Source organism: Salmo salar, chromosome ssa04, assembly GCF_905237065.1.
Source record: "Salmo salar chromosome ssa04, Ssal_v3.1, whole genome shotgun sequence".
Taxonomy (NCBI): domain Eukaryota; kingdom Metazoa; phylum Chordata; class Actinopteri; order Salmoniformes; family Salmonidae; genus Salmo; species Salmo salar.
In genome coordinates, this window is record NC_059445.1 from 20,162,377 (window position 1) to 20,293,875 (window position 131,499).

Below are 131,499 nucleotides of genomic sequence, written 5' to 3' on the forward strand. Positions count from 1 at the left end.
GTGTGTGTGTGTGTGTGTGTGTGTGTGTGTGTGTGTGTGTGTGTGTGTGTGTGTGAGAGAGAGAGAGAGAGAGAGAGAGAGAGAGAAAGAGCTTGTGTGTGTGTATTTTGTGGGATTATGTGTGCACAAAAAAGTTTCTTAGGTGCAGGACAGAGTACTGGACAGGCAGACAGCTAGTGACGGCTGTTCAACAGTTTGGTGTTAGAAGCCATCACGGAGCCTGTTGGCTCTGATGCCCCTGTACCGTCTGCCAGACGGTAGTAAAGTGAACAGTCCGTGGCTCGGTTGGCTGAGGTCCCTAATGATCTTCTTGGCCTTCCATCGACACAAAGTTGTATAAATGACCTGGAGGGCCGGAAGCATGCGTTGGGCTGACCACACCACTCTCTGAAGAGCCATGCGGTTGAGGATGGTGCAGTTACTGTACCAGGCGGTCCTCACCAACTGGGGTCAGCCTGTCAGGAAGTCCAGGACCCAGTTACACAGGGATAAGTTCAAGGTGACGAGCTTTGAGGGCACTATGGTGTTGAAAGCTGAGCTGTAGTCAGTATTCCTCTTGTTCAGGTGGGATAGGGCAGTTTTTCTAGTGCGATGGCGATCGCGTCGTCCATGGTTCTGTTGGGGCGGTAAGGTGGTGGTGATATGGCCCTTGACTAGACTCTCTAAGCACTTCATGGTGACAGAAGTGAATGCTATGGGGCGATAGTCATTTAGTTGTTACCTTAGCTTGCTTGGGTACAGGAACAATGGTGGAAAAATTGAAGCATGTGGGGACGGCAGACAAAGATAGAGACAGATTGAATATGTCCGTAAAAACTCCAGCCAGCTGGTTTGCGCATGCTCTGAGGACGTGGCTTGGGATGCCGTCCGGCTGTCAGCCATCTAAGAGTTAACAGTCCCTGCCACGTGGGTCTTGTGTCTGAGCCGTTGAATTGCAACTACACTTTGTCCCTGTACTTACTTTTTGCTTCTTTGATTGCCTTACGGAGTTTGTAGCTGGTCTGTTTGCAGTCATCCATGTTCCCGGTCACTTTACCGTGGTTGAATGCGGTGGTTCGCGGTTTCAGTTTTGCGCAAATACTGCCATCTATCCCTGGTTTTTGGTATGTTAGAAACTCTATGCTGTACACACAGAAACATGACATGATATAAAAAAATGTTTTAACAACGGTCAAGCCCATCTCTAACACTGATTCAAGTACCTAACATTATAGCGCAATTGGAGTTTATTATTGAAAAAAAAAAGCCATATTGTGTTGATTCAATAATTACGTATTACGTTTTTTGTTCGACTGAGACAAGGGAAACTCAGTCCCTGCAATGATACAAAAATAACTATGTCAGTCAGCACAGAGTCAATTTTGTATTTAATGTCAACAAGATGGTCATACACTCACATAACGTGACGTTCAGTACTTTTATTGCACAAAACGATACATGGTACTTTTCACTAACACTTTACCTTAATGTAAATCTGGTACCCTCACTTTAATAAAATACATGTTTGAATACTTTGGAAAAGGTTCAACATTACACACATCTTCACTACTTTATGTCAAGTAAATGTGAATTAAGGCACTCATTATCTCACTATAAAACACCAGTATCAACATAATGGGACATGCAGTCAGGGTTGGACCCATCAATTAAGCATTTTTACAGACACCATCACACCAACCATCACCATATCATCTACTCTGCCTCATCACAATCATTCTTTCCTCAGTTCACCTCATCCAGTCCCCTACTACATCCAAAACCAACAGAATTAACTACAAACTAACTAGTACTACATTACATGTCACTATACTCTATACATGGGCCGTGTGCATTTCCTGTTGGTGTATCCTGAGGTAGCTTCTCTCTGAGAACCTCTTCCCACAGTGCGTACCGGCAAACGGCCTCTCTCCCTTGTGGACCTTCAGGTACATCTTCAGCTGGTGCTGGTGGGAGAACCTCTTCTCACACCGGGGAAGCTGAAGGATTTCTCCCCTGTATGGACCCTCTGGTGCCTTTTCAGGTTGAACGAGTGGGAGAAACTGGCCTGGCACAGGTGGCAGCTGAACGGTTTCTCCCCTGTGTGCATCCTCTGGTGCCTCTTCAGGTTGGAAGAGTCGGAGAAACTGGCTTGGCACAGGTGGCAGCTGAATGGTTTCTCCCCCGTGTGCATCCTCTGGTGGATCTCCACCTGTTTGGGGAAACTGAAGGCTTTCCCACAGAATGAACACGGGAAGCGCTTCTCTTTTCCACCGGATCTACTGATAGAGTTACTACTACTGTCATTTGTCAATGGGCTTGTGTATCCATTTAGTGTTGAGGCACTGGCATTGTCTGAGGTCTGGTTTAACATTAGGAGAGTGTGAGGAGGATGAAGGCCAGGAAGTGTCTCTGTTGTCGGAGGGTCCATGTTCCAGTTGATAGATCCTATAGAAGGCAGGCTGAAGGCAGCACCTGGCGCCATCAGTCTCTCTGAATCACAACTGTAGGAGCAGGACGGAGCATCGCTAGCCGAGTCTGTGTCTGTTCTCTCCCGCCGCATATTGACACCTCCCCGTCCCCGCGGACCAAATCTACGCCTCGCCCTGGTCTCAGCCAGTCTGTTGTCATGGAGACTAAGTTTGTTTGTTGTTTTGTGTTCAACTGTCTGTTTCTGGTTGTGGTTAACATTGTTGTTCCCCAGCCCAGAGTTGAGGACGCTGTCCCATCCACTGACCACTATGTCGCCTCTGGTCCTGGCCTGCTCAGTGATGTTGTCCCCTGGGCCCTTGGCTGCACCGGTCTGGGTCTGGAAATCTAAGATGGTTGCCCAGTCTCCTCTGTTAGCCTCCAGCCAACCACCTGCAGCAAGAGGTTACAAAATAGACTTCACAAACATGGCAGAGAATTCTATCATTCTCCATATCTAGAGTTTTGAGTCAATTACCTGGTGAAGTTCATACATTATAATGTGTGTGTTTTGGTAACTAAACATAAGTTGTATTGATTTCATTTTATGAATGAAGAAAATTAAGAAAGAATAGTAACCAGGTGCATCACTATTCACATTGAAGATCTATTGCTGTATGTAGGCTATATGTATTTCTCCCTTACCTTGCTCCCCCATCTTTAGTCCACTCAGCAGATCAATGCTCTCTGGTCCATCTTCTATCGTCTCCTCTTTGACTAGCAGCAGATCAGGCTTCCCATCCTCCATGTCTACTGACTGTAAGAGATACAGAGTGAGAGGATGTTGGATCAAGAAATCTGATATGAGCACCCTGCTATGGAGCATCTTCTGATTGGGCAATGATGGATTGCTATGAGTACTATGCAAACATGTTAGTTGATTTTATTACTTGACACTCTAATGATTTGATCATTCAAAAGGCATGGTCCCGCACTTAAGACAACGAATCAAGACCTGGGCCAAAGAGTCTCAGAGTAGGAGTGCTGATCTAGGATCAGTTTAGCCTTTTAGATCATAATGAATAAAATTATATCTTAGATCAGCACTCCTCCTCTGAGACACTTTGTGGATACAGACCCTGACCTAATACCATTCAGACAGTAGTTCAGTGGGCTCACCTCAGTGAGACTGTGTGTGGTGCTGTGGTGCTCAGCTGGTTCCTCTGTGGGTTCAGGAGGAGGTGTAGTCTGGTTGTCCTCCATGACCATGTTCCCCTCAGGGTTCCCCAGACCCTCCTCACAACCCTCCCCCTTCACCAGAAGCACCTCCTGACCCTCCTCCTCCTGGAAGAGGCAGGTGATACAGATTACACAGACACACTCCCTCAAGTACGTACACACAGATAATAAACACACTTTCAACATGGAGTGTTTACCCATCCCCACTACGTTTGAGTCCTATACGATTTCACAGAGTCAAATTCCTGTATATGCAAATGTAACTGCAAAATTATTGGCACCCTTGATAAAGATCAGGGAAAATACTATACTTTATCAAGAGTGTCCATAATTTAGGACCCCATTCTGTATGCCTTATATACAGTATATATAATGAAGTAGTTGAATGGAAGTAATGAAACACATCATACACATCACACAATGACTGCATGCAATATTCTACCCAGGAATATTCAACACTGATTCTGTTACTGTCATTATTCCAAATGTATCAGTCAATTTTTTCTGCTGACAACAATGAAAATTAATCTTTGTCTTTAATGCAGGGTTTGATCTAAACGTCAGAAGCTATCGAGTGGAATGGTTACTTTCTATAGCTAGGTATCCATTCAATTGACGACAGATTTTCAAGAAAATATGCGGAGTGGTTTGTTTCCACCAAACGGACTTGTTGCGGATAAAATTCAGTGCTTGATGACGTAGTGCACACAAAATGTACTTTTTTCGCTTAAGTTTTCATGTACAGAATAAACATCAAAAGTTCAATGTTTCCATCACATTTTCAACTCTACCGTTTTGTCACAAACTATTGCGTTAAATAGCAAATGTACCTACTCTGGTCTTGGTACCTGCGCTCTAGCCAACAGCTCACAGATACAGTGGAGGTAGGCTATCCGCATTATGAGATTATTATGGCAAAGAACAAGAATATTTGTATTTGTCAAACGAAAGTCAAGCATCGATCATCATGTCACCAGAATCAAGACCCTCGATATTTCTTTGAAAATGAGCATCAAGATCACTGTGCACTTTCACCACCATGTGAAGTTCTTAAGTTATTTCATCTGTAGCCTAATAAACCACATGGTTTCCCTGAGTCGTAGTGGGAGGACCACACACCATATCATCGCGTGACTCCAAGTTTACTTCGATATGATGGTTTTTATATCACCATTTGCACATATAGGCGTTTCCACCGCCCTTGCTCGCAAAATTTATTTTACAGACGCAAAAAGATCCCACCGTGTCGAACAAACAAATTATAAAATTGTACCGAATCTTCCTGTTTCCATCACAGCTGCCATGATTTTCATCTGTGGATGGAAACGTGGTTTATGTTATAGAGTGGAATGGTTTTTCTGCTGGTGTATCCTGAGGTAGCACCTCTCTGAGAACCTCTAGCCACAGTGCGTACAGGCGAATGGCCTCTCTCCCGTGTGGACCTAGAGATACATTTTCAGATGGTGCTGGTGGGAGAACCTCTTCTCACACTGGGGGCGGCTGTAGGATTTCTCCTGTGTGAACCATCTGGTGCCTCTTCAGATGGCCAGTTTGGTAAAGCGCATATGACAATGGGTACAGATGAAGGATTTCACCACTGTTTGGATCCTATACATTACTATTGTACTGGTTCCAGTCCTCTCTCGACAGAGTCTGTGTCTCTAAACCCAAGGGCATGTTGTCAGGGTCCCAATGGGATTGAATCGTCCTCATGCTCGGGTTACCGTAAAGTAAATACTCTGAGCTGGGAGCAGGAGGACTGCCCAGTCTCTCAGGGTCTGATCTGTGGTCAGATCCTGTGTGCAAGAGCCTTTTTGTTTAAAGTCTCTGTGTCTGTCTCTGACTTGAAGACGGTGTTCTGCGTTCTACTGACCTCCGTGATGCTGCGGCAGGGCCTGGGTTGGGGTGTGGCGGTGCGGTTCTCCGTGGCTACAGGGAGCGCTCCAATCTCGATGTCTCTTCTGTGTTGTGGGACCTCTCCTTCAGACCTCTCCTGCTTGACCCCAGGACCTCTAGCTTCTGCATCTGCAGACTGACACAAGAGAGGAGGTTATTATCGGTACATGAGTTGAATTGGATAACAATGTCATAGGGAAGTCTCACAAACTCCCCTATGGCAGATAAATGAGGATGTACATGACTGAATAGCTGAGGGGAGCCTTTCTGAAATTAATTAATGGGCCACATTTGATGTACTGTAATTTTTCATGTTACACTATGACACTAACCTCTATCATGATAACATGCTGGGTTGAGGTTCCACTCCCCTCATCAACAGTGATTGGTTGGTCATCTCTCCATGTATTGTGTCCCGCGGCCTTCACAAAGCTCCTGTGGCCTCTAGTGAGATGTCCTTCACCTGAGAGAGTGATTGGAGGAAAAGAGGTGGTTAGGTACTGTCAATGCTCAACGCTATATTGTACACTACTCACACTGTCTACAACTGTGTAAAGTTAATGATGCCGTTGACCTTAAAGGGCCCAGGGACCAAAGATCCACCACCATATGTTACAGTAGGGTATGGGGTTATTTTCTGCTAATGCATTCTTATTTCAACGACAAACCCACCACATTCTCATTTCGACAAACAAACCCACCACTGGTGTGTGTGGCCATAGAACTCTATTTCATGTTATTCAATAAATGATTCTCATTAATAAGCCTGTAATACACAATTAATTGGTATTTACAGCCTGAAACTAATGCTTGCAAAATTGTGAAAATTGTGAAAAAGTGCCGCTGTGACAACAATTTTGGACCCCCCTGTGGCCACCCTAAATGTGGAGTATGAAATAATTTTTACATAACACATTTTTGCTAGCATTCTTTTTTTACATTCGTTATTAGACAGTGGCAACGATGATGATTATGAACATGGTCTTTTGCCTGCTAATGCCAGCAATGCAGTGAAGAAAACGATATGACAACAATAACGTCTAATGTACCTGGCCCCTCTAACAGCACAACTGGCCCCAGCTTGGCCTCCTCCAGTTGAAATGGTCTAGAACCGCCACTGACTGGAAGTAAGGTAACACTTATCATATCTTGTTGATTCACTATTTATTGATTGATTATGTTCAATGCATCACTTTTTTAAAACTGAGTATGACAATAGGAAATTCGGTAAAGAATCTTTGTCCAAGAAGAATTTGTTCTTAATTGACCTGGCTGGTTAAATAAAAAAATATGTCCAAGATAGCCTAGTAATCAGGGAAAGTATGGTATACTATCCAAAAACTGACAAAGACCCAATTCTGTAACACATCTGAACACATGCGCAGAGGGGAATGGGGCGACAGGGCCCGCAGCCTTCTTCAGATTGTACCTCTTGTCATTCCTCTGTATCGGTCCAGGATGGTGACACTACAAGAACGACTGGCGAGAACGCGCTCTCTCGTTGTCATCTCTTCCCGCTCCTTCAGATCCAGTAGCTGTAGTTTCCTCCTCAATGCCCTGTTTTCTTTCTGGCTTTGAGTTATTTCCAAACGAAACACTGCATAGTCGTCGTCTACGAGTTTACAGATATCTGCCACGGCTGCATTCGCTAGCTCCTCCATGATGGAGGCTATTTGAGTGTGAAAAACCATATAGTTAGCCATTGTTAGCAGCTAGCTAGCGTTACTTAGATAACATATATCAACTAATTCCTGTCTCCAGCGCGAATTAAAGACTACCTGGGGTAAGTGTGTGATGCTGTGCAGTTAAATTAATCATATTTTGAGTTCCAGGGTGTTAATAAACGTCTAGATAACAATAAACACGATAACATCGAAATCGTTCTAGGTCCTTGTTCCCTTCCGTTTACTTAAGAGAAAGGATCTTATTGGTTGGCGTCATAGCTGGAAGGGTGTAGTTAAATGAAAAAGGAGTGCGTGCTGTTCTTTGAAATACGGTACTGCTAATTACCTTACATCAAATCTCCTATGATCAGTATTTTTTTTAAGCTGTGAGCAGACGTGTTTATAAAGAACAGTGTGTTAGCAAGAATAGAGTAGAAAATAATATTTACCTTACTGAGGTAAAGTCATGTTAAACTGTCCTTGTTATAGTCTGATCAACTCAGTGTCAGTGTCTGCCCTGAGTGTCTGCCCTGAGATTGGAAGGTTGTGAGTTCAATCCCTGGCCGAGTCATACCAAAGACTATAAAAATGGGCCCTGATGCGTCTCCGCTTGGCACTCAGCATTAAGGAGCTAGATTCGGGCTAAGGCCCTGCAATAGACTAGCGTCTTGTCCAGGGGGTGCACTTGTACACAGGAGATGAGCTAAACAGGTAGATGAGCTAAGGTTCGTGAAAGGCTACTTACTTGTTGTAGCCTATGTTTACTGTCTCTCTAAAAACAGTTATTTACAAATGACAAGATAACAAAGGGTTACCCCAAAACACTTCACATGATAACTATAAAATACAGCTAAAGAATGGTTCCCAGATATCTCCTGTGTACATCTCAAGCCACACTGCTACGATTTGTCCCCGTTGTGGACACCCCTATGTCTGATAATGTTGCTCAGGAAGGAAAAGCTCTTGTAACATAGTTTGCACTTGAAGGGACTCTCCTTGAGGCAGCTGAGGAAGGTTAGACCCAGGTCCAGGCCCTTTTATGAACCCTTTCAGTAGGCATTAAATGGGACCCTGAAGGAGAAGAAAGACTACCACCAGAGGGGTCTCCCACCACGCTCTGTGAAGGCTGAAGCCCAGGGTGACCTGCTCTGTTCATCATGGATACTGTGGTGTTTGTATCATAGGAACAGGAGGGTCTATCTCTACCAGGCCCTGCTTCATCCCTGCACTGAGACTGTGAAGAGAAGGGTCTGGGCTGCAGACTGGATCCCTGACTGGAGCCTCTGTCTCTCTGATGACCACCAGGTCTGAGGTTGTTCAGTGAGTCGCTGTCCCTCACGGTTGGGTCTTGGTTCCGACTCGGGAAGGAAGAGCAACAGCTCCAGATCCATGGTCCTGATCCGGGGCCAGGCTTTGTGACCAGCCACCTCAGAGTTCTGGTCTATCCCACCAGCAACACCAGACATCAGAAGGTCTTGATTGACTGCAGACTGCAAACAAAGACTGTACAGAAAAGCATAAAGGTTTATATAAGAAACTCTTTGCTGTGTACACACAGAAACATGACATGATATTATAAAATGTTAACCACAGTCAAGCTTCTAACACTGTGATTCAAGTACCTAACAATATGGAGCCAGTGGATTGATTCTTTTCAAACGCTGTCCCTGCAATGATACAAAAATAACAAAGTCAGTCAGCACAGAGTCAGTTTCGTATTTAATTAAAACAAATCACATTTATTGCACAAAATGATATGTGACAAGTAAAATAAGTTCTCACAATGGTAACCTTTTCTGTAAATCTAGTACCCTCGCTTAGATAAAATGAATGTTAAAGTACTTTGGAAAAGGTTCAACATTATATTACACACAGATTCACTACTTCATGTCAAGTATACATGAATTAAGGCACTATCATTATTTCACTATAAAACACCAGTATCAAACAGGACAAAAGTTGTCGCTTTTAATCAGTGAAGCATTTTTACAGACACCATCACACCAACCATCACCATATCATCTACTCTGTCTCATCATATTCATTCTTTCTTCAGTTCACCTCATCCAGTTCCCTACTGCATCCAAAACCAACAGAATTAACTACAAACTAACTGGTACTACATTACATGTCACTTTATACTAAACTAGCTAATACTACATATCACTATAATCTATACATGGGCTGTGTGCATTTTCTGCTGGTGTATCCTGAGGAAGCTCCTCTCTGAGAACGCCTGTACGCACTGCGGGAAGACGAACGGCCTCTCTCCCATGTGGACCTTCAGGTGCATCTTCAGCTGGTGCTGCTGGGAGAACCTCTTTGTGGACCCTGTGGTGCCTCTTCAGGTGTCCTGACTGGGCAAAGTGCATGTGATCCAGGGTACAGCTTTAGGGTTTTACCCTCTGGTGGGTCTCCATCTTTTTGGGGGTGAAACTGAAGGCTTTCCCACAGAACAAACACTGCCACTGATTCCGTCTCTACTTCTCTCATTTGTCAATGGTCTTGTGTAGCCATTTAGTGTTGTCACTGGCATTGTCTGAGGTCTGGTTTAACATAAAGAGAAAGTGAGGAGGACGAAGGCCAGGGAGTGTCTGTTGGCATATAGTGTGTTGACGAAGACCAGGGAGTGTCTGTGTTGTCGCAGGGTCCATGTTCCAGTTGATAGATCCTATAGAAGGCAGGCTGAAGGCAGCACCTGTTAGGGGGTTAACCTGAGGCACCATCAGTCTCTCTGAATCACAACTATAGGAGCAGGACGGAGCATCGCTAGCCGAGTCTGTGTCTGTTCTCTCCTGCTGCATACTGACACCTCCCCGTCCCCGCAGACCAAATCTACACCTCGCCCTCGTCTCAGCCAGTCTGTTGTCATGGAGACTAAGTTTTGGATGTTTTTGTGTTCCACTGTCTGTTTCTGGTGCTGGTCCTGGCCTGCTCAGTGAAGTTGTCCCCTCCTCCGTTAGCCTCCAGCCAACCACTTGCAGGAAGAGGATACAAAATAGACTTTACAAACATAACAGAGAATTCTACATGGAGTTTTGTTAGTCAATTACCTGGTCAAGTTCATACATTATGTGTGTTTTTGTATTTAAACATAAGTTGTATTGATTTAATTTTATGAATTAAGAAAATATAAATAAATAATAATAGCCATGTGCATCACTATTCCCATTTGAAGATCTATTACTGTATGTAGGCTATATGTATGTATCCCTTACCTTGCTCCCCCATCTTTAGTCCACTCAGCAGATCAATACTCTCTGGTCCATCTTCTATTGTCTCCTCTTTGACCAGCAGCAGATCAGGCTTCCCATCCTCCATGTCTACTGACTGTAAGAGATACAGAGTGAGAGGATGTTGGATCAAGAAATATGATATGAGCACCCTGCTATGGAGCATCTTCTGATTGGACAATGAGGGATTGCTATGAGTACTATGCAAACATGTTAGTTGATGTAATACTATGTAAATGTATATTTCTGTCAAAATTTGCAAAAGACAGCCCACTATCCATCATTTTGAGCATGTTCAATGCTCCCTGAATGTCTAGCTTTAATTTCAGTGAAGAAACTAAAAAGTGTTCAGACCCCTTGACTTTTTCCACATTTTGTTACGTTAGTCTTATTCTAAAATGGATTTAATAAAAAAAAAATACTCATCAATCTACACACAATACCCCATAAAAAGATACCATATTTACATAAGTATTCAGACCCTTAGCTCAGGTACATCCTGTTTCCATTTGTATTTATTATGGATCCCAATTAGTTCCTGCCAAGGCAGCAGCTAATCTTCCTGGGATCCGGCAAAATTAAGGCGGTTATATAATTTTACATTACAATACATTCATTACATTTACATTTTAGTCATTTAGCAGACGCTCTTATCCAGAGCGACTTACAGTAGTGAATGCATACATTTCATACAATTTCATACATTTTTTTTTTTTTCTGTGCTGGCCCCCCGTGGGAAACGAACCCACAACCCTGGTGTTGCAAACACCATGCTCTACCAACTGAGCTACAGGGAAGGCTTACAGAATTCACAACACACTAAGTGTGTGTCCTCAGGCCCGTGTAGCAATTACTCTATGTAGTACTGTGCGCCTCCCATAGTCTGTTCTGGACTTGGGGACTGTGAAGAGACCTCTGGTGGCATGTCTTGTGGGGTATGCATGGGTGTCCGAGCTGTGTGCTTGTACTTTAAACAGACAGCTCGGTACCTAATGAGGAAGTCAATCTCTCTTTCACTTTGAGCCATGAGAGACTGACATGCATGTCATTAATGTTAGCGCTCTGTGTACTTTTAAGGGCCAGCCGTGCTGCCCTGTTCTGAGCCAACTGCAATTTTCCCCAAGTCCTTCTGTGGCCCCTGATTGGCTATTTTTTTGGAGTCTTTTAATGCTAAAATCAGTTCTTTAAAATCAATTTTCAGATGTTCCGAGCTAGCCCTCCTGATGTCGTTTGACCCCACATGGACTACGACAGTGTCAGCTCCCTGCATCTGTCGTAGTACAGTCGAAAGCAGCCTTGTTATGTTCTGTACTCGTGCTCCTGGGTAGCTCAGGGTTTTTGCCTTGGGATCCGAAATGTTTCACACCATAGAGCTGCCTATCATGACAGCTGGCAATGTCAAATGGGCCGGTCTCTCAGGCAGCCTCACGGTCTGATGAGGGTGGGAGCTCTGAGGATCTGAACCTGAGGTAGAAGCCACCGGAGAGGGAGACAGAACAGAGGACAAAGACGGAGGTACCTCCGGATCCGATCTTGAATGGCAAGACCCCAAAGAAAGCGGCGCTGGAACCTCTGGATCCAGGGCGGCAAAGCTGTTTCTGGTCTGTGTCCAGTCAGGGATCAACATCTCCAAGGAGACCCCCGTTTCCAGAGGATGCTGTCTTTGACTTCCACGGCGAGTAACTTATCTCCATGGCTGGTTGGTTGGGTCGAGAACAGCTCCGTTCTCCAGGGAAAGGGGAGACCCCTTCGGGATGGAACCCTGCTGAGCACCGGCCAGTTGGCTGTGGAGAGCCAACAGGAATTGTCTGTAGTGCGCCGAGACAGGATTGTGTCGAGGCACAGATCTGGGAAGGGTAACAAAAAATGTTTGCAGCATTGAAGGTCCCCAAGAACAGTGGCCTCCATCATTCTTAAATGGGAGAAGTTTGGAATCACCAAGACTCTTCCAAGAGATGGCCGCCTGGCCAAACCGAGCAATCGGTGGAGAACCTGAGGTGAACAAGAACCCGATGGTCATAATGACAGAGCTCCAGTGTTCCTCTGTGGAGATGGGAGAATCTTCCAGAAGGACAACCTTCTCTGCAGCACTCCACCAATCAGGCCTTTATGGTAGAGTGGTCAGGCGGAAGCCACTCCTCAGTAAAAGGGACATGGCAGCCCGCTTGGAGTTTGCCAAAAGGCACCTAAGACCATGAGAAACAAGATTCTCTGGTCAGATGAAACCAAGATTGAACTCCTTTGACCTGAATGCCAAGCGTCACGTCTGGGGGAAACCTGGCACCATCCCCACTGTGGAGCATGGTGGCGGCAGCATCATGCTGTGGGGATGTTTTTCAGGGACTGGGAGACTGGTCAGGAGAGGGAAAGCTGAACGGAGCAAAGTACAGAGATCCTTGATGAAAACCTGCTCCAGAGCTCTCAGGACCTCCGACTGGGGCGAAGGTTCACCTTCCAACAGGACAACGACCCTAAGCACACAGCCAAGACAACGCAGGAGTGGCTTCGGGACAAGTCTCTGAATGTCCTTGTGGCCCAGCCAGAGCCCGGACTTGAACCCGATCGAACATCTCTGGTGAGACCTGAAAATAGCTGTGCAGCGATGCTCCCCATCCAACCTGGCAGAGCTTGAAAGGATCTGCAGTGAAGAATGGGAAAAACTCCCCAAATACAGATGTGCCAAGCTTGTAGTGTCATACCCAAGTAGACTCGTGGCTGTAATCGCTGTCAAAGGTGCTTCAACAAAGTACTGAGTAAAGGGTCTGAATACTCATCACATTTATAAATTTCTGTTTTTTATTCTTAATAAATGTGCAAAAATGTCTAAACCTGTTTTTGCTTTGTCATTATGGGGTATTGTGTGTAGATTGAGAGGGGAAAAAACGATTTACTACATTTTAGAATAAAGCTGTAACTTAACAAAATGTGTAAAGTCAAGGGGTCTGAATACTTTCTGAATGCACTGTAAATGTAAGTCAATTATAATTTCAACAGTTTAATGTATAATGAATTTGTTTCCCCTCCACCCCCAATAAAATATATAGAAGAAAGTTATATAACAAATGTATAGCTGCGTGCCATATGTTTGACAGCTCTGCCCTCCTGATCTTTTCTCGCTTACGGGGCAGGTCCCAGCTGGTGAGGGTGGTCACTACCTGACCAATGGTTGACTGTGTGTTGAGGGGTGTGTGTAAGGCCTCGCAGCTCATTTTCTGGGACTCGACGGCTTCGTACGTGTGTTGTGGGTGGTGACAACAGCCTCATATGGCTTAGGAGGGCAGGGTAACTCATCTGCCTCCTGGGAGCAACATTTAAGCCTCTTTTGGGTAATGGAACATCTTAAATGTAACAGTGTCAGAATCCGGTGATATGAAGGACCATGTAAAAATGGCTATTCAAAAACGCGTCCATTCAAGCATGCCGAATGGCTTTTTTGTTTTTTACATGTATATTGGTTATAAAGCGCTGCCTGGTGTTTTAAGAATAAGGTGAGATCAGATGTGATCTATACCAAAGAGAGTCTCAATGAATAAAGTCCCATTTTGTGTTTATTAAACATACACATTTTAAATACACCATATAAAAACCACACGTCTCAACTAAAAATCTGAATGAACTTGATAAACTGCATTCATTTTCTCATTAAAAGTGTCTTGAGAAAAACATTAAGTAGTTAGTTGAACATCATATCCTACACAGTACAAACACCATGAAACTGACTTTTTAGGCTTATATCACGTCTGGATGCAATGTTCTACCCAGGAATATTCAACACTGAAATATGTTATTCCAAATGCATATGTGGATCTTTTCTGCTGACACCAATTAACATTTATCTTTGTCTTTAATGCAGGGTTTGATCTAAACGTCAGAAGCTATCGAGTGGAATGGTTCATTTCTAGGTCAATCCGTGGAATGTTTTTTCTGCTGGTGTACCCTCAGAGAACCTCTTCCCGTAGTGCGTACAGGCGAATGGCCTTTCTCCCGTGTGCATGTTCAGTTGGTGCTGGTGGGAGAACCTCTTCTCACACTAGAGGTTTGCTGTAGGGTTTCTCCCCTGTGTGGACCCTCTGGTGCCTCTTCAGGTTGCCAGCCTGGGCGAAGCTCATGTGACACTGGGTACATCTAAAGGGTTTCACCCCTGTGTGGACCCTCTGGTGCCTCTTCAGGTCACCAGCCTGGGTGAAGCGCATATGACACTGGGTACAGCTGTATGGTTTCTCTCCTGTGTGGACCCTCTGGTGGATCTCCACTTTCTGGGAGCAGCTGAAGCCTTTGTTACAGAACATGCAGAGGAACCGTTTCTCTTTACTATTGCCTGATGTGGCTCCCCTTCCCCATGCCTTGGCCCTTTGATCCTTTGAGTTCAATACATGATCGAAAAGGTATTGCGAATCGGAAGGTGCCGTGGACAGTGGGTCGTGATCCCTGAGCCTGTGTAAAGGGGAGTGGGTTGCGACAGTTAGATTGGTCTCTAAGCTTTCCCTGTAGTCTAAGTCACTGGTGTTGCCCTGTGAGTGTCCTTCTCCTAAGTGAGTCTCGTCTGCATTCCATGTCAGAGGAGCGTCACCCTCCACTTTCACAGTCACCTCATCTATCACTATAACCTCCCCTTTCTTATTTAGGCACCCTTCAGAGTATACATTACTACTGTACTGGTTCCAGTCCCCTCTCATTGAATTAGTCTGTGTAGCTAAGCCCACAGGCACGTCACCAGGTATCATCTCTGCAGCGTATGAACAGGACGGATCATTGCCAGTCTGTAACGTGTCTTCTAAGTCCTGATGGGACAGATCCATCCTCGGGCTTGGGTTACCATCAAGTAAATATTCTAAGCGGAGAGCAGGAGAACAGCCCAATCGCCCCAGACCCGTTAAATTCTTGGTGTCTGTCTCTGACTTGAGGACGGCATTCAGTGTTCCACCGACCACCGTGATGCTGCGTTGGGTCCTGGGCGCCGCTGGGGCAGTGGTGGTGTCCTCCATGGCTACAGGAGGCTGTCCAGTTTGGATGTACCGTGGGTCATCCTCTCCTTCAGAACTCTCCTGCGTGACCCCAGGACCTGCAGCCTGACACAAGAAGAGGGAGGTTATTGACGGTATTGAGTAGAATTGGGTGACAATGCCGTAGAGAAGTCACAAGCTCCGCTATGGCAGATAAATGATGTACATGTAAGCAAGTGAATAGCTGAGTGGAGCCTTTCTGAAATGTACTGTAATTCTGACTATTACACTAACCTCTATCACAATAACATGCTGGGTTGAGGTTCCACTCCCCTCATCAACAGTGATTGGTTGGTCATCTCTCCATGTATTGTGTCCTCCTGGCTTCACAAAGCTCACGTGGCCTCCAGTGAGATGTCCTTCACCAGAGAGAGTTATTGGGGGAAAAGAAGTGGTTAGGTTAGCTACTGTCAATGCTCAACGCTATATTGCAAGACAGATAAGTAATCAGGTGAATTAAGCTATCCAAAAACTAACACAAAGGCACATGTGCAGAGGGTAATGGGGCAACAGGCCACGCAGCCTCATGCAAAATGTACCTCTTGTCATTCCTCTGTATCGGTCGAGGATCTTGACACTACTGAGACGACTGGCGAGGACGCGCTCTCGCGCCACTTTCTTCAGATCCAGTAGCTGTAGTTTCCTCCGCAATGCCCTGTTTTCTTTCTGGCTTTGAGTTATTTCCAAACGAAATACTGCATAGTCGTCGTCTACGAGTTTACAGATCTCTGCCACGGCTGCATTCGCTAGCACCTCCATAATGGAGGCTATTTGAGTGTGAAAAACCATATAGTTAACCATTGTTAGGTAACTTTCGCAACTAGCTAGCTAGCGTTACCTAGATAACATCTATCAACCAAGTCCTGTCTCCAATGCGAATTAAATAATACCCGGGGGTAAGTGTGCGATGCTGTGCAGATAAATTAATAATATTTTGAGTTCCAGGGTGTTAATTAACGTCTAAATGACAACAACATCGCAAAGGTGGAAATAGTTTTTGGTCACAGCTCACTTCTGTTTACGTCTTCTTCTTTGAGGTTTTGTCGGCGGACTACACCAAAATGGTGTATTACGGCCACCTACTGGGTGGGGTCATAACTGGGAGTATTTAAAGGGATAGTAAATGCAAATTCTATTTGGTTCAAATTACCCTTAGCTACCTTGAGTTGTGTCTTAAGGCTCATGGTGACAGAATCCCCAATAATCACGTTTACATATGGCTAGAGCCTGGAGTTAGCATATTATAGGGTGTCCACCCACTAAACGCTCTGTGGTTTTGAAATTTCACTTCCTCATGTTATAAAATATTTTTTTACCAAGACATATGATTCTTCATTTTCTAACTTGCTCAGTGGGGGGGGCGGGCGGCAGTGCCCCTGTGACAACAATTTTGGCCCCCCTAAATGTGGAGTATGAAATCATTTTTACATAACAAATTTTTGCTATCATTCTTTTTTTACATCCGTTATTAGACAGTGGCAACGGTGATGATTATGAACATGGTCTTTTGCCTGCTAATGCCTGCAATGCAGTGAAGAAAACGATATGACAACAATAACGTCTAATGTAACTGGCCCCTCTAACAGTACAACTGGCCCCAGCTTGGCCCCCCCAGTTGAAATGGTCTAGAACCGCCACTGAACATATCATTAACATTATATCCAAAAAGTCTGATTTCGTAACCTAATACGTCCGATAATAAGCAGCGCGCTCTGTTGATAGAGCAGTGCAGGTTCTTGTAGTGACTTTTCCCACGTGTCGTAAAAATCTAAATTAACATGACACGAGCTGAATTAAATGTAAAAGGCTTTGAAAATAAAATGCTTGCGGTATGCTCAGTGCTCCATTGACATTTCAGAGATACGCTGGTTGTTCTGAGCAATCTTTAAAAATGACAGACGTCACAATATGAAAAGCGTATACTAAAATATGAAAATACTACATGTCATGTCTCAGAAATTGATTTTTATCTTACCTCTAGATTATTTGATGTCCTCCGGATTCGAAAAGAAAGATGAGTTCGACAGGTGAGCCTGTCAGTTTGTCACAATTCTCGCATAGCATCCAGCCTAGCTGGCACAATACTATTTTAAATATCTTTTTAGCACTTTTTTCTCTGGCCTCAAAATTCGGTAGTTGGTGGAGTTAGCGGGGATTTTTTTGTAACGTGCATACTGAAATAATCGCTGGAATTTGGTTACTCAGAACTGGAGCCATTTTCTTATCTAGCCACAGCACAGAGCATCTCGAGCTTCAGTGATGACGTCATCCGCGTTGGGCAGGCACTACGGCGCGGATTACTTTCCAGATGTCACAAAACTGACAGGTAAACGTAGGAAGTATCAGAGCATTCTACAATTAGAATTGCAGAAAAATAACTACCTTAAGGTCTTTTTTTTGGTCCAGCAGATTATTTGGAAACGGTCGTCTTTCTGCTTTGCAATGCGTTAGCCTAGTCCTACCTATTGTATTAAAAGTACATCTTTATCACATTATTCACACTCGGAATTCGCTGCTTGAGGTTCAATAGCCTACCTGTCCTAGTTGGGCGTGCCTCCTATACTGAAAAATAAACGCAACATGTCGGTTTCATGAGCCGAAATAAAATATCCCATACATTTACCGTATGCCAAAATGTTGTGCACAAATTTGTTTACATCCCTATTTGTAAGCATTTCTCCTTCGCCAATATAATCCACGCACTTGACAGTGTGGCATATCAATAAACTGACTAAACAGCGTGATCATTACACAGGTGCAACTCAAGTTTTGAGGGAGTGTGCAATTGACATGCTGACTGCAGGAATGTCCAACAGAGCTGTTGCCAGATAATTTAATGTTAATTTATCGAGCATAAGCCGCCTCCAACATCATTTTAGAGAATTCGGCGGTATGTCCAACCGGCCTCATAACCGCAGACCAATGCCCGCCCATGGCTGCGCCCCAATGTGAAATCCATAGATTAAGGCATAATTAAATTATTTCAATCGACTGATTTCCTTCTATGAACTGTAACTCAGTAAAATCTTTGAAATTGTTGCATGTTGCGTTTATATTTGTGTATGGTCTCATTGACATAGAGTAGGCTGCCTATGCATAGAGGGGGAATCAAGTGGTAGTTATATTTCCAAGGAAATGTACTTAAATATGATTAGACTATAGTTTACTACAGTGTCTGTAAATAAATATTGATAATGGAAAGAAGTGAAGGGCCCTTAACCAACGTGAGTCGAGGTGCAATCTAAAAATGTAATCACAATTGAAAAGGAAAAGACGCGCACAGGCTACCATGGTGAGTGAGCGTTGTACCTTTTAGTTTTCAATAAATATTGATTAGGCTACCCATTTATTTGTCTCTGCCTGCAAATCGTCGTCCTAAAATATAGGCTATATGCAAAACCTAGCTCAAGAGAAAGTGCAAGTGTCCGCTGCCATGATTCTTGCTGCTGCTTCAAGTTCAGTAGCCATACGTGCGAGATCAGGTACGTGTGTAATACAATAGAGTAGGCTATAGGCTATGGGTGGAGCAGCACGGGGCAGTTCTTTACAAGGAAATTTACTTTTTAAATATGATTAAGCTATAGTTTACTACATTGCGTATAATTCAATATTGATTACCCATATGTCTCCGTCTGAAATCCGTCCCACTCCTAAAAGGTATGCTATAAAACGTATCTCAAGAGAAATTGCAAGTCTCTCCAACTCTGTTCTCTTAAAAACTACGTTTGGATGGAAGTTCAACATGTAGCTATAAGTAGGCTAATGTTAACTAGCTGGCCTAGTCCATCGTCTCCCATGAAAAGAAGTTAGGGTAGTTAGCAAGTATTTCAGCCAGGTAGCCTAGGACAACAGAAACGTAAAGTGTTTACTGTATGACAGTCATAGACCGTTTAGGCAACATGAAAGACGATGGCGGCATTGGCGATTCTCTACAGGTAGGGTGAGTCAACGCACGCACGCACCGAAATCAGTACCATGGACAGCCACATCATATTTAGTTTACGTTGATTGGATTAAATTGTTTTTGGTTTGTTAAAGTTGTCTCTTTATTATACTAAGTGTAGCGGGTTTCTTATGCACCACAGGAGAACCAAGAAATGAAGAGCGACACCACGGCTGTCTTTTAGGCTTTTATGTTGATCTGCTGCAATAGTATTATGAAAAGACAGGACAGGAACACATCAGTCTCCAATGCACCACCTGACAAGTTGTTCTTTCTCTCTCAGTGTTTTCTCAGACTCTCACAATCACACTCATACATAAAGCCATAATGTATAGTATAAAATAACCAGTCCTTAATACAAAGAATGTATAATCTTAATTCTTAGACAATAGAACCATACCTGCAATAGTATTATGAAAAGACAGGACAGGAACACATCAGTCTCCAATGCACCACCTGACAAGTTGTTCTACACAGGAGCATGAAGAAAGGTAAAACACATATCCTGTCTCACATCCCCAATACATTGCTAGGTGCTTTCAGTGTTGATAGTAGCAAAATACAACAACTCATGTACAAAACCACTGCAACACAAACAAGTTACAACGTAAAATCGCCTTAGAGGGCAAAAACTACATCCCCCATAATGCAACACCATCACTAGTCGGCAGCTCAGCTAGCCGTCTGCATCACAGAAAGAAAGTCATGCTAGCTAGCAACACTTTTAGCACTCTGTAACTATATTAATAACAACAATAAAACTCTGAAAGTTACGTGTTTCGATAGTCTCACATCCCCTTATAACAATATCTACAGCATTAACCTTGGGACGTTTATTTATTTCACGTTACGGACTTCTACAAAGGAGTAATCTGCAACCCGTACCTTTCTCTCTCAGTGTTTTCTCAGACTGAGGAGAGCGGGATCTATGGGTAGTACCAGGGTGTTAGTAGGTGACGTAAGCACCCAGATAAAATAAAATACATTTAATGAAACAAAACCTGAAGATGTTAACATCATTCAGCTACTGTAGCTGCCTACCTAACATCAACAGGCATCACCAGTAGCGCAACAATTAAAATTAGAAACCAAAAGTAAAGTTCCTGGCGATCTGACTCCCCCTTTCTGTCTGAACTTGGAATATTCCTGTTCGCGGGCTTTTGGCCACTGACCCTCAACCTGATTGTTCTGTTCTGCGTTGTGTTCTATTCTAATAATTTGAAGTTTGCTGGAATAACCATTTTAACTCTACTACATAAGTATAGGTGATTAGATTATGTTGAAGTTTAAATGGTGCTGGAATAGTGGAGGCAGCTCCTGTTTTCTTTGCGATTTGCGGTAACTTTCCGTGATTCTAAATCAATAGTTGTTTAGAAGTCCGACAGTGTCGGAAACATTTACTTGCTTGACCAGCATGGTCATGTGTTTTGTTAACTTCACCGGATAGATGTTACTCTCCAGGTTTGTGATGAAACAAAGGTGTGGTTGAATTTATTATTCTTATTGTCTCGGCCTTATGCCTTGACACCGTGATATATAGGCCTATGAACTAACAGGTTATAGAGCAAACAACGCAATTATTACACAGGTTGAATATGGCTTTTCCCCCCTGGATTGGCTTCCCTGTTGATTTTACCCGTGCACCGCTACTGCAATTCAGGAAGTGATTCGAATTTGGAAAAAACATTTGTTAACCTTTTGACATGCATAACGTATCCATTTGAGTTTATTAAGAAGTATATAAAGGCTCACAGAATAGTATACACATCCCAGCTGCACTCGGGTAGGGAGACACTCCACATAAAAAAACCCAAGAACAGTCAAAATCTTCTCCTTCATGCCATTTACCACACGATTCATTCTTCAATAGAGCAATGTCGACTTCTTCCAAGACTCCATAAATGACTCCTTTGACACGGGCGAAAATCTGATATCAACTTTGGAGGGGACAATTACAAAATTTTCTCGAGCAATTCTTGAGGGGGACACCAAAAGTAGTGCTGTAACACAGCCTACGTTGTAATATGTTCAAATGTATATTGAGGAACCATAATTACCACTACTTGTTAATTGATAGGTAGTTAACTGAAGGGTTGTCCCAACTTGTTCAAGTGTCTAAACAATTATAATACTACTAATAATAGTTATAGCAGTGTACCTTATCAGTCCAGTATGTATGCAGGTATTTGTATTTACAACCAGCAATACCAAGAAAGGCCAGTAGGTAGCAATGGTACTGTACACTGATTGGATTGGGTGCAATTTTCGTAAATACAATGAACATGGTGTGATCTCATCTAAGAGTCTCCATTGAGAACCATCAAAGTCTCCGTATTGAATTGACCTTTTTATTTTACTTTTTCTGATACATTTATATAGTCATTAAATATGTGCCTGAGTCTATTACAATATATTTACAAGAACAAAACACTCAATAAGTACAGTTCTAAAAGCAAAAGAACTACTTCAATGAATAACCCAAACAAATCAACCAAAATATCCTTCAAAAATACTTATTTATTGTTCAGTCAGTGTCTCAACTCTTCAAACAGCAGCTATGGACAACTATGTCACACAAAGTATGCAATTTGAACTAAAATAACATCAAATAAATAATTAGTAAGTGTACTGTCATGTACTAAAAACGGAAAACTACTAAACAAAATAACAAATATCATACTACACACCAGGGGTTCTCAAACAGGGGTCTGTGGTCCCTGGTGTAATTGCAAGGGGTCCGCGTAATAAAAAAGTGGAATGAACATATTCAGCGCAAGGATTCCAGTAACTTTACATATAATATAGAAGGGGTGGAGCTCCCTGAGGACCACTCAAAACCTTGCCCGCCTTGCCTCAAAATATGCAGGGGTTCCAGTACCCCAAAAAGGTTGAGAACCACTGCTATACACACTACTGAACAAAAGATCCGAACATGTTTGTGGGTTTCAATGGATCCAACAAATTGCTGGCAGATATTTTCCCTCGAGACCATCCAGTCTGTCTTTATGTACATTACAGACAACTACGCCGTTCAGTTTCTCTTGGCCCATGCTAGCCCATAGCCAAGTCTTTAACCTGCAGAGTGCACTGAAACTCCTCTCAGCCTCAGATGAAGACACTGGCACTACAAACAAAATTCTGATCAGCACCTCAACTTGGTCAACCAACCCCAGCACCTCCACTGGAAGCCTCCTGAGGACCTCTGCTACCTCTCCACTGCAGCTACAGGGGTATTTGTTGTGAAAGAGAGGCAACTGCAATGAAAGAGAATCTATGTTCAGCTCAGGGTACTGATCTAGAGACTCATCCAACTCCCCCGTGAGAAGAGCTCTTTCCAACTTTTGCAGGACGTTTAGACTGTCCTGGTCAAAACGGTGGCCAACCTGAACCTCCATACCATCCAACACTTAAAATAATTCTGCCCTATAGTGATCCACTGCTTTGCCAGCAAAACATCTTGAGTGTGTCTCAATGGAGTCAATCAATGTTGTTGCATTCTCATACAGTGCTAGGTAGCTTTTGTAATTTCTGCTGTTTACCCCACACGCTGGATAACTGGGCACTGATTGGATTTAGCTGGTGTGCTGTTAGTTACAAAGTGGCGGTGGGTTTGGCAGTTTTGATGTGCGGTGAATTTTTCAATGGCTTTTCTCCAGTTCCTAAATCCTGCACTAATGAAGGCAGCATCCGCTCTTTGGCCAAAAGATGGCTGGCTTGAAAACCCTTGGCTACAGTGAAAACACAACACTCCTTTTATTGATGGATTATAATGTAGCCAGGGGAAATCGCGAAACCATCTCTCTTGAAACGTCAACACTGTTGGCAAGAGTACGCAGTTCTATAAATTGTGGGTGTGGCTGATATGGTTATGTGCCATCACTGAGGTAATTGGACAATGCTGTGCCACTGTCCCCTACACTGGTGCTGCTGGCAACAAGGTTGACACCTGGTCCTGCTGTGGCTGTGACACTGTCCTCTGAGGTCTCTCTCCCTGGCTCTTTCCCTTTCACCACCCTCACTGACTCAGTCTGTCTCCTAGAAAATAAATAAGGTGTTTGCCATACTCCCAACTACCGGTACCCAAAACTACAAAATTAATCACAACAGCAATACCATCGCCTTTTAAACAAATCTTAGTTCAGTCACCAGTTTAAGTTGACTAGTGTAGTGGGGGTATCCATGGCATTTTCCAATTATGTCCCTATTTTACAAGTCTAAAAAAAGAGAACCTTTCATGTTGCCAAACAAAGACTCAACAAACTTACCCGAGACTCCCTGTCCCTGCCCATCTGTCCACAGTTCTGCTGTCTGTGTGCCATCTGTTGCCTGCTCTGCCTGATGACATCATTGTGAAACATTTCCATTTCACTTCTTTCTTATGAACATTTTATCAACTAGTCTTTGAGATATTAGGCTACTAGGGGGTTCTTACTTTGCGTTTTGGTGTACTGAAAAATACTCAGATGTCAGTCTTTTTTCTGCCATTTTTCTACCTGGCTGGCTGGCAACACACACACAGTTTGCAGGTTATTTATTTCTATCATTCTATATGGGTTTCAATCTAAAAAGGTAGCTAGCTAGTCAGCTAGCAAATGTGAAACGGATTGCAGTGACAAGGGTTGGCAGCTGTATGAGTTCACCATTTACACAACGTATGCTGCAACCTTTTGTAATTTTAATATAGTTTGTTTATATTGTCTGGCTTCCAACAATAGCTGAATTTGCAGACGTAGCGAGCACCAATTCCGTTTCTGTGGTGTTTGCTATAATCTTTGCTATCGTCAGTTTACTCCAAGATCGGCACACAGGTGCTTCAAAGTCCCCTACCGACAATTTAGCTTTTGCAACGAGACCATTAAATATATTTAAGACAACGGTAGAATAGAGTGTAGTTCTGTTCAGTTTATCGCTAAACTTATCACAGGGACGTCGAAGCACTACAGCTGCATGCTGACTTTGGAATAAACTGACGATAGCAAAGATTCCATCTTTGACGACGCCACATAAATGGAATAGGTACTAGCTAGCTTGCAAATGTTTGCGCGCTAGCGCTGCAAATACAGCTATTGTGTGGGAACCCTGCCAACATAAAACATCACTATGGTGCGATTGACTGGATTAACCTCACGTTAGTTACGTGCCTTTCAGACGGTAGACACGAACCCTCTGTTACCTTGCCAGCTAAGGTACACTACATTGCTAGCTTCTTTCATTGCAGCTATTTGAATTTGAGTCAAACACTAGTTGATGTTACTGTAGCTAGCTAGCTAGCTAGCTAGGAAGCAAACATCAGCTAACATAGAGAGTGACCTGTAATTTAATGCAGTGAAAATGAAGACTGGTGACGGTCATGTGTTTTCTTGTATTGAGTGGTGGAAGTAAAAAAATGGCTAACATATCCTTTGCTTGAACTACTTACTGGAGGTCAGCCACCAACGACAGACTGTCAGATTCCCACACATGCACAGTACCTGCATCGATCAAACCATTGTGAGAAAAAGGGCGGGGGTCGCAATCTTTTGAAACTTAAAAACGTGCTATTAGGTGTCTATAATCAGCACAAGTGCTTTCATTGCGTCTTATTAATATTGAAATTACAGTTATGTTTACAGTGATATATTGGGGGGGGAAATCATATTTTTTCCCAGGGTGGGGGGTTGTGTCCCCCCCTGGGATTTCCGCCTATGCTTTGACAGGAGGCACATCAATGCAACAGATTATATTCATAAATTCCGGTGAGACACGCCTTTTCTGATCAGCAGAAACACACTAAATGTTAACGGATTCACCAAGTCTGGCATACATTGTTTTTCCAAAAACCGCAGTCCTACCAGATACGATCAGAACTAGACATATTTTCCACAACAGTTTTTCTCCTTATCCCATTCTTTTGGACAAAAGTCCACTCATCCTTTTCTCCACCGCCATTCGATTTCAGTTCCACACCCGCTTCCACCATGTCGCCTAGCCACACCCACTTCCGTTACACTGAAGAGAAAGTATCTTATTGGTTGGCGTCATAGCTCAAAGGGTGTGGTTAAATGAAAAAGTGACGTATGCTGTTCTTTGAAATGCGGTACTGCTTATTACGTTACACATCAAATTTCCTATGATCAGTACCTTTCAAGCAGAGAGCAGACTAGTTTAGAAAGAAGAGTGTGTTAGAATAGAAAATAATATCATCACTTGATTCCATCTACATCACCTCAGTAAGGTAAAAATTAAACTGTCCTTATTCTAACCTAGTCTCTCTCAAAACAGGTACACAAGCCTATTTTAAATGACAAGTTAACGAAGGTTTAATGAATGTTATATGGTTAATTACCGTCTTACCCCAAGACACTTCACATGATGACTATAACAGCTAAAGAATAGTTCCCAGATATCCCTTGTGTATATCTCAAGCCACACTGCTACGATTTCTCCCCATTGTGGACAATCCTATGTCTAATAAGGCTACTGAGGTATGAGAAGCTCTTGTAACACAGCTTGCACTTGAAAGGCCTCCTTAGTGTGAACATTCTGGTGCTGCTTCATATATTTTGTCTTAGCGAAGCGCTTCCCACACCTGAGGCAGGCGTACGGCTTGTCAGCATCCGTCCTCATGCTCAGCCTCCCACGTTGTGACCCAATGACGCCAGAGGAGGTAGAAGCAGGAGCCAGCCTCAGGTGGTTAGTCTTTGAGCTCCCTCCTTGACCTCTAGCCATTGTTTGGGTGTGGTTGGGATTGTGTGCTGTGTTATAGGCTAGGTACCTCTTGTGAACACAAATCCGGACCCTGTCTGTATTTGTGGGGTAACCATGAGGTAGCTGAGGAAGGCTAGACCCAGGTCCAGGCTTTCTATGAACCCAGTCAGCAGGCATTAGACGGGATCCTGAAGGAGAAGACACACTTTATTTGTTTTTGTCTGTATTTTAAAAGTGAGATACTGTATGAAAAGCGCTAAATAAAATAATTATTCCTTAACACTCACTATACATTGTCCGTGTGCATTTTCTGCTGGTGTATCCTGAGAACTCCTCTCCGAGAACACTCTTTCCCCAGTGCGTACAGGCCTTTACCCCATGTGGACCTTCTGGTGTATCTTCAGATGGTGCTGATGGGAGAACCTCTTCTCACACTGGGGGCAGCTGTAAGGCTTCTCTCCTGTGTGGACCCTCTGGTGCCTCTTCAGGTTGGACAACTGGGAGAAACTGGCCCGGCAAAGATGACAGCTGAATGGTTTCTCTCCTGTGTGCATCCTCTGGTGGATCTCCACCTGTTTGGGGAAACTGAAGGCTTTACCACAGAATGAACACGGGAAGCGCTTCTCTTTGCCACCAGATCTGCTGATAGCGTTACTACTACTGTCATTTGTCAATGGGCTGGTGTTGCCATTTAGTGTTGAGGCACTGGCATTGTCTGAGGTCTGGTTTAACATAAGGAGATTGTGAGGAGGACGAAGGCCAGGGAGTGTCTGTGTTGCAGGGTCCATGTTCCAGTTGATAGATCCTACAGAAGGCAGGCTGAAGGCAGCAACTGTTAGGGGGTTAACCTGAGGCACCATCAGTCTCTCTGAATCACAACTATAGGAGCAGGACGGAGCATCGCTAGCAGAGTCTGTGTCTGTTCTCTCCTGCCGCATACGGACACCTCCCCGTCCCTGCAGACCAAATCTACACCTTGCCCTGGTCTCAGCCAGTCTGTTGTCATGGAGACTGAGTTTGGTTGTTTTGTGTTCAACTGTCTGTTTCTGGTTGTGGTTAACAGTGTTGTTCCCCAGCCCAGAGTTGAGGACGCTGTCCCATCCACTGATCTCCACTATGTCGCCTCTAGTCCTGGCCTGCTCAGTGATGTCGTCCCCTGAGCCCTTGGCTGCACCAGTCTGGGAATCCAAGATGGCCGCCCAGTCTTCACTGTTAGCCTCCAGCCAACCACCTACAGGAAGAGGTTACAAAATAGACTTTACAAACATGGCAGAGAAAACTCTACATTTTGTCAATTACCTGGTGAAGTTCATACATTGTGTGTTTTTGTATGTAAACATAAGTTTTATTGATTTCATTTTATGAATGAAGAAAAATATAAAATAATAGCCAGGAGTAGCACTATTCCCATTGAAGATCTATTACTGTATGTAGGCTATATGTATTTCTCCCTTACCTTGCTCCCCCATCTTTAGTTCACTCAGCTGATCAACGCTCTCTGGTCCATCTTCTATTGTCTCCTCTTTGACTATCAGCAGATCAGGCTTCCCATCCTCCATGTCTACTGACTGTAAGAGATACAGAGTGAGAGGATGTTGGATCAATAAATCTGATATGAGCACCCTGCTATGGAGCATCTTCTGATTGAGCAATGAGGGATTGATATGAGTACTATGCAAATGTTAGTTGATGTGATACTATGCAAACGTGTTAGTTGATTTGACTACCTGACACTCTTTAAGGGTTTGATACTTCAAAGGCATGATCCCTCACTTAAGACAAAAGTAATCAAGACCAGGGGCCATATTCACAAAGTCTCAGAGTAAAAAATTGGTCATAAGTGCTGAGAATAGATACATTTTACTCTTATGGGTAAAAAAATAAAAGCTATGCTTGAAGCCTCTTTAGTCATCTAGTTGACAGATATTTAGGAAACCTCTTGAGCTGTCCTAACAGTTAAGAGTTACCAGCAGGTGTCTTGATTATAGAAAAAGGCAGGGAGTCAGTGGTTCTGGTGCCATAGACAGGAAATGGCTTTAGAGTTGTTGAAATAATGTTTTGATATTTCTATATGATCAATCCAGAAATAATCTAGACCTACATGCAACAGTATTTCTTACACTTTTGACAATGATTTCACAAGGTCTAATTCACATATGTCTAAATACTAACAACCACTAGGCTAATAATCATAGTGTACAAAATATTATGAACACTTTCTCTATCCATGACAGACTGACCAAGTGAAAGATATGACCGTTATTGATGTCACTTGTGAAATCCACTTCAATCAGTGTAGATGAAGGTGAGGAGACAGGTTAAAAAATGATTAAGCCTTGAGACATGGATTGTGTATGTGTGGCATTCAGAGGGTGAATGGGCAAGACAAAATATTTGAGTGCCTTTGAAGGGGTATGATTTGATACACACAGTTTCCTGTCTGTATTAAGAATGGTCCACCCCTTAAAGGACATCCAGCCAACTTGACACAACTGAGGGAAGCATTGGAGTCAACATGGGCCAGCATCCCGAGGAAAACTTTTGATACCTTGTAGTCCATGCCCTGACAAATTGAGGCTGTTCTGAAGTCAAAACTCAATATTAGGGAGTTGTTCTTAATGCTTTGCACACTCAGTAAATTTTTACATTCGATTATTTCATGAACCTACTTCATGTTATTTCAAGGGTATAACACATTGTTAAAAAAAATGCCTAAATTGGGCATGCCTATAAATTGAGCAATTGAAAGCATCTAGGGGCTATATTAACTTTTTAATTGTGTAAAGATGAAACCTTTCAACGTTTTATGCAACATCGGCAAGTAACTTGATGCCTACTGTGCCAAAGCGATTCCGAGTTGTTAAACTGGAGTGACGAGTGTGTTGATATAACGGTAATATCAAAATTGTGCTTTTAATAACCATTATACTGCATGATTCAGTCAAATTTGCCTTTCACATTATTCAAAATATCAATTGTTTTTAAAAAGGGTTATGCATGCCAACATATTAGGCGATAATTGAGAGGAGGCAAAGTGATCGTGTCAGGTGAAAATTATATCAAACGTTTTTACCATTGCAACATTTAATGTACAGTCACATTCACCGAAGTTGTCAGAAGCGTGCTATAGAGTTCACAACTGGCGATGCCTCATCACGGTTGATTGTTCTCCATCATTTGTAACATGTCAATGTGCGTCATCAATATCTTTCCTTTGCGGTAACTCAAACTGTCGTGATTACCAGCTGAGAAACTTTTATGAGTTGATTTTACTCCTGGCTCAGAGTTGGTCTGGGCAGTGTCTTAACATCGTCCTAAATCCTACTCTGAGCTGGGTTTTTATTGTCTGAAAACATGTTGACAGAGGAATCCTAAGACCCTTTCTGAGACGCTTTGTGGATACGGGTCCAGAGTCTCAGAGTTGAAGTTCTAATCGATGATCAGCTGCCGTATTTATCAAGCGTCTCAGAATTACTCATAGGAATCGCGCTAAAAGTACGACTGTGACCTAATTTACGCACTGCTCAGAATAGGACCTAAAAAGGGAGTTATTAATAAGCGTTTCTCCCCTACTCTCAGCGATGAGTAGGGGTTCGTTTTATGAGTTGATCTCAGCACGTTTTTACGACATAAGAAGAGCCGTTAAGTGAAAGTGTGATGACGTTTTGTATTTTTGGGGTAGAAAAAGGGCACACTGAGGATATTCCACATTTCCAAAAACAAGGCTGATAAAATTAAGCAACAATATCAAACCAATTGCAGGGCTAGCAACATTGTTTGTTTTGTAGGCTATTAGATAACTTGTTTTTGTTATAGTCAAACGTAATCATCATAAAATATCATCATAATGGTGTCGGCCAATTGTAACATTGGCTATTAGTCCTATGTTGGTTGGAGATTTCCATTTCCCTTCAGAAGTTGGCAAAAACAGGTAGACCTAAATTCAGTTGCTATGTTATGCACACTGTAGACTTTTGTTGTGTAATGGGTATTCTCTGCATTCAGGAGGTGGCCCTCCACGTAAACCCCTCAGTGCCATAGCAGAATGTGTTAACTACCTGCAGGGCTCAAATGTGACCATCTCGGGCATTGGAGATGACCAAGACGCTGCGCTGTTGGGGGTCACCGAGCAGCACAATAGGATTTAAGCCTACTGTTGAATTTCAAAACTTTCTATTCACATTTTAAACAAATTGTTTGCGGAAAAACTTATGACACACACTGTGTTTGATGGATCGCAGGAAAAGAGCAGTGTAACGAATGCGCTGAGAGTCGGGAAGCAAGTTCAGGGAGTGAGTATTTTAATAAATAAAAGAAACAAACAACGCACCGACATGAAAACAGAGTCAATAACACCTGAGGAAAGAACCAAGGGGAGTGACACATATAGGGAAGATAATCAAGGAGGTGATGGAGTCCAGGTGAGTGTCATGAGCCGCTGGTGCGCGAGACGATGGTGACAGGTGTGCGGGATAATCAGCAGCCTGATGACCTAGAGGCCGGAGAGGGAGTATATGTGACAAGCAGGAATAGGCTTTTTGTAGGCTACAGTCCAAGCTATGGCTTCTAATGGTGCGACTGCTGTCGCCACCCAAAGATTATCCAATTTGAATAAACGCTTGCGCATTGATATGAATCTCATTTTGGCTATTTGCGGTTTATGGATTGTGGATTCACAGATCTAAATGTGTATTTGAACCCAATAATGGTTGAATTCAAGACGTTTAAGCTGCCTATCAATCATTGTTTTTGAAACCAGTAGACAGCCAGTGAAAAAATGCACTCTTGCAACAGCTGCATAGTGTGGATCCCAGCCTATGGACTACAATTGGGGCTTATATTGCTCAATCTAATGTATGCTGATAAAATAAATTAATCCATAGGCCTAATGGACATATGCTCAAACTCGCACACTTTTGATAGACTTAAAGGGGCAATCTGTAGTTGCTACATCCATTTTCGGACTTTCAATGGATATATATCCATTGATTCTTGAAGAATATAACTTATAAATGCCTCATGAGCTTAGTTCAACTGTCACACTCCATGAAAACCCCAAATATAAGCTTGTTTTTCTCCAATGTTTGTAAACATTGTAAATGTAAACAAACACTGTATAGCCTCATAACATGGTTAAAACAATTTTGATATCATCGATGGTCAGTCCTTGTATCCATAGCTCTGTCTATTAATCTGACAGTGGTTACATTTCTCCAGGCCCATTGTGGATTTGCCCTTTAAACAGCTGCATATTATCAAGGAATCAAAGTGTCACCAACAAAATTTTTAACAATAGGCCTATAGCAAATGCAGCATAAGGCATTCATTTTTCACGTGTAAATATAACTTTTCAGTAGTGCTCAAAGCATGCCATTCCATGAGCACAGCTTTTAATTTTTCAACTCGAATCAATGAGCCCAATCAGTCCTCCATGACAACACAATCATAAACATAGTAGGGCTGGCTAATAAGTCCTTATTTTTGGGGTTATGCTCAGGTAAAACAATTTGGCTAATCAATACTTCCATATTTCCAAGTCCTATTCTTGAAGATTAAGGGCTATAACATTTATTGGAATGACTGTAATTCTGATAGACTTTGGTTTTTAATGTAAATATATAATTGAATCGTATTATTATATGTAGTAGAAAGAGGTGGGTTAGAAGAAGCCTACATAACCAACCCGTAAAGTAAAATACAACATCAATATATGGCCAGATATATAAACTTTAACATTGATTTATCCTGCAATAGATGTGGTTCAATTGCTAACATACATTGTTGTCTTCTTCTATTAACTCTTAAGGGAAAGTCATCTAAAAGTAACTGTGTGTAATCAGATTACGTTACTGAGTTTGGGTAATCCAAAAATGACGTTACTGATTACGATTTTGGACAGGTAACTAGTAACTGTAACGGATTACATTTAGAAAGTAACCTACCCAACCCTGCATATCTGTATGATGCTCTCCCATTCCAATAGCTTAATGTTCTGTAGCTAGATATTGGGTTCTACGAGACCATTCTCCTGCGCTGACAAAGTGCCAAAACAAAGTGTGGAGATTGTTATGCGAGCCTACCTAAAGTGAAGGTTGGTAAAGTGCTGGCGGAAAAGCATTCCCTGTCCACCTATGGCACTGGGGCTTGCATCATCATCGCCATAGTCACTGTCGTCATCGTCAGTTTCAGATTGTCCATTGTCGGGAGGTAGACGGATGAGCCGTAGTTTGCAGATGTCGTTCAATATTGAAGAAGCCATTATTATGGGCAGACCATCCTTGCTTGGGTTGTGACACACCTCTCCATGGAGAACATGAAATCTCCTCTTCCAATCTCCTCTTCCACATGTCATTTTATATGGATTAATATTTGAATTACGCTGAGATAAAGCCCACTGTATTCTGTAGCCCAGTAAATCAAATTTTTGGCCTATTGCCTCACCTGTTATAATTGAGCTGAGCCCCGAGGAGAGGTCGTAGAAAAGGGGTTTAGCAGCCACCTTATCTGGGGGTACCCCTTGTCACCAAGAAAGTGACATCCAAGGGAACAACATTGCGCTCAAATAGCATGTTGAGGCCACTCTCACTGAGCACTCTGGAGTCGGAGAACCAGGCCAGTTGGCTACAACATCAAGAATCGTATAGTCTGCATTAAAAAAAAAACACTTTGGTGTTAATACTGTGGTACCGCTTTCGATTGATGAATGTGCCCTCATCCATGGAGGGCAATGGTTTTGATGTGGGCACAATCAATGATGCCAACAACTCCCGGAATACCAGCGAATTGGATGAAGGCAGCTTGTTTTTCTTTAATAATCTGGTGTAGAGTGGTGGGAAAATCAATGAACCTTTGATTTGAGGTGCTTTAAGTGCCATCTGGGTTTGACGGTCTGTGATGGACCCAAATCATCACTGTTACCAAGAAGGGTAAAGTGGCAACTTCTGGCAACCCCTAACCGGTTAAGACACCTCTTGAGCTCTCTTAAATACACCCTGAGATATGAGTACTTTTATGTCATAGGAATGTTGATAACATGCTCTTACTCCTATGTGTAAAAGTAGGACCAAATTTGCGTCACTGAGAATTTTCGGGCAGTTAGATAACTACGGGCCCTGGTCCCCACCTGTCTACATAGTGTTATTATGATCTAAAAGGCAAAACTGATCCTAGATCAGCACTCCTACTCTGAGACTCTTTGTGTATACGGGCCCTGACCTAAAACCATTCAGACAGTAGTTTAGTGGGCTCACCTCAGTGAGACTATGTTTGGTCCTGTGCTGCTCAGCTGGTTCCTCTGTGGGTTCAGGAGGAGGTGTAGTCTGGTTGTCCTCCATGACCATGTTCCCCTCAGGGTTCCCCAGACCCTCCTCACACCCCTCCTCCTTCACCAGCAGCACCTCTGGACCCTCCTCCTCCTGGAAGTGACAGGTGATACAGATTACACCGACATACTCTCCCTCAGGTACGTATACACACACAGTCGCACACACGTATAATAAACACACTTTCAACATGTGGAGGCCATACTTACGAACATTAGAAAAGGTTAAGTTTAAACAACAGCCAATTAAAATCGTTGACATAGTGGCACATGAGCAAAAGCTACATGTCAGCTGTTCCCATTACATAAGCTTGCACATTTAGCCCTATGACAACCTACTAACCTCATCAGGTGGTCGCTTAAACTTAACCTTGAACTTTTTCAAATTTTTGCAAGTATGGCCCGGAGAGTTACCCATCCCCACTACGTTTGAGTCCTATACTGTAGTTACAGAATGACTTCATTGTTGTTAAACCCATCATGGTGGACATACATAGGATAATGTGGGTAAAAAAATAAGTCAGCTATGATAAGTTAAATGTCATGATCAGTAGGTGTTTGTTAGTGTTATAGACTACAGGGTGTTTGTTAGTGTAATAGACTACAGGGTGTTTGTTAGTGTAATAGACTACAGGGTGTTTGTTAGTGTAATAGACTACAGGGTGTTTGTTATTGTAATAGACTACAGGGTGTTTTATTGTAATAGACTACAGGGTGTTTTAGTGTAATAGACTACAGAGTGTTTGTTAGTGTAATAGACTACAGGGTGTTTTATTGTAATAGACTACAGGGTGTTTGTTAGTGTAATAGACTACAGGGTGTTTGTTAGTGTAATAGACTACAGGTGTTTGTTAGTGTAATAGGGTGTTTTAGTGTAAAAGACTACAGGGTGTTTTAGTGTAATAGACTACAGGGTGTTTGTTGGTGTAATAGACTAATGGGTGTTTGTTAGTGTGTTGGTAAATTTAGTAAGTGTATATTGGTTATAAGCCGCTGTCAGGTGTATGCAGAATAGGGTGAGATCAGATGTGATGTATACTAAAGAGTCTCAATGAAAGTCTTAGAATGAAAAGTCCCATTTTGTGTTTACTAAATATAAACAAGGTTTAAATACACCATATGAAAACCACACATACACATGTCTCAACAAAAAATCTGCATGAAGTTGATAAACTGCATACATTTTTCTAATTAAAAGCGTTGGGGGAAAAATTAAGTAGTTGAATGGAAGTAATGAAATGGGTATTTGTGAACATCATATAGCCTACACAGTACAAACACAATATGTTACAGACTTTTTAGGCTTATATATATCACAATGTCTGGATGCAATATTCTATTCAAGAATATTCAACACTGAAATCTGTTACTCTCATTCCTTCCAAATACATCAGTGGATATTTTCTGCTGACAACAATGACAATACATATTTGTCTTTAATGCAGGGTTTGATCTAAACTTAAACTATACATTGGAATGTTTTTTATTTTGTGGAATGGTTTTTCTGCTGGTGTATCCTGAGGATGCTCCTCTCTGAGAACCTCTTCCCGCAGTGCGTACAGGCGAACAGCCTTTCTCCTGTGTGGACCTTCAGGTGCCTCTTCAGGCTGCTAGCCTGGGTGAAGCGGATGTGACACTGCGGGCAGCTGTAGGGTTTCTCCCCTGTGTGGACCCTGTGGTGCCTCTTCAGGTCACCAGCCTGCGTGAAGCGCATGGGACACTGGGCACAGCTGTAGGGTTTCTCCCCTGTGTGGACCCTCTGGTGGATCTCCACTGTCTGGAGGCAGCTGAAGCCTTTGTTACAGAACATGCAGAGGAACCGTTTCTCTTTACTATTTCCTGATCTAGCCCTGTCATTTGAGTTCAATACCTGATTGAAAAGGATGCGGCTGTGTGAATCGAAAGGCCCCATCGACATGGACACTGGGTTGTGATCTCTGAGTGTGTGCAAAGGGGAGTGGGTCGTGACATTTGGATTTGTCTCTAAGCTTTCCCTGTAATCTAAGAAACCTCTGCCCTGTGAGTGTCCGTCTCCTAGGTGACTATCTGCATTCCATGTGGGAGGAACATCGCCCTCCACTTTCACAGACACCTCATCTACTACCAGACCCTCCCCTTTCTTATCTAGGCCCCCTTCAGAGTATACACTACTACTGTACTGGTTCCAGTCCCCTCTAGACAGATCAGTGTGTGTCTCTAAACCCAAGAATATGTTGCCAGGGTCCATCTCTGTAATGCAAGAACAAGACGGATCATTACCAGTCTCTAACACGTCACCTGAGTCCGGATGGGAATTAACAGCCCTTATGCTCGGGTTTCCGTAAAGTAAATACTCTGAACCGGGAGCAGGAGGACAGCCCAGTGGCCCCAGTCTCTCTGGGTCTGCTCTGTGGTCAGATCCTGTATGTAAAAGCCTTTGTGTTACAGTTAAAGTCTTGGTGTCTGTCTCTGACTTGAGGACGGCGTTCGGCGTTCCACTGACCTCCGTGATGCTGCATCGGGTCCTGGGCTGGGGCACGGCGGTGGCAAGGTCCTCAGTGGCTACAGGGGTCGTCACTCCAGCCGCTGCTACAGTCTGAATGTCTCTGCTGTGTTGTGGCTCATCCGCTCGTTCAGACCTCTCATGCTTGACCCCAGGACCTGCAGACTGATACAAGATGAGGTTATTATTCATGAGTAGAATCGGTAGGGATGTAACTATTCAACCAAAACACATCGGTCCCAATTAAAATGTTTCAGATACAATTGCATTGGTCGGTCATTGGTCGGTCAACGCGTCGGTCAGAAAGTCCATTCAAACATTACGAATCGCTGATTCACTAACATGTTACTTTCTTTCTTTCTACCTTACCATACCTCATCTTTTGTCACAAGCGATGCGTCCTCTCTTCAGTGTCGAACTAAGAATGTACCCGTGTTGACAGTCATTGGTCTACAAGTCAGCTTGCATGCCGAACAACCCCAGGAAATATCAGTAGTCTAGTTAAGCTGCTGAACGGGGGCTTACAATAGATCTGAGTTTCGATTGTTCAGGTACACCATCAGCAATAGTTTTGCTAGTTTTGCTTCAAACAATTTGATTTAGAATGTCAGAAAAGGGTAGTTTCACTAAAGGTGATAGAGATGGGGTGGGTCAAGTTGAGCAGCTGCAGCAACACCTCGCAAACTTCAAGCCTTCATCAGAACAAACAGAGCAGCAGGAAGAGACCCAGACTGGTGTGGAGTCACGGCTGCCAGCGAATGATGATACAGAAGTTGCTAATGACACATCACAACAACAAGAGCCACGAAAAGGTGAGAGGGTCCGCAGGTTAACTGAAAAGGGCAGAGAACTGCGCGACGAAAGGTGGAGACAGCTCGAACATCGTTTCACAGTCAGCTATGAGAAGTGGAAGGCTCTGGTAAAGGAAGCAAAACTGTCACTGACAGGCTGTTGCTCTGAAGACCTACTAGAAGACCTCTTAAACAAGATCAGCCATACCTCTACAGAGCTAAACCTTGTTTATGTAAATTTGCGTCAAATTGACATTCCCAACAACGATATACGCCGCAGAGTTGATACGTGTGAAGCAGTTACAATGTCTATTATCAAGACTGTAAGGTGTCATCTAAAGGCCAGGGAAGAAGGTCAAAGTAACCAGATAGAGCTGCACTGGAAGGACAGCAATTCCTTGTGCATGTCTGAACTCTCACATAAGTCAAGTCTCAACTATCAGCCATCAAGCATTTCCTCCCAGTCTCAAAGCAACTCAAAGGTCAACTCCAGACACTCAAGCGTGTCATCTGTCAAGAGACAAGAGGCTGCGGCGGAAGTTGCTGCTAACCAAGCAGCTTTAGAAGTAATGGTTGAGCAAGAACGCCAACTAGAAGAGCTTCAGAGACTCGAAGATGAAGATAAGAAGAGGACAGCGGAGCAAGAAGCTGAGGCTGTGAAACGCAGCTTAGAAGAAGCTAGGCTGCGAGTCAAGTTAGAGGTAGAAAATGCTGCCAGACGAAGGACGCTAGAAGACAAGCGTAGAGAGTTAGAGCGCCTAGAAGTGCTCAAGAAACTAAATACTGCCAAGGCGAGGATGCAAGTGTATGAGCAAGAAGAAAACTCAGAGAGTACTTCTCTCTTCTCGTCCTCTAACTGCAAATCTGTGAAAGAAGTCATGCACAGAAGTGGCTCATCTCACAGTCTCTCACCACAACATGTTGTGACAAGCACACAACATGAAGATAGCACCAAGACCATGTTCAGGTTACTAGCGGAATCAATCAGTGAAAGCCGCCTCCCCATACCAGAACCAGTAACATTCAATGGAGAACCACTCTCGTTCACTGACTGGAAGGTCTCTTTTCAGACTCTGATAGACAGGAAGAACATACCAGCAACTGAGAAGATATATTACTTAAGAAAATATGTCGGTGGGCCTGCCAAGAAAGCCATCGAAAGTTACTTTATGTTAGGAACAGAGTCAGCCTACCATGCTGCGTGGACCATTCTTGAAGAAAGGTACGGAAACAAATTCCTCATCGCCAAGTCCTTCAGAGATAAGCTCAATGCATGGCCTAAGATAGGATCCAAGGACAGTCTTGAACTTAGAGACCTTGTAGATTTTCTTCGCAGCTGTAAGGCTGCTATGTCTCAGAATAAGGGCCTGGAGGTGCTTAATGACTGTAATGAAAACCAAAAGATCCTCGCTAAACTTCCAGATTGGCTAACTTCAAGATGGAATAGAAAGGTCATAGACATCTTAGAAGAAACTGAGACCTTTCCCAGCTTCAGTCAGTTTGTGAAGTTTCTCACTAGAGAAGCCAAGATCGCTTGCAATCCTGTAACATCCCTTCACGCTTTGAAACCAAGCGAAGATGGAAAACCTAAGACGCCAAGGATTCAAAGCCCTGGAGCAAGGGTATTAGCAACTAACTCTGATGAGAAAGATACTGTCACTAGTTGTGTCTTCTGTGAGAAGTCAGGTCATAGTCTCCACAAATGCTGGAAGTTTATGGATAAGCCCACCGCAGAGCGACAGAAGTTTGTTCAAGAGAATAAATTGTGCTTCGCCTGTTTAAGGCCTGGGCATCGTTCGAAAGATTGTGATAACAGGAACACCTGTGACACGTGTCAGAGGAGGCATCCATCCTGCCTGCACGAAGATCGTACTAAAGAAAGGTCAAGGGATAGGAAGACAGAGCCCCCACAAGATAAGGGGACAAGTGCGTCAAGTGAGGCCATATCTAACAGAGTCATAAGGGACATTAACACCACTCACACCTCCACAATCATTCCAGTATGGGTGTCAACCACAAGCGAGCCCGATCGTGAAGTTCTCGTGTATGCACTTCTTGACACCCAGAGCGACACCACCTTTATCCTTGAAGAGACAACAAAAGCTCTCAATACAAGGAAGGAGCCAGTACATCTGAAACTCTCTACAATGGCTTCAAGGAATACCATCGTGCCCAGCCAGAAGCTGTCTGGTTTGCAGGTTAGAGGGTTTTACTTGGAGAAGAAAATCCCTCTGCCAACGTCCTACTCGAGAGAGTTTATTCCTGCAAACAGAGATCATATTCCTACTCCAGAGACGGCAAGAGCATGGTCTCATCTTGAACACATTGCAGAGGAGATTGCTCCTCAACAGAGCTGTGATGTCGGACTCTTAATTGGCTACAACTGCTCCCAGGCTCTTCTTCCAAGAGAAATTGTGTCTGGTAAGGGAAATCAGCCTTTTGCTCAGAGAACAGACCTTGGCTGGAGCATAGTCGGCTATGGAAACCCATGTATCGACTATGGCGACGCTATTGGAGTGAGTCATCAGGTGATTGTTAGACAGGTGATGCCAAGTCTTCAATCTTCTTCCAACCTCACAAATCAAGTACATTATGTTTGTAGAACACGCGTAAGAGAGGTAATCACAGCACTGGACGTTATCAAGACGCTTGAATCCGACTTCAATGAGAGAGCTACAGAAGAGGACCTCATATCTCAAGAAGATATCCGGTTCCTGACAAAAATGAAAGCGGGCATCAAACGCAAGGACAATGGACATTACGAGATGCCGCTGCCGTTTAAGGAAGAAAGACCCAACCTGCCGAACAATAAAACATGTGCAGTTCACCGCCTCAAGTGCCTGGAAAGGAGGCTAAGGAGAGACAAGCAGTACTACAAGGACTACACAACATTTATGGAAGAGACCATAGCTTGTGGAGATGCTGAGAAGGTCTCCAAGGAAGAAATTAACAAACATCCAGCATGGTACATCCCACATCATGGGGTTTATCACCCACAAAAGCCTGGGACGATACGAGTCGTCTTTGACTGCTCAGCTAAGTTTCGAGAGACGTCCTTGAATGACCATCTCCTCACCGGTCCAGAGTTGACAAACACATTGCTGGGTGTCCTTTGTCGTTTTCGTAAGGGTCCAGTTGCAATCATGTGTGATGTAGAGCGCATGTTCCACCAGTTTCATGTGAAAGCAGAAGACCAAGATTATCTGCGGTTCCTTTGGTGGGAGAACGGAGATCTAGAGTCTCAACCCTCAGTGTATCGTATGAAGGTCCACTTGTTCGGCGCAGCTTCATCTCCTGGTTGCGCCAACTATGGTCTCAAACATCTCGCTGCCGAAGGACGAGGAAGCTTCAGCGAGAAGTCTATCCAGTTCATAGAAAGGAACTTTTATGTTGATGATGGGTTGACGAGCGTATCGTCTGAAACTGAAGCGGCCCAGCTGGTGAAAGAAGCAAGAGAGCTTTGCAGCATTGCCAAACTTCGGTTGCACAAGTTTATCTCTAACAGCAAGGAAGTTATAGCCACAATTCCCAAGGAAGAATGTGCTGAGGGTGCCAAAGACCTGGATATGTCTCTGGGTGAACCACACATGGAGAGGGCGCTTGGTGTACTGTGGTGTGTCGCATCAGACGAGTTCCAGTTTAGGGTAGTTGTCAAGGAACGCCCACTCACAAGAAGAGGAGTGTTGTCTACAGTAGCCTCTGTATATGATCCGCTTGGGTTTGTGGCACCCTTTGTCCTGGCAGGGAAGCAGATCTTGCAGCAGATGTGTCGTGACAAGATCGACTGGGATGACCCCATTCCAGATGACCTACGTTTCCAGTGGGAATTCTGGCTCCAAGGTGTACAAAACTTGTCGGAAGTAAGGATCCAACGAGGCTACTTGCCATCAAGTTTCAAGGAAGTGCAGAGTTATGAGCTCCATCACTTCTCCGACGCTAGTACCTCAGGTTATGGAGAGTGCTCATATCTCAGAACAATCAGCACAGCAGGAGAAGTTCATTGCTCCCTAGTTATGGGAAAGTCGAGAGTCGCCCCTTCCAAGATTACGACCATACCACGACTGGAACTTTCAGCAGCGGTGGTAGCTGTTCGAACAAGTGACATGCTCAAAAGGAAGCTAGAGATACAAGGTCTACAGGAATACTTCTGGACAGACTCGAAGGTAGTTCTTGGCTACATCAACAATGAAGCCAGAAGATTCCATGTCTTTGTAGCTAACCGTATCCAACGCATTAAGCAAAGCACAGATCCCGAACAATGGAGATATGTGACCTCTGAAGAGAATCCTGCGGATCATGCTTCCAGAGGTATCACATCAGAACAGCTCATGGCTTCCAACTGGTTCACAGGTCCAGACTTTCTTTGGCAAGAAGAACTTCCCAAAGGACAAGTCAAGGGGGGAGATTTCTCAGACACTGACCCAGAGCTGCATAAATCCCTGGTCCATGATACCCAGGCAAAGGAAGAAAGATCGTTACTAGATCACCTTCACAAATTCTCAGACTGGGCAAGAGTGGTAAAAGCTATTGCCAGGCTCAAACGACGTGTCAAGGAAGCCATAGGCTTAAAATTGAGGTCCAGTGAAGCTACAAGCATAGAAGAAAGGAGAGAGGCAGAGCTCACCATTATAAGGATGGTTCAAGAAGCAGCCTTCTCCCATGAGATACACAACCTTAGGCACCAGAAAGACATCAAGACCAAAGATAAAGCAAGCAAGTTGCATAAATTGAGTCCATTCCTGGATGAGAGAGGTAAACGCATCACAAAACCCACCTATCTGGAGAGGCCCATCCATAAGACAGTCACCCTCCTGGAAGCCGATCAAAAAACCCTGCAGACCCCTTTCACAGAAATCACAGGTGATTGGTGGGAGTGTAACTGACAGTTAATCTGTAAGTCTATGTCGTTGTTTTTTGTTTGAATTGTTTACGTGTTCGCTATGCGGAGGAAATGATAAGACAGGTGGAACTACGTGGCTAATAACTGTTGCAACGGGGATCATTATCGTAGCAACACATCTTTGGGGGTGAAGGCTTTCCCGCGCGATGTTAGCTAAGTTTTCATGTTACCGGGTGTAGTTCGTAAAGGTTGATATGTGTATGTTAGGATGAAGCGTGAATTCATGCCAGGAATAATAAGTGTGAAGTTTGATTTCCTCCCTTCTGTAATAAGCAGCCAATGAGGTATTTTTTTCCTTTATTCCTGTGTTCAATCTGATACTGTTATAGCTCCGGCTAAACTGTTTATGTATGTAAGCACTTCAGAGTTATACCAAGCTAATAAGTCACTCATAAGACAAGAAGGTGTAAGAGTGTGCTTAAACTGTATTTTCATTTACTTTATAGTTCTCACGGAAGGTGATAATTCTGACTAAACTACAGAATAAAGCCGCCAGTAAAAATCAAGGAACGGTTGTGCTCGTGGTTACTGGAGGGAGCTACACAGTGTATATGGTCATTTTTAGATATACTGGGTAAAGTTAATCATTTCAGAACGAGGACAGCAATCTGGTGCACTGCATTTGTTTTTGAGATGGGGGTGAAATCAAGGGCGGAAATCCCGGGGGGGACGGGGGGGACACGACCCCCCCATCCTGGGAAAAATATGATTTGTCCCCCCCAATATATCACTGAAACATAACTATGTAATTTAAATAATATTAATAATACGCAATGAAAGCAATTGTGCTGATTATAGACACTTAATAGCGCGTTAAGGTTTCAAAGGATTGCGACCCCCCACCCTTTGCCTCACAATGGTTTGATCCACTGCCAGTTCCTTAGTTGGCAAGGTAACAGAGGGGTCGTATCCACTGTCTGAAAGGCACTCAATGAACGTAACTGACGTGAGGTTAATCCAGTCAATCGCGCACACACACTAGCTGAATATGCAGAGCTAGCGCGCAAATATTAACTATTAAGCTAGCTAGTACCTATTCCATTTATGTGGCCTCGTCAAAGATGGAATCTTTGCTATCATCAATTTATTCCAAGATCAGCATGCAGATGATGTAAGTTAGAGCTTCAAAGTCCCTGTGATAAGGTTAGCGATAAACTGGAGTCCAAACTGAACAGAACTACACTCTCTTCTACCATTGTCTTAGATATATTTAATGGTCTCGTTGCAAAAGCTAAATTGTCGCAAGGGAACTTTTATTTATTTATTTTATTTCACCTTTATTTAACCCGGGTAGCAAAGATTATAGCAAACACCACTGAAACAGAATTGGTGCTCGCTAGCTTTGCAAATTCAGCTATTGTTGGAAGCCAGCCAATATGAAACAAACTATTAAAATTATAAAAGGTTGCAGCATATGTTGTGTAAATGGTGAACTCATACAGCTGTCAACTCTTGTCATTTTAATCCGTTTCACATTTGCTAGCTACCTTTTAGATCGAAGCCCAAATAGAATGATTGAAGATGATAGAAGCCCATCTCCTACTGTAAATAGCCTACCAGCCAGCCAGCCAGCCAGGTAGAAAAATGGCAGAAAAATAAAAGACGGACATCAGAGTATTTTTCAATACACCAAAACGCATAGTAAGAACCCTAGTAGCCTAATATCTCAAAGACTAGTTGATAAAATGTTCATAAGAAAGAAATGAAATTCTAATGGAAATGTTTCACAATGATGTCATTAGGCAGAGCAGGCAACAGATGGCACACAGACAGCAGAGTTGGGGACAGATATGCAGGGACAGACTGGCAGAGACAGGGAGTTTCAGGTAAGTTTGTTGAGTCTTTGTTTGGAAACATTATGAAAGGTTCTCCATTTTTTTGACTTGTAAAATAGGAACATAATTGGAAAATGCCATGGATACCCCCACTCTCAACTTAAACTGGTGACTGAACTAAGATTTGTTAAAGGCAATGGTATTGCTGTTGTGATTAGTTGTGTAGTTTTGGGTACCGGTAGTTAGGAGTACGGCAAACACCTTATTTCTTTGGTTCCTCAATATACATTTACCATATTACAATGTAGGCTATGTGTTACAGCACTACTTTTGGTGTCCCCCTCAGGAATTGCTCTTGAGAAAATGTCATATAATTGTCCCCTCCAAAGTTGATATCAGATTTTCGCCCCTGGGTGAAATCCAAAGTTGTGCTATAAATGAATTGGCTATGTCATAGCTAATTTGTAAACGATCAATATTGATACATTACGAGCTCAAACATCAAAGTGGGGAGACAAAAACATAGGCTACATTGACCCCCCTAATCTGATAGTGGTAAATACCTAGTCTCCCTTATGGCTCAGATCAGGTGCCTAGTACATAGAAAACAGACATACATCCTTAACATACACTAGTGATGCAGGGGTTGGCTCATAACCCGCAGTCCCCACGGGTGTATCCGTGTGGATGAAGGGAGGGTGGGTGGCGGTCGGGTTAAATTAAGAAAAAATACATCATTCTTTTGCAATTTATATCTGTAGGCTACATCAGCCTGGTCTCACAGACTAGACGTAACATAGTAAACGTAAATCCGGGACACTCAAATTAGAATGGTATGTTACATTTGGTATGGTTACATAAGACAGATGGTTACTTAAGGCAAAAATTAAAGTAGGGTAGTTGGTCGAGTGGATCAGTGGCCAAGTCAAAGGTTGCGAGTTCAAATCTTATCACGAACAACTTTGCAACTACATACTACTTTGCAACTACTTAGCATGTTAGCTAAGCCTTCCCCTAACCCTTTCAGCTAACCCTTCCACTAACCCCAACCCTTTAACCTAACTCCTAAACATAACCCTAGCCTAGCTAGAATTCATAACATACACTACATGGTCAAAAGTCGTGGACACCTGCTCGTCGAACATCTCATTCCAGAATCATGGGCATTAATATGGAGTTGGTCTCCCCTTTGCTGCTGTAATAACCTGCACTCTTCTGGGAAGGCTTTCCACTAGATGTCGGAACATTGCTGCGGGGACTTGCTTCCATTCAGCTACAAGAGCATTGAAGTCGGGCACTGATGTTGGACGGTTAGGCCTGGCTCGCAGTTGGTGTTCCAATTCATCCCAAAGGTGTTCGATGGGGTTGCTGCAAGTGTCCACTTCACAATAACAACACTTACAGTTGACCAGGGCAGCTCTAGCAGAACAGAAATGTAACGAACTGACTTGTTGGAAAGGTGGCATTCTATGACGGTGCCACGTTGAAATTTCGCTGAGCTCTTCAGTATGAGCCATTCTACTGTCAGTGTTTGTCTATGGAGATTACATGGCTGTGTGGTCGATTTTATACACCTGTCAGCAACAGGTGTGGCTGAAATAGCTGAATCTACAAATTTGAAGGGGTGTCCACATACTTTTGGCCATGTAGTGTATTATACGTTTCGCAAATTCGTAACATATAATAATACAATAGAATAATACGAAATGCTCTGAAACCAGATTGGCTACAGTGAGATTCTGGACACTGACTGTAGGTCTATAACCTCTCACATAATATTAAGACTAACTCCTGCAGAATTAAGCATTTCTTGCATCAAAATTAGAGAAATATGATTTCTTTCTTTCAGCATCTTGAGAGAATGCAAATGCACAGTTAGGGACCGTCAGTAGAGGTGCCATCTTTATCAGCATCATAAAAGCTGATAGTATTTCAACCACGTAAAATATGCATCCAAGCCAAACTGAAATCTTTTCAGAAACATGTTGGATCGTTTCCACAGCTTTCTATTTCCTTACAAACTGTTATTTGGAAATTTTGTACAAAAAGTCTTTCCTATTTTTTTTATTTTATATATTGCACTTTCTCCCAGGTCCCTATATGTCTTTGCTCAACGAAAGCAGCAGAGATGACAGAAAGCTTTACCACATTCTATTATTTATTGACATTATACTGGTGAGCAAGGGTTTATTCAGTCTTCTAGGGTAGCATACGATGACAGAAGAGAAGCTGCATGTATCTAATTATAGACAGGTTGAAAAACAAAATAGCCTACCAAAATGTCGGAAATTAGAAGCAGAAACATATTTAAATGAGGCAAAAAAGATTCCTGCAGCCCTGTCCAAAAATCTTCCCGCCATCTTTGACTGTAGTGCATTTTCTATATTAGCGGGTTATTGTCGGGTCTCAGATTTGAACTTTATCACATATAGTTGGGCGGCTGCAGATGGGTTATTAGCAATTGCGGGTGGGTGAACAAACAGCTGACCCGCGCACCACTAACACACACACCATAGACATACATAATTTAGACACACACACAGTCAGCTCCAGCTCAGAGAGGCCCAGTTCATGAGCTCCGCCAGCAGCAGATTATAATTTAGAATGGAAAATTCATGTGTTTATGCAACAAATGTTTGTGCATCGAATCGTATGGCATCGAATCGTTCTCTAATCAAACCGATTCGCACCGATTATTTTTAAGCTAAAACTAGGGCCGGGACGATACCAGAATTGCGATACTCGTTAGTATCATGGCAAGGAAACAAAACATGAAGCGGATTTAACTTCTTTAGGAAAACAGACCTCATGTTGGAAACAAACCTCATTATGTTGTTATCCAGAGTCACATGTATTGATTTGCCAAGTTATAGCACATCAAATGTTATATACAGCAGGTTTTTAAAGGACCAAAAAGTTTTGCCTACTTCGTGTTTTCATTTTTGCCATGGAATTTTTTTTGTCCCGGCTCTAACTAAAACACATCGTTCCTGTATCGTATCGGAGCGTGTATCTACAGTGCCTTTGAAAAATTATTTGCCCCTTTCTGATACTCTATTTTTGCATATTTTTGATATTGAATGTTATCAGATCTTCAACCAAAACCTAATATCAGATAAAGGAAACCTGAGTTTATATATATATATATTTTTTTTTTACTTTATTTATTTTAAAAAGTTATGCAACACCCAATTCCCCTATGTGAAACAGTTATGGCCCCCTTACACTCAATAACTTGTTGTGCCACCTTTAGCTGCACTGACTGCAACCAAATGCTTCCTGTAGTTGTTGATCAGTCTCTCACGTTGCTGTGGAGGAATTTTGACCCACTCTCGCATGCTTTAACTCAGCGACATTTGTGGGTTTTCAAGCATGAATTGCTCGTTTCAAGTCCTGCCACCACATCTCAATTGGGATTAGGTCTGGACTTTGACTTGGCCATTCCAAAACTTTAAATGTGTTGCTTTTTAACCATTTTCATGTAGACTTGATTGTGTGTTTTGGATCATTGTCTTGCTGCATGACCCAGCTGCACTTCAGCTTCAGCTCACAGACGGCTGGCCTGACATTCTCCTGTAGAATTCTCTGATACAGAGCAGAATTCATGGTTCCTTCTATTAAGGCAAGTCATCCAGGTCCTGAGGCAGCAAAGCATCCCCACAGCACCTCACAAGGCTTTCGCTCTCTCCAAGTTGAGACCTTGAAACTGAGATACCTCGGTTGTTCCCATATTCTGAGTGTATTGCCAAGTTGAGGAACAGTGATAGTGAGGATTCCTCCATACACGATCAGCCAGTCATCTGCATGAACCTTTCCAATTAGTTATTAGAAAGTAGCCTTGATTCGATACTTTGTAGCATTGATTTGATACATAAACATAACACTTCCCTCACAGTGTAATGACCTGTCCCCAATTTAATATAGTTGGTTCACTTTGATATTTCAAACTGCATGTCCTGATCACGTCTGGTGTGGATGGACAAAATCAACATGCGCGAAGGCGCACACGTGTGGCTGGTGTAGTCAGCATGTAAGAATTGGATAACAATGTCATAGGGAAGTCTCACAAACTCCGCATTGGCAGATAAATAAGGATGTACATGCAAGTGAATAGCTGAGGGGAGCCTTCTGAAATAAACGGGACACATTTGATTTAAAAAGTAATTCATTATTTTTAATGCAACACCATTCCACTAACCTCTATCATGATAACGTGATGGGTTGAGGTTCCACTCCCCTCATCAACAGTGATTGGTTGGTCATCTCTCCATGTATTGTGTCCCGCTGGCTTCACAAAGCTCCTGTGGCCTCCAGTGAGATGTCCTTCACCTGAGAGAGTGATTGTAGGAAAAGAGGTGGTTAGATTAGTGGTATATTGTACACTATTGACGCTGTCAATAATTGGCAAGGATGTAAGGTAACACTTCTTATAACTTCTTGACATACTATTTATTGATTATGTTCCATGCATCACATTGTTTTCAATGAGTATATAACAGGAAATGTAGTAAATTAAGAATCTGGTTAGGATATGATATTGTGTCTTTGCGCAAGATATCTAGTTAAGTAATCTGTGGAATTATTACATACTATCCAACACCCAATTCTGGTTAACCATATACATTTACATTTACATTTAAGTCATTTACATACATATACAGTATGTGGTTAACAAATCTAAAGTCACACATGCGCAGAGCGAAACGGGGCGACAGGCCTCGCATCTTCGGCATTCTGCTAAATGTACCTCTTGCCATTCCTCTGTATCGGTCGAGGATCTTGACACTTCTGGCGAGGATGCGCTCCCGTGCCACCTTCAGTTCCAGTAGCTGTAGTTTCCTCCTCAATGCCCTGTTTTCTTTCTGGCTTTGAGTTATTTCCAAACGAAACACTGCATAGTCGTCGTCTACGACTTTACAGATCTCTGCCACTGCTGCATTCGCTAGCACCTCCATGATGGAGGCTATTTGAGTGTGAAAACCCATACAGTTAGCCATTGTTAGCTAAGCAGCTAGCTAGCGTTACCTAGATAACATATATCAAGCAAGTCCTGTCTCAAACGCGAATTAAACACGGCATGGGGTATGTATATATTGTTATACAGTTAAAGTATTCATATTTTGAGTTCCAGGGTGTTAATAAACGTCTAAAGTAAAACTCTAACGATGAAATTGTTATTGGTAACTGTTTACACCAGCACCTTGTCACAACACAAAAAAAGTACTTCCGGGTCACAGGTTTTCGGAAAATGTTCAAAATAAAAGTTCCCCATGTAATAGTAGAAAAGTATTAATAACCTATATTTATTCATGATATGTGAAACGTAATTGTCTAAACATGAACACTGATTAATATTTGTTCATATTTAAGTGTTTATTTTCATTTATATTGAGGTTTTAAACATGTTCCAAGGTCAAATAAGTCTCCCCAATGCAATACAATATACATTAAATACATATTGGCTTTTAGAGATAACTATTCTAGGTGCTGAAGTAAAAGTGGGGTTGGGATTACTCACCAGGGCCTGTAGAAGCTAAAAGGTGTTATTTCATGGGGGACTGAGGTCTATACTGTATGTCCAGCAACACTTTCTACTCCACCCGCACAATTGGTCCCAATGCAATACACTTTAGGCCTTCAATTACATATAGAGACAGCTTCTAGGTGCCGGAGTAAAAGTGGGGTTGGGATTACTCACTAAAGTCTGTACAATCTATATATGTTGTTATTTCATGGAGGGCTGAGGTCTATATGCTAGCAACACTTTCTACTCCTCCCACTCCATTGGTCCCAATGCAATACACTGCAATTACTGGGTTCAAAACTGCAGTTACGAAACTGCAATGTTTTTTGTAAGGGAATTAATAATTGGGATGAAAATGATGGAAAATGTGCACAATTATAAATATTTTAAACTAGTTATCATACAAAGAATAATTCAAGTATTTCTATGAGATATTATGCAATTAGTTATTTTATTTTTAAGTCTAAATGGTCAACAATGTTTTTGTGTGTGTACTCCTATCATTTATTGCAGAATTTTCTGTACATTGTGTCTCAGTAAAAGGGGGTCCATTCTACTCAGGAGCACTTCTTGTTTCCAAATCCACGGAGTTTACACCCAGAGGAGCGTTTCTGCTCATTTTGCGGCTTTTATAGAGTGGCCAATCAGGTTAAATCCAATCGTTCTTTCATATTGGACATACATATTGCACCAGTTGTGTACGGTTTAATATGTTTGTTCGATACTATTGGATTTAAGCTGATTGGCAACATTGTTTCAAATGACAAGGTAAATGATTAATGAGGGTTTTGTGGTTAATTACTCTCCTAAACAGAAAGGTCGTTCCATTTAATTTTAATCACACGCCTTTTGATTTGAATATAACTTTCCATATACATATTTTACCTTTATTAAAGGTCAGTTAAGAACAAATTCTTATTTTCAATGACAGCCTAGGAACATTGGGTTCACTGCCTTGTTCAGGGGCAGAATGACAGATTTTCACCTTGTCAGCTCAGGGATTCGATCTTGCAACCTTTCGGTTACTAGTCCAATGCTCTAACCACTAGGCTACCTGCCACCCCCATGGTAGAAGTGGTCAGAAAGTGGCTTTTTGGACCTGAATGTCAAAACATTAACGAGATAGAGGTGCCTGATTTTGCATACCCCACTATGCCATGAGACATCCATATCTTCATCACTGGACAAAAATATTGTTGAGTTTGATGTCATTTAAAAGCTTAAAAACAGGGTTGTCAAACTATTTTCTAATTTCTTGAAATGAATGTTTTTTTATAAAAAATATAAGGTACTGTATCTAAAAACGCATAAACTCAGATTTGTTTTATTTATTTTCGCACATGTTGTAGTTTAGACTCTAATTTACATAATGAGGTGTGTGTATGTTTGTGTTGTGCCCACCCTCAGTTGAGACACAGCATACTCTTGAATACAGGGGGGGTGTCATTTCAATCATAGAAATATAATTCATAGAATGGGCCTATCCCTTCAGACCACTGCAATTTAGCTGGTACACCATTGATATTGAAATTTTAACTTCCAATTACTATTTACAAAGAAGGCTGCCGGTCCACCCACCGTTGAATATCAACTTAAATGGGAATGTCTATTCTATTATCTATATTCCTTTGATATCAACAGGTTTCATATGGAAGATTGGCAGTGTAATTTAACTGATATCCCATTCAAGTCAACATTCTCTGATATGTGGACCTCCAACCATCTTTGTGGTACCATTTGAAAGTTGAAATGTCAATGTTTTATGTCAAATATGGTCAAAAGCTGCAACATATGCAAACAAATAAATGTTTTGTTTTAAAATGCTATCAAATTCAACCGTTTATCTTTCCCAGTGATGAAGACATGGATGTATGATGGGGTATGCCAAATGGCTCAACTTTGAGCACCTCCCTCCTGGATTTTTTGGAACATAGGTCCAAAATGTTACTTTCTGACCACTTCTACCTTATGCAAATATGTATGAAGAGTTTTGTTTGAATCAAAAAGGGGTGTGGTCAAAAAGTGATTGAAATCAAATGGAATGACCCAGAAGTAAACAGGTTGTACACTGACCCAGTTTGTAAAGACCAGTCAGTCTGGAATATCAACTACAGGTTAAATTTAGTTCAGGTTTAATATTTCACCTCAGTCATCCACTGAAGGTAACTTATAGGCCATTTACTGCAAACAGCTTGAAGTCAAGGACTGTAAACTAAACACAGTGACGTGGTGACGTACATCAGTATAAATACAGCCAAAGTCAATTATTGAGTGGCAATGTTTGCTACAGCAATGGGAGATTCATAACAATAATACACATAACAGATATGGAAGATGATAGAGGGGAGGATGAAAAATATCTGATGAAGGAGAACCCCCAACTACAGTGCATTCGCAAAGTATTCATACCCCTTGACGTATGCCACATTTTATTGTTACAGACTGAATTCAAATGTATTAAATAATTTTTTCCCTAACCCATCTACACACAATAGCCAATAATGACAAAGGGAAAGCATGTTTTTAGAAGATGTATTGATAATGAAATACAGAGTCAATACATGTTAGAATCACCTTTGGCAGTGATTACAGCCACGTCTTTCTGTTTGTCACAAAGAGCTTTCAACACCTGGATTGTGCAACATTTGCCCATTGTTCATTTCAACATTCTTCAAGCTCTGTAAAATTGGTTGTTGATCATTGCTAGACAGCCATGTTTAATTCTTGCCGCAGATTTAAGTCAAAACTGTAACTCGGCCACTCAGGAACATTCACTGTCTTCTTGGTAAGCAACTCCAGTGTAGATTTGGCCTTGTGTTTTAGGTTATTGTCGCTGCTGAAAGGTGAATTAATCTCCCGGTGTCTGGTGGAAAGCAGACTGAACCAGGTTTTCCTCTAGGATTTTGCCTGTGCTTAGCTTCATTCCGTTTATTTTTTTATCCTGAAAAACTCCCCAGTCCTTAACAATGATAAGCACACATATAACATCACGCAGCCACCACTATGCTTGAAAATATGGAGAGTGGTAGTCATTGATGTGTTGTATTTGCCCCAAACACAACACTTTGTATTCAGGGCAAAAAGTGAATTGCTTTACCACATTTTTCACAGTATTACTCTAGTGCCTTGTTGCAAACAGGATGCATGTTCTGGATTTTTTTAAATTCTGTAACAGGCTTCCTTCTTTTCACTCTGTAAATGAAGTTAGTATTGTGGAGTAACTAAAATGGTGCTGTTGCTGTTCCATCCTCAGATTTCTATCACCGCCATTAACCTCTATAACTGTTTTAAAGTCTCCATCACACCAACCATCACCATATCATTACTCTGCCTCATACTCAATCTTTACTCAGTTCACCTCATCCAGTTCCCTACTACATCCAAAACCAACAGAATGAACTACAAACAAACTAATACTACATTACATGTCACTATACTCTATACATGTGTGCATTTTCTGCTGGTGTGTCCTGAGGTAGCTCCTCTCTGAGAACCTCTTCCCGCAGTGCGTACAGGCAAACCGCCTTTCTCCTGTGTGGATCTTCAGGTGCATCTTTAGCTGGTGCTGGTGGAATAACCTCTTCTCACACTGAGGGCAGCTGTAGGGTTTTCTTCCGTGTGGACCTTCTGGTGGATCTCAGCCTGTTTGGGGAAATCGAAGGATTATCCACAGAACAAACACAGGAAACTTCACTGATTACGTCTCTACTACTGTGATTTGTCAATGGGCTTGTGTAGCAATTTAGTGTTGAGGCACTGGCATTATCTGAGGTCTGGTTTAACATTAGGAGAGTGTGAGGAGGACGAAGGCCAGGGAGTGTCTGTGTTGTCGCAGGGTCCATGTTCCAGTTGATAGATCCTATAGAAGGCAGGCTGAAGGCAGCACCTGTTAGGGGGTTAACCTGAGACACCATCAGTCTCTCTGAATCACAACTATAGGAGCAGGATGGAGCATCGCTAGCCGAGTCTGTTCTCTCCCGCCGCATACCGACACCTCCCCACAGACCAAATCTATTCTTCACCGTGTTGTCATGGAGACTAAGTTTGGTTGTTTTGTGTTTGACTGTGTTTCTAGTTGTGGTTAACAGTTGAGGACGCTGTTCCATCCACTGACCTCCACTATGTCGTCTCTGGTCCTGGCCTGCTCAGTGATGTCGTCACCATGGGCCCAATGGAGTTGGAGTCAACTACCTGTTCAAGTTCATAAATTATAATGTGTGTTTTAGTATGTAAACACAAGTTGTATTGATTTCATTTTATGAAAAAATAAAAGCCCGGTGCATCACTATTCCCATTGAAGATCTATTACTGTATCTAGGCTATATGTATTTCTCCCTTACCTTGCTCCCCCATCTTTAGTCCACTCAGCAGATCAATGCTCTCTGGTCCATCTTCTATTGTCTCCTCTTTGACCAGCAGCAGATCAGGCTTCCCATCCTCCATGTCTACTGACTGTAAGAGATACAGAATCAGAGGATGTTGGATCAAGACATCTGATATGAACATCCTGCTATGGAGCATCTTCTGATTGGGCAATGAGGGATTGCTATGAGTACTATGTAAACATGTTAGTTGATTTGATTAGTTGACACTCTTTAATGGTTTGATAATTGAAAGACATGGTCCCACACAAGACAAAATTCATCAAGACCTGGGCCCGTAGCCACAGAGTCTCAGAGTAGAAGTTCTGATCGAGCATCAAGTCCCCGCATGTCTACATAGTCTAATTCATTATGATCTAAAAGGCAAAACTGATCCTAGATCAGCACTCCTACCCAGACCGAATACCATACAGACAGTAGTTCAGTGGGCTCACCTCAGTGAGGATGTGTGTGGTCCTGTGCAGATTCAGGAGGAGGTGTAGTCTGGTTGTCCTCCATGACCATGGTCCCCTCAGGGTTCCCCAGACCCTCCTCACACCCCTCCTCCTTCACCAGCAGCACCTCTGGACCCTCCTAGAAGAGACAGGTGACACTGATTACACACACTCCCTCAGGTACGTAGACACGTGTACTGAGAACACACTTTCAACATGGCGTCCCGTGTGGCTCAGTTGGTACAGCATGGCGCTTGCAATGCCAGGGTTGTGGGTTTGATTCCCACAGGGGACCAGTACAAAAAAGGTATGAAAATGTATGCACTCTACTGTAAATCGCTCTGGATAAGAGCGTCTGCCAAATGGCTACAAAAAAAAACAGCGTTTACCCATCCCCACCTTGTTTCAAATCAAGTTATTTGATGCTTACTTACAAGCTCTTAACCAACAATAAAGTTAAGAAAAAGATTTTCAAGTAAAAAAGAAAAGAGCCAAAAAAATAACGAGGCTATATACAAGTACAGGTTTGCCGCGGTAATTGAGGTAAATATGTACTTGTTGGTAGGTGTATGTTGACTATGCATAAATAATAACCATCAAGTATCAGCATCGTAAAAAGGGGGGGGGGGCAATGCAAATAGTCCGGGTAGCCATTTGATTAGCTGTTCAGCAGGCTTATGGCTTGGGGGTAGAAGCTGTTAACAAGCCTTTTGGACCAAGACTTGGCACTCCGGTACCACTTGCTATGTGTTAGCAGAGAGAACAGTCTATGACTAGGGTGGCTGGAGTATTTAGCATTTTTTAGGGCCTTCATCTGACACCGCCTGGTATAGAGGTCCTGGCCCCAGTGATGTACTGGGCTGTACGCAATCCCCTCTGTAGAGCCTTGCAGTTGCCATACCAGGCGGTGATGCAACCGGTTAGGATGCTCTCGATGGTGCAGCTGTAGACATTTTTGAGGATCTGAGGACCCATGCCAAATATTTTCAGTCTCCTGAGGGGGAATAGGTTTTGTCGTGCCCTCTTCACAAATGTCTTGGAATGTTTGAACCATGATAGTTTGTTGATGTGGACACCAAGGAACTTGAAGCTCTCTCCACGACAGCCCCGATGAGAATGGGGTCATGCTCGGCCCTCCTTTTCCTGTAGTCCAAGATCATGTCCACAATCACTGCCAGGTCTCTGACCTCCTCCCTTTGAGTCCTATACTGTAGTTACAGAATTACTTAAATTGTTGTTAAACCCATTATGGTGGACAAAAACATTGTTGGTAAAAACATGTCAGCAATGATAAGTCAAAAATCATCTTACAAACCTGACTAAGGTATTTTGATGTGTACAGCAGGTGATTTTTAATGTGTGGGTCTTTAACATTTTTTTAAATGTAACCTTTATTTAACTAGGCTAGTCAGTTATGAACAAATTCTTATTTACAATGACGGCCTACCCCAGTCAAACCCAGACGACGTTGGGCCAATTGTGCGCTGCCCTATGGGACTCCCCATCACAGCCGGATGTGATCCAGCCTGGATTCGAACCAGGTACTGCAGTGACGCCTCTTGCACTAAAGAGAGTCTCAATGAAAGTCTTAGCATGAAAAGTCCCATTTTGTGTTTATTATACAAACAAGTGTTAAATACACCATATGAAAACCACACATACACATGTCTCAACTAAAAAACAGCATGAACTTGATGAACTGAATACATATTTCTTGGGAAAATTTGTGAACACCATATAGCCTACATAGCACAAACAATATGAAACAGACTTTTTAGGCTTATATAAATAAGTAACATCTGGATACAATATTCTATTCAACACTGAAATGTGTTACTCTTATTATCCCAAATTTCTGCTGACAACAATGAAAATGAATCTTTGTCTTTAATGCAGGGTAACTTTCTATTTTATAGAGTGGAATGTTTTTTCTGCTGGTGTATCCTGAGGTAGCTCCTCTCTGAGAACCTCTTCCCACAGTGTGTACAGGCAAACTGCCTTTCTCCCGTGTGGACCTTCAGGTGCATCTTCAGGTGACCAGCCTGGGCGAAGCGCATGTGACACTGGGTACAGCTGAACGGTTTCTCCCCTGTGTGGACCCTCTGGTGCCTTTTCAGGTGGTCCTGGCGGGAGAACCTCTTCTCACACTGGGTACAGCTGAAGGGTTTCTCCCCTGTGTGGACCCTCTGGTGGATCTCCACCTTCTGGAGGCAGCTGAAGCCTTTGTTACAGAACATGCAGAGGAACCGTTTCTCTTTAATATTGCCTGATGTGGCTCCCCCTCCCTGAGTCTGGACTCTAGCGCTGTCGTTTGAGTTCAATACCTGATTGAAAAGGATGCGGCTGTGTGAATCGGAAGGTCCCATCGACGTGGACACTAGGTTGCAATCCCTGAGTGCGTGTAAAGGGGAGTGGGTGGTGACATTTGGATTTATCTCTAAGCTTTCCCTGTAATCTAAGAAATCTCTGCCCTGTGAGTGTCCGTCTCCAAGGTGACTATCTGCATTCCATGTGGGTGGAACATCCCCCTCCACTTTCACAGTCACCTCATCTACGACCAGACCCTCTCCTTTCTTATCTAGGCACCCTTCAGAGCATGCACTACTACTGTACTGGTTCCAGTCCCATTTCGACTGATCAGTCTGTCTCTTTAAACCCAAGGGCATGTTGCCAGGGTCCATCTCTGTAGTGTAAGAACAAGAGGGATCATCAACTTCAGTGTCTAACGTGTCACCATCTCCACGGGAATTAACCATCTTCTGAATTTGGTGAAATACCGGTAAATACTCTAAGCCGGGAGCAGGAGGACAGCCCAGTCTCCTCAGCCCCAGTGTCTCTGGGTCTGACCTGTGGTCAGATCCTGTGTGTAGAGTTAAAGTCTTGGTGTCTGTCTCTGACTTGAGGACGGCGTTCGGCGTTCCACTGACCTCCGTGATGCTGCGTTGGGTTCTGGGCTGGGCAGCAGTGGTAGTGGGGTCCTCTGTGGCTACAGGGGGCACTCCAGCTGCTCCAGTCTGGATGTCTCTGCTGTGCCGTGGGTTCTCCTCTCCTTCAGACCTCTCCTGCTTGACCCCAGGACCTGCAGTCTCTGCATCTGCAGACTGATAAGAAGCGAGGAGTTTATTACCAGTACATGAGTAGAATTTGATAAATATGTTGTAAGGAAGTCTCACAAGCTCCCCTATGGCAGATAAATGAGGATGTAAGCAAGTGAATAGCTGAGGGGAGCCTTTCTGAAATAAATGGACATATTTCATCTACAAAGTAACACATTTTCATGCAACACTATTCCACTAACCTCTATCACAATAACTTGCTGGGTTGAGGTTCCACTCCCCTCATCAATAGTGATTGGTTGGTCATCTCTCCATGTATTGTGTCCCGCTGGCTTCACAAAGCTCCTGTGGCCTGCAGTGAGATGTCCTTCACCTGAGAGAGTGATTGAGGGGCGCTTAGGTTAGCTCTGGGTTTCCCAAACTCAGTCCTCAAGACCCAAAGGGGTGCACGTTTTGGGTTTTGCCCTAACACTACACAGCTGATTCAAATAATCAACTAATCATCAAGCTTTGATCATTTGAATCAGCTGTGTAGTATTAGGACAAAACCCAAAACGTGCACCCCTTGAGGACTGAGTTTGGGAAACCCTGGGTTAGCTACTGTTAATGCGCAATGGTATATTATACACCATTGACAGTCTACAATTGGTAAGGATGTAAGGTAACACTTCTTGATATACTATTTATTGATCAATGTATTATGTTCCATGCATCAATGTTTTCATTGACTAAATAATAGGCAATGCAGTAAGTCAATAACTGTTAGAATATGATAGTGTATTTGCACAAGATGGTTAAGTAATCAGAGGAATTATTGCATCCAATCCAAAAACTGACCAAGGCCCAATTCTGGGTAAGACATCTGAATACATTTGCATAGGGCAACGGGGCTGCTCAGCCTTCTGCTAAATGTACCTCTTGCCATTCCTCTGTATCGGTCGAGGATCTTGACACTACTGGCGAGGACGCGCTCTCGTGCTGTCCTCTCTGCGCGCTCCCGTGCCACCTTCAGTTCCAGTAGTTTCTTCCGCAATGACCTGTTTTCTTTCTGGCTTTGAGTTATTTCCAAACGAAACACTGCATAGTCATCGTCTACGAGTTTACAGATCTCTGCCACGGCTGCATTCGCTAGCACCTCCATGATGGAGGCTATTTGAGTGTGAAAAACCATACCGTTAGAGTTAGCCATTGTTAGCAGCTAGCTAGCGTTACCTAGATAACATCTATCAACCAAGTCCGGTCTCCAACGCGAATTGAAAACTACATGGGTTAAGTATGTGATGCTGTGCAGTTAAGTCATATTTTGAGTTCCATGGTGGTAATACACATCTAAATATTAACAATAAAAACGCTAACGCGGAAATTGTTCTTAGTCACTGTTCACTTCCGTTCGTCTTAGTCTTCTATGATATCATGGCGGTCCGCAAACAAACGTTTAAGGTGCATGCCGCCACCTACTGTGCTGGAGCGTGCGATCAATCATGGTCTGCCTAATTCTGCACTACAAAGAAAAAAATAACTGGGGGGGGGGGTGGATACCTTTTTTTCCACTATTAAAATGTCCGTTGACAGAGCACATTCATGAGGGCAAGATTTCTGAACAGGTCTCGAAAACATGCCAGGACCAGCAGAAACACCAGCCCCGACATAAAGTCCACTTACTGTGGTACAGGATCCGCGTTGGAAGCTCCATCATTCCGCACTGAAGTCCCACCAATCTGTTTTACATCCTCTGCATACGAAACATCATGACTGATTCCGAGCCTCTCTAGCCTCTCGCTGCATCTGGCATCCACCAAATGGGAGGGAGGGGGCGACATCATACAAAAAGATAAATAAATCAAAAACTCCTTCAATCCTAGTCCAAATCACATCCCTACACAGGCTCGGGGGCTTGTGAGAGCGGAACATTCATCGACAGGATTACTTGTAATGTCTCTGCTGTAAAATACCGGAGTCCCAAAAAACGTAAGCCGCACTCAATGATGCCTATTTTCTCAGGTTTTCTTTGTTTTCGCCGTTCAGTTTATAACCATAGCAAGTCACCGTTTTTAACATGCAACATGTAATGATCTCTCTGTTGGCGAGGAACATTCACTTGTGTCTCTGACCGAACTACCATTATTTCTTCAACGTTACTACCTTATCTTTGCCACCTGTCTCCTTCACCTCAACAGGGCAATTCAGGAATTCGGGCGCATGTTCGCCACCACTATTGCAGCATTTAACATCATTCATGCCAACTTTTTTTATTTTGTATTTCACCTTTATTCATATGATACTCATCCCGTCTACATACACTACCGGTCAAACGTTTTAGAACACCTACTCCTTCAAGGGTTTTTATTTTTACTTTATTGTGAAATAATAGTGAAGACAAACTATGAAACACATATGGAATCATATAGTTACCAAAAATGTTAAACAAATCAAAATATGAGATTCTTCAACTAGTCACCTTTTTGCCTTTGACAGCTTTGCACACTCTTGGCATTCTCTCAATAAGCTTCATGGGGTAGTCACCTGGAATGCATTTCAGTTAACAGGTTTGCCTTCTTAAAAGTGCATTTTTGGAAGTTCTTTTCTTTTTAATGCATTTGAGCCAATCAGTTGTGTTGTGACAAGGTAGGGGTGATATACAGAAGATAACACTATTTGGTAAAATACCAAGTCCATATTATGGCAAGAACAGCTCAAATAAGCAAAGAGAAACAACAGTCCATCATTACTCTAAGGTCAGTCAATACAGATAATGTAAGAACTTCGAAAGTTTCAAGTGCAGTCGAAAAAAAACAAGCACTAAGATGAAACTGGCTCTCATGAGGACCGCCACAGGAAAAGACCCAGAATTACCTCTGCTGCAGAGGATAAGTTCATTAGTTACCAGCCTCAGAAATTGTAGCCCAAATAAATGCTTCAGAGTTCAAGTAACAGACCCATCAACATTAACTGTTCAGAGGAGACTGTGAATCAGGCCTTCATGGTCAAATTGATGCAAAGAAACCACTACAAAAGGACACCAATAAGAAGAAGAGACTTGCTTGGGCCAAGAAACACAAGCAATGGACATTAGACCAGTGGAAATTTGTCCTTTGGTCTGGAGTCCAAATTTGCGATTTTTGGTCCCAACCGCCATGTCTTTGTGAGAAGCGGTGTGGGTGAACGGGTGATCTCCACATGTGTATTTCCCACCGTAAAGCATGGAGGAGGAGGTGTAATGGCATGGGGGTGCTTTGCTGGTGACACTGTCAGTGATTTTATTTAGAATTCAAGGCACACTTAACCAGCATGGCTACTACAGCATTCTGCTACGATACGCCATCCCATCTGGTTTGCGCTTAGTGGGACTATCATTTGTTTTTCAACAGGCCAATGACCCAAACCTTACCTCCAGGCTGTGTAAGGGGTATTTGACCAAGAAGGAGAGTGATGGAGTGCTGCATCAGATGACCTGGCCTCCACAATCATCTGACCTCAACCCAATTGAGATGGTTTGGACCGCAGAGTGAAGGAGAAGCAGCCAACAAGTGCTCAGCATATGTGGGAACTCCTTCCAGACTGTTGGAAAAGCATTCCAGATGAAGCTGGATGAGAGAATGCCAAGAGTGTGCAAAGCTGTCAAGGCAAAAGATGGTTACTTTGAAGAATCTAAAATATATTTTCATGCGTTTAACTTTTTTTAGTTACTACATGATTCCATAGGTGTTATTTTGATGTCTTCACTATTATTCTGCAATGTAGAAAATAGTAAAACAAGAAAAACCCATGAATGAGTAGGTGTGTCCAAACTTTTGACTGGTAGTGTACTTCAGTTTCTACCCCACACTTCCCATCTGGGTGTTTCCTCACTAACAATAACCCATTTCCCAATCCACATTGACCCAACCTCAGCCTTGTCAACAGCACCCCATCCCTCATTTCACTCCCCAGATACCCACTGACCTTCCTCACAGAATTCTAGATGAATGGTATCACCATATCTACCTCCTCAGAGCTGCTTTCGCTACCTTATCCGCTGCCTCATTTCTCCCCACTCCAACATGAGCTGGGACCCACAGAAAACCAACCTTACTCCCTTTCTGCCCCACCCTATAAAGTGGCAACAGCTCTATTATCAGGTCTGGGCGTGCCTTTGACTTCCCTTCTTTCAGCGCGACCAGGCTAGTATCAGAGTCTGAACACACATTTACTCGCTTAGACCCCACTTCTTCCTCCCATCCCAATACCACACATCAAACCTATTCATGATCAGTATCTTTCAAGCGGTCGTCACTAGTTTCCAGTCATAATTATGGCTAAACCCCTATTTCTACAATTTCTTTACCCCAATGCTAACTTTCTGCCTAACCCTAAACTTTAAATTAGAAAATACATTTGTTTTCAGGAATTTTTACAATACAGCACATCCTTTTTACTTTAACTGTGGAACCTAGTGAAAACCCTTTAAAGCTCCGTACTTGCCCTATGGGTTCGTAGGAAGCCAACAAAACTAAGGTCATGTTTCATTCTTAATGATAAGTTGACATTTTATTTGCTTGTTTAGCAAAACGACAACATGATTTCTCATTTATTAAGACTTGATCACCTATTTTTGTACATAAATGAACAGATCCCACCTGACTATGCCAAATAATGTGTTTAAATGGGTTATAAAAACTATTGTTACGAATAGAACATTGGCAAAACCAAGTTCAGAGGTGAAATAGTGATACACTTCAATGTCAGTGTTTTGGCTAGCACACCAAAACAACAAGTCTGTATCATGTGAGCGTACCCAGATGCTCAACTAAGGGACCTAGTAATCCCCCCAAAATTTTTTACCCCAGTACACTTCACATGATAAATCAAATATTTCAGCTAAAGAATAGCTACAATTTCTCCCCTTTGTGAGCACAGGTATGTCTGATGAGGTAACTCGGGAAGGAGAAGCTCTTGTAACATACTTTGCACTTGAAAGGCCTCTCCTTGGTGTGAATGTTCTTGTGCTGTTTCATATAGTTAGGCTTAGCAAAGCGCTTCCCACACGTGGGGCAGGCGTATGGCTTGTCGGCATCCGTCCTAATGCCCGGCCTTCCACATTGTGACTCAATGACAGAGGAGGTAGAAGCAGGAGCCAGCCTCAGGTGGTTAGTCTTTGAGCTCCCTCCTTGACCTCTAGTCATTGTTTGGGTGTTGTTGGGATTGTGTGCTGTGTTATAAGCTAGGTGCTTCTTGTGGTGAACGTCCATCCTGACCCTGTCTGTATTTGTGGGGTAACTATGAGGTAGCTGAGGAAGGCTAGACCCAGGTCCAGGCTTTCTATGAACCCAGTCACCAGACATTGAAGGAGAAGACAGATTTGCTGATAGACTAACACCAAGGGGGTCTCCCACCATTCTCTGTGAAGGCTGAAGCCCAGGAAGACCTGCACTGTTCATCATGGATACTGTGGTGTTTATCATAGAGACAGACCCTCCTGTTCCTATCAGCCCCAGGCCCTGCTTCATCCCTGCACTGATACTGTGAAGAGAAGGGTCTGGGCTGCAGACTGGATCCCTGACTGGACCCTCTGTCTCTCTGATGACCACCAGGACTGGGGTTGTTCAGTCCACCTGTCCACTGGTTGTGTTCTGTGTGGTGGTGGAGTCTCCGTCTCTTGCAGTTGGGTCCTGGTTCCGATTCAGGAAGCAACAGTGACGGGTCCTGATCCGGGGCCAGGGTTTGTGACCAGCCGCTTCAGAGGTCCACTCTCTCCCACCAGTAACACTGGATATCAGCAGGTCTTCATGGACTGCAGACTGCAAACATAAATTGTACAGAAGAGCATATGAAGGTTTATATAAGAAACTTTGCTGTACACACAGAAACATGACACAATATTATAAAATGTTAATCACAGTCAAGCCCATCTCTAACACTGTGATTCAAGTACCTAACAATATGGAGCCATTGGAATGATACAAAAATGGCATTACAGTCACATCTATTGCACAAAAGGACACGTGACTAGTAGAATAACTTTCTCACTATGGTAACACTTTACATTTTCTCTTAATTTGGTACCCTCCCTTTTGATAAAATGTATTTTCGAATACTCTGGAAAAGGTTCAACATGTAAACATGACACCAACCATCTACTCCGTCTCATCATCCTCATTCTTAACTCAATTCACCTCATCCAGTTCCCTATACATCCACTACAAACTAACTAGTACTACATTACATGTACATGGGCCGTGTGCATTTTCTGCTGGTGTATCCTGAGGTAGCTCCTTTCTGAGAACCTCTTCCCGCAGTGATTACAGGTGAACAGCATTTCTCTCCTGTATGGACCTTCAGGTGCATCTTCAGCTGGTCCTGACGGGAGAACCTCTTCTCACACTGGGGGCAGCTGAAGGGTTTCTCCCATGTGTAGACCCTCTGGTGCCACTTCAGGTTGGAGGAGTGGGAGAATCTGGCCTGGCACAGGTCATACCCAAATTATTTCTCCCGTGTGCATCCTCTGGTGGATCTCCAGGCTTTCCCCCAGAACGAACACTGGAAGTGCTTCTCTTCGACACCGGATCACCTGATAGCGTTACTACTACTGTCATTTGTCAATGGGCTTGTGTAGCCATTTAGTGTTGTGGCACTGGCATTGTCTGAGTTCTGGTTTAACATAAGGAGAGTGTGAGGAGAACGAAGGCCAGGGAGTGTCTGTGTTGTCTCAGGGTCCATGTTCCAGTTAATAGATCCTATATAAAACAGGCTGAAGGCAGCATCTGTTGGGTGGTTAACCTGAGGTGCCATCAGTCTCTCTGAATCACAACTATAGGAGCAGGACGGAGCATCGCTAGCAGAGTCTGTGTCTGTTCTCATACTGACACCCCCCCCCCGTCCCTGCAGACCAAATCTACACCTCGCCCTGTTCTCAGCTAGTCTGTTGTCTGGGAGACTAAGTTTGGTTGTTTTGTGTTCTACTGTCTGTTTCTGGTTGTGGTTAACAGTGTTGTTCCCCAGCCCAGAGTTGAGGACGCTGTCCCATCCACTGATCTCCACTATGTCACCTCTGGTCCTGGCCTGCTCAGTGATGTCGTCCCCTGGACCTTTGGCTGCACCAGTCTGGGTCTGGGAATCCAAGATGGCTCCCCAGTCTCCTCTGTTAGCCCCCAGCCAACCACCTGCAGGAAGGTTACAAAATATATTTTATAAACATGGCAGAGAAATCTACATATGGAGTATTTATTGTCAATTACCTGGTCAAGTTCATACATTATGTGTGGTTTTGTATGTAAACATAAGTTGTATTGATTTAAGAAAGAATAGCCAGGTGCATCACTATTCCCATTGAAGATCTATTACTATATGTAGGCTATATGTATTTCTCTCTTACCTTGCTCCCCCATCTTTAGTCCACTCTGCAGGTCAATGCTCTCTGGTTCATCTTCTATCGTCTCCTCTTTGACCAGCAGCAGATCAGGCTTCTCATCCTCCATGTCTACTGACTGTAAGAGATACAGAGTGAGAGGATGTTGGATCAAGACATCTGATATGAGCACCCTGCTATGGAGCATCTTCTGGTGTATTGATATGAGTACTATGCAAACATGATATTTGATTACTTGACACTCTTTAATGGTTTGATCATTCAAAAGGCATGGTCCCACAATTAAGACAAATTTAATCAAGACCTGGGCCCGTAGCTACAAAGAGTCATTGATCTAAAATGCAAAACTGATCCTAGATCAGCACTTCTACTCTGAGAGGCTTTGTGGATAGAGACCCTGACCTAATATCATTCAGACAGTAGTTTACAGTGGACTCACCTCAGTGAGACTGTGTGTGGTCCTGTGCTGCTCAGCTGGTTCCTCTGTGGGTTCAGGAGGTGGTGTAGTTTGGTTGTCCTCCATGACCATGGTCCTCTCAGGGTTCCCCAGACCCTCCTCACACCCCTCATCCTTCAACAGCAGAACCTCTGGACCCTCCTCCTCCTGGAAGAGACAGGTGATACAGATTACACAGACATACTCCCTCAGGTACGTACACACAGATAATAAACACACTTTCAACATGGAGTGTTTACCCATCCCCACTACATTTGAGTCCTATACTGTAGTTACAGAATGACTTCATTGTTGTTAAACCCATCATGGTGGACATACATATATGTTGTGGGTAAAGATAAGACAAACCTGACTATTTTGATGTGTACAGTAGGTGTGTGGGTAAGTGTAGGTATATTGGTTATAAAGCACTGTTGGGTGTACGCAGAATAGGGTGAGATCAGATGTGATGTATACTAAAGAGAGTCTCAATGAAAGTCTTAGAATGAAAAGTCCCATTTAGCTGTTTATTGAACATAAACAAGTTTTAAACACACCATATGAAAACCACACGTCTCAACTGAAAAACTGACTTTTAATGAGAAAATGATCTTGGGGGAAATATAGTAGTTGAATGGAAGTAATAAAATAGGCATTTATGAACATCATATCCTACAACGGTGTTTCCCAACTCCAGTCCTCAAGTCCCCCAACAGAACACATTTTTATTGTAGCACTGGACAATGAGGTGTGTTTGTCCAGGACTACAACGAAAATGTGTACTTTTGGGGGACTTGAGGACTGAAGTTGGTAAACACTGGCCTATACAGTACAAACACTATGTAATATACTTTTTAGGCTTATATATCCTACAATGTCTGGGCCTTGCACTTCAACGCTCTTAGTTGTTATGGAAATTGACCGCCCTGTTTACTTTTTGCATCTACGTCATCTCGCTGAGTATCTTTAATGCAGGGTTTCATCTAAGCCTCAGAAGCTATCGAGTGGAATGGTTACTTTGTTATAGAGTGGAATGGTTTTTCTGCTGGTGTATCCTGAGGCATCTTCTCTCTGAGAACCTCTTCCTGCAGTGCGTACAGGCGAACGGCTTCTCTCCCGTGTGGACCCTCTGGTGCCTCTTCAGGTGACCAGCCTGGGTGAAGCGCATGTGACACTGGGTACAGCTGAAGGGTTTCTCCCCTGTGTGGACCCTCTGATGCCTCTTCAGGGTGCCAGCCTGGGTGAAGCGCATGTTACACTGGGTACAGCTGAAGGGCTTCTCCCCTGTGTGGACCCTCTGGTGAATCTCCACATTCTGGGAGCAGCTGAAGCTTTTGTTACAGAACATGCAGAGGAACCGTTTCTCTTTACTATTGCCTGATGTGGCTCCCCCTCCCTGAGCCTGGACTCTAGCCCTGTTGTTTGAGTTCAATACCTGATCGAAAAGGACGTGGACGTGTGAATCTGAAGGCCCCATTGACGTGGACCCTGGGTCACGATCCCTGAACGCATGTAAAGAGGAGTGGGTTGGGACATTTAGATTTGTCTCTAAGCTTTCCCTGTAGTCTAAAAAGTCACTGGTGTTGCCCTGCGAGTGTCCTTCTCCTAAGTGAGTCTTGTCGGCATTCCATGTCAGAGGAGCGTCACCCTCCTCTTTCACAGTCACATCATCTACAACCAGATCCTCCCCTTTCTTATCTAGGCACCCTTCAGAGTGTATACTACTACTGTACTGGTTCCAGTCCCCTCTAGACAGATCAGTCTGGGCATCTAAACCCAAGGATATGTTGCCAGGATCCATCTCTGTAGCGTAAGAACAAGACGGATCATTGCCTCCAGTGTCTAACGAGTCACCATCACCACGGGAATGAACAGTCCTCTGGTGAAATACCGGTAAATACTCTGAGCCAGGAGCAGGAGGAGAGCCCAGTCTCCTCAGACAAAGTCTCTCTGGGTCTGATCTGTCATCAGATCCTGTGTGTAAGAGGCTGTGTGTTACAGTTAAAGTCTCAGTGTCTGTCTCGGACTTGAGGACGGCGTTCGGCGTTCCACTGACCTCCATGATGCTTCGTCGGGTCCTGGGCTGGGGCGTGGCAGCGAGGTCCTCCGTGGCTTCAGGGGGCGCTGCAGTCTGGATGTCACTGCTGTGACGTGGGTCCTCCTCTCCTACAGACCTCTCCTGCTTGACCCCAGGACCTGCAGCCTCTATATCTGCAGCCTGACACAAGAAGTGAGGATGTTATTATTACCGGTGTCCAGTTGAATTGTATAACAATGTCATTGGGAAGTCTTACAAGCTCCCTTATGGCAGATAAAAAAGGATGTACATGTAAGCAAGTGAATAGCTGAGGGGAGCCTTTCTGAAATAAACTGGCCACATTTGATGTACTATAATTTTAATGTAATACTATTACACTAACCTCTATCATGATAACATGCTGGGTTGAGGTTCCACACCCCTCATCAACAGTGATTGGTTGGTCATCGCTCCATGTATTGTGTCCCGCTGGCTTCACAAAGCTCCTGTGGCCTCCAGTGAGATGTCCTTCACCTGAGAGAGTGGTTGGGGGAAAGAGGTACTGGTTAGGTACGGTCAACCCTATATTGTACACTTCTGACATTGTCTACAATTGGTAAGGATGTAAGGTAACACTTCTCATAACTTCATGATATACTATTTATAGATCGATATGGTTTCATGCATCACATTGTTATCATTGAGTAAATCAAGAATCTGGTTAGAATATGATAGTGCATCTTTGACAGCTAAATAATCAGGGGAATTATTGCATACTATCCAGAAACTGACCAAGACCCAATTCTGGTTAACACATCTAAAGTTACACATGCTGAGGAGAACAGGGCTATAGGCCCCACAGCCTCTGTCATATAGTCCAATCGATATGTGCCGAACTTTAGGTGATATGTTCACTTTTTCATAAAAGCATGTAACTTGGTACACTTTGGGGCCCTGAATATGTTCAGATACGGAGCTATCGCAAAAACTGCAGTTTTTCATTCCGCCGTAACTAAATGTATTTTGCGTCATATCTTCTGAGCCAAACATGATAAACACAGAAAAGGTGATGTCAACACCTATGTTTTGATGGTCAACGATTACAATGACGCCCAGTACAACAGCATAAATAGTTCAGTTTATTATCTAATGGAGGACTGCCATGGTAAGCCAATGGAAGTAAGCCACTAAAAAAAACAAAAAAAAAATAACAAAAAAAAAAGTACTAAATAAAATAAATAATGGCATACAGAGCCATAGTTGTCTGCTGCAGTTTTCTTGCCCCTGGTTGTGAATGTGGATACTGTGTGACCCCTGTGAATTCACAGAACACAAGAAGGTCCTTTGATTTGTCTGGACCCGGGGATTTCATGGGCACGTATGCATCTCAATTGCTTGGCGGTACCACTCAAATTATTATTTCAGAAAATAACATTTCCATTTAGGAGCACTTGACAATTCTCCTTAAAGATCGCACTAACATTAAAGATATCAATCAAGTTCATTTTGAGACGTTCAAGAAGAACGAAACAGAAGATGAGAAAATCCTCATTATGCTTTGGGGCTGGACATCAATCAACAAATACAGACTAACTTACATAGCCCTTTTCACAACAATTACTGTCAGAGTGCTTCACAACAGCCTGGCGCAATGTGGCAAGGGGAGGATAAAGTTGAGATGGAAGGAGCTTCCTTTAGATGTAGCGGGTTGGAGTGCATGTGTCCATCTAGGTCAGACCAGTTGCCAATTTAGACGAGAGTATACAGTATGTGTTCGTTTATACAGTTGTTCATCTAGGCAAGATTCATGGCATGGATGACCAACAGGGTCATAGCAGATCAGAGTGTACGAGACCCTCTAGCCAGAGCGTTGTCCACATAGGCTGACAAAGATCTCATTCTAATAGACGCACTTACTCAATCCACTTCCTCCTCATTGGGACATAAGACCATAATGAGTCAAAACTGGGCATTCTGAGAATGTCTCTTGAAGTGTTGTGCGACATTTTGGCAACCGGTCTTCTCGTATAACTTACTGTTCTGTATTTTATTCGGCCAGAAGATGCAGCAGAGTCGAGACAACCACTGCTGAAAGACTACATCTGTTTTCAAGTGGTTCATGGGAACATTCCAAACCATACAACAGAACAGATTTGACATTGCTGTTGTATTATAGGTGGACATTTGTTTTGAGGCAGTTCTGCTCAGACCTCCAAATGGGATGAGTTAGACAAATGCACAATGAGAGGTTGTTGTCTAGACCAGTGTTTCCCTGGTCCTTGAGTATTCCAACAGTACACATTTGTATTGAAACCCTGGACAAGTGCACCTGATTCAACTTGTGAACTAATCATCAAGCCCTAAAATGAGCTGAATGAGGTGTGTTTGGCCAGGGAAATACTAAAGGGTGTACTATTGGAGGTACTGGAGGACCAGGGTTGGGAAACACTGGTCTAGAACAGTGTTTTCTACTTGCACCGGCTTTCGGGTATACAGCGGATTATGGTAATAATTTTCAGCTGGCTCCTTTTTTCACTTAAATTAAAGTAGGCTACTTTTCACTTTGCTAGTCGGAAAAAAGTTCCCGAGCCCTCTCCGGCTAAAATAAACGATATGCAACTTCTAGTTTTCTATTGATAGGATAGGTACCCGTCAATCACAAAGCAAGCAATGACAGGGAAACTGACAGTCTGCTGTCTGTCCCGCCTTCCGGTTCCTGAGTGTGTGGTTGCGTGCGCTGTTGTTGCAGTCAGAGCCGAAGTGAGAGGATTTACTCCTTCCAAAATCTGTCCGCGTGAGATGAGCCATTTTTTTGTATGGAGATCGATGAGTGTCATATAATTCGAGGCTTACTTGATCGAATAGAAGTTTCGTAATGTACTGCTAAGTGGATGCACATGGCAATGCGGCAACTTTAAGGAAAAACAACTTAATTATGCCTGTTGGTCACACGTATCTGCCCTCTCATTGGCTAGAATGGTCCCACCTGACCTCGCCTGCCTTCCATCGTTGAGGACATGTAATTCCATTATTAGAGCGGCCACTCATATCTTGTCAATATAATAGAACATCTTTGACGTAGTCCAATTTCTTTACACGGAGGGAGAGCGTGATGCTCCTTCCTCGTTGCTGTGAGTGAATTTGCACGTCCCATATGTGGTAACGATGAGTCGAGATCCACTTAACTTAGTGTTTTCTGGCACATTTTATTTTTTATAACTCATAACGTTATGTCTATGGTATCGCATCTGGACAAGTAAACAACAGATCTTGTTCGTATTGTCGATATGAAGTCCATCAGGACTTGCCAGACAGTGACGTTAAACAATTTCTGTTTACATTTATCATGTTTTGGACCAGAGTCTGGCGCTCTCTCCGATTGTTCCTGTAGTGAGGAGGATTCTTCATTGAATGTTTTCATAATTTATCTGCAAATAATCGCCAAAATGCCTACCAGTATGCAAATTAGGGAGCCATATGAACGGCTCTCTAAACCGATTCGGTAAGCTACTGACAAGCCAGAATTTAATTGAGCATCTGTTCTGTTTATTTTAGAGACCCATTTTGTCATTTGAAAAAAAGTGCCCATCACACAATTTGTTTGATTTTAAATGTAACCTTTAATTTAATATAATTTGGGCTATTTACTTCATTGGCTGGCTACTCCATGTGCTTGTGGAAAACACTGCTAGAGATTTTCCAGCTGGGAGAAGTGGGTCCACTCCATACTTCTGGATTTGTATGATGTGGTTTTGGTCAGGATCTGGTCAATGGTAATAAGAAAAGAGGATAAGAGAGAAGAGTGAGCTCTGTCTCACTCCAGACTGCACAGGGAATGGCTGTAGAAAGTCTACACCCATCATGGATTTCTTCACATTTTGTGTTACATCGTGGGATTCAAATTGATTTGTCTTTTTTTGGGGTCAACGATCTACACAATACTTAAAAAAAATGAATGAATAATAAACACTAATATACCTTGATTAGATAATTATTCCCGAGTCAGCTGTGGGTCTTCTTTGGTTTGCACACCTGTATTGTACAATATTTGTCCATTCTTCTTACTTATTTTTAAATCAAGCTCAGTCTTGCCATAGATTTAAGCAGATTTAAGTCAAAAATGTAACTTGGCCACTCAGGAACATTCACTGTATTCTCAGTAAGCAACTCCCGTGTAGATTTGGCATACTGTTTTTGGTTATTGTCCTGCAGAAAGGTGAAGTCCTCTCCCAGTGTCTGGTCTTTGCCGATGTCAAGCATACCCATACCATGATGCAGCCACCACCATGCTTGAAAATATGGAGACAATTACACAGTGACGTGTTGTTGGATTTGCCCTAAACATAAGGCTTTGCAATTAGGCCTAAAAGTGAATTCCTTTGCAGTATTACTTTAGTGCCTTGTTGCAGGTTTATGAATATTTTTATTCTCTATATATATATATATATATATTTGTATACTTTTCACTCATTATTTAGGTAATTATTGTGGTCACTACAATGTTGATCCATCCCCAGTTTTCTCCTATCATAGCCATTGAAACTCTGTAGCTGTTTTAAAAATCACCAATGGCCTCATGGTGACGTCTCTAAGCAGTTTTCTTTCTGTCCTGCAGCTCAGTTCAGAAGGATGACTGCACCTTTGTGTCTGGAGGATTTAATATATCATCCACAGCCTAAATTATTAACCTGACCATGCTTGAGGACATATTCAATGTCTGATTTATTATTGTTACCAATCCCTTCCCTTCTTTGAGGCTTTCGAAAAGCTCCCTGGTCTTTGTAGTTGAATCTGTGCTTGAAAGTCAATGCTTGACTGTGGGACAGAGGACAGGGTAAACATTCAAAAATCATGTCAACCTCTGTCATAAAGTGAGTCCATATAACTTGTGATTTCCAAATGTTACTTCTGAACTAATTTTTAGGCTTGCATAACCAAAGAGGGTAAATACTTATGCAACAACTATATTGTTGTTTAAAAATTCATGAATTTGAAGAAAATAAATATAGTACCAGTCAAAAGTTTGGACACCTTTTCATTCCAGGTACATTGTAGAATAATAAGGAAGACATCAAAACTATGACATAACACAGAATAAAGTAGTAACCAAAAAAAGTGTTAAGCAAATCAATATTTTATATTCTTCGAAGTAGCCTTTGACAGCTTTGCACACTCTTGGCATTCTCTCAACCAGCTTCATGTGGTAGTCACCTAGTCAATTAACAGGTGTGCCTTGTTCAAAGTTAATTTGTGGAGTTTCTTTCCTCAATGCATTTGAGCCAATCAGTTTTGTTGTGACAAGGTAGGGATGGTATACAGAAGATAGCCCTATTTGGTAAAAGACCAAGTCCATATTATGGCAAGAACCGCTCAAATAAGCAAAGAGAAAGGACAGTCCATCATTACTTTAAGACATGAAGGTCAGTCAATCCGGAAACATCAACAACTTTGAAAGTTTCTTCAAGTGCAGTTGTAAAAACCATAAAGGGCAATGATGAACCTGGCTCTCATGAGGACTACCACAGGAAAGGAAGACCTAGAGTTACCTCTGCTGCAGAGGATAAGTTCATTACAATTACCAGCCTCAGAAATTGCAGCCCAAATAAACACTTCAGGGTTAAATTAACAGACATCTCACATCAACTGTTCAGAGGAGACTGAGTGAATCAGACCTTCATGGTCAAATTGCTGCAAAGAAACCACTACTAAAAGGACACCAATAAGAAGAGACTTGCTTGGGCTAAGAAACACGAGTAATGGACATTAGACCGGTGGAAATCTGTCCTTTGGTCTGATGAGTCCAAATGAGATTTTTGGTTCCAACCGTCCTGTCTTTGTGAGACGCAAAGTAGGTGAACGGATGATCTCTGCATGTGTGGTTCCCACCGTGAAGCATGGAGGAGGTGGTGTGATGGTGCTTTGCTGGTGACACTGTCTGTGATTTATTTAGAATTCAAGGCACACTTAACCAGCATGGCTACCACAGCATTCTGCAGCGATACGCCATCCCATCTGGTTTTCGCTTAGTGGGACTATCATTTGTTTTTCAACAGGACAATGACCCAAAACACACCTCCAGGCTGTGAGAGCTATTTGACCAAGAAGGAGAGTGATGGAGTGATGCATCAGATGATCTGGCCTCCACAATCACCTGACCTCAACCCTATTGAGATGGTTTGGGATGAGTTGGACAGTTGAGTGAAGGAAAAGCAGCCAAGTGCTCAGCATATGTGGGAACTCCTTCAAGACTGTTGGAAAAGCATTCATCATGAAGCTGGTTGAGAGAATGCCAAGAGTGTGCAAAGTTCTCATCAAGGCAAAGGGTGGCTAATTTGAAGAATATAATTTTGATTTGTTTAACACTTTTTTGGTTGCTACATGATTCCATGTGTTATTTCATAGTTTTGATGTCTTCACTATTATGCTAGAAAATAGTAAAAATTAAAACCCTTGAATGAGCAGGTGTCCAAACTTTTGACTGGTACTGTGTGTGTGTGTGTGTGTGTGTGTGTGTGTATATAAACCCAGCAAAAAAAGAAACGCCCCTTTTTCAGGGCCCTGTCTTTCAAAGATCATTCGTAAAAATCCAAATAACTTCACAGATCTTCATTGTAAAGGGTTTAAACACCGTTTCTCATGCTTGTTACAATGAGCCATAAACAATTAATGAACATGCACCTGTGGAACGGTTGTTAAGACACTAACAGCTTACAGACGGTAGGCAATTAAGGTCACAGTTATGAAAACTTAGGACACTAAAGAGGCCTTACTACTGACTCTGAAAAACACCAAAAGAAAGATGCCCAGGGTCCCTGCTCATCTGTGTGAACGTGCCTTAGGCATGCTGCAAGGAGGCATGAGGACTGCAGATGTGGCCAGGGCAATAAATTGCAATGTCCGTACTGTGAGACGCCTAAGACAGATCTACAGGGAGACAGGACGGACAGCTGAAAGCACAATCCCTCCATCAGTGCTCAGACTGTCCGAAATAAGCTGAGAGAGGCTGGACTGAGGGCTTGGAGGCCTGTTTTTAAGGAAGGTCCTCACCAGACATCACTGGCAACGTTGCCTATGGGCACAAACCCACCGTCGCTGGACCAGACAGGACTGGCAAAAAGTGCTCTTCACTGACGAGTCGCGGTTTCGTCTCACCAGGGGTGATGGTCGAATTCGCGTTTATCGTCGAAGGAATGAGCGTGACACGGAGGCCTGTACTCTGGAGCCGGATCGATTTGGAGGTGGAGGGTCCGTCATGGTCTGGGGCGGTGTGTCACAGCCTCATCGGACTGAGCTTGTTGTCACTGCAGGCAATCTCAATGCTGTGCGTTACAGGGAAGACATCCTCCTCCCTCATGTGGTACCCTTCCTACAGGCTCATCCTGCCATGACCCTCCAGCATGACAATGCCACCAGCCATATTGCTCGTACTGTGCGTGATTTCCTGCAAGACAGGAATGTCAGTGTTATGCCATGGCCAGCGAAGAGCCCGGATTTAAATCCCATTGAGCATGTCTGGGACCTGTTGGATCGGAGGGTGAGGGCTAGGGACATTCCCCCCCAAAATGTCCGGGAACTTGTAGGTGCCTTGGTGGAAGAGTGGGGTAACATCTCACAGCAAGAACTGGCAAATCTGGTGCAGTCCATGAGGAGGAGATGCACTGCAGTACTTAACCTGTTAGGGCTAGGGGGCAGTATTGACACGGCCGGATAAAAAACGTACCCGATTTAATCTGGTTACCACTCCTGCCCAGTAACTAGAATATGCATATAATTATTGGCTTTGGATAGAAAACACCCTAAAGTTTCTAAAACTGTTTGAATGGTGTCTGTGAGTATAACAGAACTCATATGGCAGGCCAAAACCTGAGAAGATTCCATGCAGGAAGTAGCCTGTCTGACAGATTGTGTTTCATCTTGGCTCTTTTTATTGAAAACTGAGGATCTTTGCAATAACGTGACACTTCCTACGGCTCCCATAGGCTCTCAGAGCCCGGGAAAAAGCTGAACGATATCGAGGCAGCCTCTGGCTGAAACACATTATCGCTTTTGGCAAGTGGCCGATCAGAGTACTATGGGCTTAGGCGCGTGCCGAGTCGACCGAATGCTTTATTTTCTTTCGTCTGTTTACCTAAACGCAGATTCCCGGTCGGAATATTATGGCTTTTTTAATGAGAAAAATGGCATAAAAATTGATTTTAAACAGCGGTTGACATGCTTCGAAGTACGATAATGGAATATTTCGATTTTTTTTGTCACGAATTGCGCCATGCTCGTCACCCTTATTTACCCTTTCGGATAGTGTCTTGAACGCACAAACAAAACGCCGCTGTTTGGATATAACTATGGATTATTTTGAACCAAACCAACATTTGTTATTGAAGTAGAAGTCCTGGGAGTGCATTCTGACGAAGACAGCAAAGGTAATAACATTTTTCTTATAGTAAATCTGACTTTGATGAGTGCTAAACTTGCTGGGTGTCTAAATAGCTAGCCCTGTGATGCCGGGCTATCTACTGAGAATATTGCAAAATGTGCTTTCACCGAAAAGCTATTTTAAAATCGGACATATCGAGTGCATAGAGGAGTTCTGTATCTATAATTCTTAAAATAATTATGCTTTTTGTGAACGTTTATCGTGAGTAATTTAGTAAATTCACCGGAAGTTTGCGGGGGGTATGCTAGTTCTGAACGTCACATGCTAATGTAAAAAGCTGTTTTTTGATATAAATATGAACTTGATTGAACAAAACATGCATGTTTTGTATAACATAATGTCCTAGGGTTGTCATCTGATGAAGATCAAAGGTTAGTGCTACATTTAGCTGTGGTTTGGATTTATGTGACATTATATGCTAGCTTGAAAAATGGGTGTCTGATTATTTCTGGCTGGGTACTCTGCTGACATAATCTAATGTTTTGCTTTCGTTGTAAAGCCTTTTTGAAATCGGACAGTGTGGTTAGATTAACGAGAGTCTTGTCTTTAAAATGGTGTAAAATAGTCATATGTTTGAAAAATTGAAGTTTTTGCATTTGAGGAATTTGAATAACGCGCCACGGGATTACACCTAGCCCATAGAGGTGAATGCAGCTGGTGGCCACACCAGATACTGTTACTTTTGATTTTGACCCCCTAATTTGTTCAGGGACACATTATTCCATTTCTGTTAGTCACATGTCTGTGGAACTTGTTCAGTTTGTCTCAGTTGTTGAATCTTGTTATGTTCATACAAATATTCACACATCTTAAGTTTGCTGAAGAAAAACGCAGTTGACAGTGAGAGGACGTTTCTTTTTTTGCTGAGTTTATATATACACACACTACTGTTCAAAAGTGTGGGGTCACTTAAATGTCCTTGTTTTTGAAAGAAAATATTTTTTTGTGCATTAAAATATCAAATTGATCAGAAATAGTGTAGACATTGTTAATGTTGTAAATGACTATTGTAGCTGGAAATGGCAGATCTTTTATGGAATATCGACATAGGAGTACCTACATAGGAGTACAGAGGCCCATTATCAGCAACCATCACTCCTGTGTTCCAATGGCACGTTGTTTGCTAATCCAAGTTTATCATTTTAAAAGGCTAATTGATCATTAGAAAACCCTTTTGCAATTATGTTAGCACAGCTGAAAACTGTTGTACTGATTAAAGAAGCAATAAAACTGGCCTCCTTCAGACTAGTTGAGTATCTGGAACATCAACATTTGTGGGTTCAATTACAGGGTCAAAATGGCCAGAAACAAAGGACTTTCTTCTGAAACTCGTCAGTCTATTCTTGTTCTGAGAAATGGTCGGGTTTTTTTTGTGAAGAGTTCAAGGGGGTGTAGACTTTCTATAGGCACTGAACATGAAGAGGTCGAGGAACTGCTTCTCTAATATAAATCCTGACCAGGCCTGTAGGCGATGTCATAGCGACGTTAGCTAGCTAAGCTCACGCGCAGAAACACATCATCGGGTCTAACGGTTGTGTCCTGCCGGACTGTGCACGTGCAGACCGTCAAATCCAAGGCACTCCTTTGGTATAAAGTTGTTTTTGACAAAAATTAGAACAGGTTGTTGTGATGACATGTTCAGCTACTTGAGACATTGGAATCTATATCGTGCCTTCAGATTGAGAAAATGTAACAACTAACTTCTCCCATTGACTTCCCAAACCCCTGTCGGGTCTGTCGAGTGTGCTGTGCAAGGTGTTCCTGTGTTGGCCACTTGGAACTGGGTTTGAAAACTCTGTGGTATTGCCCATAATTGAGGGTTGTGCCACCAAATGTTGGGTAGTGTAGAGTAAGTTCCTATTAAGTGCCAAATAAAGTAACATGGTTTAAAATTTCATCCTAAATCATCCATAAAATCCCCTTGTGACAGGGGGAATGGAAGCTTGTTGTGTGCAACAGGGAGGGGCAATCGAATGTGAGCTTCACAACAACAAGAATCATTGTTAGACAGGCTAGACATGTTTTATCTATGGGTAACAAAGTTGACGTGTTATGCTCGACCTGCTCAGTTTTCCTACACAAAACACCAGAAAATGGCCAAAAAGAGTAGAACCAGCTCAGCTTTTACACTGATTAGTCTATTAGATGTTCAATGTTTCTTTAGAATTTCGTTTTTTTAAAGGAATAGTTTCACTATATTAAAACGAGTTCACATAACAGGTTTGACCTTCATATGAAATGTCTGTCCCTCGTTTTATTAGATGAACCACTAATCACGTGAAATAAATAACAATGTTCAGAAATGACTTGGTGAAAGCAACAATATAACAGTGGCTTTACAATGATGGTGAAAATTGGGAGAAATGTTGGGATTAACTGGGTTAAACTCTACCTAGAATGTCAGAAGGACATGTCGAAATGCTGAATTGTGGCAACTTAGGAAGTCTTTATTCATATAGAAAAATCTGACTTATGAAATTGTCCACGTGGTCTATAATAAAAGGAATATTAAGTTAAAAGGCTTTTAAATGTAATATTGGTGCACAATTTCTACTTAAAATAAGACAAGGTACTCATTTGGTTTAACTACCCTTGAAGTAGTCAAAGTGTCCATGTTTGTAACAATCTTGATAAGTATACCATAGAACCTCAATCTTCCAGAGTAACACCATACATACTTCCAAAGCCTTCTTGAAGTCTATGGAGTTAAAAGTTAAAGTGGGGGGACCAGACATATGTCCCTGTCCCGTTCAGAATCCTGCTTGCTATTGCCTTAGCTTGGTGTCAATGGCTGACTCCATTCGTAGACGCGAACTGCTTTAGCACTTAGAGCGTTAGGCCAGTAACCGAATCCCCGAGCTGACAAGGTAAAAATCTATCGTTCTGCCCCAATGTAAGGCAGTTAACCCACCGTTCCCCGGGCGCTGAAGACGTGGATGTCGATTAAGGTAGCCCCCCGCACCTCTGATTCAGAGGGGTTGGGTTAAACGTGGAAGACATTTCAGTTGAACAACTGACTAGGTATCCCCTTTTCCTTTCCCTATTGACGATAGTATCTTCTGAGCAGGGTAGTTTTGTTAAGAGGCCCAACACTTGTTTTCAACATTAACATTCATCGCTTGCGGTACAGTTTTGGAAACATAAGGAATGCATCTTTCATATCAGCAAGAAATAATTTACTACACACCTTTATAGGATTAGGGTTCCCACACAGCCATATTACAGTGCTTGTTTATGGAAGACAGAGTGGAATACCTGTGCTAATTAGCTATATGTGTCTCCGAACACCTGTGTAAACGGAAGACAGACGCCACAAACACGTCACTGAAAAATACTGGCCGGTTGCAACTTTGTTAAATCCAGTTAATACAGTAAGTGTGTATTTTGCATTTGTGAAATAATTTGATATGATATGAAAGTAAAAGGTTTGTTTCTAGAACAGTACTGCAATTGAGAATCGATTCATGTTTAGAAATAGTATTTGGCTGTTTTGGCTTCCAGAGCCAATTCCCCTTTAAACAGAACAGTCCTTGGACTATAAGGAGTAAGATTAGGCTACTTTAGTCCAATATTGGGCTAACTCTATGCATACATTTTCAGTAAAGCAGAATCCCCCAAAAATTGATTCCGTATTGCCCCTAAAACTGCAATTCACTTTCAGGTTTCTCTTTTCTTTCTTAAAAAAAAAAAATCAACAGAAATAATTTTCTATGGTGTATGTTGTGAGAAATGCAGATTTCATTGGATATCTTCCCATGGCAGGCCACCATTATATAATTGTCGAAACTGTTTATGATGTTGTATTTGAACATCAAAACATACACTACATGGCCAAAAGTATGTGGATACCCGCTTGTTGAACATCTCATTCCAAAATCATGGGAATTAATATGGAGCTGGTCCCCCCTTTGCTGCTATAACAGCCTTCACTCTTCTGGGAAAGCTTTCCACTAGATGTTGGAACATTGCTGCAGGGATTTGCTTCCATTCAGCCACAAGAGCCTTAGTGAGGTCGGGTAATGATGAGAACACGTTTCCGCCTGGCTCGCAGTTGGCGTTCCAATTCATCCAAAAGGCTTTCGATGGAGTTGAGGTCAGGGCTCTGTGCAGGCCAGTCAAGTTCTTCCACACCGATCTCAACAAACAATTTCTGTATGGACCTCGCTTTGTGCACGGGGCATTGTCATGCTGAAACAGGAATGGGCCTTCCACAAACTGTTGTCACAAAGTTGGAAGCACAGAATCATCTAGAATGTCACTATGCTGTAGTGTTAAGATTTCCCTTCACTGGAACGAAGGGGCCAAGCCCGAACCATGAAAAACAGCCCTAGACCATTATTCCTCCTCCACCAAACTTTACAGTTGGCACTATGTATTTGGGACAGGTAGCGTTTTCCTGGCATCCGCCAAACCCAAACTTGTCCGTCGGACTGCCAAATGGTGAAGCATGATTCATCACTTCAGAGAACACGTTTCCACTGTTCCAGAGTCCAATGGCAGCGAGCTTTACACCACTCCAGCCGACGCTTGGCATTGCGCATGGTTATCTTAGGCTTGCGTGCGGCTGCTCGGACATGGAAAGCCATTTCATGAAGCTCCCGATGTTCTGACGTTGCTTCCAGAGGAAGTTTTGAACTCAGTAGTGAGTGTTGCAAACGAGGACAGAAGATTTTTACGAGCTATGCGCTTCAGCACTCTGCGGTCCCGTTCTGTGAGCCTGTGTGGCCTACCACTTCGTGACTGAGCCATTGCTGCTTCTAGACGTTTCCACTTCACAATAACAGCACTTACAGTTGACCGGGGCCGCTCTAGAAGGGCAGAAATTGGACGAATGGGCCATTCTACTGTCAATGTTTGTCTATGGCGATTGCATGGCTGTGTGCTCGATTGTATACACCTGTCATCAATGGGTGTATAACTTTTGGCCATGTAGGTGTGAAAATCACATTTTCTGTGTTAACATATTTGATTCAGCAGATATTACGGAAAATACATTGTCTGGTTATGGTGGAATAGCAAAATTAGGTTTGAGGTTGTGCATGGCATCCTTGTAGTCATTGACCATCAAAACATAGGGGTGGGTATACATAAACTTTTCTGTAACATGTTTGATTTTGGAGATATTACACAAAACACATTATCTGGTTATGGCGGAATGGAAAAAAAAGCCTCCACGATGAGTTTTTTTACGATGGTTCCATATGTGTTCAGGGCCCCAAAACTGTAGTTGTGTACCAACAGTGTGTTTGTAAAGCTCTGACCGAGGAGCTGGGTTCATCCGAGCGTTCTGACCTCACAACTGCAGTCAAGCACCTAATCTAACTGGCTAAAGTTGGCTTGTTACTTCCAGACACGAGAGAACATCTCACTCTGATCATTTTACTTGCCCTATCAGAGCTGGTTAGGCTGTTTTCATGTTATGTAGAGCGTTGGTGACAAACTGCACTGGCAACAATTTTAATAACGTTTTTTTTTTTGCCGACGTTTACTGACACCGGTCATATTTAACGGGTGTTGCGCGTTCGTAAATTAAACAGTTATTCTGCGCTCTCTGGCAGACGAAAGTGCTCTGAAATCGGAGTAGATAGGCAGAGTGAATTTACGAACGCACCCTCAAGTGTAATGTTTTCATGAAAAAGTAACAATTTCCACATATTGCCAGGGCTATTCTGCAAAAATGTACCTCTTGCCGTTACTCTGTATCGGTCGAGTATCTTGACACTTCTGGGGCTGGCGAGGACGCGTTCCCGTGACACCTTCATTTCCAGTAGCTGTAGTTTCCTCCTCAATGCCCTGTTTTCTTTCTGGCTTTGAGTTATTTCCAAACGAAACACTGCATAGTCGTCGTCTACGACTTGACAGATCTCTGCCACGGCTGCATTCGCTAGCACCTCCATGATGGAGGCTATTTGAGTGTGAAAAGCCATACAGTTCGAGTTAGCCATTGTTAGCAGCTAGCTAACGTGAACGTTACCTAGATAGCGTCTTTCAGACGAAAGACGCTATCTCCAAAACGAATTAAAGACTACATGGGATAAGTATGTGATGCTGTACAGTTAAATGAGTCATATTTCGAGTTCCATTGTTGTATAAATAAAAACGCTAATGTGTTCTTGATTCCTGTTTACTTCTTCTTCTTCTTCTTCTTCTTCTTCTTCTTCTTTGGAGTTTAACGGCGGTTGGCATCCAGTATGTTGCATTACCTCCCCCAACTGGACTATAATATAAATCCATTATACTTTGTGATATAAAATAATTGGGGAAAAAAGACAAACAATAAATATATATTAAAAAACACCCAACTAAACCTACACTTATTAAAAACCCACTACCCCATTCCACTACTTTGATGCTATCTGCTCCTGATACACCAAAGTGTAATGAATAACTTCACCATGGTCAAAAGGATATTAAATGTCTGCTTTAAAAAATATATTTTGAAATACCTATAGATGCCCTTCTTTGCGAGGCATTGGGAAACCTCCCTTGTCTTTGTGGTTGAATCTGTGTTTGAAATTCACTGTTAAATGCAGCAAGAGGGAGAAATGGTCTAGAATACTTTTGGGCGGCACTGCATCTGTGCTAGAGGCGTCGCTACAGACCCTGGTTCGATTCCAGGCTGTATCCTAACAGGACGTGATTGGGAGTCCCATAGGGCGGCGCCCAATTGGCACAGCGTCGTCTGGGTTAGGCCATCATTGTAAATAAGAATTTGTTCTTAACTGACTTGCCTAGTTAAATAAAGGTTAAATAGATTTTTATTTTTTACTTTCCTGAAGTCATATTTGGCTGTAAAGGCTAGCATAAGGGACAAGAAATAGCTAGCCACAATCAAACAATCAAATTTATTTAAAAAGCCCTTTTTACATCAGCAGAAGTCAAAGTGCTATACAGAAACCCAGCCTGAAAACCCCAAATAGCAAGCAATGCAGATGTAGAAGCACAATGAGGTTCATTTTGAGAAAAGACAGCTAACCTTGTTAGCTACCTAGGTATAACTAACTAGCTAGCTAATAGCTAGTTTAATTTATCTCATGATTATAAAGCAAACAAAATGTTAATTAAAAACACCATATTATTGACCTAACAGGTTAGCTGTGTTAACCCAGTCTCTATAATATCTAGAGTCAGGGTCCAGGGCCAGGATTGCCTTCAGAAAGTATTCACACCCCTTGACTTTTTCCACATTTTGTTGTTACAGCCTGAATTGAAAATGCATTAAATTGAGTGTTTTTGTCACTGGCCTACCTACAAACAATACCCCATAATGTCAAAGTGGAATTGTTTTTTGACGTTTTTACTAATTAATTAGTAATTAAGTATTCTACCCCTTTGTTATGGCATGTCTAAATAAGTTCAGCAATAGAGTTTAACATTATTTTTTAATGACTTCATCTATGTACCACACACATGCAATTATCTATAAGGTCCATCAGTCAAACAGTGAATTTCAAACACAGATTCAACCACAAAGACCAGGGAGGTTTTCCAATGCCTCGCAAAGGCCACCTATAGCTATTTCAATATTTTTTTTTAAAGCAGACACTGAATATCCCTTTGAGCATTAAGTTATTCATTACACTTTGGATGGTGTATCAATACACAGTCACTACAAAGATACAGGCGTCCTTCCTAACTCAGTTGCCAAAGAGGAAGGAAACCGCTCAGGGATTCAATCATGAGGCCAGTGGTGACTTTAAAGTAGTTAGAGTTTAATGGCTGTGACAGGAGAAAACTGAGGATGGCTCAAGAAAGTTGTAGTTACTTCCACAAAACTAACCTAATTGACAGAGTGAAAATAAGGAAGCCTCTACAGAATAACACAATTCCAATACATGCATCCTGTTTGCAACAAGGCACTAAAGTAATACTGTAAAAAATGTGGTAAAGCAATTCACTTTCTGCCCTGAATACAAAGTGTTATGTTTGTGGCAAATCCAATACAACACATTACTGAGTACCACTCACCATATTTTCAAGCATAGTGGTGGCTGCATCATGTTATGGGTATGCTTGTAATCATTATGGACTGTGGGTTTTTTCAGGATAAAAGTGAAACGGAAGTTAAGAGTTAAGTACAGGCAAAATCCTAGAGGAAAACCTGGTTCAGTATGCTTTCCACCAGACACAAAGAAATTAATTCACCTTTCAGCAGGACAATATCCTAAAACACAAGGCCAAATATACACTTAAGACAAATGTTTTGACTTAAATCAACTTGAAGATCTATGGCAAGAGTTGAAAACGGCTGTCTGGCAATAATCAACAACCAACTTGACAGAGCTTGAAGAATGTTTTAAATAATAATGTGCAAATATTTTACAATCCATGTATACAAAGCTCTTAGAGAATTACCCAGAAAGACTCACAGATGTAAACGCTGCCAAAGATGATTATAACGTGTTGACTCAGGATTGTGAATTGTTAAATTAGATAACTGTATTCCATTTTTACAAAATATGAAAACATTTCTAAAAACATGTTGCGATGGGTGAGAGAAAATATTTTTTAATCAATTTAGAATTCAGGCTGTAACACAACAAAATGTGGAATAAGTCAAGGGGTATGAATCATTTCTGAAAGCACTGTATTTCCAGCCTCCAAACATGGAAATGGAAAGAGACATCTGTCACACAAACCACCACAAAGTGTAATGACATTTTGGAGATTTTCATTACGGCAGAATTTATACTGCTGTCCACACGTGTCTCTGTGTCAGCCATTCATCTCTGCCTTGGAAAAATGTCAGTGCTCTCGTCGAACCACACTGCATTTTGGAGAATAACTTATACCACTCGTTTTCAAGTCCATTCGCAAATTGTTCATGCCTCTGATATGCGGTAGCCTAATGAAAAATAAAGGTATAATACAGTTTTTTCATGTTTTACCGGTTCGGCGTAACCCCACTATTTATTTTGCTGGGACGCCGTCAGGACCACCTTACTTTCATCTTGATTACATGTCACTATACTCTATACCAGCGCAGTGTGCATTTTCTGCTGGTGTATCCTGAGGTAGCTCCTCTCTGAGAACCTCTTCCCGCAGTGTGTACAGACAAATGGCCTTTCTCCCGTGTGGACCTTCAGGTGCATCTTCAGCTGGTCCTGGCGGGAGAACCTCTTCTCGCACTGGGGGCAGCTGAATGGTTTCTCCCCTGTGTGGACCATCTGGTGCCTCTTCAGGTGGTCCTGGCGGGAGAACCTCTTCTCACACTGGGTACAACTGAAGGGGTTCTCCCCTGTGTGGACCCTCTGGTGGATCTCCACCTTCTGGAGGCACCTGAAGCCTTTGTTACAGAACATGCAGAAGAATCGTTTCTCTTTGCTATTGCCTGATGTGGCTCCCCCTCCCTGAGCCTGGGCTCTAGCCCTGTTATTTGAGTTCAATACCTGATCGAAATGGACACGGCCGTGTGAATCTGAAGGCCCCATCGACGTGGACACTGGATTGCGATCCCTGAACGCGTGTAAAGGAGAATTGGTTGTGACATTTAGATTTGTCTCTAAGCTGCCCCTGTAATCTAAGAAATCTCTGCCCTGTGAGTGTCCGTCTCCTAGGTGACTATCTGCATTCCATGTGGGAGGAGCATCGCCCTCTACTTTCACAGTCACCTCATCTACCACTATAACCTCCCCTTTCTTATCTAGGCATTCTTCAGAGTATACACTACTACTGTACCGGTTCCAGTCCCCTCTAGACAGATCAGTCTGGGTCTCTAAACCTAAGGATATGTTGCCAGGGTCCATCTCTGTATCATAAGAACAAGACAGATCATCAACCCCAGTGTCTAACACCTCACCATCTCCACGGGAATGAACCGTCCTCTGGCTCTGATGAAATACTGGTAAGTAATCTGAGCCAGGAACAGGAGGACAGACAACTGGCCCCAGCACCAGTCTCTCTGGGTCTGATCTGGGGTCTGATCTGTGATCAGACCCTGTGTGTAAGAGCCGGTGTGTTACAGTTAAAGTCTCGGCGTCCATCTCTGACTTGAGGGCGGCGTTCAGCATTCCACTGACCTCCGGGATGCTGCATCGGGTCCTACCCTGGGGCGAGGCGGTCAGGTCCTCTGTGGCCATAGGGGGCGCCACTCCAGCCACTGCTCCAGTCTGGATGTCTCTGCTGTGCCGTGGGTCCTCCTCTCCTTCAGACCTCTCCTGCTTGACCCCAGGACCTGTAGCCTCTGCATCTACAGACTGACACAAGAACAGAGGAGGTTATAAATCGGTACAATGGTTGGATTGGATGACAATGTCATAGGGAAGTTTCACAAACTTCCCTTGGGCAGATAAATATTGATGTAAGCCAGTGAATAGCTGAGGGGAGCATTTCTGAAATGAACAAGTCACATTTGATGTACTGTAATTTTTTAAGTCACACTATGACACTAACCTCTATCACGATAACATCCTGGGTTGAGGTTCCACTCCCCTCATCAACAGTGATTGGTTGGTCATTTCTCCACCCGTTGTGTCCCGCTGGCTTTACAACGTTCCTGTGGCCTCCAGTGAGATGTCCTTCACCTAAGAGAGTGATTGGGGGAAAGGGGTGGTTAAATTAGATCATGTGAATGCTCAATGCTATATTATACACTATTTACACAGTCTACAATTGGCAGGAATGTAAGGTAGCACTTCTCATAACTTGTTGACATACTATTTATTGATTGATTATGTTCCATGCGTCACATTTTTAAAAGTATGATAATAGTACATTCAGTAAATCAAGCATCTGGTTATAATATGAGAGTGTCTTTGTTGCAATAAGAATTTGTTCTTAATTTGTCTGCCTCGTGAAATAAAAGTAAAATACAACAAATGTGCAAGATAGTATGCAATACTAACCCATGATTACTTAGCTATCAAAAACTGAGCAAGACGCAATTCTAGGTAACACTTCTAAACACATGCGAAACGGGACGAGAGCCCCCGCAGCCTTGGCCTTCTGCAAAATGTACCTCTTGCCATTCCTCTGTATCGCTCTCGCATTGTCCTCTCTGCGCGCTCCCGTGCTACCTTCAGTTCCAGTAGCTGTAGTTTCCTCCTCAATGTCCTGTTTTCTTTCTGGCTTTGCGTTATTTCCAAACGAAACACTGCATAGTCGTCGTCTACGAGTTTACTGATCTCTGCCACGGCTGAATTCGCTAGCACCTCCATGATGGAGGCAATTTGAGTGTGAAAAACCATACAGTTAGCCATTGTTAGTTACCGTTAGCAGCTAGCTAGCGTTACCTAGATAACGTCAATCAACCAAGTCCTGTCTCCAACGCGAATTAAAGACTACACGGGGTAAATATGTGATGCTGTGCAGTTAAATTAGTAATACTTTTAAATCACTTGGTGTTAATAAACGTAAAAATAGCAAAAATAAAAACGCTAACGTGGAAATTGTTCTTGGTCATGGTTTCCTGTAGAGAAAGGATGTTATTGGTTAGCGTCATAGTGCAAATGGTGTGGCTAAATAAAAAGGAATGCGCTCTGTTCTTTGCAATACGGTACCAGAGATCCTGGATATAATGACGAGATGCTTGTATCCCCGCCCTGACAGTGGGATTCGTTGTCCACAGAACTGAACGGCAGACTGTCAAGCACCAGCCTAAGTCTATGGAGACCCTTAGGGGCCTTGGTGGAGAAAAAAAAGCCAGACTGTATTTTATTTCACTGTTATTTAACCAGGTAGGCTAGTTGAGAACAAGTTCTCATTTAAAACTACGACCTGGCCAAGATAAAGCAAAGCAGTGCGACACAAACAACAACACAGAGTTACACATGGAATAAACAAGGGTACAGTCAATAAAACAATAGAAAAAAAATAAAGTCTATATACAGTGTGTGCAAATGGCGTGAGGAGGTAAGGCAATAAATAGGCCATAGTAGCAAGTGATTACAATTTAGCAAATTAACACTGGAGTGATAGATGTGCAGATGATGATGTGCAAGGAGAAATGCTGGTGTGCAAAAGAGCAGAAAAGTAAATAAAAACAATATGGGGATGAGGTAGGTAGATTGGATGGGCTATTTACAGATGGGCTATGTACAGCAGCAGCGATCGGTTAGCTGCTCGGATAGCGGATGTTTAAAGTTAGTGAGGGAAATATAAGTCTCCAGCTTCAGCGATTTTTGCAATTTGTTCCAGTCATTGGCAGCAGAGAAGGAAGGAAAGGTGGCCAAAGGAGGTGTTGGCTGTGGGGATGACCAGTGAGATATACCTGCTGGAGCACGTGCTATGGGTGGGTGTTGTTATCGTGACCAGTGAGCTGAGATAAGGTGGAGCTTTACCTAGCAAAGACTTATAGATGACCTGGAGCCAATGGGTCTGGCGACAAATATGTAGTGAGGGCCAGCCGACTAGAGCATACAGGTCGCAGTGGTGGGTGGTATATGGGGCTTTGGTGACAAAACAGATGGCACTGTGATAGAAAGCATCCAGTTTGCTGAGTAGAGTGTTGGAGGCTATTTTGTAAATGACATCGCCGAAGTCGAGGATGGGTAGGATAGTCAGTTTCCATCCCAGAGCTAGCGCATCTAATTCAATTGTCAACTAATTGTCAACTAATCATCAAGCCCTTGACTAGGTGAATCAGTTGAACTAGTTCATGGCTAAAACATTGTGAAACATCTGGGCATCCCTGAGGAGAGGTTTGAGAACCACTCGGCTAACCTAACCAGGTAAAACTTCGGACCCTATTTGGAGGGTAGTAATAAATCAGCTATAAAACGGTTTTATATGAGCTATGATGGGACCAGATTGTTTCTAATCAGGTCATATGCTTTAAAAAAAATAGACATCTGCGATTGGACAATAGAACTAACAGGGCTCAGTTTGCTTTAAGCAGGGTTGCATTGTGTAGGCATTTGCATTAAAAGTTACTCACACAGTATGTCATCACTATTGCGTTGATTGATTAATTCCAGGCAATAACTTTGGATTGATAAGGTCTAGGTAGACGATCCACCCGAAGTTTGAATATAAACTACATTTTATCGCATTCACATTTTTCTTAACACAAATAAATAGGGCTATTTTAGGCTATAAATTCATAGCTTAAGATATAAATACACAACGTTACCGCTTCGTTTCCCCTGGCAGGAGGGGATCAGAGCCTATATGCTTCTCTAGGCTACCCGAAGATGTGGTTGTTATCAGTAGGCTACAGTTGATCAGACTGAAAGTCTGATTAATTGTGCACAAGTTGTCAAATCATGAAGCAAATCAGTGTAAACAACAGTACTTTGTCCCTATTTTCAATGCTTTTGTGTCAATATTTTTTATCACTGAATCAAAAGTGTTGGGGCATATGCCAGCTCACCACACGTTTGCCGGCTGTGCCTATCTCTGCAACATGGATAGATGCTACAAATGAAGAAACATATTCTATATATATGTTCTATACTATTTTCTATACTATCTCGAAATGTAGAGTTATTATCTTGACATTTTGAGACAGTATACATTTGTTATTTTGTTTGGGTGGCCGGGAATGGGCTCCCAAACCTTTCTGCCACTCGATGAGTCATGTACAATTGGCTGCACCATGTTTTACTGGACGTACACTGCTGTTCAAAAGTTTGGGGTCACTTAGAAATGTCCTTGTTTTTTAAAGAAAAGCTCATTTTTGGTCCATTAAAAGAACATCAAATTGATCAGAAATACAGTGTAGGTATTGTTAATGTTGTAAATCACTATTGTAGCTGGAAATGGCTGATTTTTAATGGAATATCTCCATACAGTTGAAGTCGGAAGTTTACATACACTTAGGTTGGAGTGATTAAAACTTTTTTTCCACAAATTTCTTGTTAACAAACTATAGTTTTGGCAAGTCGGTTAGGACATCTACTTTGTGCATGACACCAGTCAATTATCCAACAAGTGTTTACAGACAGATTCTTTCACTTATAAATCACTGTATCACAATTCATGTGGGTCAGAAGTTTACATACACTAAGTTGACCGTGCCTTTAAACAGCTTGGAAAATTCCAGAAAATTATGTCATGGCTTTAGAAGCTTCTGATAGGCTAATTGACATCATTTGAGTCAATTGGAGGTGTATCTGTGGATGTATTTCAATACCTACCTTCAAACTCAGTGCCTTTTTGCTTGACATCATGGGATGATCAAAAGAAATCAGCCAAGACCTCAGAAAAACTATTGTAGACCTCCACAAGCTGGTACATCATTGGGACCAATTTCCAAATGCCTGAAGGTACCACATTCATCTGTACAAACAATAGTACGCAAGTATAAACCCCATGGGACCACGCACCCGTCATACCGCTCAGGAAGGAGATGCGTTCTGTCTCCTAGAGATGAACGTACTTTGGTGTGAAAAGTGCAAATCAATCCCAGAACAACAGCAAAGGACTTTGTGAAGATGCTGGAGGAAACAGGTACAAAAGTATCTATATCCACAGTAAAACGAGTCCTATATCGACATAACCTGAAAAGCCGCTCAGCAAGGAAGAAGCCACTGCTCCAAAACCGCCATAAAAAAGCCAGACTGCGGTTTGCAACTGCACATGGGGACAAAGATCGTACTTTTTGGAGAAATGTCCTCTGGTCTGATGAAACAAAAATAGAACTGTTTGGCCATAATGACCATCGTTATGTTTGGAGGAAAAAGGGGGCGGCTTGCAAGCCAAATAACACCATCCCAACCGTGAAGCACGGGGGTGGCAGCATCATGTTGTGGGGGTGCTTTGCTGCAGGAGGGACTGGTGCGTTTCACAAAATAGATGGCATCATGAGGCAGGAAAATTATGTGGATCTATTGAAGCAACATCTCAAGACATCAGTCAGGAAGTTAAAGCTTGGTCGCAAATGGGTCTTTCAAATGCATAATGACCCCAAGCATTCTTCCAAAGTTGTGGCAAAATGGCTTAAGGACAACAAGTCAATGTATTGGAGTGGCCATCACAAAGCCCTGACCTCAATCCCATAGAATATTTGTGGGAAGAACTGAAAAAGCGTGTGCGAGCAAGGAGGCCTACAAACCTGAATCGGTTACACCAGCTCTGTCAGGAGGAATGTGCCAAAATTCACCCAACTTATTGTGGGAAGCTTGTGGAAGGCTACTCGAAACGTTTTACCCAAGTTAAGGTGTATGTAAACTTCTAACTTCAACTGTAGTTGTACAGAGGCCCATTATCAGCAACCATCACCCCTGTGGTCCAATGGCACATTGTGTTCGCTAATCCAAGTTTAAAAGGCTAATTGATCATTAGAAAACCCTTTTGCAATTATGTTAGCACGGCTGAAAACTGTTTTCCTGATTAAAGAAGCAATAAAACTGGCCTTCTTTAGACTAGTTGAGTATCTGGAGCATCAGCATTTGTGGGTTCGATTACAGGCTCAAAATGTCCAGAAACAAAGAACTTTCTTCTGAAACTCGTCAGTCTATTCTTGTTCTGAGAAATGAAGGCTATTCCATTCGAGAAATTGCCAAGAAAATGAAGATCTCGTACAACACTGTGTACTGCTCCCTTCACAGAACAGCGCAAACTGGCTCTAACCAGAATAGAAAGAGGAGTGGGAGGACCCGGTGCACAACTGTGCAAGAGGACAAGTACATTAGAGTGTCTAGTATGAGAAACAGACGCCTCACAATTCCTCAACTGGCAGCTTCATTAAATAATACCTGCAAAACACCAGTCTCAACGTCAACAGTGAAGAGGCGACTCAGGGATGCTGGCCTTCTAGGCAGATTTGCAAAGAAAAAGCCATATCTCAGACTGGTCAATAAAAAGAAGAGATTAAGATGGGCAAAAGAACACAGACACTGGACAGAAGAACGCTGCCTAGAAGGCCAGCATCCCGGAGTCGCCTCTTCACTGTTGACATTGAGACTTTTCAATTGAAATTCATTGTGGAGAGCTTATTTATATATTTTGTGATATGAATACCAGTCACCATCAGCCCATTTTATAGGTAAACTGCAGGGTAATGTAAAAGTTGTATTTAAAAAAAATCCAAGACGTAATATTGTACACTTATCATAATTAGGTTTTAGTCCAGAGAGTACAGAAAAGTTATCTTGATTTTCAATGAGACATTGCAGGGATCTAGCTTGCGGACTTAATATAAAACTTAAGTCATCGGCATACATGGACACCTTTGTTTTTAAACCTTGGATTTCTAATCTTTTAATGTTGTTATTGGATTTGATTTTTATAGACAGCATTTTGATGGTCATAATGAATAGATATGGTGACAGCAGACACCCTTGTTTAACTTCTCTTGATAATTCAAACCTCTGAGAAGTAGCCGTTATTTACTATTTTACACCTGGGGTGCTATACATTATTTTTACACATTTTATAAGAGAATCACCGAAATTGAAAAAATCCAGGCATTTATAAATAAAATCCAGTCTTTATCAAATGCCTTTTCAAAATCCGCTATAAATACCAGGCCTGGCTTCTTAGATGTTTCATGATGTTCTATTATTTCCAGTAGTTTTCGTATATTATCTCCAGTGTATCGTCCATGTAAAAAAACCTGTCTGATCAGGATGAACAATACCTGGTAAAATCCTTTTAATTCTGAGTGCTATGCATTTCGCTAGTATTTTTGCGTCACAACATTGAAGTGTAAGGGGCCTGCAGTTTTTTAGATAGACTGGGTCTTTATATTTGCCATCTGGGTCTTGTTTTAATAATAGAGAAATCAGACCTTCCTGTTGAGTACCTGACCGACTACCATTTCTATAGGAGTAGTTAAAACAATCTTACAATGGAGCTTTTAGTATATAAAAAAGGCTTGATATATATCTACCGGTATGCCATCAAGCCATGTGGTTTTTCCAGACTGAAAGGATTTAATAACCTCAAAAAGTTATTTCTCCGTAATTTGGCCTTCGCACTGATCTTTCTGTACATTTGTTAATTTTCCTTTTTTTTATATAATTTGGAAAGAATTCCTTACCATAATCTTCATTCAGTGGGATAGGATGGGACGGAAAAGAGAACATCTGCCTAAAATAATTAGCTTCCTCTTTTAAAATATCATTTGGAGAATCATAATAACTCCGTCTTCAGTAACGAGTTTCTGCAAATTATTTTTGTTAGCGTCCCGGTATTGGAGATTCAAGAAGAATTTTGTGCATTTTTCTTCATATTCCATCCAGTTTGCTTTATTTTTGTAATAGATTACATTAGATCGTTCTTGAATAAGTTCCTCAAGTTCTTTTTGTTTTTCCTCTAACTTATTTTGTATCTCTGTAGTATTGTTTTTATTGCTATCTACCTGTACTATTAGTTCATGGATTTCCCTTGTTACTCTTGTTTCTTTAGCCAGAAACTTCTTTTTCATTATTTAGGAATATTGAATTGAATGACCTCTGAAGGTACATTTAAAGGTATCCCAAACAATAAGGGGATTTGCTGAACCTATATTATACTGGAAAAAATTCAGTTATAAATAATTTTTTCTTAGTTAAAAATAAGTTGTCCTCCAGTAAACTTTGATTAAATTTCCAATATCCATGTCCAATTGGAAAATCTATAAGAGTTATGTGAATGCCAATTAAATGATGATCCGATCGCATTCTGTATCCTATTATAACTTTTTTAACCTTTGATGCAAGAGAGAAAGAGACAAGAAAGTAGTCAAGACGACTAGCTTGATTAAATCTCCTCCATGTATATCCCACTAGGTCGGGTTTATTTAGTCTCCAAATATCCACTGTTTCTAATGTGTCCATAGTATGTGTGATTTCTTTAAGGGCACGGTGATGATAGTTTTGTAGAGTGATCACCTTTACGGTCCATTGAAGTCCTTAACACTGTGTTATAGTCTCCTACCAAATGCTTGTTTTATTGTTCTCTAATCAGAGACTGATTTAGACCTGGCACACCAATTGGGTCCAATTAATTATCCGGTAGAACAAAACCAGCAGACTCCAGACCTCGTAGGGCAAGAGTTGAATACCCCTGTTCTACAGCCTCCACAATCATCATCGTCGCCACATTTCTATAGAGGGAGAATTGACTGGTACATTGTGGTAGGAACTGAACTGAGATAATTGAGTGCGCTCAAATGTTATTTTTTATTGGGTACCCAGTTTATTATATATTTTTATTTATGTATTGGATAAAACTAATGTTGTGAATAAACGGTCATTGCGGGTGATCTTAGAACATAAAATAGAATTCAAACTATTTCAACAAGAAATAAACTTCAACATATATCACTGAGTCCAGTATTCATTATTTGTTTTTCCTAGCTTTATTAGATGACATTACTTTAGATATAGATATATGTAGACTTTTTAGGTTACAGTGCCTTCTGAAAGTATTCACACCTCTTGACTTTTTCTATATTTTGTTGTGTTACAGCCTGAATTTAAAATGAACTAAATTTAGATTTGTTTGTCACTGGCCTAGACAATTACACATTCATTAGAATCTGAAAAGCTGAAATGTCCTGAGTCAATAAGTAGTCAACCCCTTTGTTATGGAAAGCCTAAATGAGTTCAGGAGTAAAAATGTGCTTAACAAGTCACATAAGTTGCATGGACTCACTCTGTGTGCATTAAGTGTTTAACATGGTTTTTGAATGACTTCCTCATCTCTGTACCCTCCACATACAATTATCTGTAATGTCTCTCAGTCGAGCAGTGAATTTCAAACACATATTCAACGACAAAGACCAGGGAGGTTTTCCAATGCCACGCAAAGAACTGCACCTATTGGTAGATGTAAAAAAATATATAATTTAAAAAAGCAGACATTGAATAAATAGCCCTTTGGGCATTGTCATTACACGTTGGATGGTGCATCAATACATCCAGTCACTACAAAGGTACAGACATCTTTCCCAACTCAGTTGCCAGAGAGGAAGGAAACCGCTCAGGGATTTCATGAGGCCAATGGTGACTTAAAACAGTTACAGAGTTTAATGGCTGTGTCACGAATTATGTTGTGGTGTTGCAGGGAAGACCAAAATGCAGCGGGTATATGGATACTCATTCTTTTAATTCACAAAAAAGAGTAAGGCATCCACAGAAAAAAACTAAACAATAAATGATACTCACAACTAACAACAGTGTGGCAGGCTCAACAAGCAGTGCTCACAAACAATCTCCCACAAAAGACAAACACAAACACACCCTACTATATGGGACTCTCAATCAAAGGCAAATAGACAACACCTGCCTTCAATTGAGAGTCCCAACCCCAATTAACCAAACATAGACATACAACCAGCTAGATCAACATAGAAATACATAAACAAGGAACAGTGCCCAAAACCCCGGAATACATAAATCAAATCCCCTACAACAAACACACCACCCCGAACCACATAAACCAAATACCCTCTGCCACGTCCTGACCAAACTACAATGACAATTAACCCTTATACTGGCCAGGACGTGACAGGCTGTAATAGGATGGATCAACAACATTGTAATTACGCCACAATACTAACCTAATTGGCACAGTGAAAAGAAGGATGCCTGTACAGAATAAAAAACATGTATCCTGTTTGCAACAAAGCACTAAAGTAACGCTGCAAAAAATATGGCAAAGCAATTAACTTTTTTCCTTAAAACAGAGTTATGTTTGGGGAAAATCCAATACAACACATTACTGAGTACCACTGTGCATATTTTCAAGCATATTGGTGGCTGCATCATGTTATGGGTATGCTTGTAATCGTTAAGGACTGTGGGGGTTTTCAGGATAAAAGAGAAATGGAAGTTATGAGTTACAGTGAGGGGAAAAAAGTACACTGCTCAAAAAAATAAAGGGAAAACTTAAACAACACAATGTAACTCCAAGTCAATCACACTTCTGTGAAATCAAACTGTCCACTTAGGAAGGAACACTGATTGACAATACATTTCATATGCTGTTGTGCAAATGGAATAGACAACAGGTGGAAATTATAGGCAATTAACAAGACACCCCCAATAAAGGAGTGGTTCTGCAGGTGGTGACCACAGACCACTTCTCAGTTCCTATGCTTCCTGGCTGATGTTTTGGTCACTTTTGAATGCTGGCGGTGCTTTCACTCTAGTGGTAGCATGAGACGGAGTCTACAACCCACACAAGTGGCTCAGGTAGTGCAGCTCATCCAGGATGGCACATCAATGCGAGCTGTGGCAAGAAGGTTTGCTGTGTCTGTCAGCGTAGTGTCCAGAGCATGGAGGTGCTACCAGGAGACAGGCCAGTACATCAGGAGACGTGGAGGAGGCCGTAGGAGGGCAACAACCCAGCAGCAGGACCGCTACCTCCGCCTTTGTGCAAGGAGGAGCACGAGAAGCACTGCAAAAAGACCTCCAGCAGGCCACAAATGTGCATGTGTCTGCTCAAACGGTCAGAAACAGACTCCATGAGGGTGGTATGAGGGCCTGACGTCCACAGGTAGGGGTTGTGCTTACAGCCCAACACCGTGCAGGACGTTTGGCATTTGCCAGAGAACACCAAGATTGGCAAATTCGCCACTGGCGCCCTGTGCTCTTCACAGATGAAAGCAGGTTCACACTGAGCAGGTGACAGACGTGACAGAGTCTGGAGACGCCGTGGAGAACGTTCTGCTGCCTGCAACATCCTCCAACATGACCGGTTTGGCGGTGGGTCAGTCATGGTGGGGGTGGCATTTCTTTGGGGGGGCCGCACAGCCCTCCATGTGCTCGCCAGAGGTAGCCTGACTGCCATTAGGTACCGAGATGAGATCCTCAGACCACTTTTGAGACCATATGCTGGTGCGGTTGGCCCTGGGTTCCTCCTAATGCAAGACAATGCTAGACCTCATGTGGCTGGAGTGTGTCAGCAGTTCCTGCAAGAGGAAGGCATTGATGCTATGGACTGGCCCGCCCGTTCCCCAGACCTGAATCCAATTGAGCACATCTGGGACATCATGTCTCGCTCCATCCACCAACGCCACGTTGCACCACAGACTGTCCAGGAGTTGGCGGATCCTTTAGTCCAGGTCTGGGAGGAGATCCCTCAGGAGACCATCCGCCACCTCATCAGGAGCATGCCCAGGCGTTGTAGGAAGGTCATACAGGCACATGGAGGCCACACACACTACTGAGCCTCATTTTGACTTGTTTTAAGGACATTACATCAAAGTTGGATCAGCCTGTAGTGTGGTTTTCCACTTTAATTTTGAGTGTGACTCCAAATCCAGACCTCCATGGGTTGATAAATTGGATTTCCATTGATTATTTTTGTGTGATTTTGTTGACAGCACATTCAACTATGTAAAGAAAAAAGTATTTAATAAGATTATTTCTTTCATTCAGATCTAGGGTGTGTTGTTTAAGTGTTCCCTTTATTTTTTGGAGCAGTATATTTGATCCCCTGCTGATTTTGTACGTTTGCCCACTGACAAAGAAATGATCAGTCTATAATTTTAATGGTAGGTTTATTTGAACAGTGAGAGACAGAATAACAACAACAAAAAATCCAGAAAAACATGTCAAAAATGTTATAAAATGATTTGCATTTTAATGAGGGAAATAAGTATTTGACCCCTCTGCAAAACATGACTTAGTACTTGGTGGCAAAACTCTTCTTGGCAATCACAGAGGTCAGACATTTCTTGTAGTTGGCCACCAGGTTTGCACACATCTCAGGAGGTATTTTGTCCCACTCCTCTTTGCAGATCTTCTCCAAGTCATTAAGGTTTTGAGGCTGACGTTTGGCAACTCGAACCTTCAGCTCCCTCCACAGATTTTCTGTGGGATTAAGGTCTGGAGACTGGCTAGGCCACTCCAGGACCTTAATGTCCTTCTTCTTGAGCCACTCCTTTGTTGCCTTGGCCGTGTGTTTTGGGTCATTGTCATGCTGGAATACCTATCCACGACCCATTTTCAATGCCCTGGTTGAGGGAAGGAGGTTCTCACCCAAGATTTGACGGTACATGGCCCCGTCCATCGTCCCTTTGATGCGGTGAAGTTGTCCTGTCCCCTTAGCAGAAAAACACCCCCAAAGCATAATGTTTCCACCTCCATGTTTGAAGGTGGGGATGGTGTTCTTGGGGTCATAGGCAGCATTCCTCCTCCTCCAAACACGGCGAGTTGAGTTGATGCCAAAGAGCTCCATTTTGGTCTCATCTGACCACAATACTTTCACCCAGTTGTCCTCTGAATCATTCAGATGTTCATTGGCAAACTTCAGACGGGCATGTACAGTGGGGAGAACAAGTATTTGATACACTGCCGATTTTGCAGGTTTTCCTACTTACAAAGCATGTAGAGGTCTGTAATTTTGATCATAGGTACACTTCAACTGTGAGAGACGGAATCTAAAACAAAAATCCAGAAAATCACATTGTATGATTTTTAAGTAATTAATTAGCATTTTATTGCATGACATAAGTATTTGATACATCAGAAAAGCAGAACTTAATATTTGGTACAGAAACCTTTGTTTGCAATTACAGAGATCATACGTTTCCTGTAGTTCTTGACCAGGTTTGCACACACTGCAGCAGGGATTTTGGCCCACTCCTCCATACAGACCTTCTCCAGATCCTTCAGGTTTCGGGGCTGTCGCTGGGCAATACGGACTTTCAGCTCCCTCCAAACATTTTCTATTGGGTTCAGGTCTGGAGACTGGCTAGTCCACTCCAGGACCTTGAGATGCTTCTTACGGAGCCACCCTGGCTGTGTGTTTCGGGTCGTTGTCATGCTGGAAGACCCAGCCACGACCCATCTTCAATGCTCTTACTGTTGGAAGGTTGTTGGCCAAGATCTCGCGATACATGGCCCCATCCATCCTCCCCTCAATACGGTGCAGTCATCCTGTCCCCTTTGCAGAAAAGCATCCCCAAAGAATGATGTTTCCACCTCCATGCTTCACGGTTAGGATGGTGTTCTTGGGGTTGTACTCATCCTTATTCTTCCTCCAAACACGTCGAGTGGAGTTTAGACCAAAAAGCTCTATTTTTGTCTCATCAGACCACATGACCTTCTCCCATTCCTCCTCTGGATCATCCAGATGGTCATTGGAAAACTTCAGACGGGCCTGGACATGCGCTGGCTTGAGCAGGGGGACCTTGCGTGCGCTGCAGGATTTTAATCCATGACGGCATAGTGTGTTACTAATGGTTTTCTTTGAGACTGTGGTCCCAGCTCTCTTCAGGTCATTGACCAGGTCCTGCCGTGTAGTTCTGGGCTGATCCCTCACCTTCCTCATGATCATTGATGAGTAACAAACTGAGATTAGGAGCACTCCCTTTAAGAGTGTGCTCCTAATCTCAGCTCGTTACCTGTATAAAAGACACCTGGGAGCCAGAAATCTTTCTGATTGAGAGGGGGTGAAATACTTATTCCCCTCATTAAAATGCAAATCAATTTATAACATTTTTGACATGCGTTTTTCTGGATTTCTTTGTTGTTATTCTGTCTCTCACTGTTCAAATAAACCTACCATTAAAATTATAGACTGATCATTTCTTTGTCAGTGGGCAAACGTACAAAATCAGCAGGGGATCAAATACTTTTTTCCCTCACTGTAAGTACAGGCTGTATCATGTTCTAGATAGATTTATTTGATCATTTTAAAACACAATACAACCCCACGTGGATAACGCATTTAAAATCATTGAGGATGACACACATTTTTTTAAAACTTATTTCCATTGTCGTCCTCTTAAATAAACGGCTCAAACTATTTTACTAACATAACATGTAGGCCTACACAGTAGACCTAGCCTACTAGGAATACTTGGGTTACAGATATAATAATGAATACATTTTTTTGAACTTGTGTAGGGCTTTTCAAAGACTCTCAAAAAGCTTATAAAAAGTCAAACAAACAAAAAATGTAAATGATGGAGATTTAAAGCCTCAGGGATAAAGTTGAGGCAGTTTTAGGGTCAGTGGAAAGGCAGTGGAGGTTCAGTGGAGGGGGCATCGATGGGACAGACAAGGTGAAACAAAGAGTTTGAAAAAACAGGCCCAGAGCTCTTCAACAGCCCACCGCACCTCAATGGTCAGTCACTCCATTGGAGCCGCTTCTCTGGTACTCCATTGCCAGGAATGTAGCACCCACCTGGGTGATGCCACAGCTGCTGAAAAGCACACAAAAAGCCACCACATCTTGGCAGTGGTTAGGAGCATTCCCTGAACTTCCTCTGTTACCTCTGGACACAGCATGTCGTCCTTGTTGTAATACTTCCTAACAGATTAAACAAAAAAAATACATTATTTGAATCCAAACAGACAGGTAGCTAGCTATCAAGCCAAAAAACTTTTCATCATGATCCTGCAACTCTGAGAGTCAAGACCACATCACATAGTGATAAAACCCTGGAGGAGCCAAAACAAAAATAAATATAAAAATGCAAAAAAAAAACATGTACAATATTCACAGTACTCTCTTCCTAGGCTTATGGGTATGCTTGTAATCGTTAAGGACTGGGGAGTTTATCAGGAGAAAAAATAACAGAATGTTGTCTAGCAATGATCAACAACCAACTTGACAGAGCTTGAAGAATTTTGAGAAGAATAAATGGGCAAATGTTGCACAATCCAGGTGTGGAAAGTGTTTAGAGACTTACCCATAAGTTTAATTGCTGCCAAAGGTGATTCTAACATGTATTGACTCAGGAGGTTGAATACTAATCTAATAAAGATAGTGTTATTTTTTTTTTTTGGACCCTCTGGTGCCTCTTCAGGTTGCCAGCCTCAGCGAAGTGCATGTGACGCTGGGTACAGCTGAAGGATTTCTCCCCTGTGTGAACCCTTTGGTGGATCTCCACCTTCTGCGAGCAACTGAAGCCTTTGTTACAGAAAATGCAGAGGAACCGTTTCTCTTTAATATTGCCTGATGTTGCTCCCCCTCCCTGAGCCTGCGCTCTAGCCCTGTCGATTGAGTTCAATACCTGATCGAAAAGGACGTGGCCATGTGAATCGGAAGGCCCCATCAACGTGGACACTGGGTCGCGATCCCTGAACGCGTGTAAAAGGGAGTGGGTCGCAATATTTAGATTTGTCTATGTGCATTTCATGTGGGAGGAACGTCACCCTCCACTTTCACATCATCTACGATCAGACCCTCACCTTTCTTATCTAGGCACCCTTCAGAGTATACACTACTACTGAACGGGTTCAAGTCACCTCGAGATGGACCAGCTTGTGTCTCTAAACCCAAGGGCATGTTGCCAGGGTCCGTCTCTGTAGTGTAAGAACAAGACGGATCATTGCCAGTCTCGTCACCGGAGTCTCGATGGGAATGAACTGTCCTCAGGCTCGGGCTATTGTAAAGTAAATACTCTGAGCTGGGAGCAGGAGGACAGCCCAAGTCTCTCTGTGAGTAAATGCCTTTGTGTTACAGTTAAAGTCTTTGTGTCTGTCTCTACAGGGGGTGGTCCATCCTCTCCAGTCTGGATGTCTCTGCTGTGCCGTGGGTCCTCCTCTCCTTCAGACCTCTCCTGCTTGACCCCAGGACCTGCAGCCTCTATATCTGCAGCCTGACACAAGAAGAGAGGAGGTTATTACCAGTACATGAGTTGAATTGGATGTCGTAGGGAAGTCTCACAAGCGCCCCTATGGCAGATAAATGACGATGTACATGGAAGACAGTAAATAGCTGAGGGGAGCCTTTCTGGAATAAACAGGCCACATTTGATTTACAAAGTAACACATTTTAATGTAACTCTATTCCACTAACCTCTATCACGATAACATGCTGGGTTGAGGTAACACTCCCTCATCAACAGTGATTGGTTGGTCATCTCTCCATGTATTGTGTCCTGGTGGCTTCACAAAGCTCCTGTGGCCTCCAGTGAGATGTCCTTCACCTGAGAAAATGATGGTGGTTAAGTTAGCTATTGTCAATGCTCAATGGTACATTTTACACCGTTGACAGTTTTGACACTGTCTAGAAATTGCAAGCATGTAAAGTAACCCTTCTTATAACTTCTTGATATACTATTTATTGATATATGTATTATGTTCCATGCATCACTTTGTTTTCATTCAGTAAATAATAGGAAATTCCGTAAATCAAGAATCTGATTCAAATATGCTAGTGTCTTTGTGCAAGATATTAAGCAGGCGAATTATTGCATATTTTCCAAAAACTGACCAAGACTCAATTCTGGTTAACACATCTGATCACATGCTAAGTTGAACGGGGCGACAGGCCGTGCAGCCTCGGCCTTCTGCAAAATGTACCTCTTGTCATTCCTCTGTATCGGTTGAGGATCTTGACACTACTGGGACGACTGGCGAGGACGCGCTCTCGTATTGTCCTCTCTGCGCGCTCCCGTGCCACCTTCAGTTCCAGTAGCTGTAGTTTCCTCCTCAATGTCCTGTTTTCTTTCTGGCTTTGAGTTATTTCCAAACGAAACACTGCATATTCGTCGTCTACGAGTTTACAAATCTCTGCCACCGCAGCATTTGCTTGCACTTCCATGATGGAGGCTAGTTGAGTGTGAAAAACCAATCCCAATGCTGTGATGCTCCTACACCCCCCCCCCTAATGGGACCACCACTTCTACCTCCTCCCTCTTCAGAGCTGCCTTCGCTACCTTATCTGCTGCCTCATTTCCCCTAACCCCAACATGAGCTGGGACCACTGTTCCCTTAATTTCTGGGGGGCACTCAGCAAATTTCAGTTCGTGGGGATGGAAACTTGAATGTTGTCAAAATTGAGTGCATTTACAGTGAACATCGATGCTGTACCCGCTTTAAGTTGCAGTTTTAGACTATTCAATCGGCTGTTGTGGCTATTTGAACATAATGTGCTCCTTTCAGAGTGGCCTACCAACAAAACTAATGTTGCAATAACATTTTCACATGGAAATAGCTTTTGATTTTTATGATATTTGAATTTATTATGGATCCCAATTAGCTGCTGCCTCTTCCTAGGGTCCAGCAAAATTAAGGCAGTTATAAAATTCTTTTTTTTTTTTTTTTACAATACATTCATAGCAGATTTCACAACACACTAAGTGTGTGCCCTCAGGCCCCTACTCCACTAGCACATATCTACAGCACAAAATCCATGTGTACGTGTGTGTATAGTGCGAATGTTATCGTGTGTATGGCGGCAGGTAGCCTGGTGGTTAGAGCGTTGGACTAGTAACCGAAAGGTTGCAAGATCAAATCCCAGAGCTGACAAGGTAAAAATCTGTCGTTCTGCTTTGAACAAGGCAGTTAACCCACTGTTCTTAGGCCAAAAAATCAAAAATGTGTGCCTGTGTCTCTTCGCTGTTCCATAAGGTGTATTTTTATCTGTTTTTTAAAATCAAATTTAACTTCTCGCGTCAGTTCCTTGATGTAGATAGAGTTCCATGTAGTCATGGGTCTATGTAGTACAGTGTGCCTCCCATAATCTGTTCTGGACTTGGGGATTGTGAAGAGAGGGGTAACTTTCTTCACCAGTTCTCTTACCATTTTGTACTATTATGTGATTAGCCTATACCAGTTGGTTTAGCTAATGTTAATTCTCCTGTGAGGAATTAAAGTGTGTTATTTTTCTCTTATTGTAAATTGTGTCTAGATTGCTGACACTACTATTTAGGCAACATGAACAAATTCACATAGAAATGTGAGTGTTAGATCATTCTCATTGAACGCAAGTCTAAGAAGCTGTAGATCTGTTCTATGTGCGCTATATCTATGCTTTTATATCTATGGCCTCCACATGTATTTAAACATTTTTTTCACCTTTATTTAACCAGGTAGGCAAGTTGAGAACAAGTTCTCATTTGCAACGGCGACCTAGCCAAGATAAAGCATAGCAATTCGACACATACAACAACACAGAGTTACACATGGAATAAACAAAACATACAGTCAATAATACAGTAGAACAAAAGAAAACAAAAAGTATATATACAGTGAGTGCAAATGAGGTAAGTTAAGGCAATAAATAGGCCATGGTGGCGAAGTAATTACCATATAGCAATTAAACACTGGAATGGTAGATGTGCAGAAGATGAATGTGCAAGTAGAGATACTGGGGTGCAAAGGAGCAAGATAAATAAATACAGTATGGGGATGAGGTAGGTAGATAGATGGGTTGTTTACAGTTGGGCTATGTACAGGTGCAGTGATCTGTGAGCTGCTCTGACAGCTGGTGCTTAAAGCTAGTGAGGGAGATATGAGTCTCCAGCTTCAGAGATTTTTGCAGTTTGTTCCAGTCATTGGCAGCAGAGAACTGGAAGGAAAGATGACCAAAGGAGGAATTGGCTTTGGGGGTGACCAGTGAGACATACCTGCTGGAGCACGTGCTACGAGTGAGTGCTGCTATGGTGACCAGTGAGCTGAGATAGGGCGGAAAAGATAGGTTGCTAGTGTTTGTTTAAGATATGAACTTAACGTTTTAATGGCTTGTTTGGTTCAAATTGAAAGACGAATTCATTCAACATAAATAGTTTTGATATATTTTTGATAATTCGTTGTCTGTTGCTGGAAATAACATAGAGAATCGGAGTTGAATTTAAATAACTGAATCAAGGAAGAGACAGTTACCTAAATCTAATGAATTATGATGAGCGGAGAGGTAATTGCGAAACAGTTAGGCCCACCAAAATGTGTTTTTTTGGTTTAAAAGAATTGAATGAAGTATTTTATAAGTTTGGCGATTTACATGGTACTTTTAAAGTCTTGGACATTTCATAAATGTGAAGCCGAAAGAGAAGAGGAAGTTGTAAAGATTGGTTTTAATCTGATGATAGAGGTAAGGCAGAACGTTGTTTGAGTAGGGGTTATATTTTTGCTTACGGGTAAAACAAATAAAAAATAGGAGAGTTGGTTGTGAGCGCTGTGCTATATTTGGCGGTAAGCTATTCAGGTCTGGATAGTTGAATCGTAAAAGGTTTGTGATAGTTTCTTGTTATTGATTCTTGGTTTGAATGTTTAGGTAACACCAGTGAATTTGAACAGGAAGTTAAGGAAGAAAAGATATCTGCTGGTAATGGTGGATCGATTCACCAGATGGGTAGAAGCAATCCCAACTGCCAGGGAGGATGCAAAGACAGTGGTTAAGTGGCTACGGAGGGAGCTGATACCCAGGTTCGGGGTCCCTAGGATGGTCTGATCCGACAATGGCACCCATTTCCGGAATGAGCACCTGAAGGAAGTGGAATTGGCTCTGGGAATTACGCACAAGTTTGGTTCTGTGTATCACCCGCAATCGCAAGGCCTTGTGGAGCGCGCAAATCAAACTTTGAAACGAAAGATGGCGAAAATAATGGCAGGAACAAAACTAAAATGGGTAGACGCCCTGCCTCTGGCCTTGATGTCCATGAGAAACTCCCCAGGGTCCGATACGCACCTCACTCCGCACGAACTATTAACCTCTCTAGGGTAGGTGGCACCAAATCGTCCCACCTACGTAACAGCCAGTGGAATCCTGTGGCGCGTTATTCAAATACCTTAGAAATGCTATTACTTCAATTTCTCAAACATATGACTATTTTACAGCATTTTAAAGACAAGACTCTCGTTAATCTAACCACACTGTCCGATTTAAAAAAGGCTTTACAACGAAAGCAAAACATTAGATTATGTCAGCAGAGTACCCAGCCAGAAACAATCAGACACCCATTTTTCAAGCTAGCATATAATGTCACAAAACCCAGAAGACAGCTAAATGCAGCACTAACCTTTGATGATCTTCATCAGATGACACACCTAGGACATTATGTTATACAATACATGCATGTTTTGTTCAATCAAGTTCATATTTATATCAAAAACCAGCTTTTTACATTAGCATGTGACGTTCAGAACTAGCATACCCCCCGCAAACTTCCGGTGAATTTACTAAATTACTCACGATAAACGTTCACAAAAAGCATAACAATTATTTTAAGAATTATAGATACAGAACTCCTCTATGCACTCTATGTCCGATTTTAAAATAGCTTTTTGGTGAAAGCACATTTTGCAATATTCTCAGTAGATAGCCCAGCATCACAGGGCTAGCTATTTAGACACCCAGCAAGTTTAGCACTCACCAAAGTCAGATTTACTATAAGAAAAATGTTATTACCTTTGGTGTTCTTCGTCAGAATGCACTCCCAGGACTTCTACTTCAATAACAAATGTTGGTTTGGTTCAAAATAATCCATAGTTATATCCAAACAGCGGCGTTTTGTTCGTGCGTTCAAGACACTATCCGAAAGGGTAAATAAGGGTTACGAGCATGGCGCATTTCGTGACAAAAAATTCTAAATATTCCATTACCGTACTTCGAAGCATGTCAACCGCTGTTTAAAATCCATTTTTATGCCATTTTTCTCGTAAAAAAGCGATAATATTCCGACCGGGAATCTGCATTTAGGTAAACAGACGAAAGAAAATAAAGCATTCGGGTCGACTCGTGCACGCGCCTAAGCCCATAGTACTCTGATCGGCCACTTGCCAAAAGCGATAATGTGTTTCAGCCAGAGGCTGCCTCGATATCGTTCAGCTTTTTCCCGGGCTCTGAGAGCCTATGGGAGCCGTAGGAAGTGTCACGTTAGAGCAAAGATCCTCAGTCTTCAATAAAAAGAGCCCAGATGAACAACAACTTGTCAGACAGGCCACTTCCCATATAGAATCCTCTCAGGTTTTTGCCTGCCATATGAGTTCTGTTATACTCACAGACACCATTCAAACAGTTTTAGAAACTTTAGGGTGTTTTCTATCCAAAGCCAATAATTATATGCATATTCTAGTTACTGGGCAGGAGTAGTAACCAGATTAAATCGGGTACGTTTTTTATCCGGCCGTGTCAATACTGCCCCCTAGCCCTAACAGGTTAACAGGGAGAAAAATGCCAGGGCCACCAAATGACAATATGAGTTTGCCTAGGCTAGACATTGCAAAAATCAGACATACTGACTATATGCAGGCTCTAACTTCCCTTGTCAAAAGACTGTCTGAACAGGTGGTGGATGTGCGGACGCCTGAGGTAGAAACAACAGACGAAAACAGAGACATCCTGGTTGGCGATTGGGTAAGGGTGAAGGTACACTCCAGGAAGTGGACGGAACCACGGTGGAAAGGCCCATACCAGGTGAAGGAAGTAGCAAGCCACTCTCTAAGGGTAAGCGGCACTCCGGGAGACACCTGGCATCATCGAACACACTGTGCTAAAAACTCTGATCCTGAACGATCCTTAGATCAAACGATAAAAGACATACAGGATAGTAAATTGGACTAAACACTGAAGGCAGAAGTGTATCACCTAGTAGAATGAGGGGTTTACTGGGGTACTGGATAGTATGGGTAGTGATTGGAGTTACAATTCAGGCTAGGGAGTATGTAACCATTGAATTAAGAGAAGGAGAATCTCAGGTCGTTACTCTGGAACCGTGCCAAATATGGTCCTGGAGGAACGGGGCCAGTAGAATTGGGGATATATGTCCTAGACATCGAACGAGGGCATGTAATGTACTAGTGCCCTATGCAAAATGAAGAGAGACGTACTTGTGTGAGGGGAAGTGGTGTCCATATTGGGACTATATGATCACCAATATGGGGACCTTCTGGGAGTGGCGTAGAGGCTATCCTTATACGTTAAAGGATATATCCAAGGTCGACAGATTTTCTATGATATGGGGTATGTCTGGAATAGAAAGTAAAAATAACTTGTGTAAAGGTGATGAAATCCTACTAACCATACAGAATGTGAAGTTTTCAGATGCGGGAACCTATACCTTGGGTGCCACGCGATCTGGGGCAGACGTTATGGGACTTTTTGAACTAAGAGTGACCCCTTGGCCGTCTTCAAGCCAGTCTCAGAAAAATAGCACTCTAAATCAAACGACGATGACCAGTATCACTCCTCCAACAGAGGAAGGACCAGACCCGGTAAGAGTAGTTAATGTAAAGGATATTTCGGCTGGGGAACAACTGGGTATTGAAACAGGATATGAAGGGAGAGATAACATGTGGTTGGCATATATGATGTACACGGCTAAGACCCTATCTAAAAAGAACTGTGTAATTTGCGGTCATGCCCGTCCCAGGTTGGCAACCCACCCTTTTGCGCTAGCAGAAGGCGAAGGTTGGTTGTGCATTATGGAAGAATTTTACCCAAATAATGCTACCTCTAGCCTGTGTAAAACTTTGGAACAAGTTTTCCCAGAGGTACTGCCAAGAAAGGCTCCTGTGGGGGTGAGGGCATATGGGGGTAATTACACCTGTCTTAGTAAGATGGGAGACGGATTCCACTATGGCCACTTGCCCTCGCAGGACTGTAGTGTAAATATTACGGTCAACTCGACCTGGCCGGGGCAAGGTAAGAATCAGACTAGAGGGGTTGCTGACATATGGTGGATGTGTGGTCCTCACCGCGCCCTGTATCCTATACTTAAGGGTGATTGGAGTGGAACTTGTGCTTTAACTAGCCTTATTGTCCCTTTGACCATCATTGATGTAACTGCCGACCAACTTATGGGTTCTCCTGTACCAAACCCTCCCATTGCCTACTCCCATCGAGTTAAGCGGGAATCTCCCTGGGCTGGTGCAGATGAGGTACAAATTCATACTAATTTCCTTGGTGTACCAATTGGCGTTCCGAAATCCTTCCAAGCACTTAGCAGGAAAGTCGGCCTATGGCACCTGTTGCCATTTATTGGATCAGCAGTAATCGATGCCAAGCAAACTGACCATATTAATTACATATACTATAACCAACAGCGTTTTGTCAATTTTACAAGGATTGCTCTTACAGGTATGGAAGAACAACTGGATGCTACCTCTCAGACAGCTAGACAGAACCAATTGGCACTTGATATGATCCTGGCTAGTCAAGGGGGGGTTTGTAAATGTTTGGAGAACAATGTTGCACCTTTATCCCGAATGACACCAGCCCAGACGGTAGTATTTCTAAGGCTTTGATCGGTTTGAATAAGTTGTCTCTGGAGATGGGGAGTTTCGCCGGGGTGGAGGAGAACGGTATGTTCACCTGGTTGTCTAATTGGTTGGGTAAATACACAAGTCTGGTGGTTACTGGATTTCTGACCCTGATTGTTATGTTGATGCTATTAATGTGCTGTGCTGCCTGTGTAATACCATGTTTTAAGAAATCTATTACAGATGTAGCAACTGCTTCAGGTATGATGCCTCTCTTAGAGGTTCCTGGGACTGATACGGAGGCTCAATTCCGTGCCACCATGGGGCTTGCTAAGGATGACCCCTGGTTTGCAGTCAAGGATATTGATGAATAAATTGTGCTCTCCCTATAGGTGGATTTAAGTTCCAGATTGGCAACGAGCCCAATTTGTACAAACAGGTTAAAGGGATGGAGCCAATGTTTTGGTTGTGACACCTTGCAGGTGTCAAAAGGGGGAACCTCAAAATTTAATTACATTTTTACGTTTTTTTCTAATTATTTTTATGTTTTCTACTAATTCTGTTTTTATTTTTCAATTATTTTGTTAAATGACACCTAGTTGGTGTCAAAAGGGGGATTGTGAGATTTGGCCCTGCATAATGGGGTGTTAAAGTTTAACCTATACCTTTAAGCTAATAAGTATAATGAAACTTTGTAGCGCAATATTAAAACAAAGAACTGGTATAATGCAAAGATGTGTGTGTGTAGGGAAGTAGGGTGCAGACAGGCGTGATCGAAACTGTGTTAAATGCAACAGCTTAAAGGGTTGTGAAAGGACAATGGAAAAACACTGAGAAAAAACATAACAGGAAACTTCAGTGCACAACAACGAGGGCGCAAACCCGAGACCCAGCTTCTGCAAAGATGACCACAGAACCACAGCGCTAATGGGCTGGACTAGCTTAATTCAGTGTCTCATCCCGTCAGCGGGATCAAAATCCAGCGAAAAATCATATCGCCAATTAGCATTAAAAAAAATCATAATAAAAAAAATAAAAAATTAATATATATATATTTTTTTGTATAGATACACCTCTTCTGAATGGACCCACGTCGTCCGATTTCAAAAAGGTTTTACAGGAAAAGCAAATCATTAGATTATGTTAGATGAGTCCATCGTAAAAAGCAGCAACATAGCCATTTTCCGACCAACCACTTGCATCACAAATAATCAAAAAACAGCTAAATGCAGCACTAACCTTTTACAAACTTCATCAGATGACACACCTAGGACATCATGTTATACAATGCATGCATTCTTTTGTTCAATAAAGGTCATATTTATATATAAAAACAGCATTTTACATCGGCGTCTGACGTTGACTAAATAATTTCCCCTCAAATGCGTCCCGGTAAACAATGCTACAATTCCCTAAATTACTATCCGATAACGATTTTTTAAATTTATATTGTCAATCTAACATTTATAGATGAATATCTCTTGAGAACACCTGTCATACCAGATTTTAAATTAACTTTACTGGGTAATCACACTTTGCGATAAAAGGAGATGCGATACTCAGAAAATGAGCTAATATACAGAGCTCGGCGCCATCTTGGAACAATCGCATGTCACATCTCATCTTGTATAATATTGTCAATAATCGCCTACCTTTAGTTGTCTTCATCAGAAAGCATCCCAGGTCCACAACAGATGTATTTTCGGTCGAAAAAGTCCATACTTCACGTTCCATTAGCCTGCTGTTGGTAGCGCGTCCTAATATTAACTTATGCAGAGTATCTCAGCAGCATGGGATGTTAGGTGAGAAGGACATCTCCAATAAGAATTCCTATTGTAAACTATCTATGGTTATGACAATAGAGTATTAACTTCAGATTAAATGATTATAGGTTTCTGTTATTGAATCAGGATAAACCATCCCATGCATTAAATTGAATTGAAACAATCAATGACTCCACCAAGGCAATATACATAACGTTCCATATGTGTATTAAAACATTTTCAAACACAAATACATTTTCAGACACAACATCAAAAGAAATAAAAAAATAATCCCCAATGAGTCGTGCACAACCCGTGTCCAAATTATTTCAAGTTTGCTTAAATAAACCGTTGGCGCCTGTTGGAGCTAAAAAAAATGACGACACCCAAAAATATCCTGAAGCACCTCACGTTGTGGTTACTCACTACTTGGTAGATATTCCCTCAGCAAAGTATGGCAGTTCCATGCAGGTTTACTCACAAAGTCCAAGGCAAGCACAGCTACCCATGCAGACAGTACTCCTTAGCCGCAACCGATATCCCCATGGGAACACGAACTCGTTAAGCTTCCCAAGCAATTATCTCCCGGTGTCACACGATGCTAGGCTAACCTCAATGCTGGCAAATACCTCCACGACGAGACGGTAGCTCCAGTCTTTACTAAGTTTTAACAAAATTATAACAACTCTTTTATAAAATAAAACATGTATTTCCCTTCATATCTTAGTAGGTATAGGTTTTGTTCTAGTTCTGTCGTCTTCTTTTATAATTTCTTTACCAACCGTTCTAAGGTAAAAACGTCCATCCTTTCATCAACGTCTTTTTCCCTCTCTTTTTTTTCCCAGGCCTCCCGTTAACCAGGTCAACTCCCATTGGCCACAACTTAACAAGCGACCTTATTGGTCAAAACTTAAACTTCAACGTAAAACAACTATTCACTTATACATTAAATAAATATTTCTTCAAAAAGCATAATGCATTAACAACATTACAGTTTAGGAGCAATTCAATCATCTTTTAAATATATAACCAATTAATTATAACAAATAAACTCAATACCTGGTTCAAACAAGGGTATTACACTAGCATAATATGCTTATGTGAGATACTTGTCATTAGGATGGCGTGCCCTTTGGACTCTGGTGTTGACAGTTGTACTTTTCCCTTAGCTAGGGCTCAGTCACTTGGGGCCCAGAGAGGGGAGATGTCAGAATGAAACATTGTCTTCATATGTGAATGTGTCTTTACCTACTCTTAAACCATGTGAAGGGATGGCGTGATTAATGGGGAACCAATTACTTGTCTCCACAATGTCTGTGAGCAAGTCACTCCCTCCTTTTCTATGTTGTGGGGAGGTTTATGGCAGTGTCTGGGACCATTTTATGTCCTCTCTTAGATCTTCACTTATCCTGGGATAGTGTATGACCAAGAGGCTCAATCCCCCCAGTGAGCTTGTCCAGGAGTGGGGTCAAGAGGGGGTTTGCTTGAGATGGGAGTATTTAGAGTTGACAATTGATATATGCCATTGGATGAGTTGGTGTTTTTGTACTATGAAGTACCAGGGACGAGATTAGAAACCTCGTCAAGGGGACCAAACTGAACGATAATTTATAGCGAATACTATCTGGCTGTGGATACTCCTCTCTCAAGTAACAGTCTTTCTTTGTGAACCGTTCCTAACTATCTGTGGTTTGTCATGTCAAAAGGGGGTGGATCTTGCTATAAAGATCTCGGTAGCCATTGTGTTGACACTCTCAACGGTTCATTAGAAATGGGGAATCGTTGAAAGTCAAGTGCTAATGCAAAGATCTTAATTATTAAAGATGTAGTTTTAAGTATAACTGACTTGTGTGTGTGAAGTTTGTAACTCTCCTCATTTGGTAATGCAGAAATTAGCCACCACATGGGTCACATAGCTTGGCCTACCTCTAGTCACTCCAGTTCCCTCACCTCCCCATGCCTCACCCAATAGACACCTTGCAGGGTGAGTTGAGTCATGCCCCTGTACTTTCATATACACTCCTATACTCCAAAAACACAGAAGCCCTATCCCAATACTTTAGCCCTACTAGATCCTACACCAGGCCAACCGCCTGGGAGGATGGAGCCCCTTCTATTAAAACCCCCTGTAGCTCTCCTGGAATAAAATCTCTTACACCCCAAAAATGTCTCTGCTGCTGTCACTACCACATCTATTTTGTAGGATCTATGCTCCATCAGTCCAGTACAATTAATAACCATAGAAATAAACACAAGAAATCGTATCTTACTAAAACTCATCCTCTCTGGATCTCTCTCTTCTGGCCTATTCACTGGGGGGGATCCATGTTGACTAACTCACCCCTTGGGTTTAACCTATTAACAGACGCTAACTATCTTTAGCGCCTATTGGCGATAGTATTGTAATGACCTGCCTAGATCATTAATGAACAATTGTCCAGATAGATGATTGAGTTTAAGAATTCCCGGTTTATTAACCAAACTCAACACAGGCTACTGTTTGGCCGTAGCCCACGCCAAACCCCGCCCCCCTCCCGCCGCTCCACGAACCACCAGGATGCCCGGCACCAGAACATTCCAGGCATTCCCGTGGTTGGCAGATAGCAGGTTGACTGGCATGTCGGACCCCGCGAACACTGGGTACTGGTAAGTACAGCTGTCTGTGCGGGTCTCTACAGTATATTCTGGTATGGGGCATTTTCATTTTCTTCAAAAGCTAAGGGCCTGTGTTTTTCACAATTTTCTTTAATAAAATGGTAGGCCTATGTTATACCCTCTCAATTCGAGCCTTGGCTTTAACTTAACAGCCCTTCACTGACACAGAGATAGGCTATTTAAAGAGTGCATGGTGGATGGAGGAATTGACCGACAAAATCTATAGATATATCAGCCTATAGCCTAATTTCGCCTGTCAAACAGGTAAGACTACCTCTATTTATTCAATAGGAAGAAATAGGCTTCAACACAAAGCCCTCGTTGTTAGTAAATTCTAATTAAAATGAAGACCGGTGAAATGAATTATGCCTACTCGAATTTGCCTACTTTCAAACGCCATGAGCTGTCCATTTCCAAATGTGCTGCGGCTGCTGCTTGAAGTTTGGGCACGACAACGTAAATTACTTGAATCATGCTTATTGTGAGGTCAATAACTCATCCTGGACAAGAAACATCGTTTTTTTATAAAAGCGATCAAAGTGACCTCGGGTCCTCATCTTCACGTTCTCCTCAAACGGACAGAACATAGGCTATTTTCTAGACTGCATGCAACAGTGCATTTTCTTGGACTAGGGCTAATACAACAACAACAAAAATTATGCAAAGAAGCCTTTGACTCTCGACCTGAACTGCCGTCGTAGGCCTACACACCACAGCCATTGGTTAGGCAGCACACAAAATAAGAATTTAATCTGCAAGAACAGGCTGGGGCTCGGGGTTGGAATACCCATTGCAGTATGTAATGCAGAGTAGTTTTACAGTGCCTTCAAAGTATTCACTGCCCTTTACTTTCTCTACATTTTGTTGTTACAGCCTGAATTTAAATGATAGTAAATTGAGATGTCTCTGATCTATGCGATTTAAAAATTGTTTTATACAAAATTAAAAGCTCAAATGTCTTGAGTATGTATTCCACCCCTTTGTTATGGCAAGTCTAAATAAGTTCAGGAGTAAAAATGTGCTTAACAAATCACATAACTTGCATGGACACATTCGGTGTTCATTAATAGTTAACATGATTTTTGAATGACTACCCCAAACATACAATTATTTCAAGGTTTTACTGCTAACCTACAAAGCATTACATGGGCTTGCTCCTACCTATCTTTCTGATTTGGTCCTGCCGTACATACCTACACGTACGCTACGGTCACAAGACACAGGCCTCCTTATTGTCCCTATAATTTCTAAACAAACGACTGGAGGCAGGGCTTTCTCCTATAGAGCTCAATTTTTATGGAATAATGGTCTGCCTATCCATGTGAGAGACGTAGACTTGGTCTCGACCTTTAAGTCTTTATTGAAGACTCATCTCTTCAGTAGGTCCTATGATAGAGTGTAGTCTGGCCCAGGGGTGTGAAGGTGAACGGAAAGCCACTGGCGCAACGAACCACCCTTGCTGTCTCTGCCTGGCCGGTTCACCTCTCTCCACTGGGATTCTCTGCCTCTAACCCTATTACAGGGGCTGAGTCACTGGCTTACTGGTGCTCTTTCATGTCGTCCCTAGGAGGGGTGTTTCACTTGAGTGGGTTGAGTCACTGACATGATCTTCCTGTCTGGGATGGCGCCCCCCTCGGGTTTGTGCCGTGGGGGAGATCTTCGTGGGCTATACTCGGCCTTGTCTCAGGGTAGTAAGTTGGTGGTTTGAAGTTGTCACTCTAGTGGTGTGGGGGTTTTTCTTTGGCAAAGTGGGTGGGGTTGTATCCTGCCTGTTTGGCCCTGTCCGGGGGTATCGTCGGACGGGGCCATTGTCTCCCGACCCCTCCTGTCTCAGCCTCCAGTATTTATGCTGCAGTAGTTTGTGTCGGGGGTCTACGGTCAGTCTGTTATATCTGGAGTATTTCTCCTGTCTTATCTGGTGTCCTGTGTGAATTTAAGCATGCTCCCTCTAATTCTCTTTTCTCTCTGAGGACCTGAGCCCCAGCACCATGCCTTAGGACTACCTGGCCTGATGACTCCTTGCTGTCCCCAGTCCACCTGGTCGTGCTGCTGCTCCTGTTTCAACTGTTCTGCCTGCGGCTATGGAACCTTGACCCGTTCACTGGACGTGCTACCCTGCTGTTTTTCGACTCTCTCTCTCTACCGCACCGGCTGTCTCTAGCTCTGACTAATCAGCTATGAAAAGCCAACTAACATTTACTCCTGAGGTGCTGACCTGTTGCACCCTCTACAACGACTGTGATTATTATTATTATTTGACCCTGCTGGTCATCTATGAACGTTTGAACAACTTGGCCATGTACTGTTAAAATCTCCACCCGGCCCAGCCAGAAGAGGACCCCTCAAAGCCTGGTTTCTTCCTAGGTTCCTGCCTTTCTAGAGTTTTTCCTAGCCACCGTGCTTCTACATCTGCATTGCTTGCTTTTTGGGGTTTTAGGCTGGGTTTCAGTATAGCACTTTGTGACAACAGCTGATGTAAAAAGGGCTTTATAAATACATTTGATTGATTGATTGATTGATCTGTAAGGTCCCTCAATCGAGTAGTGAGAGAAAGGAAACTGCTCTGGGATTTCACCATGAGGCCAAAGGTGATTTTAAAACAGTTAGAGTTTAATGGTTATGATAGGAGAAAACAGAGGATGGATCAACAACATTGTAGTTACTCAATAATATTAACCTAAATGACAGAGTGAAAAGAAAGCATGTACAGAAAAAAAAATATTCCAAAACATGCATCCTGTTTGCAACATGGCCCTTCAGTAATACTTTGTCCTGAATACAAAACGTTTTGTTTGGGGCAAATCGAACACAACATATCACCGAGTACCACTATTTCAAGCATAGTGGTGGCTGCATCATGTTATGGGTATGCTTGTCATTGGCAAGGACTAGGGAGTTTTTTGGGGGGAAAATAAAGTAGTTGAATGGAAGTAATGAAATAGGCATTTGTGAACATTATATATCCTACACAGTACACACAATATGTAAGAGACTCATTAGGCTTATATATGCCTTATACACTGAGTGTAAAAAACATTATGAAAATGAATCTCTGATAGACTGACCAGGTGAATCCAGCTGAAGGCTATGATCCCTTATTGATGTAACTGGCTAAATCCACTTCAATCAGTGTAGATGAAGGGGAGGAGACCGGTTAAAGAAGGAATTTTAAGCCTTGAGGTAATTGAGACAGGGATTGTGTATGTGTGCCATTCAGAGGGTGAATGGGCAAGACAAAAGATTTAAGTGCCTTGAAATGGGGTATGTAGGTGCACTGATTTGTGTCAAGAACGGTAATGCTGATGGGTTTTTCACGCTCAACAGTTTCCTATGTGTATCAAGAATGGTCCACCACAAAGGAACTTGACACAAATGTGGGAAGCATTGGAGTCAACATGGGCCAGCATCCCTGTGAAATGCTTTCGACATCTTGTAAAGTCCATGTCCTGACGAATTGAGTCTGTGCTGAGGGCAAAAGGGGGTGGTACAACCCAGTATTAGGAAGGTGTTCTTAAAGTTTCATACACTCAGTGTATATCACACAATGCCTGGATGCAATACTCAACACTGAAATCTGTTACACTCGTCATTCCAAAATAATCTGTGGATCTTTTCCGCTGACAACAATACAAATTTCTCTTTGCGCAGGGTTTCATCTAAAGAGGATAGTCAGAGGGTATCGAGTGGAATGGTTACTTTCTGTTATAGAGTGGAATGGTTTTTCTGCTGGTGTATACTGAGGTAGCTCCTCTCTGAGAAGCTCTTCCCGCAGTGTGTACAGGCATACGGCTTTTCTCCCATGTGGACCTTCAGGTGCATCTTCAGGTTGCCAGCCAGGGCGAAGCGCATGTCACACTGGGTACAGCTGAAGGGTTTCTCCCCTGTGTGGACCCTCTGGTGCCTCTTCAGGTCACCAGCCTGGGAGAACCTCTTCTCACACTGGGGGCAGCTGAAGGGTTTCTCCCCTGTGTGGACCCTCTGATGTCTCTTCAGGTTGCCAGCCAGGGCGAAGCGCATGTGACACTGGGTACAGCTGAAGGGTTTCTCCCCAGTGTGGACCCTCTGGTGAATCTCCACCTTCTGAGGGCAGCTGAAGCCTTTGTTACAGAACATGCAACGGAACCGTTTCTCTTTACTACTGCCTGATGTTGTTCCCCCTCCCTGAGTCTCGGCTCTAGCCCTGTCGTTTGAGTTCAGAACCTGATCGAAAAAGACGCGGCCGTGTGAATCAGAAGGCCCCATCGAAGTGGACACTGGGTCGCTGAACGTGTGTAAAGGGGAGTGGGTGGTGACATTTAGATTTGTCTTTAAGCTTCCCCTGTAATCTAAGAAATCTCTACCTTGTGAGTGTCCTTCTCCTAAGTGAGTCTCGTCTACATTCCATGCCAGAGGAGCGTCCCCCTCCACTTTCACAGTCACCTCATCTACGACCAGACCCTCCCCTTTCTTATCTAGGCACCCTTCAGAGTATACACTACTACTGTAGGGGTTCCAGTCCCCTCTAGACAGATCAGTCTGTGTCTCTAAACCCAAGGGCATGTTGCCAGGGTCCATCTCTGTAGAGTAAGAACAAGACGGATCATTACCAGTCTCTAACACGTCACCTGAGTCCCGATGGGAATGAACCGTCCTCGGTCTCGGGTTACCGTATAGTAAATACTCTGATCCGGGAGCAGGAGGACAGCCCAGTCTCCTCAGCCCCAGTGTCTCTGGGTCTGACCTGTGGTCAGATCCTGTGTGTGGAGTTAAAGTCTTGGTGTCTGTCTCTGACTTGAGGGCGGCGTTCGGCGTTCCACTGACCTCCGTGATGCTGCATCGCGTCCTGGGCTGGGGCACGGCGGTGGATAAGTGATCCGTGGCTACAGGGGGCACCAGTACAGCCGCTGCTCCAGTCTGGATGTCTCTGCTGTGTTGTGGGTCCTCCTCTCCTTCAATCCGCTCCTGCTTGACCAGAGATGATCCTCCAGGACCTGCAGCCTCTACATCTGCAGACTGACTCAAGAAGAGATGAGGTTATTACCGGCACATGAGTTGAATTGGATAACAATGTCGAAGAGAAGTCTCACAAGCTCCCCTGTGGCAGATAAATCAGGATGTACATGTAAGACAATGAATAGCTGAGGGGAGCCTTTCTGAAATAAACTGGCCACATTTGATTTACAAAGTAACTGTAATTATTTGTAATGCAGCACTATTACATTAACCTCTATCAAGATAACGTGTTGGGTTGAGGTTCCACTCTCCTCATCAACAGTGATTGGTTGGTCATCTCTCCATGTATTGCGTCCCGCTGGCTTCACAAAGCTCCTGTAGCCTCCAGTGAGATGTCCTTCACCTGAGAGTGTGGTTGGGGGGAAAGAGGTGGTTAGGTTAACTACTGTCAATGCTCAACACTATATTGTACACTATTAATACTGTCTACCATTGGCAAGGATGTAATGTAACACTCATAACTTCTTGATATACTATTTATTGATCGCTGTATTATGTTCGATGCATCACATTGTTTTCATTGAGTAAATAATAGTAAATGCAGTAAATCAAGAATCTTGTTAGAACATGATAGTATGCAACAATTCCTCTGATTATCCAAAAACTGACCAAGACCCAATTCTGGGTAATACATCTACACATGTGCATAGCGGAACGGGTGAAAGGCAATGCGCTATAAATGAAGGGCAGCCTCTGCCTTCAGCAAAATGTACCTCTTGCCAATCCTCTGTATCTGTCGAGGATCTTGACACTCCTAGGACGACTGGTGAGGACGCGCTCTCGTAATGTCTTCTCTGCGCGCTCCCGTGCCACCTTAACTTCCAGTAGTTTCCTCCGTAGCGCCCTGTTTTCTTTCTGGCTTTGAGTTATTTCTAAACGAAACACTGCATAGTCGTCGTCTACGAGTTTACAGATCTCTGCCACGGCTGCATTCGCTAGTACCTCCATGATGGAGGCTATTTGAGTATGAAAAACCATACAGCTTGAGTTAGCCATTGTTAGCAGCTAGCTAGCGTTACCTAGATAACATTTATCAACCAAGTCCTGTAACCATCGCGAATTTAACACAACATGCGGTAAGTATGTGATACTTTGCAGTTAAATTAGTCCCGATTTTGAGTTCCTTCCAGGGTGTTAATAAACGTTTAAATAACAACAATAAAAAGGCTAACGTGTTAATTATTCTTGGTCACTGTGCGTGTCCATTAACTTCTTCGTGTGAGTTTCCCACAGACTAGACACTGTTGGGGTTTGCTGCATTCCACAGGTCGGAGTGTGAATTGCACATTTTTTTACAAAAACAAATAAAAAATGGGAAATGGAAAAATACATTTCACCACCATCTAACCGTACACATTAGAGTTCTTCTCATATCCCGAAATTGAGATCTGAACCGAATTGGATCTGTGAAATTCCCATCCGACACCTACAGGACCCAGTAATTTTTGGAAAATCAATTCCGATTTGAATCCGAGGTGGGTCGACCCAAAATATGTCAGAGATGAGGGTGAATCAGATTGGGTCTGGTCTGTATTGGACCCAAATGGTATCGCACCCAAATGGATCCAAAATATATTTTAAAAAATCAGCTTTATTGCTATGCAAGCCAGCAGAATCGTTTTGACTTCTCTGGCAGGCAGTTAGCCATTTATCATGACTCTCAGTTCCATGACATTACACAAGTCATTGGACTAAGGCATGTTCTGTATGGGGAAGGTTTGTTAATTAAGAGCCCCGACGCCCAATCTGAACATAAACACGCGTCACTTGCGGTACGGTTTTGGAAGCATAAGGACCTTATCTTTCATATCAGCGAGAATAATTGTATTAAAACTAAAAGTTCAATTGATACACACATTGATAGTGTTAGTGTTCCCACACGGCCATATCTCCCAAGTTACAGCGCTTGTTTTACGGAAAACAGCCGGAAGACAAGCGGAGACCACCTGTGCTAATTAGCTATCTAGCATGCTCTGAACACCTGTGTGTAATCTAACTCGGGAAGTGTAGTTTGGTCTGATGGAGGCCCCCATAGCTGTATGGATCTGTGCAAAACTGCTAGAGTAAGTGAACCTTTCTTGCTTGTGAAAGGTAAGGACCATGTTTTTCGAAAGCCATATCACAAGCGATGATGTTGAAACACAGCGTCAGCAGGATTGTAGTTCACATGAGGCAGTCCATGGCTGAAAACTGTAGGGAGAAGATTGAATGAGAGGTGAATTGGGGAGGGGTGACAAGGAGACCAGCAGAGGGCGAGCGGCGGGAGGGGGCATAGGCTAGGAGAAGGTCAGAGAGGTAGGTGGGTGCCAGGTTGTGGGTGGGGAGTTAATATGGAATTACACAGGGAGCCAGTGTGGATTGGTGTGATGTGTTCGGTTGATCTGGTGCAGCAGAGTTCTGGACCAGTGGAAGTCTTGTTGGTGAGTTTGGGTGGGAGATTTTTAACCAGGGCTGTTTCAGTGCTGTGTTTGGAGCGGAAACCGTAATGGAATGGTTTTTGAAGGTTATTGAAGTTGAGTGTCCACATCCTGCTCCAGTATTTTGGAGAGGAAGGTAAGGTGTGAGATGGGAACAAAGTTGTTCAAGACATCGGGGTCAGCGTTCAGCTTTTTGAGGATGGAGGGTACGATGTAAGTGGTGAAGGAGGAGTTTATTATGCCAGTGAGGACGGGAGAGAAGTACTGAACTTGTGGTGCTGTTCAGGGGAGGGGTCTGCAGGGAAGTTTTCAGGAGGCTGAAGTAGGCGGTTCACTGTGGAAAATATGATTTTTTTTGTTTGTTTTTACCAGAGTTGCTGATGTCGGAGTAGTAAAATGTTCTTGCAGCTGAGAGGGCGTTCTTTTATATTTTAACAGGTGATCTGTGTATGCTTGAGAATGACGTACTAGACCAGTCCTCTTGCAGCCGTCCACTGGCTTTTAACTGGCGTAGCTCTGGGGTGTACCAGGGAGCAGTGGGTGAAGGCGACTGAGTGGGTTTTGAGGGGAGCGAGGGTATCCAGAGGAGGAAAGGCAGTCATTGCAGTTAGTGATGAGGTCAGGATGGGACTGGGAATAAGGACTGGGGTATGTATTAATAGCAGCGCTATGTTGATTGACTTAGTGGTGTCAAACCAGTTAGCTTATTAACATTATGGACAAATATAGGCAAATTGCAATTATTGACAATGAAAGAGGTGGGAATGTTGTTCCTTTGTCACATAATTGCTACATCTACTATCAGTATAGCATTCAAAATCATTTTCCAGATTGTATTTTGGCAATTATTTTTCACAATGTGAATATTTGGTCGCGACTGAGATAACCTGGTTCAATTTGGATTTGGCAAAACCAGTTTAGAACCACTGGCCTACACAGTACAAACAGAATATATAACAGTCTTTTTAGGCTTATACAATGCCTTGCAAAAGTATTCATACCACAAGGATTTCTTCACATTTTATTGTGTTACAAAGTGTGATTAAAATTGATTTAATTGTAATTTTTTGGTCAACAATAAGCTAAAAAAATCCTTCCCCAGTCTCTGGTGTAAAGGCTGAAGCAGTATTTTGCCAGTGCTTAACTCTATCTGTTTCTTTTTATCCTGAAAAACTATTTGCCGATGTCAAGCATACCCATACCATGAGGCAGCCACCACCTTCTTGAAAAAAAGGAGGCAGTCACTTAGTCATGGGTTGTGTTGGATTTGCCCCAAACATAAGGCTTTGCGTTCATGCCAAAAAGTGTGTTCCTTTTTTGCAGCCTTCTTGCATACAAGATGCATGTTTTGTAATATTCATATTCTGTATATTTGTATTCTTCTTTTCACACTATCATTTAATTTATTGTGGAGTCATTACAATGTTGTTGATCCATCCTCCGTTTTCTCCCATCACATTCATTGAACTCTAACTGTTTTAAAATTACCAATGGCCTAATGGTGAAATCCCTGAGCAGTTTCATGTCCTGCAGCTCAGTTCAGAAGGACGACTGTATCTTTAATGTGTCTGGGTGGTTTAATACATAATCCACAGCATCGTGACTAATTTAACCATGATATTCAATGTCTGATTTGTTATTATCTACCAATCACTGCCCTTCCTTATGAGCCTTCCGAAAAGCTCTGTGGTCTTTGTAGTCGAATCTGTGCTTGAAATTCTATATTCCAGCCAGAGCCCAGACTTGAACCAAATCGAACATCTCTGGAGAGACCTGAAAATAGCTGCGCAGCAACGCTCCCCAGCCAACCTGACAGAGCTTGAGAGGATCTGCAGAGAAGAATGGGAGAAACTCTGCAAATACAGGTGTGCCAAGCTTGTAGCGTCGTACCCAAGAAGACTCGATGCTGTAATCGCTGCCAAAGGTGCTTCAACAAAGTGCTGAGTAAAGGGTCTGAATACTTGTGTAAATGTGATATTTCCGGGGGGTTTTTTACATTTAAATTAGCAAAAATGTCTAAACCTGGTTTTGCTTTGTCATTATGAGGTATTGTGTGTAGATTAATGAGGAAAGAAACTATTTAATCCATTTTAGGATAAGGCTGTAATGTAACAAAATGTGGAAAAGTTCAAGGGGTCTGAATATATTCCCAAAACGGCCTCTCTCTGTTCTTCCGAAAATAAATACCAGTTGCGATCTCACTCCGATTTACTTTGAATGATTCCTAAAATCAGAACAGATCATGGCAAAAAATGTTTTAGCTTCTCGGCTCCGTGGTCTTGGAATTCTCTCCAGACCAGCTTGAAACTACACAATCTTGTTTCCTTGGAGTTTAAATGTTTGGTTGACTCATGTTACTGAGGAATGTGATTGTCATTAGGATTTGATACGGTGGTACATATGATTGATTTAAAAAAAAATCTGATGCTTGTATGTTTCTGTAATTGAAATGTATGTTTGTGTTTTTAAAACATTTTTTTTTTTAATGATGTCTAAGTTCTTATCTGATATTTGTCTCAAACATTGTTCCTCCCTGCTGCTGTCTTGGTTGGACCAGGTCTCTCTTACCTCATTGAGACTAACCTGGATAAATAAAGGTAAAAAAATATATATACAGTACCAGTCAAAAGTTTGGACACACCTACTCAATCAAGGGTTTTTCTTTTTTACTATTTTCTACATTGTAGAATAATAGTGAAGACAAACTATGAAATAACACATTAAATCATGTAATAACCAAAAAAGTGTTAAACAAATCCAAATATATTTAAGATTCTTCAAAGTAGCCACCCTTTGCCTAGATGACCTCTTGGCATTCTCTCAACCAGCCTCACCTGGAATGCTGTTCCAACAGTCTTGAAGGAGTTCCCACATACACTGAGCACTTGTTGGCTGCTTTTCCTTCACTCTGCGGTCCAACTCATCCCAAACCATCTCAATTGGGTTGAGGTCGGGTGATTGTGGAGGCTAGGTCATCTGATGCAACACTCATCACTCTCCTTGGTCAAATAGCCCTTACACAGCCTGGAGGTGTGTTGGGTCATTGTCCTGTTGAAATGATAGTCCCACTAAGTGCAAACCAGATGGGATGGCATATCGCTGTAGAATGCTGTGGTAGCCATGCTGGTTAAGTGTGCATTGAATTCTAAATAAATCACAGTGTCACCAGCAAAGCACCATTACACCACCTCCTCCATGCTTTACGATGGGAGCCACACGTGCAGAGATAATCTGTTCACCAACTCTGCGTCTCACAAAGACAGGACGGTTGGAACCAAAAATCTCACATTTGGACTCATCAGATCAAAGGACAAATTTCCACCGTGGTTTCTTTGCAGCAATTCCACCATGAACCCCTGATTCACACATTCTCCTCTGAACAGTTGTTGAGATGTCTGTTACTTGAACTCTGTGAAGCATTTATTTGGGCTGCAATCTGAGGTGCAGTTAAATCTAATGAATTTATCCTCTGCAGCAGAGGTAACTCTGGATCTTCCTTTCCTCATGACAGCCAGTTTCATCATAGCGCTTGATGGTTTTTGCAACTACACTTGAAGAAACTTTAAAAGTTCTTGAAATGTTCCAGATTGACTGACCTTCATGTCTTAATGTCTGTTGTTTCTCATTTCATATTTGAGCTGTTCTTGCCATAATATGGACTTGGTCTTTTACCAAATAGGTCTATCTTCTGTATACCACCCCAACCATGTCACAACACAACTGATTGGCTCAAACGTATTAAGAAGGAAATAAATTCCACAAATTAACTTTTAACAAGGCACACCTGTTAATTGAAATGCATTACAGGTGTCTACCTCATGAAGCTGGTTGAGAGAATGCCAAGAGTGTGCAAAGCTGTCAAAGGCAAAGGGTGGCTACTTTGAAGAATCTTAAATATATTTTGATTTGTTTAACACTTTTTTGGTTACTACATGATTTCATATGTGTTATTTAATAGTTTGTCTTCACTATTATTCTACAATGTAGAAAATAGTACATATAAAGAAAAACCCTGGAATGAGTAGGTGTGTCCAAACCTTTGACTGGTACTGTATATATCGTTTTTATTTTCTAGAATCGTAACATTATTTGCTACAGTGATGATGGTGGGATATTTTCTCCCAGCAGTTTCAATTCAGCTAACGTTAGCTAGCTAAATGTTGACAGCTAGCTAATGGCATTTATATTAACAATTACATTTACGTCATTTAGCAGACGCTCTTATCCAGAGCGACTTACAAATTGGTGCATTCACCTATGATATCCAGCGGAACAACCACTTTACAATAGTACATCTATATCTTTTTTGGGGGGGAGGGTGGATTACTTAATCCTATCCCAGGTATTCCTTAAAGAGGTGGGGTTTCAGGTGTCTCCGGAAGGTGGTGATTGACTCCGCTGTCCTGGCGTCGTGAGGGAGCTTGTTCCACCATTGGGGTGCCAGAGCAGCGAACAGTTTTGACTGGGCTGAGCGGGAACTGTGCTTCCGCAGAGGTAGGGGGGCCAGCAGGCCAGAGGTGGATGAACGCAGTGCCCTTCTTTGGGTGTAGGGACTGATCAGAGCCTGACGGTACGGAGGAGCCGTTCCCCTCACAGCTCCGTAGGCAAGCACCATGGTCTTGTAGCAGATGCGAGCTTCAACTGAAAGCCAGTGTAGTGTGTGGAGGAGCGGAGTGACGTGAGAGAACTTGGGAAGGTTGAACACCAGACGGGCTGCGGCGTTCTGGATGAGTTGTAGGGGATTAATGGCGCAGGCAGGGAGCCCCGCCAACAGCGAGTTGCAGTAATCCATACGGGAGATGACAAGTGCCTGGATTAGGACCTGCGCCGCTTCCTGTGTGAGGCAGGGTTGTACACTGCGAATGTTGTAGAGCATGAACCTACAGGATCGGGTCACCGCCTTGATGTTAGCGGAGAACGACAGGGTGTTGTCCAGGGTCACGCCAAGGCTTTTAGCACTCTGGGAGGAGGACACAATGGAGTTGTCAACCGTGATGGCGAGATCATGGAACGGGCAGTCCTTCCCCGGGAGGAAGAGCAGCTCCGTCCTGCCGAGGTTCAGCTTAAGATGGTGATCCGTCATCCACACTGATATGTCTGCCAGACATGCAGAGATGCGATTTGCCACCTGGTTATCAGAAGGGGGAAAGGAGAAGATTAGTTGTGCGTCGTCTGCGTAGCAATGATAGGAGAGACCATGTGAGGATATGACAGAGCCAAGTGACTTGGTGTATAGCGAGAATAGGAGAGGGCCTAGAACTGAGCCCTGGGGGACACCAGTGGTGAGAGCATGTGGTGCGGAGACGGATTCTCGCCACGCCACCTGGTAGGAGCGACCTGTCAGGTAGGACGCAATCCAAGAGTGAGCCGCGCCGGAGATGTCCAACTCGGAGAGGGTGGAGAGGAGGATCTGATGGTTCACAGTATCAAAGGCAGCAGATAGGTCTAGAAGGATGAGAGCAGAGGAGAGAGAGTTAGCTTTAGCAGTGCGGAGAGCCTCCGTGACACAGAGAAGAGCAGTCTCAGTTGAATGACCAGTCTTGAAACCTGACTGATTTGGATCAAGAAGGTCATTCTGAGAGAGATAGCAAGAGAGCTGGCCAAGGACGGCACGCTCAAGAGTTTTGGAGAGGAAAGAAAGAAGGGATACTGGTCTGTAGTTGTTGACATCGGAGGGATCGAGTGTTGGTTTTTTGAGAAGGGGTGGAACTCTCGCTCTCTTGAAGACGGAAGGGACGTAGCCAGCGGTCAAGGATGAGTTGATGAGCGAGGTGAGGTAAGGGAGAAGGTCCCCGGAAATGGTCTGGAGAAGAGAGGAGGGGATAGGGTCAAGCGGGCAGGTTGTTGGGCGGCCGGCCGTCACAAGTCGCAAGATTTCATCTGGAGAGAGGGGAGAAAGAGGTCAAAGCATAGGGTAGGGCAATGTGAGCAGGACCAGCGGTGTCGTTTGACTTAACAAACGAGGATCAGATGTCGTCAACCTTCTTTTCAAAATGGTTGACAAAGTCATCCGCAGAGAGGGAGGGGGGGGGAGGAGGATTCAGGAGGGAGGAGAAGGTGGCAAAGAGCTTCCTAGGGTTAGAGGCAGATGCTTGGAATTTAGAGTGGTAGAAAGTGTCTTTAGCAGCAGAAACAGAGGAAGAAAATGTGGAGAGGAGGGAGTGAAAAGATGCCAGGTCCACAGGGAGGCTAGTTTTCCTCCATTTCCACTCGGCTGCCTGGAGCCCTGTTCTGTGAGCTCGCAATGAGTCGTCAAGCCACGGAGCAGGAGGGGAGGACCGAGCCGGCCGGGAGGATAGGGGACATAGAGAGTCAAAGGATGCAGAAAGGGAGGAGAGGAGGGTTGAGGAGGCAGAATCAGGAGATTGGTTGGAGAAGGTTTGAGCAGAGGGAAGAGATGATAGGATGGAAGAGGAGAGAGTAGCAGGAGAGAGAGAGCGAAGGTTGCGACGGTGCAATACCATCTGAGTAGGGGCAGAGTGAGTAGTGTTGGAGGAGAGCGAGAGGGAAAAGGATACAAGGTAGTGGTCAGAGACTTGGAGGGGAGTTGCAGTGAGATTAGTAGAAGAACAGCATCTAGTAAAGATGAGGTCAAGCGTATTGCCTGCCTTGTGAGTAGGGGGGGACGGTGAGAGGGTGAGGCCAAAAGAGGAGAGGAGTGGAAAGAAGGAGGCAGAGAGAAATGAGTCAAAGTTAGACGTAGGGAGGTTAAAGTCACCCAGAACTGTGAGGGGTGAGACATCCTCAGGAAAGGAACTTATCAAGGCGTCCAGCTCATTGATGAACTCTCCAAGGGAACCTGGAGAGCGATAAACTTCATCAGATGGTTAACTATCGAATATATTTGTTTTCCCCTCGCATCTAAAGCTGTCTTATGAAGCTAGCCCGTTGATAAAAGTTAGTATGAATGACAGAAGCCAGCTAGCTGCTGTAAATTTCGTCTGAAATGTACCATTGTTAAATTGTCATGCCTTTTCACAAAGAAATCTATGTACACAAATAAAATACAAGACTACCTTCAAGTAGTTTTATTGTAGTACTTCAGGCAGAGTAACGTTACTTTGCAGAAATTAATGATCTTTTAACTACTTCCTGAGATTTGATTGATAGAACAATTCAGCCAATGGTTGCAGCAATAGGCGGCTGTGGTTTTGGTTCATTGGTCAGGAGCCCCCAAAGCTGCTCAAACCAGTTTTATTTTTTATTATGAATCTCTCTACAAATGTACTAAACTTTCTCCAAGCTTAAGACTCTTGGTAATGTGACAACAGTGACAGAACTCTGCATGCGTGCAGATAAACAATCTGCAAGTGTATTTTTGATTCACAGCAGAATATTCATAGTCGTAGTAAATGGACTTGTAATAATTCTGAAAATAAATTATGCTTGCAAATCTTATTGAATGTATTTACATTTCAAGTTACATTGACATTTCATGCATTATGATACAAGCTTTAGAAATTAAATTACATATTTGTGAATGTACTTGCAATTACGAATTTCCTGCGACAACAACATTTAAAATAGAAAATCACAGGGTTCTGTAAGTATTATCTCATAGGAATGTGCGACAGGGATTGCGTAATATAATAAAGGCGTCAGGCCGTGCAGCCTCGGCTTTCTGCAAAATGTACTTCTTGCCCTTCCTCTGTATCAGTCGAGGATCTGGGCCTGGGACGACTGGCTAGGACACGCTCTCGCATTGTCCTCTCTGCGCGCTCCCTTGCGACCTTTAGTTCTAGTAGCTATAGTTTCCTTCGCGATGCCCTGTTTTCTTTCTGGCTTCGATTATTTCCAAACGAAACACTCCATAGTCATCGTCTACGAGTTTACAGATCTGTCATGGCTGCATTTGCTAGCATCTCTATGATGGAGGCTATTTGAGTGTGAAAAACCATACAGTTAACCATTGTTAGTTAACCGTTAGCAGCTAGTGTTAACTAGATAGATTATATCTTCAAAGTCCTGTTTCCAATATCAAATAAACACTACATGGGGTAAGTATGTGACGCTGACCCGTTTAATGAGTCATATTTTGAGATCCAGGGCTTTAATAAACGTCTAAATAACAAGAATTAAAAACGCTAACGAGGAAATTGTTCTTGGTCATTTCTGTTTACTTCTTTGTGGGAGCCACTTTTTCCAAAATCCTCACTTCTACCGGTCCAAAATCATCTCTGAAAGGATTCTCAGGGAAAACGTTGGAAGTCTACCACACCTGTCACCACAGGTCCTTTATCCTGGTCAGGCTGACTTCCAAACTCCATGTCACTTCTTCCATGGTTACTTGTTGTAAGAGGAGACTACACTCAATAGTTGATTTGTACTCTTTAATACCATTACTATGTATATATACAGAAGACGGAGGTTTGAGCTTTGCGCATTTCTTCCATGTCTGCGTTATGACCCCGAAGCCTTTTCTCTATTAGATTTGCTCAACTCCTGCATCCTCTCTCCTCAGTCCTCTCTGGCCTCCTTTTGAAGAAGGTCAAAGGTAATCAAGGAGAGGCGGTGAGGAGAGGACAAGGAAAGTGGACTTCACACTTTAATTGAAAAACAACATTGGATGTTCTAAGTCCATAACAATGCTTAAACCAGATGAGACCACTTTTGAGGTCTGGGAAAATCTATGAAATGTTGTTTTTTGAGTGTAGTTACCCTTTAATTGAAGCGCACCTAGCACTGTTTGATTAGTGGCATTTCTGTAGCACATGAGAGGAGTTTGCAAAACAAATGGCCACTGGATTGAAGCAAATAATCATTCTGCCAGGTAGTGCCACGAACCGGCTCGAAGTCCGTAACAAAAAGGGAGACTGTGGAGATTAGGAATAACAAAAATATATTTATTAACTGAAGTAATGTAAATACAATTAACAACGGTATATGTAGTCAGTAATCAGTAGTGTATGTGAGTGGTTGCGTGCATTAATGTGATAATGAGGGGTGTTGAAAGGTGCCAAAGCAAACAAACAAAACGGCCACAAAAATGCCACAACCAAAATCTAACAGTGTGTCTGCATGGAGAGCGTCTCCTCAATAAATGTGGAAGAGGTGTATTTATCCCAGGACACAACTGAGCCCAAGTGTCCCATTTCGCTGACGACTCTCCCGGCTCCGCCCACCGACATCCTATTAAGGAAAACGAGAGCAAAGAGAAAGAATTCGGCAGACAGAGTGGGAGGGTCGTCACAGTAGGCATAGGCTACTTTGTAGCTAGTTAACATTTGGTTGTACTCTTGGATTGAGCAGACCTTCCCGTACAATTCTGATAACTCCATGAAGGATATAACTCTACCATTCCAATTTACAATATAATTTAAGAACAAAACACCCTTTTCAAACATATTTCCCATAAATACAGGTATTTTATCAACCAGCACATTTGAGTTCAGCCATAATATTTGTTCTATCTTTTCAGGGGGATGAAATTGACATTGTAGCCAGCTCTGCAATGCTTGTTTGAAAAAGAGAGATACTTTGAAAAAAGTATCATTTTCAATTAATAGAAAATGAGACATGGCAATCTGCACAAAGGCAAAAAGGCAATTTTTAAACAATGGATGAGCTTTTCTTAGTAATCTACTTGAGAACAATTTAGGTTCAAGTAAAACTTTTGAATAAGTGAAGCTTTTAGAGAGAGGTTTAGTGCTTTTCTATTTAATAATCTCAACCCACCCAATTCATATTCATTATATAGATAGGCACGTTTTATTTTGTCAGCTTTAGCGTCCCAGATAAGGCTAAATATGTTTTGCTCATATGATTTGAAAAACGAATCATCAGGAGTAGGCAGCGCCATAAGTGAGTAAACTGAGATATGACTAAAGGAGTTATTCAAGGCAATTTTTCCATAAATAGACAGGTATTTAACTCTCCATGGTTGCAGGATCTTGTCTATTTCTACAAGTTTTCTAATGAAATTCATTGTGGAGAGCTTATTTATATATTTTGTGATATGAATACCCAGTATGTCTACTTCATCATCAGCTCATTATATAGGTAAACTGCAGGGTAATGTAAATGTTGTATTTTTTAAAGATCCAATACGTAATATTTTACACTCACCATAATTAGGTTTTAGTCCAGAGAGTATAGAAAAGTTATCTAGCTCTTCAATGAGACATTGCAGGGATCTAGCTTGCGGACTTAATATAAAACTTGAGTCATCGGCATACATGGACACCTTTGTTTTTAAGCCTTGGATTTCTATTCCTCTAATGTTGTTATTGGATCTGATTTCAATAGCTAGCATTTCGATGGCCATAACGAATAGATATGGTGACAGCAGACACCCTTGTATAACTCCTCTTGACAATTCAAAACTCTCTGAGAAGTAGCCGTTATTTACTATTTTACACTTGCGGTTGCTATACATTATTTTTACCCATTTTATAAGAGAATTATCGAAATTGAAAAAATCCAGGCATTGGATTTTATTTTTAAGTCTTACTTTATAAAATTCCTTTTCAAAATCCGCTATAAATACTATTCCTGGCTTATGTTTCATGATGTTCTAATATTTCTAGTAGTTGTCGTATATTATCTCCAATGTATCGTCCATGTAAAAAACCTGTCTGATCAGGATGAACAATACCTAGTAAAACCCTTTTAATTCTGAGTGTTATGCATTTCGCTAGTATTTTTGCGTCACAACATTGAAGTGTCAGGGGCCTCCAGTTTTTTAGATAGACTGGGTCTTGTTTTAATAATAGAGAAATCAGACCTTCCTGCTGAGTACCTGACAGACTACCATTTCAATAGGAGTAGTTAAACCAATCTAACAATGGAGCTTTTAGTATATAAAAAAATACATGATATACTTCTACCGGTATGCCATCAAGCCCTGGGGTTTTTCCAGACTGAAAGGATTTAATAGCCTCAAAGTTCTTCCTTTAATTTGGCCACCGCACTGATCTTTCTGTACCTTTGTTTTCCAAAATGTTCCATTTTTTTATATTATTTGGAAAGAATTCCTTACCACCTCTTTTAAGATATAATTCGGAGAATCATAGATGACTCCGCCTTCAGTAACGAGTTTCTGAAAATTATTTTTGTTAGCATTCCTGTATTGGAGATTCAGGAAGAATTTTGTGCATTTTTCTCCAATAATAGATTACATTAGATCATTCTTGAATAAGTTCCTCAAGTTCTTTTTGTTTTTCCTCTGACATTTTGTATCTCTGTAGTATTGTTTTTATTGCTATCTACCTGTACTATTAGTTCATGGGTTTCCCTTGTTAGTCGTGTCTCTTTAGCCAGAAACCTCTTTTTTTAATATTGATGAATATTGAATTGAATGACCTCTGAAGGCACATTTAATGGTATCCCAAACAATAAGGGGATTTGCTGAACCTATATTATACTGGAAAAAAAAATTCAGTTATAAATTATTTTGTCTTAGTTAAAAATAAGTTGTCCTCCAGTAAACTTTGATTAAATTTCCAATATCCCCGTCCACGTGGAAAATGATGTCAATGCCAATAAGATGATGATCCGATCGCATTCTGCCAGTAAACTTTGATTAAATTTCCAATATCCCTGTGGAAAATTATGTCAATGCCAATTAGATGATGATCCGATCGCATTCAGTCTCCGATTAAAACTTTTTAAACATTTGATACAAGAGAGAAAGAGACAAAGTAGTCAAGACGACTAGCTTGATTAAGTCTCCTCCATGTATATCTCACTAGGTCAGGGTATTTTAGACTCCAAATATCCACTATTTCTAATGTGTCCATAATATTTGTGACTTCCTTAAGGGCACGGTGATGATAGTTTGTAGAGTGATTACCTTTACGGTCCATTGAGGTACTTAACACTGCGTTATAGTCTCCTACCATAATGATTAGATCATTTATTGCCTGTAAGTTCAATAAATTGGTATAAATGTTTTCGAAGAAGTATGGATCATCCTGATCTTGGACCATATAGATTAATGAGCTAAATATTTTTTTGGTCCACTTTCATATTCAAAA

At 42.5% G+C, this 131,499-nt stretch overlaps 6 protein-coding genes, 2 long non-coding RNA genes and 1 pseudogene across 9 annotated transcripts; 3 read left to right on the top strand and 6 right to left on the bottom strand.

Moving 5' to 3' along the window:
* Nucleotides 1-1,350: 1,350 nt before the first annotated feature.
* On the bottom strand, nt 1,351-81,127 carry LOC106602609 (uncharacterized; annotated as a pseudogene).
* On the top strand, nt 6,976-8,890 carry LOC123742537 (uncharacterized). The gene is made up of 2 exons (XR_006769715.1): nt 6,976-7,303; nt 8,369-8,890. It is a non-coding gene; the product is annotated as an uncharacterized lncRNA (long non-coding RNA).
* Nucleotides 13,948-16,731, bottom strand: LOC106602618 (zinc finger protein 528). Its single transcript, XM_014195371.2, has 3 exons — nt 15,960-16,731; nt 15,655-15,779; nt 13,948-15,486 (listed from the first exon to the last, which is right to left on the bottom strand). The coding sequence occupies exons 1-3, from the start codon at nt 16,219-16,221 to the stop codon at nt 14,443-14,445; spliced, it is 1,431 nt and encodes a 476-aa protein (XP_014050846.2). The 5' UTR covers nt 16,222-16,731; the 3' UTR covers nt 13,948-14,442.
* Nucleotides 25,068-48,542, bottom strand: LOC106602610 (zinc finger and SCAN domain-containing protein 12-like). The gene is made up of 7 exons (XM_014195352.2): nt 48,067-48,542; nt 47,518-47,648; nt 35,854-36,018; nt 33,301-33,465; nt 27,507-27,618; nt 26,338-27,281; nt 25,068-26,238 (listed from the first exon to the last, which is right to left on the bottom strand). Exons 1-6 carry the CDS (start codon nt 48,314-48,316, stop codon nt 26,422-26,424), a joined length of 1,683 nt encoding a protein of 560 aa, XP_014050827.2. The 5' UTR covers nt 48,317-48,542; the 3' UTR covers nt 25,068-26,238; nt 26,338-26,421.
* On the top strand, nt 38,023-42,082 carry LOC123742521 (uncharacterized). The gene is made up of 2 exons (XM_045717518.1): nt 38,023-41,828; nt 41,991-42,082. Exon 1 carries the CDS (start codon nt 38,360-38,362, stop codon nt 41,525-41,527), a length of 3,168 nt encoding a protein of 1,055 aa, XP_045573474.1. The 5' UTR covers nt 38,023-38,359; the 3' UTR covers nt 41,528-41,828; nt 41,991-42,082.
* LOC106602631 (uncharacterized) lies at nt 48,131-53,131 on the top strand. The gene is made up of 2 exons (XR_001328253.2): nt 48,131-48,401; nt 52,919-53,131. It is a non-coding gene; the product is annotated as an uncharacterized lncRNA (long non-coding RNA).
* LOC123742526 (zinc finger protein 619-like) lies at nt 55,256-58,138 on the bottom strand. The gene is made up of 3 exons (XM_045717576.1): nt 57,631-58,138; nt 56,958-57,088; nt 55,256-56,760 (listed from the first exon to the last, which is right to left on the bottom strand). The coding sequence occupies exons 1-3, from the start codon at nt 57,902-57,904 to the stop codon at nt 55,570-55,572; spliced, it is 1,596 nt and encodes a 531-aa protein (XP_045573532.1). The 5' UTR covers nt 57,905-58,138; the 3' UTR covers nt 55,256-55,569.
* Nucleotides 81,128-82,638: 1,511 nt separating the features above from the next.
* LOC106602614 (uncharacterized) lies at nt 82,639-86,407 on the bottom strand. Its single transcript, XM_014195362.2, has 3 exons — nt 85,905-86,407; nt 85,340-85,470; nt 82,639-85,143 (listed from the first exon to the last, which is right to left on the bottom strand). The coding sequence occupies exons 1-3, from the start codon at nt 86,143-86,145 to the stop codon at nt 83,920-83,922; spliced, it is 1,596 nt and encodes a 531-aa protein (XP_014050837.1). The 5' UTR covers nt 86,146-86,407; the 3' UTR covers nt 82,639-83,919.
* Nucleotides 86,408-114,741: 28,334 nt separating this feature from the next.
* LOC106602611 (zinc finger protein 35-like) lies at nt 114,742-118,328 on the bottom strand. Of its 2 annotated transcripts, none has more exons than XM_014195357.2 (3): nt 117,821-118,328; nt 117,314-117,450; nt 114,742-117,107 (listed from the first exon to the last, which is right to left on the bottom strand). In XM_014195357.2, exons 1-3 carry the CDS (start codon nt 118,101-118,103, stop codon nt 115,818-115,820), a joined length of 1,710 nt encoding a protein of 569 aa, XP_014050832.1. In that variant the 5' UTR covers nt 118,104-118,328; the 3' UTR covers nt 114,742-115,817. The 2 variants fall into 2 exon arrangements, with proteins under 2 accessions (XP_014050832.1, XP_014050833.1); XM_014195358.2 differs by having other exon boundaries at nt 114,744-117,107; nt 117,320-117,450.
* Nucleotides 118,329-131,499: the final 13,171 nt, after the last annotated feature.

What these genes read in the sequence shown, in the direction of transcription:
- LOC123742526 (XM_045717576.1), bottom strand. Translation starts at nt 57,904, where the DNA reads ATGGCTAACTCTAACGGTATGGTTTTTCACACTCAAATAGCCTCCATC. An exon ending in ATACAGAGGAATGGCAAGAG is followed by an intron (nt 57,089 to 57,630) that starts GTACATTTAGCA and finishes TCACTCTCTCAG; the next exon opens with GTGAAGGACATCTCACTGCA. An exon ending in AGCAAGTTATTGTGATAGAG is followed by an intron (nt 56,761 to 56,957) that starts GTTAGTGGAATA and finishes GCTTCTTATCAG; the next exon opens with TCTGCAGATGCAGAGACTGC.
- LOC123742521 (XM_045717518.1), top strand. Translation starts at nt 38,360, where the DNA reads ATGGATAAGCCCACCGCAGAGCGACAGAAGTTTGTTCAAGAGAATAAA.
- LOC106602618 (XM_014195371.2), bottom strand. Translation starts at nt 16,221, where the DNA reads ATGGTTAACTATATGGTTTTTCACACTCAAATAGCCTCCATTATGGAG. An exon ending in ATACAGAGGAATGACAAGAG is followed by an intron (nt 15,780 to 15,959) that starts GTACATTTTGCA and finishes TCTCTGGTGAAG; the next exon opens with GACATCTCACTGGAGGCCAC. An exon ending in AGCATGTTATTGTGATAGAG is followed by an intron (nt 15,487 to 15,654) that starts GTTAGTGTAATA and finishes TTCTTGTGTCAG; the next exon opens with GCTGCAGGTCCTGGGGTCAC.
- LOC106602614 (XM_014195362.2), bottom strand. Translation starts at nt 86,145, where the DNA reads ATGGCTAACTGTATGGTTTTTCACACTCAAATTGCCTCCATCATGGAG. An exon ending in ATACAGAGGAATGGCAAGAG is followed by an intron (nt 85,471 to 85,904) that starts GTACATTTTGCA and finishes TCACTCTCTTAG; the next exon opens with GTGAAGGACATCTCACTGGA. An exon ending in AGGATGTTATCGTGATAGAG is followed by an intron (nt 85,144 to 85,339) that starts GTTAGTGTCATA and finishes TTCTTGTGTCAG; the next exon opens with TCTGTAGATGCAGAGGCTAC.
- LOC106602610 (XM_014195352.2), bottom strand. Translation starts at nt 48,316, where the DNA reads ATGGCTAACTGTATGGGTTTTCACACTCAAATAGCCTCCATCATGGAG. An exon ending in ATACAGAGGAATGGCAAGAG is followed by an intron (nt 47,649 to 48,066) that starts GTACATTTAGCA and finishes TCACTCTCTCAG; the next exon opens with GTGAAGGACATCTCACTGGA. An exon ending in ACTAAAGATGGGGGAGCAAG is followed by an intron (nt 27,282 to 27,506) that starts GTAAGGGAGAAA and finishes CTCTTCCTGTAG; the next exon opens with GTGGTTGGCTGGAGGCTAAC.
- LOC106602611 (XM_014195357.2), bottom strand. Translation starts at nt 118,103, where the DNA reads ATGGCTAACTCAAGCTGTATGGTTTTTCATACTCAAATAGCCTCCATC. An exon ending in ATACAGAGGATTGGCAAGAG is followed by an intron (nt 117,451 to 117,820) that starts GTACATTTTGCT and finishes CCACACTCTCAG; the next exon opens with GTGAAGGACATCTCACTGGA. An exon ending in TTATCTTGATAGAGGTTAAT is followed by an intron (nt 117,108 to 117,313) that starts GTAATAGTGCTG and finishes TTCTTGAGTCAG; the next exon opens with TCTGCAGATGTAGAGGCTGC.